This window comes from Takifugu rubripes, chromosome 8 (assembly GCF_901000725.2).
Source record: "Takifugu rubripes chromosome 8, fTakRub1.2, whole genome shotgun sequence".
NCBI classification, from domain to species: domain Eukaryota; kingdom Metazoa; phylum Chordata; class Actinopteri; order Tetraodontiformes; family Tetraodontidae; genus Takifugu; species Takifugu rubripes.
Window position 1 is genome coordinate 1,170,001 of NC_042292.1, and position 137,054 is coordinate 1,307,054.

The following is a 137,054-nucleotide window of genomic DNA, read 5'->3' on the forward strand; positions in this document are numbered from 1 at the left end:
CTTCTCACCATGGCCAGACTTGTAAGACTGGTCCTGATTGAAGCATTAATTAGACAAACCAATCAGGGTTCTAACTAAACATTTGTTATCTGATGAAAACGGCTGTGTGGATAGAAAAATATTACCTCTCATCATTCCCGCAGCAACACGCTCACAGCCTCCCTGGTGGGCTTGGTCTTCCTATCTCTTTCCTTCTGTGACCTTCATTCCATCATATCATCGTCCATTACACGCCAACAAACATGGTCCCCTGGCAAATGTTTCGGTTGGGATTGCTTTAAAACGACCCCTAATGAGGTCAAGGAAGTAGACATGCATGATTACACTGCTAAACTGACAATGATTTAAGTGCATTTTTGAATGCTTTGCATACTCATTTTTGATTTCAGATCACATTTCCTTACAAGAAGAGCTCATGAAATGTCGTTTCAACACGACTTCTGCAATGGTTGGATGAACATCCGCTGAGAATTCCTGTTCCCAGTGGATGCTCTAATCAGGGCTGCTGGTGGATGCAACAGTTCCACAGCCTGCAACAGATGAAGAACCACAGTTGGCAGCTTCATTAAATGCCTATTCATGTTCACTGAAAAATGAGACACCAAGTAGCATGAGACAGTTCTTTCGTAGTTTTATGCAATTGAAAACTTGAATGCCATTTTTGTAAACATTTTGAATGATGCTGTCATAGCTGGAGTTTAAAGCAGATCCTTACAAATCCGTACAGTGCTGTTTCATTGCAGATTGTTGTGGGTTGACTATGGGTTAGTTTGGGTTAGACGAGTGTGATATTTAATCTTTAATCTCTATTTATAGATATGCTACAAACAAAACAGGAGGGAGAGGAGAGGAGAGGAGAGGAGAGGAGAGGAGAGGAGAGGAGAGGTTCATCTTTCTGTACCCCAGCTGCCTGTGCCTATAGCAGCATAACTAAGATGGTAGCCAAAGAAATACATGACCCTCTTCTTAATATGATAATTAGTCTGTCTAGAAAAATAACTGTAATAACAGAATCACAGACTATAAGCTTTCTCAAAGAGGAAGGTTTGAAGTCTAATTTTAAAAGTAGAGAGGGAGTCAGCCTCCCATAGGTGGAAGCGGCTCCCGGTCCAGGTACCGACAGGGAGCTGGGGACCGCAAGTAAACCAGCATTCTGAGAACGGAGCGGTCTAATGGGATTAAAAGGTATGATTAGCTCCTCCATATAGGATGGAGCTAGGCCTCTGAAGACCTTGTAGGTTATAAAAATTTTAAAATTTCTAGATTTAATGTGCAGCCAAAGAAGAGAAGCCAGTACAGGAGTCATGTGATCTCTTTTGTCAATACCTGTCAGAACTCTAGCTGCAGCATTTTGGATCACCTGGAGGCTTCTCAAGGAATGGTTAGATTTTGGACATCCTGATAATAATGAATTACAGCAAATGCATGGATTCACATTTCAGCATCATGTCATGTCACTAATTTCTTGATCTTTGCAATGTTTCTCAAGTGAAAAAGGGCATTATAGAGACTAATTTAATGTGTGAGTTGAAGGAGAGATTTTGATCAAAAGTTACTCCTAGATTCCTCACAGAGAGACTAGATGTTAATGAGATACCATCTAGAGTGATCATGTGATCTAATCTATCCCTGAGAGGTTCAGGACCAAACACCATGAGCTCAGTTTTTCCTGAGTTAAGGAGGAGGAAATTTGAAGACATCCAGGACTTTATGTCTTTAAGACAGGTCTGGAGCTTCACTAACTTCTCTGTCTCCTCTGGTTTCATGGATAAATAAAGCTGAGTGTCATCAGCATAACAATGAAAATTTATCCCATGCTGCTGAATAATGTTCCCTAAGGGAAGCATGTACAAGGTGAAGAGGATTGGTCTAAGTACAGAACCTTGAGGAACCCCATGGCTAACCCTACTGTATGAGGAGGGAACACCATGGACATGAGCAAACTGGTATCTATCAGATAAGTATGATCTAAACCAGTCTAGTGCTGTCCCTTAAATCCCAATCATATCTTCCAGTCTCTGTAACAGGATGCTGTGATCAACTGGATCAAAAGCAGCACTGAGATCCAGCAGAACCAGCATAGAGACCAGTCCATGATCAGAAGCTATAAGAAGATCATTAATAACTTTAAGAAGTGCTGTTTCTGTGCTGTGATGAGCTCTAAAGCCTGACAGAAACATCTCAAACAGGCTGTTCCTCTGCAGGTGCTCCAGTAACTGAGTCACCACCTTGGTTGGTTTAAATACTGTAATCTTCTGAGACTGGGGCACATAATCTGTTGCTATTGATCTGGTCAATCAGTGGTAAAAAAAAATCCTTTCTTAATTGTTTTGGGAAAAGTTTATAGTATTAAATGAGTTAAGGGCTAAGTAGCTTTAGTGCTGAAAATAAAACCTGGGGTTTTTCTGGTTTTCTTCAATTAAAGGAAAACCAGACTAAGCTGCTCAGTTCTATAGGTAATAATACTTTCAAAAATCAATTTAATTCAATTCAACTTTATTTATATAGTGTCTTTACAGAAACCCAGCGCGTGACCCCAAACGTGCAACAGGGGCAAGGAAAAGCTTTCTTTTTCGGTAACCTAAAGGAATCTTGAGCAGAACCAGGCTCTGGGTGAGTGGGTAAAAGAAGAAAAGGGAAGACAAGACAGATTGAGGAGGACACAAAGAAGGGAGAAACAGACACATAGAACATGCACGCAAATACACATTATATTGAAGATGCAGAACAAAAACTGAATGGGCCAATGGGGTCAAAGTTCAGCAGGTCAGCAGACAACTATGGGATCAGCAATAAGTGTAGTCAAGGACTGAAATATTTAGATTACACTGGCTGAACTGAGGCCTTAATTCCATTAATGTGCTTATATAATTTGTGTAAAGAGGCAGCTGTGACAACCCATATCAAGCACATGAATCCATAACATAAATCCATAAACATCCATTCCAAACATTGGTCTTACATACGAATCATATAATGTCAATAAGGTTTGAGCAGGAGTGGAACTCAAAACTATTTCCTGAAGGAAAATTTATGCAATTTATGCAAAAAGATCAGTGTTGTATGAAGATTTTTTTTTCTAACGACCACAGTGTGGACGATAGGAAAATACACAAGGTTTGTATATTTACTTTTGTTAATTAAAATAACACCTGCATCACCCTGAAGAGAACCTGAACGTAAGGAAAACTTTACATCAGAGAAACACTTTATATTTGTTGGGACTCTTAAATAATTAAATTCTTTGTTTTGCATAAAGAGTTAGATTCTTCTTGGGAACAGCACTGAACGTTCCTGTCACTTTAATGAGAAGGCCTTAAATATTGTCTGGGGATGCTTCCTGAATTGGATCATATAGGACTTTGAATGCACTCTTTCACTTCATGGCCATTCTCCATTTTTATTCTTACAGATTTCAATTCATTTCCACTTATCATCTCTAATTTTTAAAAATGGAATTTTGACACCACAAGACAAATCTAAGGACTAAGTAGCTTTTAAGATTGAGATTCTCCTGCTGCCTCATGAAAAAAAGCTGTATTTACCTCTTCCTCTCGAGGGTTATTGAGCAAATCCATCACGACGACGACCCATCTTGTGATTAGTACGAAACGTGCAGTTCCAGACTTGAGGAATGAAGAAAAGGAGACAATACAGATGGTGGGTGATGGGTGTATTGATTGCACCCAAAAACTCATCAGGCCGTTCCAAGAATACGTCCGATGAACCATCATGATTCCCTGGGTGGCTAATGACAGAGCCACAGCTGGAGTGTACAGGTTGTCATCAGAAAATAAGGCTTTCTGTGCTATTTTTAATATTTAAATCTTGTCAGCAATAGACAGTCTGGCTCGTAACAGTGACAAGGTTGGAAGACCAGACAAGATTTCATATGTTTAAACCAAAAATTCGGTTACAAAAATGCGATCAAATTAACAATTTGAGAACAAGAATGAGTAAATGTGTGAAACACCCTGTTTAGGTTGATGAAAAACAAAATGGTTGCATCTTATAACTACTTAGACATTCTGCTTGATGAGAACCAGCTCTTTAAATTGCACCTTGCCAAACGTGTTTCTAAACTATAACTGAAATTGGGTTTCTTTTTAATATGCTGTCACACATTGGCCATCTTCATATGTTTATAGACTCTCACTGACTGATCTTCACTGACTGGACTTCTGCCCACATTTATGTTTAAACATGTGTAGAACCCTCCTCTGATATCGGGGGTGCTCTCAGACAAGGCCAAATTGGGCCCCATGAAAAGAAAGCTTACTGAGTCCCTCCCAATTTTTTTTGATGAAACCATGACGTTGAGTTAGTAAGGTAAAAACTGAAAATATAATGAAGTGAACTTAGGTTCAGGTATTTCCTGCAAAACTTTATTCCAAAACGTTAAATAATAGAACACAAAATTCTGAAAATTAACAAATTAGATACAATTTCCATTATAAAAAAAATGCAATTCTAATTTGCAGAGAAACAAATAAAATCCCTGTATTGGCTATTTTAGGTGGGGCACGAGAGGACTGTAGTCAAATGCTGCTGCTCCCTGTGATGTGTCCAAGCATCTTCCTGCCATCTCCACCTCCATTGGCTGAGGTTCTAAAGCTCAACAAGCATTTTACCTGGTTAAATTGATACTGATTGATTAATGATTACACATAGACATAGTCGACACATGACGCTAACAGTTACAAAAGCTAACTGGAAGAGATAACTGGAAATCTGTGCCCCACTACAGGAAAAAATGAAAGAAAACATTTGTCGTCAGGCGCACAAAGGAAGCCCTCCACAAAAGATGAAGCCCAATGCCACAAATGTATTGAAAATGATCAAATCTTAGATAAACCATAAGTAAACACAATGCAATATGAATAGGATGAGCAGAGGTTTTGCGCAGGGGATTTCCTCCAAGCACACTCTAAACAAACAGGCATATTACAATAATTATATTTATTGTAACCAGAATATAAAGCTACAACCTTAAACCAGTTATTCTTTTGTTGTTCAAAGGTCAAACTCACAACCATCATTGTTAAATAAAGGTCCTGCGATTATTTCCAACTTCTTGGATCTAGAAAATAATGTTTCCATTGAACACCGAGCAGACAATCACTTCCCAAATCCCAGTGTACATTAGTTCTTTCAAATAGTTCCCTTAACCTTTCCATAATCTTCTTTCAAAATATTTAATTTTACCAACTAATTACCTTTTTAAAGCAACATCTCCTTTACTTGGTTGGCCTGAGATAAAGAGCAGCAGCACATGTCATAATCAACATCAAGAGACAAAAGTTAGGAAGACAGCTAGATTTCGTCTAAAAAAATAAAAACCTTGCAATGTTCATAACTGTAGTTGCCCACATACTGCTCTGACACAGATCCAGAACCTTTGGTTAGGTGGACAGATGCACTGCTGGTATCTATCACTCTCTTCACATGTCCAGTCAGGCTTCTACTCCCAGGAATCCCTTCCATAAGAGACTATGTCGGTAAATGTTCTGCACTCATGCCTCCTATCCACACAATAACCCCAAGGGCGCAGCCTTTTTCATGCATGTCCTCTCTGTCGTGAGGTCCATAAATGGCCTTTCAGCGTGGAGAAGTGGTCCAGGGCAGCGGTGTACCACTCATGGTGTGTCTTGTACTTAGTCGGCTGCTCCTGATCAACCATCTGATCCCCTCCCCCATACCCACTCACCTTCTTTCTTAATTTACTTTCACACACTGCCCTTTTTTAGTTGCAAGAGACCGAAAAACAGCAACTGGAAAACGACGATTGCATGGCCCGTGTGCTCGGCGGCTGGTTTCCAGGGCAATCTGTATCACAAATAAATTCACTCGGATTTATGCTCCTCCTGTGGAAAATGAGTGCAACAGAAGTGTGCAGCCTCTGAGGCTGCTGGCACTGTGGGGATCACCGTGGATATCTTTCTGCTTGGGCACTGCACAAATGGAAGGTAAGGTGAAAATGATTGTTGAGTCAGTTTTCTGATATTAACCAAGCTTTGAGGCGTCATTTGCATATTTGACCTCCCCTGGTCACATCTGTGCACGCAAAACCAAACATAGATCACATGAAATGACACAACTTTCAGAAACATAAAGCAAATATTTGGGCTTTGTCCATATAATAATGGACACTTCATTGTAATTTTGGACCCTCTGGACTCTGGCATTATATATACTTGATTGTTACGCAATCTGGGTGCATTATGAATCTGTACTTTGTCAATTTTAGTGATGATAAAAATACATGAAAAAAATGCTTTTATAAATTAGATTTTTAAGATTAGAACCATGTGAATTTAAGAGAAATTGTAGCCTGACATGTTCTAGGTAATTGTGTTTTATGGTTTGATATATATTTGGTGGAGCAGCTCTGAAGGGAAAGCATAGCTGGAGAGTGGCTGAAGTTAAAAGGAACCATGTGGATTTTGTCCTGAATAACACCACTTTTAAAACTAAACCAAAATTATGTGCTGAAGGGAAGTCTTAGTTTATTGGACACAGACACCCAATGAAGCCTTTATGCACCAAGAGAGTTGCAACACTCTGCGGTCATACCATGTGGGTCCAACTCAAGAGGCACATGATACAAAATTATCATGTAATTCCTCTTTGTTGCTTGGCTAAATAACCTACCTTTAGGTTTTAATTTTCATCTTGAAAAACATTTCTACTATGAATATGTAAAATGTCTTAGACGCTTTGACTATTTCTCAGCAGGTGTTTGGCTATATATGAGTAAATATCAAAATAAGGCCTCTTCAATGCTAATTTAATATGGAAATAGTGGAAATGAAATGGCCCACATACAGGTGTGGTCACTATTGAAATGATTGAAGTGAGCATGAAGTGTTAGGAACAGATTTTTTTCCCTCATTCAATAATTGCATCCTTTTAGATCTGAACCATACATCCATTGGACTTTGTTAGTATAGAACTTTTTCCTTTTGAACATTCAGCATGAATTCTAAGTAACCTGGTGCTACATCTGAAATTCAGCTATCTAGAGTAGGATGCAGTGCAAAACGTGTTTAAACTACAGAAAAATGAAATATTTTATTTCAAAGGATCAGAAGGGTCATTGGATTCAATAGTACCAATCATGCCCTTATTCTAAATTACTCAATCTGTCACCTGTCCAGTTTGATTAATTAATGGATTTGTACATTTTTGTTACCATTGTTTTGATAATAATAATAATAATAGTCCAAATGCTAGAAACTATGGGGGAGATAGCAAAACTACATGTGTTAGCAATTCCCTCATTTCATAGCCTATGTAAAAAATCTGAACACATTTTTGAAATAATTATCTTCTAATGTGACTTATATATAGCAGTAGCACGCCCACAGTTATTATCATTGGGGGAAAGAAGTCAAATAAACATTTAAACAAGCGCATCTGAGCTTTATTGTTACAGTTGCGCTAACTTATTACCTTTCTCACCAATTTCAGGACACGGAAGACTGTTGCCAATCAGAAGTCAAGTCGCATTTTCATTTCTGCCAAATGAATAATCCATCTTAATCTAAAATGGCAGCTGTGGAACCGTGACCTCCCACCCTCACATTTTTTTGTCAAACAGTCAAAGCATTAATGTGGGTTTAATGAACATTTGGCACACATTGTTTCCCCACACTGCTGACTCACAGACGGAAATGTGCGATTACACAAACCGATGGGCGCAGCTTTGGATTTTATGCTATTATGTGCAACCTGTGAAAAAGAAGGTGATGGCGACAGTGCCAGCATGGCCCATCAGGCATTAATGGGCTTTTTTTAAAAGAAACTGTGGGCAGTGACTGCTGGGAAACAGGACCTGCAGGTCAAGGTCACAGAGTGGGTTTTTTCCCCCCACCAAACCAGCGTTCTGCCTGTGACGGCGGTTTATTCTGCTAGTGGAATCACGGATTTCAAACAGTTTAGCTCAAAAAAGTTTTTAGGTCACAATAGCTTAAATCAGCTATTAAAAGTGTTTTTTTAATGTTGCTTTTGCAGTCAGAAATCCACTTGATTGCATTTGCAGCAAAATCAGGTCTCCAACTTCAGAATAGTACTTTTATTAGAACTTTTTATTATTTAGATTGGTTTTGATACAGAACATGGAGAAAATCCACAAAGAGGCAAAGCATTTCTGACCTAGAAATGCAGATGCCCACAACCCCGGTTCACTGAAACCAGCTGGTTTTATTTGTCACCCCGGATCAAATGTAGAACCAAGTAAAATCACAGATGTTAAAACTTTTGACTGTATTTTCCTTGTATATATGTACTATAGCATGTATATATGTACTATAGGAGTCATATAGCACACTTCAAAATGGTCAAAGTCAAGGTCATTCTGTTATTCCCATTGGGCAATTTCTTTTACAGACAGCAGCACACAAAATGCACACACACGCCTTCACAAGTACAAGAAAATACACTAAACCTCAGACTGAATTAAGATTAAGATTAAGATTAAGATTAACTTTATTCATCCCCGTGGGGAAATTGAATTATAGTAGCAGCGTATGCAGAGTAAAGAGACAGAAAAAAATAAAATAAATAAATACAGATAAGATTAGAATGTTATAAGCATATATACAGCATATATTATAAGCATATATATATAATATATACATAATATAATATATACATATTATAGGCATTATAAGCATATATACATAAATATAGAATAAATTAGAAATAAAATTACAACACAAGCATTACACAGTTATTGTTATTGGCTGGGTTTGGATGAGTTATAGAGTCTGATGGCGGACGGCAGGAATGACTTCCTGTACCGTTCCTTAGAGCAGCGAGGCTGCAGGAGTCTGTTGCTGAAGCTGCTCCTCAGTTTGTCCACTGTGTTATGGGGGGGGGGGCACTGTCCATGATTGTCCGCAGTTTCGACACCATCCTGTCCCTCACCACCTCGTCTAAGTTATCAAGTCTACAGCCAACAACAGACCCTGCCTTTTTGATGAGTTTGTTGAGTCTGTTAGCATCCTTTGCTTTAATGCCTGCACCCCAGCACACTGCAGCAAAGAAGATGGTGCTAGCCATGACAGACTGGTAGAACATCTGGAGCATCCTGCTGCAAACACTGAAGGACCTGAGTCTCCTGAGGAAATAGAGTCTGCTCATGGCCTTCTTGTAAACAGCATCGGTGTTTGTGGACCACTCCAGTTTATTATCCAGCTGAACACCCAGGAACCTGTAAGATGGGACTATTTCCACATCTTTCCCACTAATGCAGACTGGGGAGGGAGGGGACTTGCTTTTTCTGAAATCCACCACCATCTCCTTCGTCTTGGTCACGTTGAGCTGCAGAAGGTTCTCCCTGCTCCACCTGACAAAACTCTCCACAAGGTCCCTGTATTCATCCTCCTGTCCATTCTCCATTATTATTTAGGATTGAAACGAAACACGGGACAAATGAGAATTTTATTTGGTTTGTTTTACACTAGATTTCAGAGATTCTCCTGTTGGTTGGAAGTAGTTGGTGCCCGGGGGAGAGGAGGGTTCTTTTTGATCAAGCCTGAGGCCAGCCATTTTCTTTCAGATTTATCCAGATACACCCGTCCGCTTTTGTGTTCAACCACAGGAGATTCGAAGCCAACAAAGAGACTCGATGAAAGAGGAATAATACATTTGCAGAAAAGCGGCGTCAACACTGACCTTTCTCAAGTTATGATGAAAGCGAAAGTTAGCATCAGAACCGATTTTCATCTTGCCTGTCTTACTTTTTACCAGAACGTATTACCTCCAAATTGGCTGTTTGACAGAAAAGGGAGAGTCTTTGTGTTTCAAAGCGGGGATGGATTATACATTTAAAAATAGCAAAATTCCATGCTTATTGTTGACTACGATCAATTTCACAATGTCAAGCTTCACTTCAAATACAACCTGGTGTGGCTGATGAGTGTGTGTGTGTGTGTGTGTGTGTGTGTGTGTGTATATTGTATTAACAAAATTGGAAGAAGGACACTTTGCTCAACTTTGGGCAGACTTTGATAAATTTTGGACTCTGGATCCAACAAAAACTTTGATCATGGTGAACTTCAGCTACTGTGAAATGTTGTGGTAATAAATCTCAGACTACAATGAATTCATGAAGCTCACTTCTACAAGCCTTTGTGCACTAAAACCTATCATCCATTATCTGCCACTGCCTATTTGTAATCAGTGTCATGGGGGTGCTGAAGCCTGAGAGGCAGGAATACAGGTCCATCACACACACACACACACACACACACACGCACACACACACACACACACACACACACACACACACTAATGCGAAAATAAGCCTAATTCTTTCCTTAATCTTAAAACCATGCCTTAACCCTTAGTTGTGAGGACCAGCCTAAATGTCCTTCCTTCCCAAAAATGTCCTCACTTTGCAAATAGATTGCATATTTCGGTACTCAGTATGTAACAAGTACAAGAACACAAACATACTCACTCTCACACTCTCACCTAGAGTTAATATGACATATCATATTGATTGGAGACCCCAAGTTTACAGAAAAACTGCAATGCCATGCTACAACAGTTTTATTAATCTGGCGACATCAATCAACATTCATTGGACACTGGGTTGAAAAGATACCTTTTAAATGTACATTTTTTTGGTGTAGGTGCCAGTCCTGATATATCAATACGACTGTTGTATCCCAACAGTCCACAAAGGAACACTGCTGTGCACACTCCTAAACCTCCATGGCCCTGTCACATGTGTGCCCTCCACACCAGGATGTTTAGAATTGGTTCTGTAGGGCAGAGGTCAGCGAGTCAGCCCCATGCTACCCACAATCCAGCAGGGTTTTTTGTACTGCCAGGTTCACCTGAAAATCCCAGGACTTTTCTCAGTTCTTGTGTTCTGCTGAATTAATCGCCACCTAAGAAAGGTTCCAATTCAGTGATCACAACCCGCCAAGTAGACCCCAAGTGTCTTTAGTGCAGACGAAGTGTTACAGTCTTACTATATTACAGTACTGTTTACATGGATTCTTATGGACTATGGGTAAAAAAAACCCAAAAAAACGTTTTTAATAATTTATGCCATTATCTGTTGTAAATGAAGTGTTAACTCTTTAGACCCACAGCAACTGGGGACGGTTTTAGTTCCAACCTATGTCAATGTAAAGGCTTCGTGATAATGCCAGTTAAGGTGCTCAAGGTGGTTGGTTGATGTAGTTTACAGCATTACAGCATCCATTAGACAAAACTAACAAATAAGAAGTCTGTACTGTAGGGTAGCAGTTTGGGGCATCAGTTAACTGGAGCTAAACACACTAAACAGCTGGACAATTGTTTGGCAGACATCATCTTTTAGCAACAATGCTCTGTTTTCTGGTTTGATCACAAAGGTTTGTGGCACTCAGCGAAGATTGGACACAGACAGAATTCACTTCCATACGTATTTGAGTGCGATAAATGATTTATGGGCACATCAGACTTTCCTCCTGTCATGATATTCTTTGCAACTGATTTTATTAGTGAGCTACATCTCCATACTGTGTCACGCTGCTTTGATGTCATGTACTTACATAGCTCTGACAGTCATCACCATCAATCCTACAGACCTCACAAAGGGAGCAGAGCTGCACTGCGCAGTGAGAACACATTCCGTTGAGAGTTTAGTTTTTTGCGTGAACATTTTGTAAAAGCAATATTTTTAGACCTGACAGCCAGACTTGGATGTCCAGGAAAGGTCAAGAAATAAACATAATCTTTATTATTCTACTCAAGATCTGCTTGTAGAAAAGATATTTCTTGGTAAAAATTAACCCCCAACTTTCCAGATAAATATTTCTCAACATTTAGGACAGATGGTGTCACAAGGTCTCCTTAGATTCTTGTGGGTTACCATTACAACAGACTGTTTTTGCAGATCACTATCATTTGATACACGGTAAAACTAAATTTGAGGGGTCAAGTGTTTGTTTCTTCAATGAGCTTGCTATCTAGAGTTAGATTTATCCTCTCTAGATTGTGCAGGGAACATGCCTTGAATCTCAGCTGCAATAAACTGCAGAAAGCTGACTGGGATTAAACACCCAGTAAAGAGCAGTAAAGAGACCCTAAAATGTTATGGAATGCACTATTAAGGGGAACTAACAGTCAATGAAGCTTTTTTCTCCATGTTCTATTGCCTTAAATTGGAACCACTTTATGCCAGTATTCATTGAACCCCCCATACTCATCTTCATGTAACACCGGTGCTGACTGCTCCAGAAGAATCCCATCGTCATGCCTGAATGGTCCCTTTACTGCCTTTATATATCTGTTTTCTACCTGAAGGCAACAGGTATCGTCTGTGCCTAAAACACTGAGGAAGAGAGGCCTCCTTGCCTGTTTCATATCTCTTGCCCCTGCCACCACCCCATTTCTTTCTCTCACCATGTGGTTGCTGCCTCTTTTTGTTGGAATCATCAGAGGCGAGCTTGTCCTCTGTGAAGTATTAGGCACCAACAATTCTTGCCCTTGCTCTCTGTAAGTCTGCAGGTCTGACAGTCTCTGCATTCTGCAGGGGAGCACGGGGCCACACTGTCCAGCCATCCATACAGGCTCGGTCCTGCTTGATTTACGCTGGGCTTTATTTTGATGTCACACCACTGAAGTCTGGTGTAGCTACGTACGCTGATTGTGGACTCTAAAGTTCCATATTCCAACCCCTAAAAACTGCTCTGAAAGCACCCTGATTGGTTAATACCTCTGTAAGGTGTAGCTTGAAATTTACATTTTATAAAATGTAATTTTTAAATGAAATATTTTGTTAAGTGAGCACAATTTAAAAAAAAAAAAGTCTTAATCAGGAGCCTGTTCCACAAAACAGGTTTAGTCAAAACCCTAAATTAGCAAACTCAGGCTTTTTGGTTTCACAGAGTCAATTTAGCACATCTCACAATATGAAGCTTTCCTCAGGGTAACATGACTCATAGTTGATTGAACTAAGTCATTACCTCTGTTTTGAAACCCGTAACTGAGTTTCACAGCTTAGAGTTGGACAACCTCGGGTTGAGGTTTTGAAATAGCCCGAATCCGTTGTTGTTTTGTCCGTTGTTTACATGGGCACAACATCAAATAATCCAATCATGACGTGCACCATAGACCAAGCTTGATTTAGAAAAGCATTGTTTTTACATGTGCAATGGTTTATTTTCCTTAAAACAAGTGCAGAAAAAGAGTTGTACCTCTGCCTGTGCTGTCAACATTCCAACAAACGTGGAAGTGGCTCAAAATCTTCCCTCAGTATTTATTGCTGATTTTCTCCTGCACTCAGAATAAACCTGTGCCAGGTTTTAGGAGCTGTTGTTTCGCTCATATTGCACAGCATTATCAAATGGGCTAATTTCTGTCTGACAGGGAAAATATCCATTTACACAAAACATAAACTATAATTTAAATGTGAAGGGAAAATTCCTTTGCGTGTGTGGAGGCAGAGTGGTGGGCCTCTCTGCTGTGACTGCAGCTCTGCCTGTGAGACTGGCTGCCTGAGAGTGCTCTGTGATGGGGGAGGGACTCAGGGCAGCACATTGAGGACAGTAGCTGCAGAACTCCACGATTCTCCAAACAACCAAAATTTTCAGCAATAACATAAAAAGAAAAATCACCCTTTGACCAAAAATGGCTCCAAAGAGATTCTGTAAATTTGCCAGATTTAGCAACATAGTCCACAAGTTGGCAACAGCATTGATGTAGTAGGACACACATGCACAGTCAGGGTAGTTTTGCCCAAACAGAAAGCCACAATCGGAATAAGTGTTCACGAAAGCGGTTGGGAATAGGCCTATGCATTGGCATAAACTACCCCTCTTGATTGGAAGATAATTTATTTCCAATTGAAACAAATCAGATTAGAATCTTCCATTTTACCTGTTAACACTACACATTTTTAGTCTGATCAGCCCTTTATTTAAGATTAAGAATAAGATGTACTTTATTCATCCCCGTGAGGAAATTGAATTGTAGTAGCAACCTATACTGTGATGGGTGCAGTTAGGACCCAAATGCAGCACTCTGGAAAGCAGGACCGTAGTAATGACTTTTATTAACACACGGGCAAACAGGAACTCAGGTAGACCAGGAAACACAGGAAATAGTCCGTTCTTCAGGCTCTGGGCCCGCACAAAGTCTATGGGTTGCAGGCTCGGGGAGTGGGACGAGCGGCAGCGAAGTCGGGGCCGGGCGGAGAAGTCTAAACCAGGTGAGCAGACAGGAACCAGAGACGCGGAGGCAGAAGTCGTAGTCAGAGGCAGAAAGCAGGTAGGTAGTCCGGGGAACAGGCAAGGCAGGCAAGGCAGGCAGAACGAAGACAGGCAGGGTCGATAACGGGTAATCCGGCAGGGAAACAACGCTGGAAAGTCTCGCATGAAAGCGGAAGAACAATCTGGCACTGAGTGAGTGTGAGGCTGGAGAATATATACACTGGTGGGTGAGCTGATTGATGAGTGAGGGCAGGTGTGTGATCAGTGACTGAGAGCAGGTGTGGTGATCAGAGGGTGTGGTGTGAGCAGGGCAGTGGAAAAGTACTGGGACAGGAGGGAACTGGGGAAAAGGGGCTGTGACATATACAAAATATAGAAACAGAATAAATAAATACAGATAAGATTAGAACGTTATAAGCATATAAGGCACTCTACCTTTTTTTACGAGCGAGGACCATGGACTCTGACTTGGAGGTGCTGATCCGCATCCCTGCCGCTTCACACTCGGTTGCGAACCGTCCCAGCATTTGTTGGAGGTCCCTGTTCGATGGCGCCAGAAGAACTACGTCATCCGCAAAAAGCAGCGACGAAATCTTCCACCCACCGAACTCGACACCCTCCACTCCCCAGCTGCGCCTAGAAATTCTGTCCATAAAAGTTATGAACAGAACCGGTGACAAAAGGCAGCCCTGGCGGAGTCCAACCCTCACTGGGAACGAGTCCGACTTACAACCGGCTATCCGGACCAAACTCCTGCTCCTTTGGTACAGGGACTGGACGGCCCTTATCAAGGGACCTTCCACCCCATACTCCCGGAGCACCCCCAACAGGGTGCTCCTGGGGACCCGGTCATAAGCCTTTTCCAAGTCCACAAAACACATGTGGACTGGTTGGGCAAACTCCCAACTGCCCTCAAGCACCCCGGCAAGGGTAAAAAGGTGATCCGTGGTTCCATGACCAGGGCGAAACCCGCATTGTTCCTCCTCGATCAGAGGTTCAACTATCAGTCTAATCCTCTTTTCCAGCACCCTGGCATAACCCTAACCCTAACCCAGGGAGGCTGAGGAGTGTGATCCCCCTATAGTTGGAACACTCCCTCTGGTCCCCCCTCTTAAAAATAGGGACCACCACCCCGGTCTGCCAGTCCAAGGGCACTGCCCCCGATGTCCACGCAATGTTGCAGAAGCGTGTCAATCCACTCATCCACTCCCGGAGCTCCACTGCCGGGCAGCTGTTTCAGTACCTCGGCAACTTCCGCTCCGGAAATTGGATGGTCCACCTCCTGGTCATCCGACTCTGTTCCACCTTGAGGATACGTGATGTCATACTACCGTTCTTAATTATGGCTTCTAATTAAACCTTAAAAGCACCTTAGGTGACATAAACTCACAAGGTATATTACACATTTATGATATGCTTAAACAGAATATATATTTCCAATAATTTAACCATATTTGACAAACTTCAACTCCAACAGAAATCCCCACTCAGTGTTCTTTGGTGTAAGGAAATTGTAACTGACTGTTCTTTCATCCAGCATCCACATTAATGCAGGCTGAGAAAGGTCACATGCATCATACCCAGTGTTCCATAGTATACAGGTTGCTGATGCGTTATTCTGCCAAATATGTGATTTGGCTTAGCCCAGACAGCAGTGACGTCCGCCCGTAAGTCTCATGAAAGTCAGGGAAATGATGCTGACAGAAGCTGATATGCACTTCAGAGACATGAAGGATACCCCCAACTGCTGAGGGTTGGGATGATGCAAGAGGGAATAAATGGAGGCGATATCAAAGAGAGGCCTGCCTCCTGCTCTGCCCAGAACCCCTCTTGTCTTCATTCTCAGGCTACATCATTTCAGCGGTGCCGCAGGTCCTAGTCACAAAACAACCCTAACACTAGCCCAGAATCATGATTTAGAGCGCATTGACTGGTGTTTACCTTGATATGACTGGGAACTCTACTGACATTTAGGCATGTTGGGATCCTTTCCCAGCCATTTATTATTATTATTATTATTGTTGTTGTTGTTATTGTTGTTGTTGTTGTTATTATTATCTAAATTTAAAACCATTGCAAGGAATTGTCATCAGTTTTTAGTTGAGATTAAATCTGATCGTAAAATACAGTGATAGATGAACCTGAACCTTTTTAATGAAACAAATTTTGTATAATTACAGTGCAGATTTTTCTATGGTAAATGAAACTTACTCTAAAAAAGTAATAGCAGAGAGAAAAAATTATAAAGACATTTAACTTGGGATTTTCTTTAAATGAATAAAAAAAGCTCCTAATGAAGTGAATTTTCACCCCGAACCTCCTCTAATTGAAATGCTTGTGTGAATGTTGGACAAAGCTTCCAAAAAACAGAGCCCAAAGGCTGCAGATTCTCCAAATGTCTGAAAGCATCAGGACACCGATATTTTTACTTCATGTGCCTTTCAGGGAAAATAGTCAAAAATTTGTTGGGGAACAGTTCAACACAGCGGAGTAAAAGTAGACAGCTGATGGCCTGGAGCTGTTTATTTTACACCTGTGGCATGGGGCTGCGTGTGCAGAAGATTGACAAAATGAAATAAAATATACTCAAGCAAATGCAGATGATTTGGTTTTAGATGATTGGGTGAAAAGAGCCATTGAAGCTAAAGTACTGGGTTCACAAGTTCTTAAATTAAACTCTATTGTCGATTTCACTGCCTAACGAATAAGCTATGTTCGGGCCATGAGCACTTCTAATTCTACTTTCGGCTAAGCCACAATCACCGGGGAGATTCACTTGGCTGCCCATCTAGCCTTAGGGATGTGCCTGACGATTACTGTTTGAGTAATGAGGAAACTTGTACTATGGAACTCCTTTGCAAAGTCACAGCCATAATAGTCAGAATACTGGAATGAATTAAATGGGTAAATTGTTCTCAAATGCTGAGTGTGTTTCAGGTATAAGAAGCTTGTCATCCTTGTTGGAATGTGTCTGCCACCTGTGCAGCATCCAGAGAGATTAGAATTCATTTACATGTAGGGAAAAGGTGTTTTAAAATGTCACTTTTAATATTTATTACTTCACATATTTGTGTCAAGTTATGTCATGGTGTTTCTTGTGGGAGAAGGAAAAAAGTCTTTGAATGTCTCTAAAATCTGGGTACTTTCAAAACTTTCAAAAGCTTAATAACTTGTTTAAATAAACAATACGATCTATGCTTAGTTGTTATTGATTTATACATTTTGCCCAGCTGAGGACAAAACTATACTTTAGAGATTTAGTTGCTTCAAATGCTGTATATAGGAAATAAATAATGACGTACTTGTGAGGTTTTGAACATCTAAAACAGGGAACAAAGCAATTCCCTTTTGTCTTGTCCCAGTGATGGAGCTGGTGTTTGTTGTTGCAGTAAAGAGACATTTAAAGGGTTGTTCTTTAATGAAAATACTGTAACATGTCAGCACAGACCGTACAGAACTGGTTCAGTTCTTCCACTATTAGCACTGCCCTGCATGGATCAAAACACAACCAGGTCACTAATTCACCATGTAACCATTTATTTCCTTTGATTTTGATGGAATTAACACCCTTTATCAGATAGAGTTGTGCTTCTCTCTCTCTGTAACTACCTGCAGCTAATAATGACCTCTGGCCCCCATTGACCCAGTGGGGGCCCAGCATATAAGCCTGGTCCTGCTCAAAGTTTCTTCCTGTTAAAAGGGACTGCCACTGTTTCTTGTTCAGGGTCACAGTCTGGGTTTCTGTAAAGCACCTAGAGATGATCTTGATTGTAACAGATGCCTCTAAATTCTGCAAACAGTTTAAGTCACGGTTTGAGGTATGATGGAGGCCAACCCAGGGGTCACCTGCTGAAAGGTAGAACAGATCATCAGTCCATCAGCTGGCAAAATCTGAGGTTTTTAAGACTTATAGTGAATTGAATAGATCATTGATGCCTGTGCTTGGAAAACAGGAAATATGTTTTTCCCCCCAGTAATAAAGACATCATCATGAGTTCTGGATATCTGATTTTGTGGGAGAACTGTGTAGGCCTTAGGGGGGTTGGAGCTGTAAAGTTGGCAATGGTGCAGCATGCGGAGGCCAGACTTGTTTGTAAGTGAACTATGTGAATGTTTTTTTAAAGAATAACTTTTTCCAGGTAGTAGGGGCCCATTTCTGACAATAAAACCAAACCAGCTGCCACTGGCTCAGGATTCCGAGCTCTATGTTCGGGCCCCCACAACCTAACGTCTGGTTAACGGTGATGGAGAGAATGCGGTAATCTATTGGCTGCAGGCTTAGTAAATTTCAGTCCAATAGCAAGCTAGACAGAGAGAGAGAGAGAGAGAGAGAGAGAGAGCGAGAGAGAGGGGAGAGAGAGAGGGGGGGAGAGAGGTTTCTCTATCACTAATCTTGTCCTCGGAAAACACTCGCTGTATGAGAGCAATTAGATTCAGCACCGTTTCCAGAGCCTCTGCAATGACTCACTGAAACATCTCATGTGCTGATAAAGCCGCATCTCTGTTTTCTCCCACCGCACACACATCCACACACGCACGCACACACTGGCTCCGACACTTACAGTTGGGCTGGCTTGTGTCGGGACTGCGCTTCTGACTTTGGATTTGCAGCGGCTGGACGTGGACTTTATTGCTTCCCCCTTTTTTTCTACATGTGGCGCGTATCAGAACTCGGGACTTCACATCACGAAAAAGAGTGAGGACTCCACAGAGGCAGAGGTAAGTGATGCTGGGGTTTACAGCTTTCCTCCTCTAAAGAAAATAAACGGAATTCAGAGACAGACGTCAGTAGCAGCGCATGTTCTGGCGCTGACCTCCTGCTCATACGCATGGCCGGACCGCACGGACGCGTTCCGCTTACTGTTAAAGTCAACTGGATCACTGGCAATTTTCGACAGAACAGCCCTCGGTGACAATGAGAACAGAGGAACGCAACCGCGGCTCTTTCTTGCGCCCGTACATGTTGAGAAATTCGTGTTGCAACAATCAGCGGCGAATGTGAGAAATCGCGCAGTTCGGAATGCTGCGTTGCGCGTAATGATTGCGCGCAGACAGGTGATCTATTGTGTTTTACTTTATTTATTTTTTCGCTGAAAGCTCAAGTTGAAAGTTAACGGTTACTCTAAGGTTTGCGGGATGAGAATACACTGTTTGAAGATCGAAGAGCTTTTACATCATTTTCACACTTTTAGTTCTAGTTGGGTTTTTTTAACCCCTCAACGAGTTGCAGAAGCATCATCCTCTCCTCCCCTTCTTCTTCTTCTTCTCTGTGCGCACATCTTCCCAAGCAGCCACAAGGTGGTGGTGTTGTTATCTGGGTATTTTTTTGAAAACGGAAGATGTGTGTGTCCGTGTGTGGCCAATGCCTTTTTTGCTTGTTCATTTGATGGCATGCTGCTTCATGCTTAGGGCCGCTAGTGTAACACGGGATGACCTTGTGTGTGTGTGTGTGTGTGTGTGTGAGTGAGTGGGATGTCACGTCTGCTTCTAGATTAAATTATTATTTTCCGAGTGGCCTATTGAGCAAGTCTGGCTCCCATGGGAGTACAGCGTGTGTTAAAGTGGAAAGTGTCGGTCAACATCCTTAGAAAAACTGTTAAATGTGCGGGCAGAAATCAGTCCCGAAACAAAGGAAAAGAAAAAATCCTCTGGCTCATCCTTAAGGAGCCATCTTTTTCTCATACTGGAACCGTCCAGCCTTGATGAACCTGCGTGTTTGCACCCAAAAATAAACGCTCTGGTGCATATTCCAGGTTATCCCCTTTCAATCACCCCTCCTCTGTGATGTGCAGTTTAAATGTGGATGAAAAATGTGCTAATGCCATTTAAAATCAAAATTTTCCTTTTGCACACTATAATCCAGTCCTACATGTTTTAAAAAAAAACATCCTGGGAGCATGCCAGGCAAATACAGGAAATATTTTTTTTTCCTTTTGTCACTGCTTAGCCATAGTTTTCCTTATGCAAACAAGCATGTTGCACCAACAGGTACAACGGCGGGAGCCGTGTAGTTTTGTTTCTGATACATTCAGTGTAAGTGGAGCTCCAGGAGGTGCAAAAGACAGATCAGCTCTCAGTTTGACGTCCTGTTGTTTATTGACCTTTACACGCGCTCATTATTACATCATTGTCGCACGGTGTTGCAGTGTTCCATTGTCGCCGCACAGCAGGTACAAGGTGCATGTTGTGTTTGGGTTTGTGCAATTTTTCTGCATTTTTCCGGACTCCCTGCCCAACGGTGCACAACAGTTCTTCCTGGTAACTCTGACATGCTCAAATGTCTGCTTTCTGATGATTTAGCTGTTTATTTATAGCGGACCGCTACTCTGCCACTTGGGATAGGCTTTAGCCCCCCTTCAGAGAATTTGATAGATAATTAGTCCCCTCCAGGATTCTGCTGCCTTTTGGGAATGCTGCGCGAAGAAGGAGGAACAAAATCAATTAACTGCAATGTTTCTACACATATTATCTAAAAATGGAAAGAAGTGGCTCATGATTAAATAAATCCCAACAACATAAAATTGAGGCCAGCACCAGAAGCAGAATCTTTGTGGTGCTGATATCGGAAAGGGGTCCTAGATTGAAAAATTTGCAGATGTTTATATGTGGCAGTTATTGCTGTAAAATATGAATTTTCATATCAACTCAACCAAAAAGTCTGTTTGGAATATTTGGACTAAATTGCAGGGGAATGGTAGAGTGATGAACCTTGAATGGAAATATGATGACTGGGCTGATACCTGATGATGACAAAACAGGTTTGCGTTGTTTGTTATTTGTTTTAATCGATAAATCTAAAAGTTCTGAAAATATTTAGTAACATAAAGAACACTCAACAGGACCGTACATGGAAGTTTGGAAGGAGGGAATGGGAAGTTTTATTAGCAACACCACAGACAACGCTGTATTAATCTAGTTTTTTCAAAGGTTTGGTGGGAACGGGCTGAGGGAACATTCTAAGAAAGCAATAATAATTTGGAAGCTCATATTTATACCCAGCTGGTCAGGTGATCTTTTTAAAGTTCACAATTTAGAATGGTATTTACAAGATTTCAGTGGCAGATTCTTTAAGGAATGTTAGTGGGCGAGAGCTGGTCAAAGTAAATAACAACTAGAAACACACACACACACACACACACACGCCTTCTCCTCTCCCGTCCTCTCCTCTCTCTTTACCCCCCCCCCCCCCCCCCCCCCATCAGGAGGAGGGTCCCCCTACATGAGCCTGGTCCTGCTCAAGGTTTCTTCCTGTTAAAGGGGAGTTTTTCCTTGCCACTGTTGCTTGTCTGGGGTTAGGCCCTGGGATTCTGGAAAGCGCCTTGAAACAATTTTGATTGTATAAGACGCTATATAAATAAAGATTGATTTGATTTGATTTGATTTGACACGCACGCACGCACGCACGCACGCACACACACACACACACACAGACTAATCTGTGGTCAAGGCCCATGTGAGCACATGATGTTGGCTGTAAAATGGTTCATCTTTGGTTTGTTTAATGATAAGAAATCCATTTATAAAGTATTTCCAATCTAAGCCTGTCTTTGAGTCTAAATTGAAAACAAAGTCAATGCTTACCCAGAATAACCTAAAGCCTGTTCACTTTTATCATGGGATAACAGCAATCCAAAATTTATAATATAATACTAAAAGTTTCTTGTAGCTCTTCCGTCCTTGCAAGTATTTTGGTCCTGATGATTTAAATAAAGTGAGTGGAAATGGACAGATATGGGAATTTTTTAAATTTTCTTAAAATTGTGTTATGGTATAAATATGCATGTAGTATGTAGTTACAGAATGAATACATAATGAATTAAACAGAACTCAACTGAATGATCTTTACCTTTACCTGCGTTTCTCCAAGACCAATGACATTTCCACTCATGATGCTGATTTGATTTCAGTTTAGCAAAAATTGGACCCCATGTAGCAGCAGTAAGAGTTGGATATGGCGACACTTCCGTTTGTGTCATTTTTGGGATGTTGATCTATATTTTTTGATATACTGTAGTTTTGTTGCATGTCAACCAAAACCTTAAATTTCAAATTTTTAATCAGCTCTATAGCCGGCTGCTTTATCTTCCTGTTATTAAAGTGAGTAAAGTAAAAAATAAAAATCATTTTCAGATTCCAGAACTTGCAGCTTAATATTTTACACTTTGACCTTAAAACTTTGCCATTAGAATTAGTTTAAAGCTTTAGTGAAAACTTCATTCATGTAAAGAGAAGAAGGGGTTCTTCTATATAAGAATGTTCATCCTTGGTAACACAGTGACAATTGTTACCTTCATAAAAAAAAGTTGAATTCTCAAAATTAATGTTGTTTATTGCTTTTCCTGAAAGACATTTTGCTCTTGGTTGTTCTCATGGTAACAGACAGACCTAGTTGCTTAGAGGAGAAGTGGTCTCCTGTTAATTTAATACTATTCCACCTATTTTCAATCCCATCTTTGACACATGGGAATCTTACTGAATGGTGGAATTCCAGCATCAGGAAAGTGTGTGGGAGAAAGGTTTGGAAGCCCTTTGTCAGCATACTGATGCATTCAACTGCTGTCATAATGTATTATATAACCTCTATGATTACACAATGATTTGCTTTTTTCCTTATTAAATCCTCAAACTTGATTACTTCCATCCCTATAGAGTTCACGGCTGTCTGCCTTTTGTATTTTGTTGCTTTCTAGACAGGCACCCCATACATCTTAAACAGTGTACTTTAGCTTGGGCTTCCATTTTGGTTTAATTATACTCTGTACTTCTGAAAATGATGCACTGTAGAAAATTGCACAGTATTTTAAATTGGAACCCATCAAGATTCAGATTATGATTCAAACTTTGGCTACACAAAAGAAAATATGGCAGTTTATTGTTATTATGCCAGGCTGATATGTGCAGTAATGCACATAATTACATTTGCATTATAAAACCTAGATTACATTTAATTCAACCAAAATGTGAATCTGCGTCATCATGTTATATCATCCCAGTATCATAATACAGTCTGTATTTAGATTTGATCATATGAGGCTGTGGGGAATACAAAGGCTTGAATTAAACCTTTCAATCCAGACACAGGCTTCAAAGTGCACAAATACATCATGACATATATGTTTGTGTAGCTAATTATCACCTGTGATGACTCAAAGTGTCTCTGACATTTTATGGTGCCAAATAAAGGGGTGTCACACACTGACAGGATCATTTCTATCATGATTGAAATGCAAATGGCAGAATGCATTCTCATTGATATTCACACACATTACCTGCCATAACTATTAAGACTGGAAATAATGTTCTGCCGTGCACTACCACCAAGGGAAACCACCAATTTTGCTTTGCATTCAGCTTGAGGTGTGTCAAATTTAATGTATGCATTTTATTACAGGCATTTTGAGGCATGTGACCTAATGTGAATTTGATTTTTACCTGTGTAATGTGTCAAGATTTAACACATTTCTTGATTTAGGATGAGTATAATAGAATAGTTAGTGGTGATTTTTATGACTGCAAGTTTTTTCCGCACCCTTCGCAAACTACTAATTGGACAAGGTCTTTGGTGTAGCTGCAATCCGCTCTAATCCAGGAGGTAGCACAGAAATTAGTCTACCAGCCTAACAAACTGCCAAGTAAGCGGACCAAATTAGAACTTGTTATGACAACTGTGTGACTTCTAACTTTAAATGTTACTCATCAATATTTGTCTGTTGTCGTCACCTTTTAAATTTTGTTCTGCAAAGCACAACAGTAGCAAAAATAAAGATTATCGACACATGATAAATGGAAAAGGAAATAAGTTTTAACAAATGGAGTTAGAATGTGGTAGTGACTCCCTTGCTGTAAGCTGCAGAGGCGCTTCTTTTCCATCATGGTATTTGTAGAATAAAGTCATCATCACATTTTGGATGAAGTTGCATCTGCTGTTCTGCAATGGTATTCCCATTCGAAGAATAAACTGTCTGTGTGATACCTTGCAGGGAAATGTGATTGGCAATTGGTTTGGATAATTTGCACATGGAAGTGTAACCCTGGCTCCAGGGTAACTGTTGTAGAAAGTTATATGTGGTGGGGAGAGATGAATTAATAAACACGTATTTCTTTAGCTGTGGTTAAACTTTGATAACATGGATGTGATATTGGTGTTTGGTTGCAAAGCACTGTGGGTTGTATGATGTTCCTTCCTTTCTTTTTTCAACCAACCCTGGAAGGTCTCCATTTGATTGTGTCAGACTGAAACATCTGGAGATTCAAAGTCGTCCTGTGTCGCAACCTTTTCTTATTATTGCTGTGTGAAACCACGAAAAGTCACAACAAACAAGCAAAGGGGCAGTTGTAGCTCAGTCTGTTGGGAACCAAGCTGCAAAGCGACGGGTTCTTGGTTCGATAAAACATGGAAGTTGCAGTAGGGGTTGATGCCAGAAAACCTGCATCAAGATTGTAACAGATCCCCTATCTGACCCACTCAACTCTACCAGCAGTTTATAAATAATGTATTTCTATGCTCTATCTATTCTCTCCTCCCCCTTCTCCTCTCTCCCCCTACAATCAGCAGGAGGTCCCCCTACATGTGCCTGGTCCTGCACAAGGTTTCTTCATGTTAAAGGGCAGTATTTCCTTGCCACTGTTGCTTGTAGGGGGTCAGGCCCTGGGATTCTGGAAAGCTCCTAGAAACAATTTTGATTGTAACAGACGTTATATAAATAAAGATTGATTGATTGATTGACTGTGATGCCCAGGTAGCCCTGAGGAAGGTACCAAACCACAAATGCTCATATAGAGCCCTGTGATGAACTGGCGACTCATCCAGGGGTATACCCTGCTGTCGCCCTTTGTGTACCCTCGCCGTGAAAGAGCTAAAGCAGTTAAAACATGAGAGAACAAACAAGCAAATGAAGACAACTGCAATGGTGCATGCACAACACATCTACAAAACAATCGATAGAAAGTATAACACTTAAAGTGGATCTTAGATTTCTTTGGAAAACCTGAGGAGAGCAGAAAACCTTTGTGGGCCTTGTAGGTCTAGATCAGGGGTCGGCAACCCAAAATGTTGAAAGAGCCATATTTGACCAAAAAAACAAATCTGCATGGAGCCGCAAAAAACATTAAAAGCCTTATATAAGCCTTATTATGAAGGCAACACAGGCTGTAAGTGTCAATATTAGCTACATTAGCCTACTTTCAAAATGATAAACAGGTTAAAATACATAATGAGCATTCATGATTAAATGTTTATTTGCCCTGCAGTACACAACTGCTTTTACTTGGGACCCATTTTTTCTGCCCAAGGACAGAATATCCTTGATTACAAGCCTTAGGCCAGGCTTGGGCATCCCTGAGCTAAGGTTACCACTATTTGTGGAAATGGTCTCCAACCCAGTCTCAAACCCCACAAAAATGAAGTATGAGTGCATGGAAGCAATTTAAAATAAAATCATGTAGAGGAGGAAGCGGCTTCGTCGCTGATTTAATTAATCAACAGTCACTCACTAACTGTGACAGCGGTAGGTCGTCAAACACATTGATAAACAAATGAGAAAAGTTCCAGACGGCGGTCGATAAATTTATGGAATCGCCAAAGCCAATAGCAACGACAGTCAAATTGTGTAAATATTGGAAGCCTTTAGAGGAAACACAGACCTGTCATTGGAGATGTTCTGAAAGTGGAACCTGCACTGGAAGTGGCCCCAAGCTGGTAGTCTGCAGCCAGAACTCTCTCTATGTTTCCTTGTGTTCCAAGTTGATGGAGTCTGAAAACTACTCTCAAGCTTGTCTGGATTCATGCTAATGGCTGTAGAGGTATTGAAGTGAAGCTGTCAGTGTTCTTCTCAGAACCAGCAGCTGTGGAGATGTGATTCTGGTTCTACGATGCCTGACCTCATTTCTCGACGTTGAACCTGTTGGTGACAGAAGGAGGCTGCAAGACCTCAGTTAGTTCGATACAATGATCTTGGCTCAGCATCCTTTCATAAGCAGGTGTTGAAAAAGCTGCGTGCCGTGCTTTTTCCATGATTTCTATCATCTGACACACCATATAGATATGATCTCAGTGAAGGAGTTTATACCCAACGGCACTTCCGGTAGATGTAACCTGGAGCTTGGCGAAAAAACATGCCAAAGGTCAATCAATTGAACTCTGAGTGGCTGCTGTCTGCGTTAGAGAGCTATGATGTTACCTGGTCTTCATGAACATTCCACCTGAGCACAGATGTTGAAGAGCTGTAGCCACCAGTGGAGTAATGTATTTAATCTATGCTGTGAGGATCCATCCTCTCAGTATTTTCGCATCTCTCATGAAAATGTCCAGAAAATGTCATCTTAATTTAAAGGCCTCCAACTAGTTGGCCAACTAATCCAACACTGCTTCATATGTCATGTTGGTTCCACATTTCAGATATGATGACTGTAGGTACGCGTCCACTCATTAAATATGTCCTCTTTCTTAATGCATATGAAAAATACTTTAACAATGATGATGCATAAAGACCCATTTAAACTGTATGTAAATGTTTTGGACCATAACATTGCTATTATGCATCAGCACATACACATTCTTAATGATTTAGGCTCACGTTGTGCCAAAAGAAATGGCTCAACCTATAGCTCGCTTGTTGCTGAACTGCTTGTCTCTCTGGGAAAGTCACCATTTTCCAGAAATAAAGCAAGCTTGGTCAAACACATGGAAAACCGGCTGCAGTAGGGAAAGTGGTCTAGGGTCACACTGTACATGGTAGCAAAGCAAACACCAAGAATAGGTGAATTGGCTCCTCGGAATTGACCTTGAGGGTGAAGGGTTGTTTGGGTCTATATGTTAGCCCTGCAAAGAGGTGGTGACTTGTCTAGGGTGTTGCCTGCCTCTCACCTGAAGACCGCTGGGATAGGATTCATCCCATCCAGATACTTAATAATTTATGAGGATAATAAAACAATATTAGTCTACATACAAAATCTATAATTTTCTACTTAACTGTTTACTTGGTAAGTTATTTATGTTGCTCCTTTTATACCTTGAATGTCACTTGTTACACATGGATATTCGGCTTGGAAAGATTGGCATGTTCTTTGACCAGGTTAACGGAATTGCCCTGATTTATTCATGTGGCGTTGTCATTTATATTTGATTTCAGAAAGGGGTCAGTGCTGGCCAGCGCAAGCTTTTAATTATGAATTTGAATTGCATTACTTGAGTAAGAGGGTAATTAATCAACATTTTTAGACTGAAGCTGTGAGGCGTGAGCTTCCGCTCCACCAAAGCACTCAAGATTAAAAATACAAAAAAGTAATCCAAAAATGTTCTTTGATCTCAGGCGGTGAAATAAAGTGAGAGTGAAGAAATAGCTCCTGGATGGACTTGATGTAAATAGGCCAGTCCCTTATAAGTTATGCATCAAGACTGTAACAGATCCCCTTTCTGTGCTTTTTCAGGTTACCTGACCCAGTATCCCATCAGACATTTTCGGACAGCGCTTCTCCAAAAGCTGCCTGTGTCTGTTCAGGCTCTCAGAATGGGGAGCTCTGGGAAGATACCTTTTTCTGATCAAGGCTCTTTCTGTCAGCTCACAGCCTGAAGAGGAACGTAGAGGATCTCAAGGGAGGCAAAAGGCTGGACTGTAACCAGACGCAGGTTCAGCACAGGAGGAGGATGCTGGCTTTTGGAGGCCCGTTATGGATGTGCGGCTCCATGGCGAAGGCCAAATTCCTGTTCTGGATTGGAGCGGTGTCCCTTTGTGCGGCTGCTGTTCAGGCCCAGCAACACCCTGTCATCACCACTAATTATGGGAAAATACGAGGAGTGAAGGTTACGTTGCCCAATGAGATATTGGGCCCAGTGGAGCAATATTTGGGGATTCCATACGCACTGGCCCCAACTGGAGAGCGGAGGTTCCAGCCACCGGAGCCACCGATGTCCTGGCCGGGCATCAGGAATGCTACTCAGTTTCCTTCGGTGTGTCCTCAGTTCTTGGAGGATCGCTTTTTGCTGAACGACATGCTCCCTGTGTGGTTCACTGCCAACTTGGATACAGTGGTAACGTACGTGCAGGAGCAGAGCGAGGACTGCCTTTACCTAAACATCTATGTCCCAACAGAGGACGGTAAGCCACTTGACTGTCTTTTACATCTCCTTTCTTTTTTCTGTCTCTATAACAGAAAATGGGTTTATGGGTTTATGGTTTTTTTTATGGGTTTTCTTTAATGATTCAATCATTCCATCAGCCCAGAAATTGCCTTTTCATTACATTTATACTTTCCTTTGGAGTAAAAACACTGACATTGAAGGCACAAATGACTGGAGAGTACAGCACGGCTACAGTCAATTTAACTCTCTGATTATTAAATGCCATAATTTGAATTTTTTGGTTTAAATAAACTTAAAATGTCACCATTTACACCAGGCTTTGGACCAAACAGGCTATTTAAAGAGATTCAAGGTATCTACATACATCGGTGACAAGATGTCCAAAGCCAAATACAGCAAATATTCTTCAGTTTCAGCTTGGTAAATGATGTTGCAGTGTGAATCTTGATCTCCCAGGCTCCAACCTTATTGTTTTTCAAATGTAACTGCCATTTTCATTTTGAGTATGCTCAGGTGAACTCAAATAATGTGTTTAATTCTGCATCTTTGTTTTATAAGTATTCATTGTTCAGTCCCTAACAAAGGTTTGCTGAAAAGGGAAGAAAGCCAGAGCTCTTTTAGTCCTTGTGGCCTTTTGCCGCCATTGTCCGATGGAACGCTAAAAACCAGAAGGAGGCAGCAAGGTCCTAGTCTCACACTATATCTCAGAGTGAATCTCATTCACAATGTTTTCCCCATGTTTGTGACAAAGTGAGCACTTATGGTTTCAAGTACGTGTGACACTTGGCCCAAAAGGAGCACTTTAGTCAAAGAGGTCCAATAGCAGCAGCAACAACAATGGCCACCTACAGGCACACGGAGTGTCTGGAGGTCAGAGGAGAGCAGGCTGGCTCTTTTTAGAAGCAGCGCTGCTGACAGTCTCAGCAAAGATATGGAAGCACATTACCACATGTGTCTGCTTGAGGTCCTTGACAGTTTTGTGCTAAATTTAGTCTGAGCTCTCGAGCACATGATTAAAACATGCAGGATTTTTCTTTCCCTCTCCAAATGAGTCTGCCTCCTACAAAGGTTGTGTTCATTCAAAAGGGAATAAACAGTACATTTACAGAAACGTTAATAAAAATACATTTCATTTTGTGATTTAGATACTAGCATTTTTAATAATATACTTTTAGCTCCTGTCACACAGTCAGAAACAACAACACTTGTTTCCTCCTCTCTCTCTTCTCACCTTCTTTCCCCTCCACAGCTCTGCAGTTAGTTGGCCGTTGCACTCGTACTAGGTAGTTTAGGACTGGTAGTATAAGGTAGTATTTGGATTTACACAGGTCTGAAGCGCATTGTGGGTTGATTGTGTCTCAGTTGTCTTTTTGGATAAAACAAACAAACAAAAAAAGCAACCAAAAAACATACTGGTCGTAAATCCCATCCTTTTATGTTAAATTGAACCGAAATTAAAAACAAAATACCACAGAAAACCACTATAATGATTGATTTTAAGCCTTTGCAGTCAACACGTTAACGCTTGAACAACTTAATCTTATCACTTTGAGGGTTTTTAAGGTTAATTTGATTCTGAATGTTAAAATTATTATCTTTTTTCCAAATCCTCCTACTTTTGAATTTTACACCTTCCATCTATGTTATATTGAAAGCAGCTAAAATCCACATTTGCCAATGCTGTACATGATAAACAACCACAGCTGAACAAGAGGAAAATCATTACACTGTTAATTCCAATACAAGCACATTTAAATGCAATTTGGGGGCATTTTTTTTGTCCGTTTTTGTTAGTTTTGGAAACCTGACTAGAAATCTTCAGTTCCATGTTATACAATATGATGTTATGAAGATTATTAAATGCATACATGTGCAATTGAAGCCTAGGACATTTAACAGTTAGCTCCATGTTATGGTTTATTAATAAGAAAAGAAACTTCAACTATCAATTTTGTCCAACTAGTTTATATTCATTTTACAGCTGTATTTATACACCGTGATATTATCTAGACGTGATAAGATATAGGAAGCAGAACTCAACAAAAATAAAACATTCTTTCAAAATCAATGAGGAGTAAATAATTAGGCATTAACTGAGACATATAAGTTAGGGATTGGAATTTTTCCAAGCATTTCCAAATATGCTAGTAACTGCTCATCATGATTACTTTGGTATTAACTTTTTAGCCATAGCTTTCTGAAAGGTTTTCACCAGATCAGCTTTTTCTGAAATGTGATCCAGTACACTAGTATAGATAGCCTTTGTTGCTAAACTCTTTTTGATTGATTTTTCTTTTTAAAGTGTGAGAAGCGTTTGGAGATTAGACGAAATCTTTCTGAAAGCACATCAGAGTGTAAAACAGGCCAAAGCACAGCAATGAAGGCAGAACACAAAAGATTAGGTGACTTATGCCACTGGAAAATAAAGTTTCTGTGTACAAAGGATGTAAACAGAGAAACACAGGGATAAATGAATTGAAAAAAAAGCTCAGCGGGAAGTGACGTGTTTATCCCTGGTCGAGCTCCTCTTGCTGCCCATCATCTTTATATCCCATGAGCTGGCCTTTTCGGAAATCTGAATGTAATGTCAAAATATCCTGCCAGGCGAGGATCAGGAAGGGATTTATAGTTTTAACTGTATCTCAAGTTGGCTGACAGATTAAGCGATGCCTGTTCTTTGTCATCCAAGTTGAAGTCAAAAGAGGAAATCCACCCCAGCCTGCACCAAGCATGCTCTGATCGCTGCATTGTCAGAAGCCTTTCAGATTTCCTGCTGACTATATTAGCTGAGCAGACAAGGTGCAGGCTGTCTCAAGATGAAATGCCCGAGAGCTCTTTTCATTTGGGAGGAAAAGAGGATGAAATGTGAAGGCTGAGAATAAGAGTCTATTTAGGAGTGTGTATGAAATGAATATTAAGGCAATAAAATGGGTTTTATCTGCCTCTGCTGTACCTGCAGACTAACTGGAGAGGTGGCATCCAGCTATAAATTAGTCATAATTATGATTATAAATTAATCCGGGTGACAGCGGCTGCCTCGGTGCATTTTTCTTTCTTTTAACTGCAGGTATTTCATGTAGCAGTTTTGTTTTACTGCTCAACTCAAATGTAAAACCCATTCTGGCATTAAAGCGGCTTGTTACCTCCCCTTGCCCTTCCACAGAATCAAACAACAGCTTAATGTTGGAGCAGCAGCCGCGTTTTATTCCAAGCTCCCAACCCGAAAAAAGACATTATTCAGCTTTTTGAGCAAGCGAGAGCTTAAATTTAAATAGCTACTCTTTGCACATGAAGGGACAGAGATAAAATGAGGCATACCAAGGCAAACAGAGAGAAAGAAAGAATAGCTGCAGGCCTAAGACTATATTTCCTCTGCCACTGCAGTTTAGTTTTATTTACTTGCATCTTAGCACCAGATGCATCTACTGGTTATGTAATTTTGGGAGATGCTGAGTCAGCTCTCTATTCAGTGCTGTCTTGCAGTGGAAATTTACATTACCGGTATATTCAACCACAACCTCAGCTTTTCTTTCTCATTTCCCCTCATTTCTACCAGTGATCATCAATCTGATAGAGATAATTTTTGCAATAGTAATTGTTATTATTATTATTATTCACTACTTGACTGTAAATGCAATGCTGAATCTTTTGTTGGAGCCTGAAACAACTAAAACATAGTTTAAGATTTCCAAATACCTTAACAAATGCAATATTTTATGGTACTTACTCCTGTTCAGTGGTTCAGATTAAAGTAAAAGGTAAAAACAACATCCCTTTCAGTGCTGGAACAGGGGCATGTTGGGTATTATTGAAATAGAAAATTCTGGTTTACAAATGGAAGATTGTCTGGCAGAGATTTAGAGAGGAGTTTCTTCCTTCAGCGAGGTCTGTTCTGACTGTTATAACTGCGCCTAGAGAGTGCACATTCAGCTCAAAGCCATTTGCATCCCCTTCAACAAAACAGTGTTTGATGTTAAAGAGGTAATACTGTCCCACATCGTACTGTTAAGTAATCAGATTATCACTCATTGTCTGCTGGAAGATCATTTTTAGACTCTCATTTCTGCCACCAATGCCTATTTAGGGTAAGATTTCTTCAGTTTTGTGTCATCACACAGTCCCACTGCATTAAATCGCGAAAGACAAGCTTAGAAGTCATTTAAAGTTCAGGGCCAACTTTATACTTTGGCTAGCAGAGAGATTTGTTTTTGTGCAAATCATCAGTAGTCATGTAATAGAAGTCGCTGCTCTGTGAATGTTCTACCACCAGCTCTGAATACCAGAATTTGTCTCTGTGAAAATGTGAAAAGCTGTAGCTGAGGACACAAAAACCTAATTACAAATGTTATTGTTTGCTAAAGTCACTCATTGGTTATGATTTATTCTGTAAGGCACGTTTATATGCGGTTTTCAAACAAATCGGTTTTCTTTTCCAACAGCCACCCATACTCTTTGAGACCAATCATCACTTCCTGGTATCTGTAGACTTGTATGTTGTTCCCTCCAGGTATTTATTGTGCTCTCACAAGCATAAAATTATCTGGATTGAGGTTGTTAGTGTGACACACAGCTACAGACAGTTGATCTTTGTGCAGACATTAACAAGCCTCCCAAAAAGAACGAGATGAATCAGAGGAAATTTAAAACATGCTATAATGGTTTCTGATTCTTCTAAAAATGGGAGAGCACACAATGCCTTTTCTTACAAAATGGCATCCGTTTAAATAGAGCAGCTTTTAGAAAGTGCTTCAATCTTTTTATACTCTTTTTGGTGACTTTTCAGAGCTGACTTTGCCACAGAACGGCTCTCTTCTCTGCTTCTCCTACACATGACAGAGTAAAAAAGAATGCGACATGTCGTAGTGGGGAGGCGATGGCTGTGCCATAAAAGAGACGAGTCATTTGATGTCTGTAATCTTCGGAAATGCATCACTTGGCTTTTGTCTTTGATGTTATGAAGGTGTCAGACGTTGAAACGGATCAGCACAGAAAGAAATTCATACGCTTTTCCCCTTCCAGTGCCTTCTCCTTCTCTTGATGGACTCACGATCACAACACTCCAACGCTAGTGCCGCTCCCCAAATAAAAGTACTTTAAACACTGTGATGCTTTAAAGGGTTCACACTTCACACAATATCATTAATGTTCTACCCCCAGCCACAGTAAAGAATCACCAAATACACCAGTACTGCATAAATACAACTTCAAATCCATGAAACATATATAATGAAATACACATGATTTATATGAAGTTAACTAATAAAACATATGCAGAAAGACAGCAAGTTCTATTGATGGAAACTTGGCTGGACCCAGTTGGATCCAGTCATGATTATAATGACATTATTATACAATGACTGTATAATGATGACAAACTGATGTCAACATCCACCTTAAGTAACAATACTCCATGACCCTTATCAATTCATCAATAGGATTTGTTCTAATGTGGTCAAGCCATGTTCCTCTCCTTGAGCATGTTGATCAAATGTGCGGTGTTAGTCCAGTTGGTTGGATTCTGGCTGCCACGGTCCTCTTATCAGATTCATGCATTTGTGTAATGACAGTTTGAATAAGCCCTCGACCTTCACTGCAGAGAGAAAGCCCTTCCATTTATGGGGGGATTGGGAGACATTAACAGAGCTACTTCAGGGATTTTTTTCACATGCTGGTATATCAACAAGTATTCAATTTCATTGAGGTCATATAATAAATATACAAAAATAGAGGTCAGTGTAGTTTGAATTAGAATAACATGTCTTGGATTTCCATCTCACAAGCAGGTGCTAAGTGCTCGGCCCCAGATTGGTGAGGAACAAGTATTCTAATATCTACCAGCTGATTTGCATGCAAACATCAACAAGGGACATGGCCAGTTGAGCAGTCAGCACAGAAGGGATCCCTCAGCTTAAAGGGGATATCGGTCATCACCCCTAAAGAAATGCAGCAACAGATTTGAATTATGGGTTCTGAAGGAGTCTTATCTTCATCCTCCTTTCCATTTCTGGCATGTTTTACTTGAATCTTTGTCCTCCAGACCAAAGCTTTGTGGAGAGGTTGAAGGAATCAAAGATTTAAATGATATCAGCTATACTTTTCACCAAAGCTTGATCCTTTTTTAATAGTTTCATTACGTCATCCAGCTCTCTGTCGGCTTAAACAGTGCTGAGATTTTTGGATGGAGTTTCTTTCTAAAAGATTCTCGTCACAGGTTTTTAAATTAAAACTTATTAATGAATTCAATCTGATTTTATGTCTCTTTTCCAGTGAGGTAAATGAAAATTAATAAATCCTGAAATTCTGCAATTATCAGTCCCACATTTGACTGGTTGGGCAGTAAATGATCTATGACAGTGACTCCACCTCTGTCTCTCCCAATAGCTTTTATTTAAGGGGATGTGTCACTGGTTAAATGTGTGCTAATGGCTCCCCAGTGTCCCCCTTTTACTACTCACAGCACAAATTAAAGCTTTGTGTACTGTAAGCGAAGAGTGTTAACGTTTTGACCTCCCTATTGATCTGAAGATTGAAGACCCAACTGAAGATAGATATTAGATGGAGCTCTTCTTCTACTTCTTCCTATTGTTATTACTAAAGGCACCATCAGACCATCCTCATATCAGATGCTGATCTGTACACAACCCAGGATGCGACACAAGTGTAAGAGTCGATTGTGTGTGTGTGTGTGTGTTTGGGCTACTCGGACATGGCTCTAGTTAGTGCTTGTGGAGCTTGCTCTCTCTCCAATCTGCCATTCTGGCAGCACCACCTGCTCAGACCTATTACAGCGACTGCTGATACATGATGAAAACAGCCAATAATACCGTTTGATGAATGTAGGATTTAATAGAATATGTAGCAACATGGTCTAAACATTGTTTAGAATTGGTAAAATAAGTAAAAAGCTTCATCTCAGGGTGTGCGCATATAATTAAATGATAATCTTTTTTAAAGACTGTATAACAGATAAATGCAAAGAAAGCCTTGTGGAGCTTGACTGGTGTGAGCCAGGCCAAACAGATGGTTTCACACAGATGGTCACAGTGGACCCCGTAGTTGCACCCTGCCCTGCTGCCCGGCCCCACTGACCCACACAGTTTCTGTGAAGCAGCTTCTGCATAGTCTTCCTTTACCCAGCAGGATGGTCCCACAGATGAGTCTGGTAATACTCATAGGGTCTCCCTTTTAAATGGAAGTTTCTTTCTTGCCACATCTGCTTATTTGCGGATCAGACTGGGCTTTTGTAAAGTGCCTAGAGATCGGAACAGACACTATAAATAAAGATAAACTGAACTGGAGACAATTGGGCACACTGAAAAAAAAATGGCGAAGCTTGTGGCACATCAAAGGAATGATATACTGGTTCAGCCTGCAGGTCTGAGTGTTGCCAGGTCATGGACGTATGGTCCAAACTGTTGGAATGTCTTCCAAACTGCAATTACAGTGTAGAAACAGCATTTGAAAAACTTCACTGTGGTATTTATTGATCTGTGTTTCCATTGTGAAAAGTTGGAGGAGTACCAAAATAATCCTACCCACTTTTCACTTTCTTTTGGAATCACACAATTGTGGTATTTACACTGAGGAAGAAGCATCACCAGCATCTGTAATCAGAAATGGGACTGTGGGTGTAACAAAATGAACCAACATCTGTCTACTGTGGCAAGTTTAGGAAGACAAATATGCAGAAGCAACAGTATGTAACTACATATAAAAACAGAAATCATCACTCATTAGTCAGTCTAAACATTTAAAGCTTAATTGCTTCAGCATTTTGATTGATCTCTTGTAAGAAATTGACTATAATATACAATGACATGCTTTTAGAGTTTCTCATATATCATACTAATCGCTGTGTTTTGTAACGTTTATAGCAGAAGGATATTGATACTGATGTGGATCATCGATACAGATGCTAGCGTGCTGCTACATCGGTCCTGGTGCCAAAGCAAAACTGTGGGGGGTGCGGGGGCTGTGGGTTTTGGGAAGGCCTACAAAGCCACAATGTGCAGCATGGAAGCATGCTGCATTTTTTTGGTTTGCCCTCAGTTTGAAAAGGGAGAGTTTGAAGACAGGTTGTAAGAAATCTTCATAACCATTATTTGTTGTGTGGCTGGTTCACTAGCTGCAGGGTAGCATGGCTACTGTTGGAGCGTTTGCCATCCAGTACCCACCTGATGTAACTGTTCCTCCTTCTCACGCCAGACCTTTAATCAAAATACACTGTTTAAATTTCTCCCCTTATTCTACTTTTTTCCTCAACACCAGGAGGCCACACAAACAAGGCACAAGGCGCTGATTTCAACAATAGTGATGGTGACAGTGACAAAGGTATTTTTTAAAAACATTTTTTGGTCTATAAGATAAAAAGCCTGAGATTTTTGCATGACTATAAAGCTCTTCAGCCAGTTTTATTTGACCTGCCCCTCTGTTTTTTTATCCTCATAAACCTTTTTTCTTTTGGAGTCACACACAGTTTTGTCAGGCGGCGGCGTCTAAACAGGAAGGAGATCCCCCTAAAACTTTTTTTCAAATCCAATTTCAGCTCTGCATGCCGTTTGCTCCTCTGGTGAATTACAATTGTAAAACAATCACAACCCTCTTCTTCTTCTTCATTTGCTTTTTTTCCCCTCCTTTTGCTCGGTGAAGCATGAACACTAACCCGTGTTGTTTTGACAAGGGAAATTTGTTCATCAGTGGCGCTGGGAACAACTGCCACATTTTTTCCCATCCCTGCATGATAGAAATCTTACTGATGCCATCTTTAAAACTCCTGTTGGGAGATCAGTGGGGGCTGACAGATGACTGCGAAAAAGAAATGGGAGATTTTTAAGGGTGCCATTTGTTTTCTTGTGGGCAGCTGTCCAGTGAAAGCTGTGACGTACAGTATCATTGGATGGTTTAATGGCTGTCACTCTATAGAAGTTGGTTTTTGACATGATCTGCACTGAGAACTCTTCAGCATGTTTTGAGACAGCTTGTAAAGAAAAAACAATAATAAAATAAAATCTGTATCCAATATAAAAGAACTGATGTGTGTGGGTCCCGTCTGCCTCAAATCTGTTCAAGATGGACCAAAAATGGGTAATTAAGGTTACATTAAATAGATTTTATATTAATACATCCTTGCAACATTTTATCTTCTCAGTTGCTCTGTCTTAATCCTGCCCTTATTTATCACTACTCTGGTGTGTCTTAATTAAAGTAATTTTAATGTGCTGCCTTTTTTTCACAAATAATTTTAAATTTTGGACTATTGCCTTTGTGTTTGAGCCAGCACTATTTTGTGTCAAAAAGACTACCTTCTAAGTGCTGCTGGGACAAGTATGGCCTATTATTGCCCTATTTGTTCATAATTGTCAAATCAGAGAAGGGAATTTTCACCATTCTTTTGGGCTGCAGAAGAAGGATGGTGTTCAACTATCAGCCTCATATGAACATGTGACGCAAACATCAGGTAAATGGCCCAAAGCACATATCTGAAAGGTACTGAATGGAGGGTTTCCAAGCAAAACCATGTGATTAGCTCTAAAAATCTGTCTCAACCAGGCAGGATGAGGATAAGAAAGTTCAGAAGCTCAGTTCAGAGAGGCTTCACTGTTGATTTTTAGAGAAATAATAACGGTATCCTCATGTTGTACCCTGTTTTTGTTTTGTTTTGTTTTTTTCATTTACTGTTGCTATGTGTTATTTGGTAAACCCAGTTGCCATTTCATGCTATTTGGAGCACGACCAGTCAGTGCTTGTCAACAAGCTGACGGAAACAATATAAAAACAAAAATTTTGTCGGTTTTGTGAGAAAACTGGAGAAAGTAACCCTAAACCTAACTAAAAATGTCTCAACTTTGGAACATGGCAAGTATGAAGCAGGTTTGCTCAGTCATACACATGGGTTTAGAGTTCTCTTGCAGATATCTAGGTATTAACCATATGACAAATAGAGCATCTGGTTATTCAGTTGTCTTTGACAGTGATTATATAGTCTATGTATAGTATGTCTATGTGTAGTATATGTTTACTATAAAAAATAGTTTGTGTTTTACTTTGAAAATTGACCCAAATCACCAATGATAAAGCTTGCAAAACATTAAAACTAAAGAAAATGATTTTTTTTTATGAGATAAAAATGCTATGCATTACTTTCAGATTATTGCACCGAGAAATTTCCTAGATGCCAACCCTGCTGGTGGAAACAAAATCATCAGATTGAATAGCCATGGATTAACTTCCATAGTAGAGCTTTTTCATGGCACGAGTTCAAGATTAGAGAAGAGGAGCAATATCTGAAATACACTGCCTGGCTAAACAAAACCCAAACACCATCAAACAATAGGTCACGCACTCTAATATTTTGTTGGATCGCCTTTAGCTTTGATTACGTCACACACTCGCTGTGGCATTGTTTCGATAAGCTTCTGCAATGTCATAAGATTTATTTCCGTCCAGTGTTGCATTACTCTCTCACCATGATCTGGTAGAGATGATGGGAGAGTCAGACCACTGAATGAAGCTTTCTCAAAAACATCTCCAAGATTCTCAATGAGGTTATAAGGTCTGGACTCTGTGGGGGCCAATCCATGTGTGAAAAGCATCTCTCAGGCTGAACCACTCTTTCACAGTTTGACCCTGATGCATCCTGGTATTATCATCTTGGAAATTATCCGTGACATCAGGGAAGAAAAAATCTATTGATGGAATAACCTGATCATTCAGTATATTCATGCGTTCAACTGACCTCAATCTTTAATGTTGCTGAACTTGGACCAGAGCAACTGCAGCCACCCCAGATCAGAGCACTGCCCCCCAGGCTGGTGCAGTAGGCAATATGCATGATGGGTGCATCACTTCATCTGCCTTTGTTCTTGCCCTATTGCCCCATCACTCTGGAGCAGGGTAAATCTGGACTCATCAGACCAAATGACATAACATAGCCTTAACATAGCAACAGCTTTTCCATGACTCCAGGATGTGTCTTTCAACATGGTTGTTTAAAAAAACCCATGACATAAGTTGGAGTTAAATAACTTATTGCCAGCTGAAAGATGATCGCCCATGCAGTAATTATCCAATAGGAGGCTCTTACCTATTGGCTATTGGTTACACACGTAACAATAATTGGGCTGTTTTTGTCCCAATTTTTGCCATTGGTGAACAAGGATGACAAACGCCCAATTATCTTTTGTCTTATAAGATTATCTTGTAAGATTATCCTGTGGTCTGAAGATATTCAAGAGTGAAATTATCTAGATTTACAATCGGGACCAACAATCATAAATGTTAAACTTAAAGTTAAACACAAAGGACAGTTTAATATTTACTGCCCAAATACGTCATGTGTGGGAAAAGCCGATGATTCCGGAGTCAAGACATCTTTGTTTCTGCAGCAATGTTTCTGGCATGGAGGATGACATAGATTGTCGGTGGGACAGAATCACAATGCGTGTTGATTATCGGTCAAAACTGTTCAATGTCTTATTGTTTATCGTCATTTGTGGAGGCCTCTAACATGAAGATAAAAAAATCGCTTTAGATTGAAAAAAATGATCATTTTGTGGGAACCCCACTTTCATTAAATGCCGTTGGTGACTTTTTTTGGTTGGAAAAGAAAAATCCTAAAATAGCTCAGCCTCTTCTCAGTTTACATTGCAGTTCTTTTTGTTACATAAAGGGTAAGAACAATAGTCCCAATATGTAATAAGAATCTTTGTCCTTGAAATAATGATGAGCATCTACTGTATGATAACATCATGTTTGCATACATCACATCAGTTTATAAAGGCAACTTTATTAACTTTTCATCTGTAATATTGTACCCAAAATTTTAATATGAGTCCTAAACCCTATCCCACATACAACCTATGTAGAAAAACTAGCAGCGTCAGCTTTTGTTGCTCTATGAAGATTTATAAAAGTCCGAATAAAGAGTGTTCGTGCCCAAACCTTGGCCTGCCTGCTGTTGTCAGGAGAGTACACGCGATCGATGCACTCGCAATGTTTGAATGTCCGCAGTGGCAATGAATTACTCCCTTGGATCCCCTGTGGTTCCACCCACATGTGCTGCAGAGAAAGCTTGCAGCTCTGCAGACAATCTCTCTGTTAAACCCCCACAACACTTCTTTAGGAAGTTTGCTCCTGACTGGTAATAGGCTCACCCTTTGAATACCACTCAAACACAAGTTAATCACTTTTGTAATTATTGTGTTGTTTCTAGTTAGACACAAATAAGTTGCATTGTTGAAATGTTTTTATTTATTTATTTATTACATACTAATAAATGGCAATGGAAAACAAACACTCATTCTTAAATATGTATTTACCCTTAAAAAAATAAATTTATTTTTATAATATCTTGAGTAAATATGTGGTTGGGCTGACCTGCAAAATACAGAATAAAACATATCAGAACATATATGATCACTACAAAAATCAAATAAATTATCAAGAGTTCATGTGTAAGCACTTGGAAAGTAGAAGTTCAGTCAAATTTAATATCATAAAGATACAAATAATACACTTATAAACTGATAATGAACCTTTCACCTAATAACAAGAACATTTACAATAATGAAAGCATCACTTGTGCAAACAAAGAAAGTAAATACAGCAAACAAGGCTGGAATTACAGTACATTTAACAAAAAAGAAGTCAGTATAGGTGGGTGTTCAGTCAAAAGTGCCCTTCAACACAACAGAACCGTCAGTCTGCAACGTTTGAATCTAAGTCTGTCACTGAGTATGAGTACGTTTTCTAAAATTCTTTAATAAGATGACTGCAAATGCACCCCGAACACAGTTCATCAGTACGTTTTACTATATTCTCCATTTTTTATAAAGTGAGTGAGTTGTTCGTGCGATGGCGGGTTAAGCATGATGTGATACTAAGCGCAGTTCATACTGAAAGAACCCTATCAATAATTTGACTCACTCCATGGGGGTTTTGCAAAGGAAGTAGCGTGCTACTCTTGATGAGCAGTAGGTCAGCATTGGTTGAGATAGTGAGGGGGCATCCATTAAATGCCATCTGTATTGAACCTGCAGGAATTGCTGAAAGCAATGGAAAATTCAAATATTCCCCCCCCCTAGAGCCAGACCACCCTCCCACTCTTCCATCCTCCCCATGAAACACCACCCACCCCTTTCACCCTTATAAAGATGAGTAATGTGTGCAAGACTGCACAGCCGGTAGAGGAATACATTATCCTCCCAGGCCAGGTGGCAGTGATGAATGTCTGGGACAAATTCACTGCACAGTCACCCAGGAAGCTCTTCAGGGTAGAGAGAGCACAGATAGAAAAAGAGAGAGGGAGAGAGAGAGGTGGGGGGGGGGGCACTCAGAGCACTTTGAATTCTCAGTTTTAAGTGCACTCGGTGCTGACGGCACCCAGAGGCCACCCGATCTTTCCCCAGCCAGAAAACATACCTCTTAGACTGCCACGGCCATCTGTCTGCTGCAGCTAGACTGGATCCCCCCCAGTAATGGTGCGTTCAGTGTAGTAAGATGCAAATGATGTCCTGTCACAGAACCAACATTTTTTTGATTAAACTTAGGTCAAGCTTTGATTTTAAAGCTATAAACATGAATGTGTGTGCCCCCCCTGTGTTAAATGGGGTCAAAGTCACACAAACACACACCTTGCACTACTATCTTTTTGAGGACTTTTATAGAAATAATACATTCCCCCATCCCTGTACCCTAACCCAGACCATCCCAACTAGCCCCCTAATTCCTGTTAAAGGGGAGTTTTTCCTTGCCACTGTTGCTTGTCTGGGGTCAGGCCCTGGGATTCTGGAAAGCGCCTTGAAACAATTTTGATTGTATAAGACGCTATATAAATAAAGATTGATTGATTGATAATCTAAACCCAATTCCATCCTCAACCCAAACCATGCACTTCCCAAATATGTCCTCACTTTACTGGTAGAGTGCATATTTTGGTACTCAAAATGTTGCGAGTATGAGAACACACAAACATACAGACAAACATGTGTATAATGGAAATAATATAACTTAATGCAAATAAAAATACATATTAACATTAAAAAGTGTCCATATCTGAAACTAAATTTATTTTAAGTGTAAATACAACTCAAACATTCAGTCAATCTGCTTGTTTGTGTAAAGGAGAGTCAGGCCAACAGATTTGTCTGAAGCCTGCTTCAAGAAGCCATGCATGCATCAGTTGTGCACTATGACAACTTAATAGCACCACTCTTCTGTTATTGTCACCCACCACCCACGCGGTTCCACTGCACATCTCTTAATGTGGAAGTGGATGACGGGCAGATACTGTGACGCACTATCCTGACTACGTCACTAGTCACATGCGTGCTTTTGTTGCTGTGAATCGGACTGGGGTGATCCAGGATCTCATCCAGATTTGGGCTTTCTTGGCCTCAGATTAGAGTCCTGAAGGTGATTGTAGACACATTAGCAACACTGATCCTCCCTCTAAGAGATTAATAACTTGTCACTGCCATTTGCATTCCATACTCTATTCTCTGCTCTTTTCTTATGTGTAGGTGGAGACTGACACACACTTCCTGTGCTGCCTGGAAGGGCACTTTACCCTCCCTGTATGCTTCTCCATGTAAAGGACATGCAGTACCATGTCTGGTCATAACACAGTTGCATAGAAGTCACATCCATTAAAATGGTGTTTTAGACCTTTTAGGTCTTCCTGTTAAAGGGGAGTTTTTCCTTGCCACTGTTGCTTGTCTGGGGTTAGGCCCTGGGATTCTGGAAAGTGCCTTGAAACAATTTTGATTGTAAAAGACGCTATATAAATAAAGATTGATTTGATTTGATATGCTGTCAAGTATTGCACATAGCATTACGTCCTATGTAATTTAGGATTGTGTAGCATCACGATGGTGTCTTACAATGTTGCGATGTCACCCAGCTTAACTAAAACACCGAACCGAAAGTGAGTCGACCTGATGTGAAAATGGAATCTAGAAAATAGGAGAAGCCTCACGCTGATAAATTATACAAAATCTGCCGATAGCCTTTTTCCCTATGCCAGTCTGTATCAAATACATAGGTCTAGCTCTCTCATTAGAACAGGCCTACATGAAAAACCCGAAGCGAGGCCATTAACTTTGAATATCTCTTGCCCACAGCCCACTGATGGGTCGTCTTTGCTCTCAGTATGATATTTTCCCCAGCAGATGCTCCCATCCTGGGTGACATTTGAGAGACATCCAGACAGCCTGGCTTGCAGGGCCTGCCATAATGGCTCCTTTCAAATTATGCTTACAGTATAGTGCAGGAGATTTGAAATGCTGGGTCATGTGACGACAACGATGCATCCATTTATTTCCCCTGCTGATTTTAATGTAGCAACAGCCAATTTATTGCGAAAACACACTTGCGTGGAGACTTACGTTGTCATTCTATCATTGTCCATGAGAAGATAAATGTATTCATCTGTTCTAATAGAAGTGTTTACTGAATATTACACAAAGGACAGTTGGAGGAGACAGATGCAGCTCCATCATGCTCAACAAGTCCTGGCATCTTGCCTTCTTAGCTGTGATACATAACTAGTGTAAAGAAACACCCCAAAATACAGTTGCTGCACAAAAACGGATATTGTTGTTTTTATGACTCACTTTGTCTTTTTAAATAAATTCTGTCAGACTGATGAGTGGCAAAGCGTCTGATGGTTCAACCATCTTCATAAAAGCTACCGGAGTCCCTGGAGATGTGAAGAGTTTGGAAACCTAACTCTTGTGTATATTCAATTCTGGTGGCTGGAATAGTGTTATATTAAGACACTGTGAGTCTCTCTAAGTTCCAACAATGCAAGTATGGGAACTTCTAATCAATGAGAGGTTAAGAGGTCATGTTATCTAGAGTAAGAGGAGAAAGGCCCCTTTACATGTTGACCCACCTTATGTCTACTTAGTAGCCCAGCTGTAAGACCATACTCAATAGTATTTAGGGGTGGGGAATCTACACAGGCCAAATAAATGGATTTTATGGGTAAATCAGATCTTATTCTGTTTGGGTTTGTGCTTAGGATGATGTGCTTGTGTTGTTGCTTTGGTGCAGTCATATTTGAAACTATTAGCATGTGTTTCAGCAGTGGCACAAATTATTAAGCTAAACTGAATTATTTTCAAAAATCTGCCATCACATATTCTTTGCAGACATCCACGATGAAAACGGGCTAAAGCCAGTCATGGTTTACATCCACGGAGGATCCTACATGGAAGGAACAGGCAACATGATTGACGGCAGCATCCTGGCCAGCTATGGGAACGTCATCGTCATCACCATCAACTACCGGCTCGGAGTTCTGGGTGAGTCCACCAATTCATTAGTCTGGAGGCGGCTAATTAGGTCTGCAGTGAATTATTGATTTTGCGATTGATTTAACGGCTAATTGGGTCCCGTCGTTTCAGCAACTGGCTGCTCTCCGCGTGGATGAGAGCTACTGTGAGCTGACTTTTATGATGGTATTATATTTTACTTTCATTGAGGTTGTCAGTGGGTGTCTTTTTTAAACCCTTGATGTTGGAATGAATTTTCCAAGATATCCAAGATTCTACTGACATCCATAGGGCTGTAAGATCAAACATAATAGTGCTACGCTTTCCCAATCCTAATCTGTTGCTAATGGCAGCGTAGGTGGAAGATTCTGCTTTCTTGTCTTCATTCGAAACACTTTGTACATGTAAATGAAGTCTGTTACATGTGTATTCTTTCCAATTACTTTAATCATTCTGTGCCATCACACATCAAGTCACCTCAATAGTGCACATGATGTGTAAATAGAGCCGCTGTGAGTATCAAAAATACAATGTGATGTGAAATTTCACAGTGGGTGGGACAATAGCGTCAGCATTTTGGGACACTGGAGTCAGTCTGAAGACAAAAAGTTGCGTCGACTCAACGAACATTTCAACTGCTGGAGCAGGGATGTTTGATGTTAGGATGGAGGATGCAAACTATGCTAAAACCTCAGAATTAGTTTGAAAGCAAACCTGTCTCGCAGCCTGCTACGCCTGCGGTGAATGCAAGTTCATTCCCCGGTGACAAATTAATAATAAGAGTTACAGTTGAGAAACGTGAGTATTTTAATTTGACACACCCGGTGTACACAGGCAACAATTCAGCAGAGTTGCATTAAATATACTGCTGCTGTGTTTCTAATTAATGAAGCTCCTAAAGAACATGATAAGTCTTGATGTAATCAGCATTTTTCAATGTTATCATTTTCTTTTCCAAAGTAGATGATGTAGCAGCAGCTCTGGAAGCAGCAGACTGTGACCATCAACCACAATTTGGTGGAAGCTATTAAATATGTTAACAGAAAGGGAAGAAATGTACTTTGAAATACTTTTTTTTTAAAGATTGAAATATTAGAAGCACTTGTAGCTGACTTGTTAAGGAACTTGTGAAATACCGATAAGGACATTTCTCAACCATCCAAAGTCGATCCTTAAATTTCTACCTTAAAAGCTTTTATATAACCTTTTTATAACCTTTCATTTTATCACATTATACTTTGGAATTTATGCTGCTGTCAAGCCACAGCATATGCCATTATAACTGAATTTGTAGCAAAAATTACATTTTGTTTGGGCACCAAAATTCACAAGTGTATGTGGAAACATGTAGGGTTTTGGAGCGGGAGTCATTGCTCGTCATTTACTCTTGGGAAATTTCCAAAAAACATCTTATCAACATTTAAACTCGATTGATGTTCTGCACCAGATACTTTTTGAGCGGATGATGGCTCTGTTATGTCTGGAGAACTTTAAAATGTTAGAAATCGAGCCCATATAGCTAAGGTAGAGTGTCATACTTTTAATCTAAGGTTCCAGGGTTCCAGACTCTGGTTAGGTGGGAATCATTTTGGTTGATGCAGTAGGTCCTTGTCAGAGAGTTTGTCTTCCTAGTTACGGTTGCAGATTTAAAAAAAATGGAAAATGCATGACAGGGGCTCAGAGGATTTTAGAGCATATGCCAGTATGCCCCCTAAATGCTCAAAGATTTTAATTTTTCTTCTCTATGGAAGTTCTTTCCATGCCTAAACAGGTGTTTTCTTGGTTCCTTTTACATCATGATAAGCAACCAAAAAAAATGCCTGTTTAGCCACAGTGGTGCAGTAAACTAAGTTCATTTGAGTATGTCCTGTGAAGTCTTGGTGGCCTCTCCACATTAGTGCCTGGTCCCTGGTGACTGCAGAGATAGAGTCCAGAATGCAACTGACCTTGATTTGGAAGAAGTGGAAATTTTAGTAAAGTAGAAAAGTATCCTTAGTTCTTTGTATTAGATGTAAATTTGATTTCTTCTTCTTCTTTGAGTTTAATTGTCTGAAAAGCCAGAGTTCACCCCTGCGCTCGTGCTCATCTGCTGCTCGGCTTCTCTTACCATTTGTTATGAAGCCGAGCTGTCTGCACCAGTCGCTATATTTAGTTGCCTGCGAGCCAGAGGGGAAAAGGTGTTCTGGAATAGTGTGCACTGCGGAGGAGAGAACAAAAACAGGCAAAGAGAGCAACAGGGAGAGGGAATGCAGATGATGATACAGATAGGGCCACAAAAATAGTGAGCGAGAAAAGATGAGTGACAACACTAAAATGGCTGATTCAGTGGAGGAGCAGCAGGCATCAGATGGAATCGGTTCAACTGCCGAGCTGGGTGAGAACAAGGCTTATTCTGACTAAAATGATTCCACTCCAGAGCAGCTTGGCCAAACTAAAATAACACACCACTTAGGTGCAAAGATTAAAGCAATCATCCATTCATCAGCTGCCTATTCCAGCTTTCACTGCGTTCATCACATAAGACACAAACAATCATGCACAAGCGCACCAAGGTCACATGACTCGGGATCGTAGGAGGAAGAGCGAGGATCTGCAGGCAGCCCACACAAACACAAAAGGCACGCAATGGTGCTAATCAATGTACAGCCGTGTTGCCAGCTGCAGGAAACCAGTTGCCGGTTTCAGTTGATGACAGACACAAAAAAATTAGGGATGCTTAATGAGGCACACCTATTGAAAATGTCCAGGACTGTTAGGAATATAAATATACCATTGTCTGCCAGACACTGGCAGCATTTATTTATTACATTTCTGAATGAAGACCTGATACAAACTATAAACAAGCAAAATGTGTCTTCATTTAATTGCTTGTGCTGGTGTTTGGTTTTTCTATCATGTTGGTTTTTCTATCATATATCTACAACTGAAGGTTGACATTTTGTCTTGTCAGGTGATAATTCTGCTTTGGTTAGCATTAGTTTTATTTATCCGACTGGTTAGGTTTAGAAAAAAGCGTTAATTTGGAATATACTCATCAGTGCAAGGACAAAATGGACACATCAAGAGAGCCAAACCTAGCAGCCGCTCCATAAGCATCACCAGATGTCAGGGTGTTAGAATACATGTGATTTGACAACCGCGACCTCCTGGCAGGGGAATGTGCTAATATGTGAGTGTCTGGCACGAGTGTGAGCTTAAAAGGGCTACTTGTGTAAAGACAGTGTTGCGTGTGGTGTGCGATGTCTGTATTGGGACAGTCATCCTCATCTTAACCCATTAAAGCCGTTTGTATCATATTTGATACGCGAGATTCTGAGACGTCTCTTTTTTCTAAACCAAAATCAAGTGTGGCAGACCACTGTCCTCTCCAGAAACAACTCCAACACCACCCCGTAAAAGAGGCTGCAGTGTGCCTCTTGTGCTAAAAAGTGCTATGCAAAAAAACCAAAGAGAAAAATGTTGTTGTTCATGTTCTATATTGTCAAAATGTTATGGGCAAACTTTGTTTTTGTGTCTAAAGTTAACATAGTCGTGAGCTAAAAGTTGCCGAAATCGCCTAATGTATCATATTTGATACAAAAAAAATGTCATAAACAAAATCCAAAAAAAATTGGGATTTTGTTAAAAGGTTCAATAAACATCTCATTTCCAAAAAATTAGAATTTTCTGGCTATTTTTTGATGTGTCAGGCTTTATAGGGTTAATCACCATCATCATCATCATTAACTTTATACAGTATATAAAGCACTTTAAAACAGCCACAGCTGGAAAGTAAAGTTCTGAACATAGAATTACAGAACAGAAGAACAATAAAACAATAATAATGTTCTGACCAAAGAAGCACTAAAACAAAAACAGAGTATGATGCCATGTGAAACACCAAGGAATGAAAGTGGGACAATGAAGGGGCTGATAGTCTGAGATTGAGTGGGAGGTTATTCCAGATTTTGGGACCGGCAGCAGAAAAGCCCTCCCAGAGCAAAAATTGGAAAATGGACTGGTCAGCAGCAGAGATGGACATTTTCAGAGCACTGCCAAGGTTCCCTCGAGCAAATTGCCAAACCTCCAGATGCTCAAATGGGCAGAGAAGCATGTGTCCTCTGCGTAACTTATAAACCAGGGATTTTTATGACCTTTTAAAAGTGTCGGTGTTTCATGTGGCCAGCCATCATACATTTATGCCACTAATTAACCCTATTTTGGCAGTTTGGATCCGACCTTGGTGCAGAAACAATATTAGCGCACCATAAAGGCGCTCCTATAATTATAATCAGTCAGTGTTCTCTTTCTTCAAACAAACAAATGTGGAGTCGTTGCTGCTGCGAAAATACAACGATCGATTGTGACCTTCTTGTGGCCAAATATGCCTGATTCTGTGACAGCGATTGGTACCGTCTCTGCCTCTGTGATTGTTCTGGACCGTTGTCTTGACATTTCGGCTGCGCTCTGAATGTGTTTTGCAGCAGAAAATGGTTTGATGACATTTGCCTCAACACATTTCATGCAGTGAATTTTTAGAAGTTTGGAAGGTCAGTTAAGGAGAGCCAATCAAAACAGGCAGTGGGAGTAGGATATTCCCTGCAATGCTTGTGGCCCCAGTCTTTTTATAGGACAGCAATCTATTCTCAAGGTCTATTATTAAACCCTTTAAACCCTGACCATATGCCATAAAAGAAAAACAGATAAAAAACACCTCAAATTAAACGTAGGAATTGCATTACAAGGTTTGCATATATAATCTTGCTGGATCCAGACATTTAGGGACCTGAGGGAATCTATTTCTACTGTCCAAAATATTCTGCCACATTTCCTTAATCGGGATCATGGCTGGAGCCTGAACCCTCAGCTGCCCTCACTTACACCCGGGACAAGTCGGCAGCTTATAAAAGGGTTAACTGTATCGAGACAAACAGACCCTGACGCCCATCTGGTGCTATGCCCGAGTAAATAAAACCAAAGGACTGATGTGAAGTTTTTAGCTGTTCTTTCCCCCTTGTGTGAACTTAAGGCTTTGCTCCAAGGCCCACACTACTTTATCGGCTGTCTTTCCATCTTTCATTTACTAGATATTATTTTCTGTATAACCATAAATTTAACTAGCTGGTTTTGTCTGTGGGGAATGGGGGGCAGGGGCCTTTGATTTGGCCTGGCAGCAGGCAGAACATAGAAAATTGATTTCAATAATAGGGTTGATAAAAGCTTTTCAGCATTGATTCAGTGTTGGCTAAAAAGGGAGCTAATAGTCAACTCTGGGTCACTATGCTCATTCTGAGATTTAATTTAATTTTTTCACGAAAATATGATATTCATCATGTCACGATTACAGCTATGTTTTCACCCACACAGTCTCCCCATAGCTAGCAAGTTCTGGTTTCAAATCCAGCCTGATGGGCTTTCTATATTAAGTTTGAACCTAGCCCTAACCTATGTGACCTGCACATCTGTTCTTGAGAAGGTGGTGGTGACTCAGTTACTGGAGCACCTGCAGAGAAACACCCTGTTTGAGATGTTTCAGTCAGGCTTTAGAGCTCATCACAGCACAGAAACAGCACTTCTTAAAGTTACTAATGATCTTCTCATAGCTTCAGATCATGGACTGGTCTCTATGTTGGTTCTGCTGGACCTCAGTGCTGCTTTTGATACAGTTGATCACAGCATCCTGTTACATAGACTGGAACATGTGATTGGGATTAAAGGGACAGCACTAGACTGGTTTAGATCATACTTATCTGATAGATACCAGTTTGCTCAATTTTTAAAACCCTTCTTTTGACCTACAAGGTCCTCAGAGGCCTCGCTCCATCCTATCTGGAGGAGCTAGTGATACCTTATCAGCCCAATAGACCACTCCACTCTCAGAATGCTGGTCTACTTGTGGTTCCCAGAGATTCTACGAGTAGAATGGGGGGCCGAGCATTTAGCTACCAGGCCCCCCTGCTATGGAACCAGCTCCCTGTCCAGGTACGGGAGGCTGACTCCATCGCTACTTTTAAGATCAGACTTAAAACCTACCTCTTTGAAAAAGCTTATTGTTGTTAATTCTGTAGTTCCAGTTACTATCATAGACAGACAAATTGATTCTTGTGTAGTTTTTCTGCCCCCCCCCCCACCCCCCACCCCCTTGCTCTCCTCTCCTCTCCTCTCCTCTCCTCTCCTCTCCTCTCCTCTCCTCTCCTCTCTCTACCCAGCCGGCCATCAGCAGGAGGGTCCCCCTCCATGAGCCTGGTCCTTCTCAAGGTTTCTTCCTGTTAAAGGGGAGTTTTTCCTTGCCACTGTTGCTTGTCTGGGGTCAGGCCCTGGGATTCTGGAAAGCGCCTTGAAACAATTTTGATTTTATAAGACGCTATATAAATAAAGATTGATTTGATTTGATTTGTTCACAGCACAGCATATGTATGATGCCTTCAAGACATCCAAAATGAAAGGGAAAAATGATACTTGGACAATGGCAACACAACAATGCACACATTCAATCAAGGAAAACACAGTGAAATGCCTTTGTGAGAGACTTCTCAGAGCATCTGTTCCGTATCACAGTTATTCTGCAGTGTTAGCAGTGTAGCCCGTCAACATCAACAGGGTGGCCCTCACAGGTTGCAGCCCGTATCATCAGGTCATCATGGCATTTTTAATTCTGGCTGTGTGGAAGCTACAGCTGCCTGCCAGGGTGAGGCCTCTTGGATAACATATAGTGCCATCTGGCCTCAGGAAGTTATCACAAGAGCCAAAGTAATGGTGAACTTCATTAGGCTGCCCGGCGATCTGTCAGGCACTCCATTTGCTGTCCTCCCCCAATCCCCCTCCCGTCTCCTGATCATCATCCCCCCACCCACCATCCATTGTGAGCAGATGTCAGGCAACTACATAATATGCCCTGAAGAGATCAGCTGATGCTTCATCCTATCTCCCTCCCTCATCCATCCAGCCAGTCATCCATCCATTTACAATGTAAATGTAATGTAAATTTTACAAAGGTGTATGACCATTTTCTATGCCAATGCAGACTAGTTTGAGTTTGTTTTTATTAACTTTGTACAAATCCACATTGTTCCAAATTGCGATATACATTTAGATTACTGTTCAGGTTATGATGATGCTGGAGTTCATCGGAGATGCAGAAGCTGATTTCTGTATGCTGTGTTAAAGCGCTGAAGTTCCACTGACTTCATTTTCCAGCTCCAGATGCTTTCAACACTGTGGACCGTCAGATCCAATGGCCCCTAAGTCTCACATACTGATCTGGAGAACTTCTGTGAACAGAGTTTAGAAATAAAAGGAGACCACACAAGGGGGACTGTTTGGAGAAGAAAAATGCTTCTTCCCAATCCGTACACACAGCCTGAATTACCTTTTACTATAGCTCTTTTAATTAGGAGTAGAGAATGGGGACAGTCGTATGTCTTGTGCTGGACTGGCAACCTGTCTGTCTGTCTGTCTGTCTGTCTGTCTGTCTGCCTGCCTGCCTGCCTGCCTGCCTGCCTGCCTGCCTGCCTGCCTGCCTGCCTGCCTGCCTGCCTGCCTGCCTGCCAGCTCACTCAGTCATGGCTGGAATGGACTCCACTGCATTAAATAAGAAATGAAAAAGATAGATGGACAAAATCCAGCATTATGTGGCTGCAAGTACCTATTAAGAAAGAAATAAGCCCACAGGGGCACAATTGAAATAAAAGTTGTAGAGTTCCTTCTTGTTAATGCACTATAATTCTTCCTCATGTTACTGTTACTACCTCTGGTGTTTGGATGCTTCACCGTGTTCACTAGCCAGTCTCCAGCTGCTCGCTGCTGGGTAGGTGCTGTGCACTGGACTTTTACACTTAACGCTGAACGCAGCAGCTGCTGCGCATCTGCTGGAATGCCAGGGTGAAGTCGGGTTTGGCGGGGTGGGTGGTACTGGTTGGGGGGAAGGGTTGGAAGGGGCTACAGATAGAAACATAATCTGGCCCTGAATGTGAAATTCAATATTCAAAGGCCTCATTTTTCTTGCTGTCACTTCAGCTGTCACTGACACGTTGAAATTCCGCTTGTAAATAATGACACTAATCCAATGTATGAACTGTAAATATCAATTGGATGAGTTTTTTTTTTTTTTTGGTGAACAAATTAAATAGTAGGTGATTAATCAGCTTGTCGGTCCATGTGCTTTACATTGCATTTCAGTTTTTGCAGTTATTTGGTCATTTTTGTTGCTGGTTGGCCAATTGGGGCCAAGGTCATGCAATTTAGTTTTAAATTATGCTGATTAAGATTAGGGATTATTTTCGTTTCCGTTGACACCTTTTCCCCAGCAGCCATCTTTGCTGGACACCAACCTTAACATGTGTTCTATCCCTCCTTGTATGTCTTCAATCCCCTCAGCACGATTCAAATTTATTCTGGTCTCTTAGTTAGTTTATCTAGTAGCCAGAGGGCTGTTTCTAAGCCTGCTCTTCCTCCTATGAGTCCTTCATCTGTGCAAGGACAGCTGTAGCTGGAAGGAGGTCATTACAACTCCAAAAACCCCAACGCTGCCCCCAGCTGTGGGGTGATGACAGCGCACAAGATAGCGCGGCAGATATGCACCGTGACTCAGAAGATGAGGTGATGTTTTGTGACTTAACTCAAAAATAAGCAGAGCATTGCAGCTGCTGTGAAACGCAGGCCTTTCTCTTTGGCTGGCGCAGGGCAGGGCGGGTGAGAGCAGTCTGCCCTTTTGGCAAAACAGTGATTAACATGATAGATGGTGATCTGTGTGTGACGTAAGGGCCACTGCTGTGCAGTCCACAGTAATCAGCTGCGTGTGCTAGCGTCGGACAGCACCTTTTGCTCGTCAAGGATCATTTAGGTTTACGTTTCAGAAATGTGAATTTTACAACTAATCTCTTGATTAAAAGGAACTTGAATTAGGATGCACATCAAAGTTGAGTCACAATAGTATGTTCTTTCTAAAATGTTATTATTTTGTAGTTGCTACATCAAAACACCAGCCACTACATAATAAAATATGAAAAAGAACATATTAGATAAACGTACATGTTTAAAAAAGATTTTAAAAAATCCAGCAACAGGAACTAAAATGATCGTTAAGGTATAACTAAACGAAGTACAGCTAAATAAGGAATGTGTTGTAGTTGTTGTATTTTTCATGTTACACTTGTTTTAATTACAAAAAGAATTTTTTTAAAAAAGTCATATTAGATCCATTGGTAATTTGAACAATAATTGGTAGAATCATTGGTCTATTGCAGATATCTTTTTATCTGTTTGTTCAATGGATTTTTTTCACTCATTATCACTTAGCACACCACCAGCTGTGTTATGGAGTTGTTTGCCAACAACATCTTTTTATATTGCAGAATAAAGCTGGAGTGTCTTGAAAGCACAGACCTATTTTTCTGTGTGCTTTACTTACATCATTTCCACTTGTTCAAAACTTTTATTTTCAGAATGTAGCTGTAGTTTTGTTGTCTAGAAATCAGTCCTCCCTTGTACAGGGCCACATTGTTACTGCTCTTTGAAAGGTTGAATGCACTCACAAAACCTCTGGTGTATGAAATAATGGTAGCCAGAGTTTGTATTATCAAAGGATACAGGAGGGAAAGATATTTTGTTTTCCTACTGAATGCAACAGATTAGAAAGCTTTGAGATACTCCAAAAAAGACATTTAATTTATTTATTTCTTCAGCCATCGTTAAAAGGAATAATAGTGGGGAAAACAGCTAATAACAAAAGGAATGTTTAAAACATGACAAATTAGATTTTCCATTTCAGTCAGAGGGGAGAGTGATTTACAACCTTTATTTTATTATTCTGAATTATCTAAACTGAAAAACATCATAGTACATATGCAGAATGTGGAAATGGAACACTAATTACCTAAATTGATGCTATATTATAGTAATAAACACTAAGAAAACATGCATTTACAACACAGCTGAATCAGAGGTAACTAAGTGGGGCAAATTGACATCAACAATAGCTACATTAGTTGTAATCTCAGATGACAGCGTGCTAGTGGGTTGATCTGTTGATCTGCAAGCTGCCGTTTTATTGGCTTTGCAGTTGCACAAGCACTCACCAACATCAGCATGGTCCATTTCTCTCTGCACCTTTTCGGATTTTGAGTCACTTCCTGCAACCCAATGGCACACTTTAATTAGGATTCAAATAGAGAATATTGTATTTGGACATCTGTTTTTTTTTGTTTTTTTTAAAAAAACAATACACATTATGTAAATGTACATGTGAAAATTACGGCCTCTTTTTAAGGTTGTGCAACAGTACATGCCATTGCACAAAGTGCTATATAGGAATTTCTAGCATGATTCAGTTTTCTATGAGCAGTTTTTACTCCTCTTTCCAATTCTGGGCTTGAATTTCCCTACGTTATTGCCATATTTGACTGTTTCCTTAACATTTTTTTTACGTCATTCTAAAAAGATATATTTTATATTCTACACGTTTACCTTATTTATAACATGGAAATCTATTAAAGTCTGAATCCCACTTGACATATGGGCTGTTATCTTTGACCCCACATTCCAGCATACTGCTTGATTTAATCCAGTACGTGTGATTTTTGAAGAAGACAAAAATGCAATTGTCCAAGTCTGTCAAAATGGTTGCACTTCTGCACTGTCAGGCTTCTCTTCAAGGACATTACTCTCCAAATCATAAATTGTGAGAATTGGTTCCACTTATTCTGGCTGACCTGCCTCACCTCTGTCAGAGCCTTCATAGGGCCTGGCTGTATCTCAGATGGGAGCGTTGCACATACGATAGAAAGCTGGACCAACAACGCAGACACGGGGGTTAGTAATGAGGAAAAAAATAGAGCAGTGACACAAAGCTGAAGATGGCTGAGGCTTAGAAATCGAGGCTGAGCAATGCTGCATAGGACTAAAAAGACGGAAAAAGGTCAGTTGTGTGATCCCCGAATGCAGAGCAGAGGCAAATAATCCAAAATACTGTTTTTCAGAAGCCAACATGTTTAACAACGAACTGATGAGGAGTTGAGGAGTGAGCCTGTCTTAGGCTGAGGAAGTGAGAAGATTGACTTTGTGCAGATATGAAGGTGGAAGCAACAGCCAGATGTAGATCAGCCCCCCCCCCGCCAGAGACTGATGAGCAGGGAGGGTAACAGTAAACTAAGAAACACGGATACAAGCAATTCCTAACAGGTCACATTGTTCTTGTTCCATACAAAGATCATTGATTAGATGCAGACCGCTGCATATTACACCTGAAAGTGTCCCCGAGCCAGACAATATAACCAAAAATAGCTCCCAAAGCTGCAGCTTAGATGCATGAATGTCAGCGTGAACCGGTGAAATGCTCAGAAGTCAAGTCAATATATGTAGGAATTTAGGGGATCAGAAAACATAAACTGTGCTCCAATTTTTACAAACAGAGCCTTGAGGAAAAGTTTCCAGTTGTCAATGTCCATTCAAGACTGGCCAAGAACATTTAAGTTGAAAAGTCCATAACCTGTTTTCCATTGGTGGTGCACCTTTTGACCTCCTGCGTTAATGACTTGCTCTTTACACAGTATAAAACCATATTTGTGATGTCAGTAAATGGGTCAGGGTTTGTTTTTTTTTTGGAACTGTTGTTGTGATTCATCGACAAAAGGGGATATTTAGAAATGCTGTTTTCTGCCAATATTTGTCCAAACTAAGTGACCTGACATCTGAGAGAAAACTGAGGTGAAAAGACGTAAGCTGACATAAAGTGAATGGCATTAAAAAGAGGTGATTACCTTGACAGGTGGGATTCTAATGAATGAAAAGGTCTGAATATACAGCTGTCATTGTCAAGTGTGGAATCGCCTTCAGCGTCTGCCGTGGCAAAAGAGCGGAATTTCTGCACAAAGGCTAAATCTATCTTCATTCAGCTCTCACGGACAGCTGGTGCATCAAAGGCAGGTGCAACTTTTAAAATGACAGATAAAAACTAAAACGCTTTACTTCCCTGTAAATGAAAAAGGGAAATTATTGAAAATCTCATATCAAAGTGAGTAATGGAAAAAAACATGAGGAAATTCGGACTATTTTCTATCTATACTTCCTATTTCTATCTATACTTCCTATAATGGCTGCAAATGATCTTTTAGAGCTGGGTAGAGAATATTCAAGGATTTTGAACCTCACTTATGCTGCTGTGCTTTTCTTTCCCACATCAGCTACAGACAGTAATGGTTCATTTTGCTCTTAAAAGCTTTAAAGTTGCTCTTTGCCCTGTTGAGGAAGTCAATCACTAAAAAAAATGGAAACCACAGGTTAATTAAAGTCCTATGTGGTTAGTCTACTAGACCTACTGTGGTTAGTCTGTAGTAACAGCGTAAGCCAGATTCACACATTTTCAAAGCATCAGTTTAAGTACAAAAGTGCCTACGTGCTTCCGTAGGTCTCAGGACTGTCAGGACTTTATGGTTAAACCTATTTTTTGTGAGAACCATCCATTATGAGTCCTAGCTTCTCTCTGTACCAGCACGTTTCATGTTAAATCCATCATATTCTTGATGGCTTGAGACAGTTTGATGAATGATTGTTGCCCCAGTGTTTGATATACTACGCATAACCCTCCCTGTTGTTCATACATAATCCAGCCCAGGTCTCCATAAATAATTATGACAGAAACGGTTCCACAAGCGGTAGCTGACGCATCATTGTGACACAAGCCTATGATTGCGCGTGACCAACCTTGAGCAATTCATTCAAATTTTATGGCGTGAATTCATCTCAAGCTACCATCTTTCTTTTTGATATGTATGTATCATACATATCAGCAGTATGTCAATTTATCTCAAATCTTTTGGGATTTTTTTGAGAATCTCATACTGATTGCTTCAGGTGAACAGTCTTTCATGCTTATGCTTCAAAGACTAACAAAAAAACCGGTGTTGTGTGAAGAGGAGCAATATGCACAGTTACCCAGGTGCACATCCCCAGGTATCTCATAAACTCAGGAAGAGATTACTTCCTGGTTCGTCTGTGCGGGAGTCCACACAAACAATTGGTTGCTACAAGTGATGTGAAGGAAAGCATTTCATTTTCTGTGAGGCCGCTGGAGAGGCGGCTCCGCCTTGGCCCAGGCCCGGATGATCCGAGCTTACATAACGGTGGACCTCCAGGATGAATCAGGCCTAATCAAAAAGCCCCACTTCACCAAAGACTGGGCTCATTTGCATGATATCTGTGGGGCTGGACCTTTCAGCAGATGCAAAGCTGATTACAGAGCAACGTCGCTTCAACAACTCGAGGGCAGAGACATTTGAAGAGCGAGATGGCCGATCACCAAGTGGGCCAATGCCGCTTTGATGTTCTGGAGGCATAAGGTGGTGTCTGCAGCTTCTCTTCCTAATTAACCTATCTAAAGCCTAATAAATGCATCCATCCTTATGCTCATAAACTGCATGTCCCTGCCTGTAATACTGCTCTACCTATACCATGACCTAAATGTGTCAACACACATGTCCTGCATGTATGAGCTGATTGTCTGACAGTAAGAATGTTCGGTTAAACACTAGCTTAGCAAACGTCTGAGCCCCTTAACTCACCTTCGTTTGAATGACAAACCCTGTTCATCTATGCTTCTGTGCATTACATTGTACACTAAATTCACAGTCAACTACAACAGAGGATTAGAGTTGTTTCGTAACCCTTGACAACCATGCACTGTGGTGGACCTGCTGCAGAGATGCAAGATGGCTCCCGCCACTTCAGCTTGTCATGTTGGCCAGCTATATTTAGACAAAGACACCTTCCATTTTCTTCTCAGTTGGGAAGAAGCTGTAATAAGGAGTTTTAACATAATTACTAACAATTATAAAAGGTCATTGAAAAGCCATTGTTTTCATCCGGAACTCACAAGACTAGCTTCTAGGTGAGATATGTGTGCACTGCTTCCCAAACTACACATTTCATCTTAATAAAGTTTACATGTTATGTTTCCTTGCTTGTGCTCAAGTTCTTAATAGTTTTCAAACATGTCAGACTCATGTTTCTATCACGAGAGCTACTCTAAGGTGGTTACAGTGTGTGTAGAGTGCGGACAGGTTTAATACATTAAAATATATCAATAATTAATAGATTCCTGAGGAGGCGTTAGTAGTTCTGTCTGACAATATCCACACATGCACCCAGTAGGCACTTTCGGTTTGGAACCATTTAAATGCCTCTATTTCAATGCCAGCATCAGATGCCGGAGGGAAAATAATACTTGGACATTGATGTCGTAAAGTTGGACATGAACCTTTTGCCAGTTATTTTGGGACCTCAAACCGTATATTAACGAGACCAAAATAATAGTAAATAAATCAAATTTTGAGGAGAACACCATTTCATTATTTTCAAGAGAAGTGCCCTCCTCCCCCCAACACGTTGAATTACTTTTTTCATAAAATGTTTTTTATTCATTAAAGTTTAAAATGTCAAGTTTGATTTATTTCATTTTACCCGAAGAGACTTGCAAACAAAGTGAAAAGAAAAATCTACCTGGCTGCTGCAAATACAGACTGAAATTTGTGTTATATCACTGTCAAAGTGATATAACAGACTCTTTCACAGCCAAGTGTTTAAAATATCACACCAGGAGGGTTGAAGAGGACACACGGAGGAGCTGTTCCGAGTGCTTTCCAGCTCTGTTTGCTCAGATGCTTTCTTTTGCCCTCATTTCCGTTCCCATTCCTATTCATTTGGAGTGCACTTTGAAATTTTGGGGTTTCAAATGGTGTTACTTTGATCTGGCCCCATCAAAGATGAATATTTGGCTCAAGGACAAAATGCAGGATGTCAGGAATCAAAGTGTGAACTGTACAATTAGTAGCCAACCTGCTCTGAGCTCTAGCCACCACGTGCTGATTAGTTGGATTTATAGAAAAAAGGAGTCAAGGAAAAAATAAAGTGTGTCCTGTACACCATAGGATGGAATAGAATAAAAAAGATTTTCTTTAAAATGACCAACAATTTATCCCATTATGATTGAGATAAGTGATTTGCTTTGTCTGCATGTAAGCTCGCTATTGATCTGCTGTCTTCCACTTCTGCCTACTTGATCTGAGTGTAGGACAAGGGAAAAAAAGGTCATTCAGGAAAACAGACATCAAGACTGCTTCTCTCGGTGTCCTTGGGAGTAAAATTGATATGTAATCACAGGTATTGATTGTTTATGACGTGCAGTCTCTTCGCCCCACTCTGCCTTTTGCTCCCAACTGAACCGCTTCAATTAGATTTAGGAGTTTCAGCAAAGAGGAAGAAATAAAACAGCTGTGGGGTTCAATAAAACAAGTAACTGTCAACTAAACACATGTCAGTTCTCTGTGTTTTATGGTGAAGGTCAGTTTTTCATCTCTGCTCATCGATCTTTCTCAAGTGGGGAAGAATGAACGAATGGAGTGCTTCTGTCCCACAATGGATGCTAGCGGTGGAGCTTCTTTTTTTCCCTCCCCTGAAATTCCTTCAGAAATATTTGGGTTTTCGTGTGCAGATGCTGTACAGATGGGGACGCCCCCCCTGACACCCCCAGGTTCATTGATTGGTCTGTCTAGGTGGTGAGAGGATGTGTTCTTCAGGGAGGGGGTGTGCTAGTGGAGCAGGTCTGTGAGGTAGGAGGGGGCCTGGTTATTGAGTGCTCTGTGTGTAAGGACGGGGATTTTGAACTGTATGCAATGTGTGATGGGGAATCGGTCAGTGCAGGTTGTGGAGGATGTAGGCAGAGTTATGGATGTATTGAGGGTTATTGAGGAGTGTGGATGGTAAACCATTTGCAATAGTCCAGTCTGGATGTGAGAAATGCATGAACAAGAGTTTCTGCTGCAGAGAAGATGAATGAGGGCCTGGCACTGTGGTTGATGTGGTGGTCAACCCTTCGCTGGCTGTTCCAAGGGTATTTCTATAAAAATAATACATATTCTAAATAACCAAATGCATTCTCTGTAACCCCCCCAACATATGATATATGTTAACATTTAGTATAGTAGTGTTTCTGTCAGGCTCTAGGAACCAAACAAGCTGACTAAAAAAGCTCCGTGGCGCAATACGTGGAGACACAGTGTAAGAATGCATATCAAAGCAATTTTATCACTTTTGATCAACTTTTTGCTGCTAGCTGTGTGTAAGGGACCTGATGGTGATAAGAGTTGGTAGACATGGAAGGTACCAGCTTCCAATGTATGTGAGGGAGGAGTATTATATAGCTATCCATAAGCTAGCAATGGCCTTTGATTCCAGTTGGGTATTGAAATGAAAGCAAATCGTAATGAATTTAAACAAGTCATATACGGTTCATTTGTTAATACTACAGCAGCATAACAATATGTGTGATGCTACTAGCAAGAGTAAGCGATTGAAGTATAAAAACACACCACCCACATTTGCTTTTTTAATGATTCAGAATGTTTGTGCGCCATTTGAAGAATGCCATGTAACTGCATCTTATCCCTGAGAGTTGTTAGCTGGATAGTTCATGTGTGTCTGGCAGCACAATGACCTGTAAGACCCTGATGGATTTCACAGTCCAGCTTTTGGAGGACAGATGGTACGTGCTGAAGTGACAGCATTTCAATGTGCACGCGTGCGTTGGCGTGTGCGTGTTCATAAGGGCAGCTGATGAACAGGGGGATTTAATGCCTTGTGACCCAGATCTAGCTGAGCGGTGATGTGTGTCCAGTGCTGTTGTGGGGTTGCGCTGTGAATGTGCACGTGCCGTGCTACCGTGTGTGCAGATGTGAAATGGTGTCCTTTAGTCCTGCGCAAGTATGCTAACGCTCGCCAAACACTGCAAAACAGCGGAGAACAGCTCCGGCTGTGGGGAGGCGATGGTGCTCTGCCTGCGCCATCACTGTCACACTGTTGTCCCCCACCTGGATGTGCTGTCACTCCAATAAAGACCCATCTCATTTCCCTTCCTTCCCCTTCCCTTCTTTATTTGCCTCCCTTTCCGCCTGTCCACCACTCGTTCCTCTTCACAGTCGGTGGATTTGTGCCATGCAGGCTTGATACCTGTGACAGCTCTGTCACACATCACACAGCCCTGCAATATGTATGCTGAGGAGGGGGCCAAGCACAGCTGGGGTCAGAGCTGAAAGCTTGTTAAGCCTCACCGCTGCCTGCACACTCAAATTTCCACCTCCTCTCTATTGCCGCATGCCACTTTTTTCAACTGACACATGCAGAGATAGCATGAATCTGTATGGATGTGAGGTTATAATGTTACCTGAAATCTTTCTGTCAATACTTCAGACTTTAATTTGTCATTTACAGTACAGATGGATGTTGGTGAGATTGTGTAGAACATGATGGAAGCCAAACTGAGACGAATGTTAAACAAAAAGACACTATTCTTTGAATATTTACTTGGTTTATACTTGGTATGAATATATATATCCAAATTTAAAGAAAAAAACCTAAAGGAAACCAGAACGCACACAACCTTTAAGAATGGCAACAATCTTATACACCCATCAATATCTCTGCAAAGCACACTCCACGTACAATCCTAGAGGGGATATTATTAATCCCTTACCCTCAAAGCATGAGTAAAGGATCTGTATTTCTCTTCACATTCGGCATGTAATAGTGCCAACAATCCACAGGAAATGGATAGAAAAATTGGCTTTTGTACCATTTGCCAGGAAATTGACTGTATTGTTTATATTTATGTCACGAATCATCAAGGAGGCCATGTCGTTCAGTGTTTATGTGCAGGATCTTGAGAGGATGTGTTGAATTTAGCAAAATGTATGTTTGGATAAGCTGCATATTTGGCCTATTTTACAGAGTTTATATCTAATGTTAGTAACAAACAAACATCTGCAGTACAGCTTTGCAGGGCATCTGGAGGGCAAGAAGGTCATTAAGGGCCTGAGCTGGATTTGAACCCTAACCCTCTTGATCAATCCCGTAAGCTAAAAATAGCTAAAGCAGAGTGATAATTAAATCAGGCCTTTGAGTTTTTTGTTTTAGACTTTCTATTTTTTTAAAGGTACTAAGTAGATGATCAGAAGGGCGGAATGTTGAGAGGAGGTAGTCCATGAAATCATTTACATCCCGACCACAGAAGCTCTACATACAAATGAAAAATCACCTCACAGTATTCATTAAATTGTTAGAAATGGTCTTCTCGTCCTTGTCTGAGTGTCATGAAGGTCAGCGTGTTAATTTACCACCTTGTTCTCTTTAAAATGCCCTTTTTTTTTTCCTGGGACGAAGCATCTGCATGCTTCAATTCCGAAACTTATTCCTGTCTTTGTGCCCTCTTACCGTCCTCTGTCGGGTGCGGCTCTACCATGGCTGACTAGGTTTTGGGAGCAATTTGGAAATCTAAAGAGGAGCCTGCCAACCCCACTCAGAGGGAGATGGGTTGGAGTGGGTGAGGGACAAAGGCAAAGAAAATGTGGAATATTTAGGAATGGATGGCTGATTTCGACATTTTTTTTCTTAGCAGGACAATTCAGATCTGTCAGCAAGTGTGTCCCTTCAGGTGGACAGTAGGATGAAAAAGAGATGCAGCGCTGTTTCCTTCGGCACATCATTGCACAAAGAAGAAAGAAACTGGAAGTTAGACACTTTGATTGATATGACACGTTCTTTATGTTGATATTGGTTTTTAGATTCATGCTTTTTAGCTACGATAAGTTACGGACACCCTCCAGCCGCCATTGCAATGCACAAGGGACGGCAAGGGCACATTTCAAAGCATAATCCTTGAAATTAACATGGATTTGGATGTAATGTGTCACAGCTGTGGGCAATTCCGCCCGTGTGTCCTCGCTCACTCCGCGCCCCTGGGGCAAATCAGTAATCAAGAGCCCTTATAGTTCCCTGCCCTACGCTGCCTCCCTGCCAGATCGTTCTCTGTGTTCCACAAGACTCTCCAGTGTTTTCCTGCCTGCCCGTTTTCCTGGTTTCGACCCTGCCTGTTTCTGGCGACTCTGTTTTGCTTGTTCCCTGGAATATCCTGTCTGCCTTCGGTTCCTGATAATAAAGCTGTGTTCAACCGAACTCTGGTGTCGCTCTTGGGTTCTCGTCTGCTGCCTGACAGTAATGAATCTAATTCGAACTGTTATTGATCAAAATAATCAAAGCCTTTCAAACAGCCAGTGTTTAACCTGGATTGTGGAGCATCTGTCAGCTGTCATTGGGTAAAAGCAAGATGCACCCAGGAAAGTTCATCTCTACATACTCATATGCACATTTAAAGGGGTTTTCACTTTTTAAAGGCTCGAGGTCTTCATTGTATTATATTAATTTGCAACAAATTTGACTTAAGAGGTCATTTTAGAAGCTTTTGGAGGAAATGCTCACACTACTTGTAACATCAATCTATTTTATTTCTTTTTAAACTTATAATTGTGGTTAAGGACCACTCTGATGCTGCTGCCACTGTTTTACCACTTCAAGGCAAGTAAACTTCCTTTGTTAACCGACTGTAAAAGTATCTTTTTGCAACAGGAATGCCGGCAGAGTCACTGACTGCTTGAACTGTCCTACTTTGTCAACTGTGCAAAATTCTCCCCACCGATGTTGAATAGAATGTAATTAGCAACATAGACTTTAATGAACATACGCTGGTGGATCAGTCGGGCAGTGCCCAGGCTGAATGGATGTGTAACAAATCGAGCTTTTCTACACTCGAGAGAGCGTTGCTGTAGCAGGATGTCTCTCTGGCACATTCCCAATCCCTTTTCCTAGTTTCTGTCAATGGCTGCCACTTTGCATATCCTAAGAAGTACAGTATGTTTGCTTTCCTTTGATTTGTAGCACACTGGGATGTTCTGAATGAATTTCCAGTTCTACACCATTCATATCATTATATTACAGTATCTATATCATATCGGAAATTTGTCAGCTGCAGTTTGGAAATATGATTTCTACAACAAATTGTAGTAATAACAATCACATGTATCTACTGTGATGTACAGTTTAATATTATATCATTTTTGGTTATTGAAGTTCATGGTTTTCTTTATGTTTTCGTGTAAACACACAAAGTAGAATCATAACTCGTTATATCAGCAATCATATCAGTATGGATCATATTTCAACACCAATATTGGACCAATAAGCAAACCTGAGACAATTATAATGGACCAACAATTGCTCTTACTAATGTGCTGTATATTCACACCAGTTTTATGTGAGTGGTGGCGTCCCTCTGTGAACGGAGGGGTGTGCAGCGTGTGAGACTGAGAGCATAAGGTGAGTGGGTGGGATCACCGTGAGTAGGTGAGCAGTGAAAGAAACAGAGAAACAGTAGCAATTTAATCAACCATGTTCGCCAACACCAAAAAACTCCAACTTAAACCAAAAAACAGATGATCGCAGGTTCCTCTACTTGGTTAAATACTGAGGCTTCACAACATTTACCCAAGGATAGATTATATAGCATAGCACTTTATAGCATAAAAAACTTCAATTTCAGTTCCATTTATGAAAATATTAAGGATTTACAACAAGGTGAAAATGTCCTCTAAGAGTCAAGATCAGGTATGACCATGTTTATCTGATGTATCCAGTATGAAATCATATATTTTCAGACATATGGTGCAAAACAGATATGACAAGACAAGACATAGAACATATTTTTGGCAGGTGTAAAAATTATATTTTTTATTGATCAGTTTTACTTTTTTTAAAAAATAGGTAATATTTCTTTGATTTGTCTTTGAGTCCAACTGAAGAAAATATCATGTTGGAGCTCATCTGTGTGTTCTTTCCGGTGATCACCAAGCTGCAGACAGTCCCAGAATACATGCAAAACAACGTTATAGTTGTTGTGTCCGTGCCCAAACTGACTGGATCAGCTAATAAACTCGGCGCTGCTTTTTCTGATTCTCTGAAACTCGAGTCTCTCAGTGTCGCAGTAAACAACGCTGAGAGGAACCGTTCGCCATTATTGGGTGGCTGTTTTTATATCATCAATGGTTTTCTCATCATAAAGTCAACACAAAGAGAAATCAGACAACAATATTTACCTGCTTCAAAAAATGTTTTTATAAAAAGGAATTTAATTAATCTGTAAGCTGCGAAGGGGCGTTTGAGACCGTCAATGGGAAGCCTAAGATCTTTCTAATTGTATTTTTCTTTTTATTGTGATCTCTGGTGGCCTTATTCAACAATGTATTATAACTCTTATTGAACTTTTTTACACATGCCACACTTATTGAAGCCCAACGTTCATTGTCATTAAAATTCCTTTGCTTTACACTGTACAGTTATGGCCTCTGTATAACACAAAGTCTGTGCATTGTTGGTGTTTTGAGGCTGTTTTTAATACAAAGAAATAGCGAATCTTTGTACCGTATTCTCAGGGGTGCTACTGTAGACATGAATACAGGCAATCTTTGGTGCGCCAGTAGAAGTAGCATAATGAGTTATTTCTAGACTTGACAGCGAAGTCATTTGGTGTTAATCATTTGCATTAACAGGGTGAAGAGGGATCCAAAACCCACGTGAATGTATTCAGTTGTCTTAATTAGAGTCTGTTTATGTAATTAGAGCAAAAATTACAGTGGGCGCAAATCGATGGGAAATAAGGCATAGCTAATTTTTTGCAAATGAGGTACTCGGGTCCGGAGAAATCAACTCATTGGATTAAAGAGAGAAATAGACATGAGAATTCCCAAACCTAGGCTAAGGAATTTTCTTCCATACAGACTTTAGTTTTTGTGGATATTCTAAATACATATACATAAAATGCAACAGCTGAGGATATGTGACATTTATCTGAAGGAAACCCTTAAAGTGTGCCACCTGCTGTTGATTATATTATATTTTGCCAAAAGTTCAGAGATTTCCCAAACTTCAGCCACATCAGTAATTTATGAGAAGAAATGTAAAAAGTGTAAATGGTCCAGTTACACTTTTAATTCACTCCCTGATAAATTCACACCAAAGCATCTTTGATTGAACTGGAACTTATAGCTAATGAAGGACTTTTAGTTTGTTTAAATGGATTTTGACAACAACATTTATCCTCCTGGTATGGACCTTCACGGGCATCAAATTTTGCAATATACCATGGTAGTTATAATAGTATAATTCTACTTACCTGGGGGAAATTTAAAATTTTCTTGGGGTCGTAGGACAGGTTCTTCTGCAATCGTAAGGAAAACATTGAAGTTTTTTATTTTTTTTAAAAGAAAAGACCTGTAGAGGTTCTAGAGGTGAGAGAATGGTCCATATTTTCCAAATGAAGACATCAATAATCAGCATGTGTAATGGGACCAGCGAGCCCTCCAGTGAAACCTGTGCTAAGGTGGTTTAGTCGTTTCCATTTTGCCTCAACAGGAAGGAAAGGCCATGATATTTTTATCTTCACAATGGCCTTATGTGACCCAGGGAAGTCACGTCCAAATGTGGCCCCTGACTGGCTGAGCTGACTTTCCTCAACGTGTCCCTCATTATTCCCTTCCCATCATTCCCTCAGATAATTAACGTTTAATCTGGGAGGGTCCAGGACGATTATCCGAATTAATAGCATTACTCTCATGTTGTCGTTGTGCCCAGCGACTCCACACAGGAGAGGGTGATAAAGAATGTGTGCTGCTGTATGGATCAGCAATCATGGACCCATTGAATCGATAATATGCAGCTTAAATCATTGTTCTTTTTAACTACATGTTGCTCTATTTATAATTCATTTGCCCATGATTGTAAGTATGACCTTATTTTTTTTATATCCCACTAATGCCAGTCATTTTGCAGCCAATTTCGTTCTTTCATTTTTATCATATTATTAGTATTTTCCAAACTGGCTGTAACAACACAAATACTTTAGCACAAAATGAAGCCAGGAACTAAAAACATTGCACTTTAAATTTGGATGACTTACATTTTAGAACCATGCTTGACTTTTAAAATTACAAATTACTCACCACTACTTTGAATGAATGAATGAATGAATGAATGAATGAATGAATGACACATTCAGACCTCATTGCTCGATGCAGCCTTTTGGCTAGGACCATTGTGCTTTCTGATAGCTGATTAATACTATCAGTGGGAGTCCTTAGTGAAAGATCACTCACTATGTTCTGCTGACATCTGTTTTGATCCAGACAAAGAAATCAAAAATGGAACATAAATAGCAAATTAATATACGATCCACATCATCTGTACATTTGTGTTGCTCTCAAACAAAGTTAATGGACTTCCATCACACTAAGGACACATTGTGATGTGAAAAATATAAACGCAAACACAAACGTAGCAATAAAAGCTGGATACAAGAACAAAAGGAAGTAGATAAAGCATTGGTAAAGACAAATAACATGTTGCAAATGCATGCTACGCACTGCAAATTACCAGCAGGCAGATGAGAACGTGTTGCACGGCGTTGCAGCGCTCTTCCTGTTTGTGGCACCAATATGCTGTGACATCTGGTGAAAAGTGACATTCAGTGGCAAACTTGACTTTAGAGCAGCTGTTCTCTGGCACAGCTGCACATTAAACTTTCAATCTTGTAAAGACAAAGCCACTAATTAAAGAAGAGAGGATGTGACATCGTTTGGGGAGAAGGTGGACAGCAGTCAGATAGTGATGTTAATGCGACAGACGCATGCTAATAATAGATGAGCCGAACACCTCAAGGAGGTGACACAAACTCGAGAATTGTAACTACCGGTACATTCACCTGGAAATTTCTGCTTGAACGTTTCGTGGATTTTTTTCTCTAATATACATTTCCAATTTCTCACATTAACACTGACACCTTCTTTGTAATGTACCTCTTAATTCCGTGTGCTTATTTCCAGGCTGATTCAACTGCCCTCTTTTCTAAAATGACTGCATTTAAAATGCTGGTGGTTGAAGAAAAATCATTTAACTTGTCAGTGGAAGTGAATGGCTAGTGGTTTCCAGTATAGGCACTAATCTACTCTCTGAATATGGTCTTTAGCCTTCTTGTAATTCTCAAAACCCTTATTTCGCCAAGTCAGCCCTTGCCATATGTTCCAAACAGAACTAATATTTTTTAACCTGCTCCTCTGAAGTTAAAAGCACTTAAAGATGTAGAACTAAGTAAATATTTTGGTGCATATTTGCATTGAACTGAACATTTGAATAATCTTACTCCCCGGAAGACTTTGGGCCTGGGATGACACTAACAATAACAGCAACATGAAAAGAAATGAGACAGACTAAACTGGGGAAGCAGGTGATGTGGAGGGCCTGTGGTCAACCTACAGGGGACATGAGGCTGCCAAAGGCCTTGTAATCCTCCCTGAAAACCCCTGCCCTCCATTCTACTTTATCATCCCCTCCACCTCACCATGACAAACCTGATCTGCACTCTATCACAGAGCCGCAGGCTACTTCTTCTCTTTTCTCCCTCTCTTTCTTACCCAGCGGTCCTCATCCCATTTGTCATTTACGCCGCCTCTGTCTCGGTTAGCCTCGCGAGGACTGACCGCCTTTGCCAGGCACGGCCACGGGGCTCAGAGAGCTGGCAAGGAGTCTCCTTGTTTTCCCATAGTGGCCAAATTTAGAGAACCACTTAATGGGTTTAGGCACATTTGCTAATTCATATATAGGTTTTGGGTGTGAAGCCCCCTGCCACGCTGGTTGGTGCGGATGGATGGAATTTCTACTGGACAATTTCTGAACCAAGAGTGAAATTCAATGCAAAGACCTTTTTGCAACTTTTTGGTATTGAAATGGCTCATGTACTGATCAGTTATTACCTTAATGTGGCAGGTATTCACTGGATTTTCCAGGCAAAATAGAGACAATTAATAGTCACAAGATCAATAATTATTTCACTGGATAATGCTGGCTATGTTGTCATAATCATGTTTTAATATTATTTGCAGGGCAGTAGTAACATCCAGGATGCTTACATCAAAATATGTAGTGCCATGAGAGGGTTTATTTCTTTAGATAAAAATGACTAATGATTACAATGTTTTGAAAAGGCTTTTAGGTGCACAGTGGCATTTCCAGTGAACAAAAAGTGGTTTCAGTGCATCTTTATAAGAGACAATACAGAATGATGCTTTCATGTAATGCACATAAGTATACATTTTCTAAAATGCAAAATGCTCTGTAATGCCCGCTAGGGTGTATTTCCATTGAGCAAAACACAATAAGCAGCTCTCTGATGGGTCTCTAATGGGCAGAAGAGTACAAAGTATCCTCATTCGGCATTTTTAGTGGGATAAAATTGTCAATTTTTCTTGTAGATCACATACTAAAGAGAGCTCTTTAATATGAGACCAATGTCCTGGTCTGTGTGATGCTGTGTGTAAGTGGAGTTTTAGTTTTTTAACCTCAATACCTCAGAGGGTCAGAATTGGTGACCTTGGTGTCTGATGAGGTTGTTTTAAGCACTGGATGACCGCAAGGCTGCATCCTGAGTCCTTTGTTGTTTTGTCTTTGCACGTATAATGTCGCTGCCTATTTCCAAAGCAATTCTATTGTGAAATACGCTGATGTCACCACTATCACTGGACTAATACACTCAAACAATGAATAACAACAACTTTAACTGGGATGTTATTGCCAGCATCATTTTTTTTTAAAAAATCTCTCCAATAGCTTTTTTTCGCGTGCAAACTAAAACATTTTTAAATAATAAAAAAAAAACTTTATCATTTATTCTTGGAAGTGCTCTTACCTCCTCACTTACAGTGTCTTTTGGGAAGCTGACTGTGCGAGACAGGAAATCTCTGAACAGAATTGTCCATCTTGCTCACAAGACACTGGTACTGACCTGCCACATCTTCAAGTCATTTGCAGCTCCAGGCTTCTGTCTCGTGCTTGTGCCTCGTGTAAACGACCCCAGCCGTCACCCTGCCACTGCTCTTTTCCTCTCTCGTCAGGCAGATGGCATCGTTCGAACAAGTGCTTTTCCTCCAGGCATCTAAACAATATCTTTCCTAGTGCTGTGCATAACTTTAAATCACACATTTAATTATACTCACGTTAAATCATTCCCCTGCTCTTGGTCACATGGTCGACGCCTCAAGGTACCAGTGTTGGCGTCCGTACATGTGTTTTATCTTTCTTTACTTTTCCCAGGTGATTGATGGCCTATCCATGGGACAACTTATTTTTTAATTTACTGTCTCTATTTATTCACCTTACTGTTTTATTCTAGGTTTTAACAATGTTGTCTATTGTCTTATTGTCCCAAGTGTTGTTCTTGAGCTCTGCAAACCCCTTTCCAATGTGGTCCATTCTCTGCAAATGGAAAATAAACTGGCTTTTACTCTAGAGGACTTTTCCCATTGATAATATCGGAGTTCCCTCCAATCCACCTCTAGAGGATCATTAATGTTCATGCTCATACATTTTTAAAAATGTGTTCCTTGGCATTATAAGTATTCAGCATGCATTCATCAATACACTGATTTCTTTTAATCTGTCATCTATAACTTCATCATTCTGTAAACGAGGGGTCATCTGTGCAATCAAATGACAGCTCAATGAATGTGACAGCTCATCTGCCTCAAGGGATTGTCGGTCATTGTCACCAGAAAATCTGTGTGGAGTGGATGACTTTGCTACATTTGATATCATGTGCTGCTATGATATATTAAAATAATATGGGTCTATATGTGTACATACACACAGCCACAAATTTAACTAAGACTGAATACACTTCTGGGATTGAAGGCAAAAAAAATAAATCACAACATTTATACTCTGCATTTTCAATCAATGGCCAAAAGATTTCGGGAGTAAAACCGAGATAATGTGCTTGTCATGTTTGTTTTCATCAATCCAGGGTTTCTAAGCACTGGAGATCAGGCAGCCAAGGGCAACTATGGCCTGCTGGATCAAATTCAGGCTCTCAGGTGGATCAAAGAAAACATCCAGGCCTTTAAAGGAGATCCGAAACGAGTGACCATCTTTGGCTCTGGCGCCGGAGCATCGTGCGTCAGTCTGCTCACTCTCTCACATTACTCAGAAGGTACGTGCATTCGCTCACAGTCATACTTGCTCACGCACAGGAGAGGAGCATTCTTCTCACCTTCTGTTCTACTTAAAATGTGCGTTGTGTGAATCACCTTGTCAACTATCATAGCCAGCTTTAGTAAGTCAGAACATTTAAAGTACCACACGAGTTCAGCAAGTTACTAGTTTACGGAAATTATACTAAAAGGAGAGAAAAATGATAATCTGAAAATGAAGATCTGATTAGTCAAAGATAACTGTTTGTGTAGCTGCCCAATAGAAGAGTTAGTATAGATGAGATGGTGGTTAACTCTGTAGACATTTATTTAACTAGATTAAAAAACCTTCATTCCTTTCTTGTTGTTCTAACATTGTACAAGATACGTGTTACGAATGCAGCTCAGGCAGGACCTGTAAGCAGACAAACAACAGCTGAACGTGTTTAAACAAGACTTTAATTAGCCAAGATAACTGTGCACAGTGGTGAAAAAGTGAGGTGCAAGAAGTGCTGATTGTTCCTCCGAGTGAGGGGCGAGTGGTGACCTAGGAAGGGACGTGAGAAAACATAGTTATTTGACAGCACAAATCACGAAAAGATCCCATGTACCACAAAGCAGATGAAACGATCAGACGCTGGTGACCTGGAGGCAGCGGATTTTGAAGTGTTGATTGATATCCAGCTGCAGGTGTGACGTCTCCAGCGAACGGTAACAAGGGGAATCCACCACGCCCCCTAGAGAGAAAACCAGGAACACATAACACAAACAAGTGGTACAAAAACACACAGATATTGATTAGTATGACAATATATCTACTAATCAATATCTAAAATGCATCAGGAAAAATATATACCTTTTGGATATTTGATTATCTGTGATTATTTCTCATTTGTAGTATTTATCTTTGTAAATCAATGGGATTATTGGACTGTTTTCTGATCTCACATAAGGTCTCAGTTTAGATACCGTACTTAAATCAATATTTTAATAAAATTTAATATATGTATTTCTATTGTTAAAAGAAAATTACAAAAGCTGCTGTGTATGTTTTGTTTGTTGTGTTTCAGCATTATTTTTAAAATAATCTAAACAGACATTCAACCTTTTGTTGCGGGTCCATTCTGATTAGCACAGACAATCTGACTGACAGAGGCTTTCTGTTTACACGGGTTTTGTTGTTCTGTCTTTTATTCTCTCTTTTTCATATTGCACTTGAGGAATTTAGATAAAAAGCATGTTTTGTTGTGCACATTTTACATCGAAGAAAAGTCAGCAGCCACTGTATGATTTTTAATATAATATATAATATAATACATCCTTTGTGTTATTGTATGGCAAATCTAATATCAGTTAATCAACATACCAAGCTCATAAAAACACTCCCTGGCATTCTGTGTGTCTGGGTGTGGGGGTTAGGATTTAAGCTGATACACATCTGACTACAGCAGATGATAAACCTCATTCTCTGCTAGCCAAGCCTTGTGGGGAAATGTGCACCATGTGCACAAACATACTTTTCAAATCAGCCCAGTTGAGTCACTGCCTCTGTGTTTGCATGTGTAGAAATAGCACTCGCTAAAAGGGAAGAGAAAGACAACTGATCCCAATATTTTCTGTCCTACTTTCTGACTGGCAGTCCGTGAATTCCAAGATGCGGAAACAGCCTAAGGTGTTGCTATATAAACAAGGAAACGTCTTTTATATTTTGTGACGTTGATTAGGGACGCTGAATGTTACATGCTCATTCAGAATCATAATTTTATTTTGCTTGATTTTATTTTGGGTTTTTTACAAAATTGGCTTTATCTTGAACATAACTGTGCTCCGCTTTTAGTTGCATTTTCTCAATTATATGTGAATCAAATGAAAGCGGATATAATAATTAAATAAAAGTAATTCTTGTTGCTTCAGGATCACTTTACATCCTCTAGTTTTATTTCAAAAATACAATTATAATAATAAACTCAAGCTACAGTAACCCAACAGATCGTAGATGTCTTGGGCTACTTTGGCTGGTATCAGCAGTGACAAGCATAAAATACTATTAAAAAAAAAATTAAAAAAAAATTACAAATGGATTTATGACAGAAGGTCAACCTTTAAAACAGCCAACTATATGCAGTTATATGCTTAAGAAAATTATATATTTTTTCATAGTGCAAAGTTGTACTGAGTTATTAGCTTTAAATGTACCAACAAATTTGTTTGGGGCCGTGGGTCTCAATGAATGCATGCCGGAAGATGAATATTAAACTTTTTTTCTTCACCTTGTAAATTCATTATAATGTGACGCTTGTTGAAAAAGCCTTGCCTATGTTTGTGCCATTAATTAAATCTTCTTTTTCAGATCTGTTTCAGAAAGCTATCATACAAAGTGGCACTGCATTATCCAGCTGGGCAGTCAACTACCAGCCTGCCAAGTACACACGAGTCCTTGCTGAGAAGGTGGGCTGCAACATGCTTGACACTATCGACCTAGTGGAGTGCCTCCAGAACAAGAACTACAAAGAGCTCATAGAACAGTATATCACACCTGCCAAATACCATATCGCGTTTGGGCCCGTGATCGATGGTGACGTCATCCCGGATGACCCCCAGATCCTCATGGAACAAGGGGAGTTCCTCAACTATGACATCATGCTAGGAGTCAACCAGGGAGAGGGCTTTAAGTTTGTAGATGGCATCGTAGACAGCGAGGATGGGGTGTCTGCCAATGATTTTGACTTTGCCGTGTCAGACTTTGTGGACCATCTGTATGGCTACCCTGAGGGTAAAGACACACTTCGAGAGACCATCAAATTCATGTACACGGACTGGGCGGACAAAGAGAACCCAGAGACACGGCGCAAGACCCTGGTTGCTTTGCTCACTGACCACCAGTGGGTGGCACCAGCAGTGGCCACAGCTGACCTCCATGCCCAGTATGGCTCACCAACCTATTTCTATGCCTTCTACCACCATTGTCAGAGCGACATGAAGCCCAGCTGGGCTGATTCAGCGCATGGAGACGAAGTGCCGTATGTGTTCGGAATCCCCATGATTGGCCCTACAGATCTGTTCAACTGCAACTTCTCCAAGAATGACGTGATGCTGAGTGCCGTTGTAATGACCTACTGGACTAACTTTGCAAAGACAGGGTGAGTCTGTTCTTCCTTTCTTTGTCCTCACCTCAATTTAAGTTTGTCTTAAATAGCGTTGCCATTATAACCCCTAGTCATTCAGTTTGACTTCTATGTACAATTGACTTAGCCAAACCAACAGAGGAGAAACTTTAATGTATCACCTAGTGGCACTAACAGGGTGGCAGGCAAACTTTTACAGGAGAGGCAACCGAAGAAACACTGATCAGGACCAGCATAATTTCTTTCTATCCATCTATCCATCCATTTTGCACCCCTGTGTCCCTAGGTGGACTCCGGTGGACATGACCTGACTTGAACATGAACAGATATTGCATTTAAAGACACATAAGAGCAGGGAATTGAAGAACAGTCCCCAACCAAAGTGTAGGCTATACACATATTAAAGATTAATGTGGAGGACAGAATTAAGTAAGTTAAACAAAATAAACTTGTTAGAGCTTGTTAAAGCTTGTTAGAGTACAGTCTCATGATGAATGATGTAAATGATAAAGCTGTTCAACACTAAATCCAAAGTATATATTTTTTTGTTGCATTTGAAAAATGGCTGGAATCAGCTGAAAATGTTCTTTATTAACAAGTTCAACAAACCAAATGTGGTTTAATCAAAACCATATATATAATGGTCACATTGTGCTAGGATAGAGTTGGATCTGATGATTTAGGTTGTTTATTTTTCCTTTATTTGGCCCTTTACACATTTAGATTCACTATGTACGGGGGTTTGCCGACCAGTTATTTAGAATATTAACTTTGATTAAACAAATAAGGTTCCGACCAATCTCACATCCTTCCCAATTCCTGTTTGACCCCCTTCTAGCTGATGCATGATCAGTAGGGGACTAGTTGCCTTATACTTATCTGGGAATTCTTTGTCTCCTTTTGTTTTTCCACTAAAGAGCCTAACTGAAAGAAAATACATTACAGACTGCGTGGCCATTTGTCAACAAGTCTTTACAAAGTCCCCCATCGTGAATCACAGCACACTGACAATTGGTAACTAGTTTTTGGAGTCAGAACAAAGAAGTTTGGCAGTTCCGATATACACACAATGCCACCGGGTGTGGGTTTGAATATTTATGTGCACTGTATGGGTCTGCAGCCTGCAGTTATTCCACCACAGGGCATTTTGTCGACTTATATTGACATTATATATATAATCTTAATATCATAATGACTGTCAGTCTAGACAAAAACAAATAATGTCCATAAAAGGGTAAAAGGGTTAATGAGCTCCTATCCATATTTCTCGTTCATTCATTCATCAACAACAACAAAAAGCTGCTTGTACAGCCAAATGGACTGGTGCTAGTGGGAGGGAAGCAAACTGAACAGGTTAAAGTGATACAATAAAGGTAAATGAAATACTTATGGTGGAATAAAGATTGTGACTCTACTAACTATAATGGGACCAAGAATGTTTATTGTACATAGACAAAACAAACTGGTGTCACTGGCAGACAAATGCTGCCTTTACTGAATTTAGTGGGACAGAGAAAATACTGTAAATGTATTCAAATATATAAAAACACACATGTTTAACTGTAACCTCGATCAAATGTGACTGTGGGCCAAGTACAAAACACATGCAGGCACAATATTCTATAGAATGAGCAGGCAACGTGGCTTCAGGCACTGCTTTTGATTAAGTGTCATGACATATTGTTGCAACATATGCTAAAATAACAGGCCGACCACACGCCAGCAGTGCCCTCAATATGGTTCCATATCCAGCCACCAGTTGCTATGCAGATCTTGCAATATTGCTCATTGAGTCTGTAAAAAGAAAGAAACAAAGTAATGCCACAATTTAAAATGTTTGTATGTGCCATAGCAACCCTTGTGGCATGCAACCATGTTATATTTTTTGTTGGCTGTCTCACTGATGTATAGCTGACAATTTCTAAACTACATCAAAGAATAACGACTTGTCATCCTTCCAGCCTGAGAAATAGACACCGACATCCTAGAATCCTATTTAAGCACACATGATGACAAAGAATCCAAAGCCATAGGTAGAATTAGCATAACTTTGATTCCTTTAGAGATTTTCATTTGATGTCAATCAAACCTCTTCATTAACATGCATTTAACGGACACACTACATTGTACTCTTCCTTACCAACAAATCTCATCACTGCAAATTAGGATCTGTTATTCCTGTCGAAACTGTCAAGCAAAACATTATTGGTGAACTTATCAGCATTCATGAACACATATTGCAGTGGAAAATTACACTGCCTTTATTGGTGTGTTTAGGTACACGGCACATTCCCAACTAAGTCCTTCTTGTGGTATTATTCTCTCTTTTTCCACCCACCTCAAATCCTGGCACGTGAATGATTATAGTTTTAGGCGGTAACAGTTGACGACTATGCCCGCACAAGTCTGGCAAATTCTGGATATTGTCATTTGAGCTGATTAAGACCAAAAGCACAGAAGTCCAATCTTTTGTTCCAAAAATACGGAGCTTATCGTTGGCCAAAATTAATTTGTGGGAAATTCAGCACACTCTTAGTGATTTAACCCAGAAATTCATTTTTTTAGAATGACCTGCCGATGTTTAAAGATGTCCTGACAGTTTTGTGAAATTATTTGTGTATTAAAGACAGTTTGTGAGTGATTGTATTCAAAATATGAGTCATTGAGAAACAGTCCTGAGGGGAATAAAACACAAAATGTAGGCTTTTGGTTCTGTCATAAGTCATCTGTCATATTATGCTGTTTTAAAGAAAGATAAAAGACTTCACATCAGCCAAAAACAGCTGTTTAAACCTGGATAGATGTAATCGATGGTTCTTGAGTGCTCAAACTAAACCACAAAGACAGACAAAACAGATGATCAACATTTACACTAATTGGCTTTTACACCTTTGAAAGACTGTCTGATCAAAGTCATCAAGGTCACAGGTGTTCCGGGGTTGGTGGAGCATAGGTCTACTTCCATACAGTTGATTCATACTTATGTATTTTTTTCTTTCAGAGATCCAAATCAGCCAGTTCCACAGGATACTAAGTTTATCCACACAAAACCCAACAGATTTGAGGAGGTAGCCTGGACTAAGTACAACCCTAAAGACCAGCTGTACCTTCACATCGGCCTCAAACCTCGAGTCCGGGACCACTACCGCGCTACCAAGGTTGCATTTTGGTTGGAGCTTGTTCCACATCTGCATAACATAAATGAATTTTTCCAATACGTCTCCACCACCACTAAGATACCTCCACAAGACACCACCCCATATCCGTATACCAAGCGTTTCCCTGGTAAAAACAACTGGCCGTCCACTACCCGCCACCCTGGGGTTCCACCTGCCAACACCAAGCAGAGCAGCGACCAGCGTAAGACTGGAGAGCTGACAGACGAGTCGACTGTTGTTATTGAAACCAAACGGGACTACTCCACAGAGCTCAGCGTCACCATTGCAGTGGGAGCATCCCTGCTCTTTCTCAACATCCTTGCTTTTGCCGCACTCTACTACAAGAAAGACAAGCGACGGCATGAGACCAACAGGCGTGTTCCTACTCCGCAGCGTAACTCCGCCCCGACCAACGCGTCCTCCCCCGCCAACGATGTGGCCCACCTGCAGAGCGAGGAGCTGATGTCCCTGCAGATGAAGCAGCAGCAGCTGGATCACGAGCACCACCACGAGTGCGAGCCATTGCAGACCCACGACACGATGCGCCTCACATGCCCTCCCGACTACACCCTTACCCTGCGCCGGTCGCCTGACGACATCCCCCTGATGACGCCCAGCACCATAACCATGATCCCCAACACACTGGCTGGCATGCAGCCCCTGCACAATTTCAACACTTTCGGTGGCAGCCAGAACAGTAGCAACTTACCCCACGGCCACTCCACCACACGGGTATAGCTCCGCTACGCCTGAATGGATTTGGATCCTTTCTGGATTAGCCAAGAGAAGAATAAAGAACTCAGAAGATGTTATTTTGCTATCCTGCCTTCTGAAAAAATATACAGTCTAAAAAGAAATAATATTCTATGTGAATGTTACTATAGTAATAACTCAATTTGGAGCTAAGCTTCATCTCAAGGAGTTTTCCCAAAAGACAAGACAACCAGGGGATTATTGTTAATATTCTTACAACGAAAACATGATAAGGAAGCCTTTGCAGAGGTCGCTCTGCCAAATATGCCCCATATACAGAGACAATAGAGGAGAAAGTGGACAGGTGTTGAAAAGCAACAATTAAACATCTGGAACATTATTGCGATCATTCATCCTTTGGACTTGGGCACAGAATTCTACACCGAAGCCTGAAATGTATTTATGAGAACTTTTTACAAAAGCATTTAAAAGAAAAAGAAAAAAAAGAAAAACTATAGTTATGTGTGAGAATTTTAAAAACCTGCAGAAAAAGATCTTTTTCAGCTTGTGCTTTCTGTTTAGGTGTATATATATCCAAATCTCCTTCATTTTCTCTGATTAAAACTTCATTTTATTTACGTTCTTGTCAATATGACCAAAATGCGAACACAATCCCATCCTCCAGAGTGGCATTGTGCCGCCATCCTCACCCACTGTACACATCTCGTGCGTTGCTTTCTTTTAACTCAATGCATGTGCAGGAAGAGCTTTATTTTCCATCTCCAGACATGTGTCCAGTTCTAAGAAGGACTAAAACCCCTTCATTTCTGTCATCCTGTCATGCTTTGAGTAGTTTTCCTTTGTGGGCTTTTTCTGTCTTGCAGTCTCAGCACTGCCTGAGCTCACAGCGTGACCAGCAATGTATTATTTAGACAAGTCAAAAGAGGCGGTCATTCCTTTGCAAAACAATATTAGTTGGATATGTTTGTAAAGAACTATATGTTAGATATTTCAAATCATCATATGCTAGCAATATGTAAAGTATTGTGCCAGGCTTGTGATATTTTGGGTTACAAAACAAGTGAATGAGTGTAAATATTAATATATTAATTATTATAAAATCCCAATGAAAGTAACCATTAAATATCTTTTTTTGTTTTGCATCCTATTAAAAAAATGGAAATCTGTTCATAAGATTTTATTCTATTTGTAAATTATATTTAAAAAAGAAAAAAGATATATTCTTGCCACCCCCCCAGACCAGTCAAGAAAAGAAGGGTTTCAATGTAGACTTTTAAAAATACTTAGTTGGTCTTATATTTGTTTGCGGTTTTGCCTTAAGTGACAATAGAGATATACCTGGCTGGACACCTGTATAAACTTTTTCTGCAACATTTTTAATAAAAAGTCACAATATTTTGTAAAAAGAAAAAAAAGAAAAAAGATTGGATGGTTGTTTGCTGTGTGTAAATGCTACAATCTCTAAGACTATTTATTCATCTATTCAGTCAAGTCTACATGTTTAACAATTCTTATTTTTTATGCAGAGCAGGATGTGTGTGGTTAATGTGGATGATTGCCTGAAGACTTGAAGTAATTCCTACAAAATCCCTTCTGTCAACACATTAAATCTTATTTTATATTGTAATATGCATATACTGTATCTCCACACAATAGATAGCTCTTGATATTATCATTTCCTAATCAATCCATGTTCCATTGGTCCAGATTAGACATAATAATTGGGAAACAAGTTAACATTTTTAAGTCACCAAATGGTGCTCACTCTGCCAAAATGTTAAATTTGCTAATGTTAAACAATCGGAAGTGCTCTAAACTCATTAAAAATCTATGAATGTGTTAAAAAAGTTCTTGCACTTTGATGGAGAATGACAAGTTGTACACACATCAGTGGTGGTAAACACGGCGATGACAATACATTATAATTATAACTGACCATAATATGTACCAAAATAGGATTTTTCACATTAAGCAAACCAGATTGGAGTTCCTTCATACTAAGCACAATTGTTTCATACCATTCTGGCGTGGTCTCCCCACATCACACCTTCAAAAGGCAGAATGTGGATTTTCATCAACCAACAATAAAAAGGAAGAACAGTCCAGTTTTTGTTTAGTTGAGAGCACGATCGCCTTATAACAAGAGGTTTTTATATAGAGTTTGTGTGTTCTTTACATGCTGTCTCTGTAGTATTTTCTCCCACAATCCATATTGACATTTTCAAATTTATTTTTGATGTACGATTGATTTTGTGCATCTTTTGACGGGCTGGGGACTGAATCATGTCCGATGCCCGGATGGGCTCTAGTCCCTGATGAATAGAGTAAAGCAGAAGCAGAATACCAGTGTATTGGATTAAAACATCAATTTCACTGGTGAAATTACACTTGCGCCTATATTTGAGTTGAGTCAATAAATAATAGAACACAATATTTGCCTTTAAAAAATGGGAGTTGTTCAGTATGACTTTCCATGATGAATGCAGGTAACATCAGCCTCAGATGTTGCTTTGGTACATAAAAAATATGCTCAAGAAGTCAAATTAAAACCAGTTAAACTCTTTTCTTTTTTTAAATGTAGGTCTTGTTTTAAGTAGGAATCTCCCTAATCTGATCACATGATTGGAAATTAGGGCCAATCACTTAATTTTCAAAGGATCTTAATTGGATGGAAACGATTTAAAGTTATGTTGTCCATACATCCATGCTGTAAACACTCCACAGTTGTAGAAACAGCTGAGTGGATGCATAGAAATATACATTTTATTAGCGTCATTAAGGCTTTGTGGTGCACATTCAATCTCAACGAGTATGCGATGAGGCTTCTAGTACCGTGTATATATATATATATATATATATATATATACGGTAATATTTCCATGTAGGTTCTCATTCATTCAGGTCATGTTTATCTGAGGCCCAGGAGGGGAAGGCACTAACATCGCCCCAGAGATGCAAAAACATCATCATCCAGCCTGCAGACAAATGGCGTTGGACAGAAGTTTTAAATACAGCTGAATATGAGACCGACAATGAGAATTCGCCCGTCTTTTCATGGACAGCAGGAGAGGTGAAACATCTTCCACTTGATTTCAACAGTCCAATAGACCCTTAACGAATTTCTATTGCCACATTTTTACTGGTACTTACCTAGTGCAACATGATGCGGTACGGTTTAGAGGCTTTTCCACTAGGGATACCAGGCTACTCGGCTGGGATCCTAAGGATGGCAAGTAGGTACTATTATGTTGATGCCAGTCTGTTAATGCTGTGATCAGCCTGGGGAGTCACATCACAGATGAGTCATGAGAGGAACGCCTTTAAGAAAACTCACCTCATACCCACCATTTTTTAAAAACCCCACAAAAGCAACATTGTGCATTTCTTAATTTCACATAATGATAATTTGCGGCTACAAATAAGGCAATACCATATTTAAAAAGGTACAACATGTTTTGAGCAGTGTGGCAGACGAGAGAAGAAGGAGCTACATAGTGAGACCTGATGAAAGTTTATCGGAAAGTCTCCAACGGCCGACCAGAGGAACCGGCAGACATAAATGTGATATCAACAAAGCTAAAAACACCAAAGATGGACATAGGACTGGAAGTGGTTTAATCAAATTGACAGTAAATTACAGCACTGACCATCAAGAAACATGAGGGAGAGATGGCTTGACAAGGCCACGGAATCTTTGGAAACTAGACAGCAGGTCAGAGTTTTTTTTTAGGGTTTTTAGTTAATTCATTGTGAGATCACTCTTAACATAGAATTATATTTAGAAAGTATCATTCTTCTTTCCTGTTATGGGAATAATGAGTTGGCTAGTTATCCACCAGTGGTGCCCTGCTTCTATTTTGAAATTGCATTATTTGTTGAATAAAGAAATTCAGCCTTTATTTTATCAAATGTTGCTAACATTTAACAAAAACTGTTAGAATTGCTTCAAATATTTGCAGGTTGCTGTTTCATGCTGTGTGCATACTTAAGTTCTTCGTATTTTCGGTCTTGCTAAATTTTCATTTTTGGACATTGTAAAGTGTCTGGATTTTACCGCCGACTGTAATAAAGAATTTATTGTATCATGACTTTTGTCTTTTCTGTACTGGCAATAAAAGCGCCAGTTCAAACCAAACATTTATTAGAGCTGAACACAAAGTTGTGTTTACATGCCAACTGCAACTGCGAGACTTTCTATGGTGTGATAGACAACCAAACCAACCATGCCATACCTGTAGAGTTGCTACTGTGTAGCAGAGGTGGCTCATGAGAGGGCATACATTCAGTCAATGTGAGTGGCAGTGATTGGGTCACTCAGTCTGGAAAATGCATATGAAAAGCAATATATGCCTCTTTTGAAGATGAAGCTCTGTCTTTTTTATATATACTGTATATACTTTTTTGTATATGTCTCTCTTTTATGTTAGAATTAGTTTAGATGTTAGAGATAAAGAGATAATATAATCATTAGCAAGTGTAATAAAGATAAAAAGTTGAACCTTCCTTGACATGACTGTTGTTTAGATAATTGTAATCAGTGGAGACGGTCAGGCTGAAAGTGTTAAACAACCCATCGTTAAACTAGACAGCATAGTTTAGTGGTGTTGATGAGTTCGTCTGCAAGAAGAATGTGAACTTTGACCTGGGTCTCTGGGAAACAGTTAAAAACAATGGAGAACAAGGACTGTGCCAGCATCCAATGGAACTGGAAGGAGAAGAGGAGGTCATCCAATCAGAAGACAACATTCGACTGAATTAGCATCAATAATTTGCCTATGGGTGTTACGCTCGAGAGGACTGGCGGTCAAGTGTGGCGGAACCCCAAAGAAGGCAGACAGACACGGGACTTAAAAAAGTAAACTCTGAAGGTTTATTGAAGCAAAAAAACCAGGAGGGAAGAAACAAAATGAGAGAGGCCGAGACAAACTATAGGTGCGTGATGCGGCAGACGAACCAAGTTCGAGATCCAGGGGCGAGAGTCTGTGGGAGAGTCCAAGTGTCCAGAGGATAGGAGAAATCCGTCCGAGGAAGGGGAAGAGGAAGAGGTCAGAGGAAGAGGGGCTAGGAAGGTTGCAGAGGAGTCTCTGGAAGACGCAGGGAGTCGCTGGGGAGCCTGGAGAGATGCTGGGTCCACGGGACGTGTTGCCAAAAACATCAGTAAGATCAAGCACTGGCCTGAGTGCATAGGGGCCTTTTATGGGTGCAGAGTCGTTTGGGCGGATTGGGTGCAGCTGCAGGAGAGGGCCCAGGTGGTGGTGGTTGAGCTGATTGCCCAGGAGGCGGTGGGGCCAGAGTAGGAGTCACAACAGTACCCCCCCCCTTACGGGAGGCACCGGACGACCGCCCAGGAGCATCCGGGTGCTCCCGGTAGAAGTCTTCGAGGAGGGAGGGGTCAGCGAGATAGGATGGGGGCACCCAGCTCCGGTCTTCGGGGCCGTAACCCACCCAATCCACCAGGTACTGGAAGCCCCTTCCCCGTCGGCGGACCGCCAGCAGCTTGTTAACGCTCCACACCGGCTCTCCGTCCGACAGGACCTGTGGGGGAGGTGGAGTCGGAGCAGGAGGGGACAGGGGGCTGGTGGAGAAGGGTTTAATGAGCGAGACGTGGAAGACCGGGTGGACCTTGAGGGCGGCAGGGAGATCCAAACGGACTGCAGAGGGGTTGACGATGCTGCAGATGGTGTATGGACCAATGTAGCGGGGGTTCAGCTTTCTGGAGGAAGTCTGCGAGGTCTGGAGGGGCAGGTCCCGGGCCAACAGCCAGACCTTCTGGCCAGGCCGGTAAGCAGGGGCCGGCCTCCTTCGCCGGTTGGCCGAACGCCGGGACTGCTCAGTGGCCCGCAAGATGGCTTTGCGGGCAGTCTTCCAGATGCGCCTACATTGGCGGAGATGGGCCCTGGTAGACGGCACTGCGATCTCCAGCTCCTGCTGGGGGAACAGAGGGGGTTGGTAGCCCAGGAAACATTGAAAGGGGGACATACCAGTAGCAGAGCTCTCCATGGCGTTGAGGGAGTATTCCACCCACGGCAGGAACTTGGACCAGGAGGCAGGATTGCTGGTGGTCACGCAGCGCAGGGCCGCCTCCAAAGCCTGGTTGGCCCGTTCGGCTTGTCCGTTGGACTGGGGGTGGTACCCAGAGGACAGGCTGACCGTGGCCCCAATCCCCTTGCAGAAGGCCTGCCACACCCTAGAAGTGAATTGGGGGCCACGGTCAGAGACCACGTCAAGGGGGATCCCATGGAGACGTACCACGTGGGAGACCAGGAGTTCAGCTGTTTCTGCAGCAGAAGGGAGTTTGGGGAGGGCGACAAAGTGGACCCCCTTGGAGAAGCGGTCCACAATGGTCAGGATGGTGTCGTTCCCCTGCGAGACGGGGAGGCCCGTCACAAAATCCAGGGCTACGTGAGACCAGGGTCGACTGGGGACGGGAAGGGGGTGCAGAAGGCCTGCTGGCGAGCGATGGGAGGCCTTGCTGCGGGCACAGACCGTGCAGGCGCCCACAAACTCCCGAACATCCTCTTGGAGGTTGGGCCACCAGAAGCGCCGCTGCACAAACTCCGCCGTCCGACGCACGCCCGGATGGCAGGCGAAACAACTGGAGTGGCCCCACTCTAGCACCTGCGGCCGGACGGAGGAAGGCACGAACATTCGGCCCTGAGGCCCGTTCCCAGGATCTGGCTCGTCTCTCTGGGCTTGCTCGACGGCCGTCTCGATCGGCCAGGAGATGACCCCTATGACCCGGGCCGGGGGAACGATGGTGTCAGGGTCCCTGGGGGCGCCGGGGAATTCCTCCGGAAACTGGCGGGAGAGGGCATCAGCCCGGATATTCTTGGAACCAGGACGGAAAGTGAGGGTGAAATCAAACCGACTGAAGAAGAGAGCCCAGCGGCCCTGTCTGGGATTGAGTCTCTTGGCCGTTCTCACATAGGTCAAGTTCTTATGGTCCGACCACACAAGGAACGGGTGCTTTGCTCCCTCCAGCCAGTGTCTCCACTCCACCAAGGCTCCATAGACCGCCAGAAGTTCCCTGTTGCCCACATCGTAATTTCGTTCAGCCGGATCAAAACGGCGGGAAAATTTGGCACATGGGTGAATCTTCTGGTCTGCCTCGGACCGCTGGGAGAGGACTGCCCCGATGCCCGCGTCCGAAGCATCGACCTCGACGATGAACTGCCGAGCGGGGTCTGGATGGGCGAGCACCGGAGCCGTCGTGAACCTGTCCTTGAGGGCCGAGAAGGCGGTCTCAGCCTCCGGTGTCCAGGCGAAAGGGCGCGAGGTGGAGGTGAGAGCGGAGAGAGGGGCAGCCACTTGACTGAACCCTTTGATGAACCGCCGGATGAACCCGGCGAACCCAAGGAACCGGCGAAGCTGAGTGCGGTCGGTGGGGCGTGGCCACTCCACCACAGCCTGGATCTTGGCCGGATCTGCGCGCACCCGCCCCTCCTCCACAATGTAGCCGAGGTACCCCACTGAGGCGGAGTGGAAGACGCACTTCTCGGCTTTGATGAATAGTCGGTTCCCCAAAAGCCGTTGTAGGACCAGGCGAACATGCTGGTGGTGCTCCTCCATGGTGCGGGAGAAGATCAAGATGTCGTCCAAGTAGACCACCACAAAGACGTTGATCATGTCCCGGAGCACATCGTTGACCAACTCCTGGAAGACGGCGGGGGCGTTGGAGAGGCCGAAGGGCATGACCAGGTATTCGAAGTGCCCGAGGTGTGTGTTGAAGGCGGTCTTCCATTCGTCCCCTTTCCTGATCCGCACCAAGTGGTAAGCGTTGCGGAGGTCTAACTTAGTGAACACCCGGGCATGAGTGAGAGGCTCGAACGTGGAACTCATAAGGGGAAGAGGGTACTTGTTCTTAACGGTGATGTTGTTAAGTTTGCGGAAGTCGATGCAGGGCCTCAGGCCGCCATCCTTCTTGGCTACAAAGAAGAAACCTGCAGCTAAGGGGGATGACGATGGTCTTATGATCCCAGAGGCAAGGGATTCAGTGATGTAGTTGCGCATCACCTCCTCTGGGATGGAGAGATTGTAAAGTCGACCCGTGGGGTAGGGAGCCCCGGGGAGGAGGTCGATGGGGCAATCATAGGGCCGGTGAGGGGGAAGGGACAGAGCATTGTCCTTACTGAACACTGGGCTAAATCATTGTAGATAGGGGGAACACCAGTGAGATCCGGGGGAGTGAGCGCGGGCCTGGGATTACTGGATGGAGAGGGGGCGGAGCGAAGGCAGTTGGCGTGACAGGCCACGCTCCACCCCAGGATCCGACCCGAAGTCCATGAGATGTGGGGGTCGTGCCTTTCCAACCACGGTCTTCCTAACATGAGTGGAGCGGTGGGGGCGTGCAAAACCAGGAAAGGTGTACTCTCTATGTGATTACCCGAGAGTGTTAGGGTGAGTGGGATGGTGCGATGCGTGATGTTACCCAGAGAGCGGCCATCGATCGCCTGGGGGGACAGGGAGTGATCGAGAGGAACCAGGGGAATGCCAGCTTGACGCGCGAGAGAAAAGTCCATCAGGGACTCATCAGCCCCAGAGTCAATGAGAACACTCACCGGAATAGACTCCTTATCCCAGGAGAGGGTTGCGGGGAAGAGGCGGTTGTGTTGCTCGGTGGGTTGGGGAATCACAGCTCGGCTCACCAGTACTCCCCCTACTGGTGAGCAGGCCCTTTTGGTCGGACGGGGCAGGCTTGGATGAAGTGGCCGTTGTTTCCGCAGTACAGGCACAACTGGTCTCGGAGTCTTTGCTCCCGCTCCTGCCGTGAGAGACGGGACCGGCCGATCTGCATGGGTTCCTCTCCGACTCTGGGGGAGGAGTGAGCTGGGGATTGCAAGAGGATGTGAGGAGGCGGGGCGGCAGTGCTGGTAAGGGAGAAGTCAGGGACAGAGGAAGTGCGGTGGGAGAGTTGGCGGGTAGAACCGCCCGCACGTTGGGCGCGCTCCTGGCGGCGCTCCCGTAGTCGTTCATCCATCTGGAGCGAGAGGGTGATCAGCTCGTTGAGTGACGAGGGGCGGTCTCTCACAATCAGGTCCTTGATTGCCTCACTCAGGCCCCGTCGATAGACGCTACGGAGCGCGGTCTCGCCCCAGCGGCTCTCTGCAGCCAGGATGCGGAACTCAAGGGTGTACTCCGCAACTGACCGTGACCCCTGCTGGAGAGCGAGCAGACGACTCGCGGCGTCTTCACCGTAGGTGGGGTGCTCGAACACAGCCTTGAACTCCCGTCGAAAGGCGCTGTAGTCTGAGGAGAGGCGGGGGTCCAGGTCGACGGCAGCTATGGCCCAGCTCAATGCCTTGTCGGCCAGGAGGGAGGTTATAAATCCAACCTTGGCCTCGTCGGAAACAAATCTGGAGGGCTGATGGCGGAAGAGCAGCTCACATTGGTGGAGGAACCCCTTGCCCAGGTCGAAATCCCCGCCGAACACACGGGGGCTGGCAAGGTTGGGCTCGGCTCGGGGAGAAAGCGGGAGAGATGGTTCTGATGGAGCAGCCCCACCGGGGTCGCTGCCTAGCTTCTGAATAATGGAAGCCAAAACGGTTGCCATGGCGGACATCTGGTTGGAGAGGGCGGACAGGGTACTGGAGGTGGTCTGGGAGGAGCTCTGGAGCTCGGAAATCTCCCCCTGGATTGTGGGGAAGGCCTTGGTTAGCTCCGACTGAAGGGAGGAGAGCTGGGCAGAGTGGGCCTCCACTCTTCTTTCGAGGGGGGAGGGTAACGTGGGGGTCCTAGGGTCGCCCGGCTGCCCCGGGGTTCCACCTTGACTCATCTTGGCTTGATCTTTCTGTTACGCTCGAGAGGACTGGCGGTCAAGTGTGGCGGAACCCCAAAGAAGGCAGACAGACACGGGACTTAAAAAAAGTAAACTCTGAAGGTTTATTGAAGCAAAAAAACCAGGAGGGAAGAAACAAAATGAGAGAGGCCGAGACAAACTATAGGTGCGTGATGCGGCAGACGAACCAAGTTCGAGATCCAGGGGCGAGAGTCTGTGGGAGAGTCCAAGTGTCCAGAGGATAGGAGAAATCCGTCCGAGGAAGGGGAAGAGGTCAGAGGAAGAGGGGCTAGGAAGGTTGCAGAGGAGTCTCTGGAAGACGCAGGGAGTCGCTGGGGAGCCTGGAGAGATGCTGGGTCCACGGGACGTGTTGCCAAAAACATCAGTAAGATCAAGCACTGGCCTGAGTGCATAGGGGCCTTTTATGGGTGCAGAGTCGTTTGGGCGGATTGGGTGCAGCTGCAGGAGAGGGCCCAGGTGGTGGTGGTTGAGCTGATTGCCCAGGAGGAGGTGGGGCCAGAGTAGGAGTCACAACAATGGGTTTCTATAAAAGACTGGGTCAAGGGATAGTTAGGTTGTCAGACTTCATGCCCTGACAATTGACTCTGTTATTGTAGGGTTTTGAACTGGCCTGGAGCTCTGTATTATTTGTATCTTGAATTGATTCTATTTGCTAAATACATTTTGAAATAAATTTTTTTTTTTTTTTTTTGGTATGAATCTCCTTAAAGCCTTAATTCAGAGAACACGCTGATCGGCATTGACAGACTCGAGAATATTGCAATCCAACAACACATACACACACACACACACACACACATATATATATATATATATATATATATATATATATATATATATAGTTTATTTTGTGGCAATCTAGCAATCTGATCTAGCAATCAACGGCACTCACATGCTCATTGGACTGTGGCAGGGTTAAAATGTTTTCTATTTCAGCAACCAATCTGAAAGTATTGACATTTTCAGCAGTTAAGGCCTATGTACAAAGTTTCACATCGTTTTATGTACTAGTACATCGACTTAACAGTGATGCATAGATCTTTTCACTGTTTCAATAATAATAATAAAAACTTTTAGGGGACAACTCAGATGTATTATTTTCTTTTTGTAATGCATTGCCAAAGTATCGGATCAGGACTCAGTATCGGCAGATAGTCATTATCAATTGACTTGAGGGGAAAACCCCAACTTTACCATATTTCGCGGATAAGATCTGCCATGGTCTATACCAGGGGTCGGCAACCTTTTTTATCAAAAGAGCCACTTTGCCCACCCCCCTCCCAAAAAAATGTGTCTGGAGCCGCAAAAAATTACAGAGTTTATAAACTTCTAAGTTTTAATCTTTATTTAAATTTTAACAGTTGAAACCAGTGAATACAACAAACAAGCCCACTTTAATATATATATGTATATATACATATGTTTAATAGTAGTAACCCATGCGTTCTCCCGTCCTCTTCGGGTTTGTTGGCAGCCAGCCAGTGATCAATGGACGTACCTTAAAATACAAAAAAAACTACATCAGTTCTGAGTATGAGGATTTTTTTGAAAAAATAGCTTATTAAATTATGTTCCTCTTACCTGTTTAGTGAGATTTCTGTGTCTGCATTTCCCTGCAGATCTTCCCTATGTCGGCGCTGTAAGATGTGACTTTCATCTTCACGCAGGACTGTAGAGTCTCGCTGGTGAAGCGGGAGCGGTATTTGGACTTTATAATGTTCATGCTTGAGAAAACTTGCTCGCATAAGTAAGTTGAGCCAAAGATGGATAGGACTCCAAATGCACACCTTTTCATGTTGATATAGGTGTCGGGAATGGCATTCCATGTTGCAAAAATAAGTTTGTCGGGTTGGGGTAGTTTTTCCATATCACTCCATTTGTGCTCTTTAGCGAGAGTAGCCCTCTGACGGACGACTTCTTCAAGATCCGCTGACAGGGATTTAAACTTGTTAACCCACAAAACTTTATCCGCAATATCGGCCAGTTCAATTTCTAGATCAGGCTTACTTACTCCTGTGAATGCGGATGTGTTCAGCAGGGATGGGTCGCTGTTCAGTGGTGCGACAGGGAAAGAGAGAGTCTGTTTCTCCTTTCTGAACTCACTGAACCTTTTTTCAAATGCAGCTTGCATTGCAGTAATGGCACGGTGGAAATAATCACAATTTATGTGATTGTTTGCTTCTTTGAACTCTCTTAGGGAGGGGAAGTGAGAGAGCGTGCCATTTTGTACATCTCTGGCGAACACTGTCATCTTGCGCTCAAATGCCAAAATCTCCTCCAGCATGTGCAGTGCCGTGCTTCCCTGTCCTTGGAGATTTTTATTCAGCATGTTCAAGTAACTTGTCATGTCCACCATGAAGTAAAACTTTTCCAGCCAAGATGGGTCTTCCAGTTCAGGATACCCAAGGCCTTTATTTCCCAAGAAGGTTTTTACGTGCTCCAGACAGGCAGCGAAGCGTTTCAGCACCTCCCCCCTGGACAGCCACCGGACTCTGTTGTGCAGCAGGAGATCTGAATACGTGTTTTCGACTTCTTCTAACAACGAACAAAACTGTCGGTGGCTTAACCCATTCGCAATTATTTTGTTCACTATCTTAATAACAAGGTTCATTACTTCCACACATTCAGGGGGAAATGTTTGTGCGCAAAGTGCTTCTTGGTGGATAATGCAGTGAAACGTCATCAGATCTCGGCCCAGTGACATTTGAAGTAAATTCACAAAGCCCTTCTGTGCTCCTCTCATACTTGGCGCCCCGTCAGTAGATACCGACACTAGGTGAGTGGTGTTTATCCCTTTATCTTTTAGACAACTCACAACAGCATCACAAATGTCCTGCCCCCGAGTTTGGCCCTTAAGCGGTATGAGTTCAATCAGTTCTTCCTGCGGCCCATTAGCATTGGCGTACCTGCATAACAGTGCTATCTGCTCAATATCGTTTACATCACTTGACTCATCACAGGCAATTGAAAATGCTTGAGCTGAATTAATATCATCAATTTGCTTACTACTGATATTTGCTGCCATTTTAATGGTCCTGTCCTTAACAGTCTTTGCAGAGAGAGGCATGTCTTTAATTTTCTGAACAATTTCATTTTTGTTTTTAAAATCGGAGAATAGATGCTCTGATATTTGAATAAACGTTTCTTTTATGTATTCTCCGTCTGTGAACGGCTTACCCCTCTTCACGATCTCCTGAGCTGCCAAAAAACTAGCAGCTGTAGTTGACTGTGGAGAGCTGATCCATTTTTTGAAAGATAGTTTTCTCTCTTCAGCTTGTCGTTGCAATTCCGAAATTGCTCTCTGGCGCTCATCTTCGGTTGGGTATTTTTCAGCAAATGCTAAATGCTTGCTTTGAAAATGTCTTTCAACGTTACTTTTTTTGTTGTTTGATAGTTTCTCGCCACATATCAAGCACGCAGGTAAGCCAGCGTCATTGGCGGTGAATGCAAAAGCAGATGTCCACGCTGCATTAAACTCTCTATTTTCTTCTGAATTTTTTCTTTTTTGGGCTCTTTTCATGCTTACAGTGGTAGGGGTTCCCGCCGTGGTACCACCAGCAAGTGAAGGCGACGGCTGCTGACGTTGATGTGACATATATTTAAAGTGACAAATTATAAAAAAAATAATTAAAAAACTTTATTTAGATGGTATCAACTAAAACCCTAGGGGAATTGTGCAACAAAATGAACACATAATGACCATAATAAAAGAAAAAAAGAAAAAAAAAACATTCCATGTTTTTTTGTCATGGCCATCGGGAGCCACTATAAGGAGGCTGAAGAGCCGCATGCGGCTCCAGAGCTGCAGGTTGCCTACCCCTGGTCTATACCTTTCAGTGGTGCACCAGTTATAAAAAAAAAAGGCTGAAACTGAAACAGTGTGCACATCAGCATACCGTGTGTGTATGCACACATATCTTGTGCATTTGTATTGTGTATTTAATCCACTTGTCAAAGTTAGGAAAGTTAGAAGAAAGTTAACAACGTTCAACATCACTTCAAACCTTGACTGGCATGTGCAAAATCAATACATTATCAATTTATACGTTATGGCATGATGATATTTTGCACTTCCAATCGACCGTGATTGAATAATGAAGCTGTTTGTGTCTGAAATCAAACTCCATCAATACCCACAATCAAAGAATATAAACTTAAGCAAAGCCGAAATGCAAAGTGAGCTCTGCCAGCTAAGCTAAAATCTCTGACTGCTTCAGCCATCATTGGATTGCGGTTGTGCTTGGTAAGAGAAAATAAGACATGCCCGTGAGCTGAATAGCAAAGAAGGCTGCTGCTGCTGCCGTGGGTTATGAAGCCTCCTCTGACAGATGGATCCAGGCTCCGAGGGTGCTGCATTCAGTTAAACCGCCCTGAAATCACCCTCTATCACCAGCACCTCGCCTCGTCTCTCACTATTCAAACTATTGATCTCCTTTGCAACAAGCCAAGCAAATTAGCTTTTGACTTAAAACTGAACCGACAGGGTGAAAATTGGAATCTTTAATGGTAATCTGCACTTACTGAGGCACATTGGATGTGTCCATACCATCTCCTGTGACATTTACAAACCTCATGCGTACAGCCAGATGTATAAAATCCTTTTTTAACTTTCTTTCATTAGCAAAACTATTTGATCCATAATGTATGACCCAGTGAATAAGACTCACACCCATAGATGAATATTTAGCTTGAGACCCATGTGCAAACAAAGCCTTGCAACTGTGCAAGCATCCATTTAATTGGCACGTTGTTTACGCTAACGGTAATGGGGGAGTTTTAGAGAGTGATGCATGGAAAGTGATGGTAACGGGTAGGGTGTCAAGGGGGCGTAGCTGAATGTGAATACTGGAGACTAGACTGGAAGTTAATTAAGCTGGCAATGGTGCTCCATCACTCCACCCTGGTCCCAGAACTGTCATTCAAGTGCTGCGCTCTCCAGGCAGCCATTACTGAGGCATATCGATCCCCACGGTGACAACGTAGTACACTGAATGGGAGTGGGCAGGAATTAAATTTTGTGTGTTGGTGTGTGGGAGTTTACAGCTTGAACACACAGATGGATTAAAACAGCTCAACAGAGCAAAAGCACTTGATGTCGGTGTCCTCCGGAGGAGGTTTGCATTTTAATGAAAGGATGTGAAATAATGAAGGAAAATCTCATATATGCATAAAAAGCAGATAGTGGTAATAGCCTGGAAATGAATGATAATATTATTTTAGTTTCTCCTTGAATAAAGTTTTTCTTCAGTTTCCCCATTTCTTTCACATGCTTGATGCGTCTCATCTAGGTGGGTCACAAAATAATAGCTCTATACCCAGAATAACTTTGGTTAAAACTGTGGCTTTGTTTAAATGGCAGCATTGAAACAGCGATCTGGGCAGCATAAAGAGAAACAGTGTCCAAAACTGCTGACAGAGTTAGAGATGGACATCACATCAATCCCTTTTTCCCACTGGACAAAACTGAAGTAAAAATAGCCCAGACCTGATTGCTGTCATCTTTTTATTCAACGCCACTTGGAGCTTTAGGCTGAATAACATGGCAGGAAGAGCCTCCGAGAGAAGTCAAAGCAAATCAGTCGACCTCTGGCGGTAGGCTGCAGTATCAGGAGAGATCTTTTCTGCAGATGTGCCATGTGCTCAAGGATATGGCACATCACCACAATTCAAATTCACAGTTTCACAAATTCATAGGAACTTCTGTTGGCTAATGTATTGAGACACTGCGTGTGCTCGATACACTTCATTTGAAATTAAATGCTCGGGCAATTCTTGACACTTGCCAACAACCAGGGAAAAATAATGTCATTAGGTCATTTCGATCCGCTGATTCTACTCATCATTAGCATTAGCATTTCACCCGGTGTTCCACCCTGTGTGTTCAGGGTGCGGAAGGATTAGTTACTCTTCTGACTCCTTTAGTGAAAGTAATAGGTGCATAAAGTCTAGTTTATTTATGGCTCTGGAGGTGAGACTTAGCTCTTGAGACACTGTTCCGCAGAAAACCTGGTCTGATTAGGAGAGACGGTATTTCTCTCATTTCTAGGAACTTGGCTAATTTTATTAGACCCAAAGTGACCTGACAAATCAGGTTCCAGACCAGGATGCAGAGTTGTAGTCTTACACACCTCTCTGCTGCTTCCATAGAACCCTCATCCACCAACAATAACATATTTAACACTATAGAGGTAGTCTCTGTACCATGGTTAAAAGCACAGAGCAGGGGAGCGGTCAATCACCATAATCTTATTAAAATTAATACTAAAGCACAAGTTGGAGAAACTAATATCACAATTAAGTGTGGACTGTTAAATATTAGATCTCTTTTGTGTAAATCCCTGTTAGTGCACGACCTGATAGCGGATCATCACATTGATTTATTTTGTCTTACTGAGACCTGGCTTCAGGAGGAGGAGTATGTTAGCTTAAATGAATCTACTCCTCCTACCCATCTTAATTATCATATTCCTCGTGTTACTGGTCGAGGAGGGGGAGTGGCAGCAATCTATCACTCTAACACTCCAAGTTATAAATTAATCTTAGACCAAAACATGGTTCCAGTTCATTTGCCTACTCTCTCCTCTACCTCTATCTCTCCTCTCCTCTCCTCTCCTACCTATTCTCTCCTCCACATGTCCTCCCCCCTTCTCCTCTCTCTCTACCCAGCCGGCCATCAGCAGGAGGGACCCCCTTTACATGATCTGTAAAGCACCTAGAAACAATTTTGATTGTAAAAGACGCTATATAAATAAAAATTGATTGATTTATGGATTTGAAAGCCTGACTCTTGGCATCACCCATCTGAACTGGAAGGCAGAAAAGCCACTTTTGTTTATAGTTGTTTATCGGCCCCCTGCTGGGCCACATTCAGAGTTCCGAGTTCTCTGATTTCTTATCTGACTTGGTCCTCAGAACAGACAAAGTCATTATCATTGGAGACTTTAATATCAATGTAGACGTTGTAAATGACAGCTTTAGAAATGGCTTCATTTCATTACTTGAGTCAGCTGGTTTCCTTCAACAGATAAACCAACCAACTCATAGCTTCAACCACACCCTTGATTACTCAGTTACTGGATCACCTGCAGAGGAACAGCCTATTTGAGAGGTTTCAGTCAGGCTTTAGAGCTCACCACAGCAATCTTCTTATAGCTTCAGATCATGGACTGGATTCTATGCTGGTTCTGCTGGATCTCAGTGCTGCTTTTGATACAGTTGATCATATTATCCTGTTACAAAGACTAGAACATGACTAGAACAGTTGGCTCATGTCCACAATGTTCCCTCGCCGTGGAGTTCTACAAGGTTCTGTACTTGGACCAATCCTTTTCACCTTGTACATGCTTCCCTTAGGGAACATTATTCGGCAGCATGGGATAAATTTTCATTGTTATGCTGATGACACCCAGCTTTATTTATCCATGAAACCAGAGGACACAGAGAAGTTAGTGAAGCTTCAGACCTGTCTTAAAGACATAAAGTCCTGGATGTCTTCAAATTTCCTTCTCCTTAACTCGGGAAAAACTGAGGTCACGGTGTTTGGTCCTGAACCTCTCAGGGATAGATTAGATCACATGATCACTATATCTCCTTAGCATCTAGTCTCTGTGAGGAATCTTGGAGTAACTTTTGAGCAAAATCTGTCCTTCAACTGACACATTAAATTAGTCTCTAGAAGTGCCTTTTTTCATCTGAGAAACATTGCAAAGATCAGGAAACTACTGATGCGGCATGATTCTGAAAAGTTAGTCCATGCTTTTGTTACTTCCAGGCTGGACTATTGTAATTCTTTATTATCAGGGTGTCCAAACAACTCTTTAAGAAGCCTCCAGCTGATCCAAAATGCTGCAGCCAGAGTTCTGACAGGTATTGACAAAAGAGATCACATAACTCCTGTACTGGCGTCTCTTCATTGGCTGCCCATTAAATTTAGAATAATTTTTACATTTTTTCTTCTGACCTACAAGGTCCTCAGAGGCCTAGCTCCATCCTACCTGGAGGCGCTAGTGACACCTTACCAGCCCAACAGACCGCTCCGCTCTCAGAATGCTGGTTTACTTGTGGTCCCCAGAGTCTCTAAAGGCAGAATAAGGGACCGGGCATTTAGTTACCAGGTCCCCCTGCTGTGGAACCAGTTCCCTGTCCAGCTATGGGAGGCTGACTCCATCTCTACTTTCAAGATTAGATTTAAAACCTTCCTGTTTGAAAAAGCTTATAGTACAGTAATTTTGTAGTTGTACTTATTATTCTAGAATCTAGATAGACTAATTATCATATTCCGAGGGTCAACTAATTATTAGGCTAATATGTTCTGTTTCTCTGCCCCTCCTCCCCCTCTCTCTGTATCCATCTACAGGTATCGTCTTCATAGCTGTGCGCTGACCTGCTGACCTCTGAACCCACTGACCCACTCAACTCTTATGCTAACAGCTTGTTATAATATAATGTATTTCCCTGATCTCTAACTAGTCTCTCCTCTACCTGTCCTCCCCCTTTTTCTCCCTCTCTACTCAGCCCCCATCAATCAATCAATCAATCAGTCAATCTTTATTAATATAGCGTCTTATACAATCAAAATGGTTTCAAGGCGCATCAGCAGGAGGGTCCCCCTACATGAGCCTGGTCCTGCTCAAGGTTTCTTCCTGTTAAAGAGGAGTTTTTCCTTGTCATTGTTGCTTGTTGGGGGTCAGGCCCTGGGATTCTGTTGAGCGCCTAGAGAAAATTTTGATTGTAACAGATGCTATATAAATAAAGATTGATCGATCGATCGATCGGTTGGTCGGTAAGCAAAAAAGTAGGCAAACAGATTCAGGACTGGTCACTGTTTTTGAAACCTGTTTTACAAATAAAATTATATTATTTTCAGTTAATGTGTTTATATTGATTATGATCTAAAAAACCTGTTTGTTGAACTATTCCAGCTGGGCTTGTTGAGTGTGTAATGGACTTTCTCAGAAGACTCTGGTGGTTTACTGAGGTTGCGTCTGTGCAGGGGCAGCTGGCCCGCATCAATAGCCCCATTTTTCTTTGCTTTCTCATTGTCTTATCAAAGTGATACCATTCAATTAGGCTGTTTACATCAACAGTCAGCACGCCCAACAGAGCAGGCGGATAGAGAATGAACGAGAAGGCCCGTTTTTCATGGTGGACAGATGCAGCGTAATTACACTGCAGAATGTAACCATGCAACTACCGAGCAGATGTACCGCCATGTTGTCTGCTAATCCATGTCACAAATTCCTAACCCTTTTCCAACTGACAGATGTGTAAAAGCACTACACAATCCTCATTGTTCAGCTCAAAAGGCATACTTAAGTGTAGGTGTAAAATCGCTTATAGAGACAAATACATTGGATATGAGTACCAAAGAAGTACAACTGTGGACAGAAATGCCATATTTCTGAAGAGTGCCAGCATGTGGGAGAATATGACTTAAATGCACCAGGAGAAAAGAAATTTAAGAGACAGGTTGCTGACTTTAAAGTGGTGTGAGGGATAATTGCTGTAATAACTGGCTTTAAATTTCAGACCTTTGACCGGCAGAATGACTACTTTATTCTGAGATGGATGTTTTACATTTATTGAAAGTGGTAAGGTCACACAATACGTTCTGAAAAGGAGTTCTATAATGCTGCTAAATAGATTTACCTGGTGAGTAATATTTTAAATGTCTTAAAAAGAGCTATCGTTAAAACGCAAGTGGTAATGATAACTCTCAGCATATATATATAAATATATATATATGTATGTGTGTATGTATGTATGTATACTGGATATCAATACTGGATGATATTTTGCTCTGTTTGGCTAGACAGAACACCACAGATGATTTATGGCGGTTGGCTGGCTGGAAACAGCAAAGGGAACAATGTTTTCACTGGCCCCAGCAGACACAGCTAAAATTGGGTTACTCGCCAAATGTAAAAGGTCTGTTGCAGACAAAACAAATTTAATCATGGCCTTACTTCCCCACAGGTTGCATTAATACTGTAAGATCCCTCATTCCCTTCCTGAAAGACATAAATGCAGACCTGTCAGCACTGCTTTGGCAGAAATGTGAGGGAGGGTGAGTGTCATGGGATTAAGAATAAAAGCCCCCACAAAATACAAAGATTCACAGTGTAATAACTTGAAACAATTATTTCCGTCAAGCCACATTTGCACAAATATTCACTTTAGATATGAGTTTCCTCTCTGTAGTCTACATCCATCCATCATCCATCCATCCAAATCCATTTTCTGTTAACCATCACTTCATTCCTAATCAGGGTTAAGGCGTTGCTGTAGACTATATCACCAGTGACCAGGCAAGAGGCAGGGATACACCCTGCACAAGCTGCCAGAAACACTCTCAGCTAAAGGGAATTAGTGCCTCCAATAACCTCGCTGAGCACTCTTTTGGGGTGTGAGAGGATGGGTAAGGCTGTCCAGAGAAAGTGGAGACAAGCATCACCTCATTAAAAAAAAGGCTGAGCTAAAATTAAACACAGAGCCATAGGGAGGAGACTGTGCTGAGATAACATCATCAAAATCTATCCCATGTAAGAATCAAAGTATGCCTGAAAACCTCAACTTAAATTTGTTAAATTTGGCATTTTGATATGTTGATGTTAAGTTTAAGGCCTGAAGCAGTTTCGAGGTAACAAGAAGGGTAATTTGATACTCATTATATATCCCATTATGAACACCAGTCACAGGGTGTTATGTTAAATACATGGACCTTACAGTAAAACTTAAAGGGTGCAGTTCAATACAATTAGAGAACTTTAAAAAGGATTAAATGGATTGCTTTTAAATTTACAAGATATTTTCTACACCTGCTGCTATAGGCCAAGGCTGCCGGGGTCTAGAAACATGATCACCTGACAGGCCTCTGTCACCCCAGTGGGTCATGGTTTCTCCCCTCCCCTCCCCTCCCCTCCCCTCCCCCTCCCCTCTCCTCCCCTCTCCTCTCCTCTCCTCTCCTCTCCTCTCCTCTCCTCTCCACCCAGCCGACCATCAGCAGGAGGGTCCCCCTCCATGAGCCTGGTCCTGCTCAAGGTTTCTTCCTGTTAAAGGGGAGTTTTTCCTTGCCACTGTTGCTTGTCTGGGGTCAGGCCCTGGGATTCTCGAAAGTGCCTTGAAACAATTTTGATTGTAAAAGATACTATATAAATAAAGATTGACTGACAGACAGACAGACAGACAGACAGACAGACAGACAGACAGACAGACAGACAGACAGACAGACAGACAGGCAGGCAGGCAGGCAGACTGACTGACTGACTGACTGACTGACTGACTGACTGACTGACTGACTGACTGACTGACTGACTGATTGAACTGGAATAAGGTTGATCTTAGCTGATCTGTTTGAAATCAATGCCCAGCTACTGAGGCTGTGTGTTGAGGAGCTAGGGTCTCCTTCTAATATTTCCTCATTTTCTACCCATGGAGTAGGAAAATGTGCTATCTTGAATGTGTTGAAGCCATCCTACAATGTCCTATGCCGAATACAAGTGCTCCCAGCACAACTCCTAATGATGAATATTTTCATCATACGTCATTAAGGTTTTTGAAAACATCCACATTGTTATTCCATTTCTGCGTGACCTTCAGCGGATGCTGCTGGGTTTAGAGCTCAACTGTAATGAACTTGTTGTCATTGCTAATCAAAATAAAGTGGGTTAAAAATCACGGTGATGGACATGAAAATGGAGCAGATCCATATTCTTTCATTTCCTTACGTGGTGTGTGCATTGCCTTTCCCTTCTGTGTCTTATCTATCATCAGAGATGCCTGATGGCAAATGGAGGAGAATGTATGTGTTGAAAGCAGAAAACATACAGAGGGGCAGTTGTTTTGTAGGGGACGGAAAAAACCCTGTCATGCTGCATCTGTGGTATTAAGTGTAATTATCACCATCCCCTGTGCGAGCAGAGTTTGTTATTAAGTGAATGTATTCACACAGGCATCTCAGTCTCCACTGATGATTCCACAGAAAACATTTATATTAGCTATGCAGCTATTATATCCCTCTGTGCCAGTGCCTCTGGTCTTGTCTGAGAATTTTTAATAATTTATTTAATCCACGCGGCAGCGCTTCGGGAAGCTGCAGTTTTCCTTACAACAACTGGGCACTGTTTCTAAATGAAAGGAAATAAAACTTCCCGCTCAGCCAGCCATTTACATTTAACAGAGAGTTGTACTTGGATTAATGCTGCACCCAGGACTTATTACAGATGGTTTACACTGAAATGTAAATGACTACTGTTACTGAAGTCATATATTTGTGGGTGTACATTGGATATTTTAAGTACTACTGCATTTATCCTTAATGCAATACACTAAATATTTTAATACCCTCTAAATACTATTCTTTATTGTTTTTAATAAGCACATGCTTCAGTGTGCTCAGTGCCACATACTACAGGAAGGCCTCTGCAGAGAGGGTGGGTAAAATTCAAAATTTGTCCTCAATACACATTTAATCTTTTGAATTAAATATGAAACACACCCTGCTATTGTATTATGTTCTGTTTAATTTCTGAAAGTTTTAAAGATTTACATCTGAGATGAAAACAAACGAAGCAGCAACAACTAAAGTGTGCACGAAGACGTTCACACTAAAAATCTGTTAACATGGTAGCAGGCACGTCTTGCATGAAACACAGACTGGTTTGGAAAAGAAAAGAAAAAGATTCTTAGATTGAGGAAATTAAGTGAAAAGGAAGGAACTTTAAATTGCTCTTTAGAACATAGAGCACATATACAGTTTACCAGTCTGATTTGCAGAGTTGATCAATCACATCAATCGCAATCACGCATATTCAACCATGTTACTCTAGTACAGGAGATACAAATATGTCTGGCCATAATAGTCATTTTTACTCTGCCACAACAGACCGGGGTGGTGGTCCCTATTTTTAAGAGTGGGTGTGTTCCAACTATAGGGGGATCACACTCCTCAGCCTCCCTGGGAAAGTGTATGCCAGGGTGCTGGAAACGAGGATTAGACTGATAGTTCTGACCTCTGATCCAGGAGGAACAATGCGGGTTTCGCCCTGGTCATGGCACCACGGATCACCTCTTTACCCTTGCTGGGGTGCTTGAGGGGAGTTGGGAGTTTGCCCAACCAGTCCACATGTGTTTTGTGGACTTGGAAAAGGCTTATGACCGGGTCCCCAGGAGCACCCTGTGGGGGGTGCTCCGGGAGTATGGGGTGGAAGGTCCCTTGATAAGGGCCGTCCAGTCCCTGTACCAAAGGAGCAGGAGTTTGGTCCGGATAGCCGGTTGTAAGTCGGACTCATTCCCAGTGAGGGTTGGACTCCGTCACTGGTTCTGTTCATAACTTTTATGGACAGAATTTCTAGGTGCAGCCGGGGAGTGGAGGGTGTCGAGTTCGGTAGGCGGAAGATCTCGTCGCTGCTTTTTGCGGATGACGTAGTTCTTCTGGCGCCAACGAACAGGGACCTCCAACAAATGCTGGGACGGTTCGCGACCGAGTGTGAAGCGGCAGGGACGTGGATCAGCACCTCCAAATCCGAGGCCATGGTCCTTGCTCGGAAAAAGGTAGAGTGCCTTCTCCGGGTTGGGGAGAAGGTCCTGCCCCAGGTGGAGGAGTATCTCGGGATCTTGTTCACGAGTGAGGGTAGGATGGAAGGGGAGATCGACAGGCGGATTGGAGCGGTGTCAGCAGTGATGCGGGCGCTTAGCTGATCCATCGTGGTGAAGAAGGAGCTGAGCCGGAAGGCAAAGCTCTCGATTTACCTGTCGATCTACGTCCCAGTCCTCACCTATGGCCATCAACGCTGGGTGATGACTGAAAGAACGAGATCGCGGATACAAGTGGCTGAAATGAGTTTCCTCCACAGGGTGGCCGGGCTCAGCCTTAGAGATCGGGTGAGAAGCTTGGACATCCGGGAGGGGCTCGGAGTAGAACCGCTGCTCCTCCACATCGAGAGGAGTCAGTTGGGGTGGCTCGGGCATCTGGCTAGGATGCCTTCCGGACGCCTCCTTTTAGAGGTGTTCCGGACATGTCCCACCAGGACTAGGTGGAGAGATTATATCTCTCGCCTGGCTTGGGAGCGGCTGGGGGTTCTCCCAGAAGAGCTGATGGAAGTGGCCAGGGAGAGGGCTGTCTGGGCATCCCTCCTGAAGCTGCTGCCCCCGCGACCCGGATCTGGATAAGTTGCAGAAAACGAAACGAAACTAAACTCTGCCACAACGATAGTGGAAAGCTGAGAATCAGGTAATCCGTTTCAGATTTTGCTTCAGAGCAGCTCCTTCCAGGATGCCACTCCTCCCCTTTATTATGCACTGATTAGATCCACAGACTTGCTGTGGCTTCAGCACCTGCATGGCAATGTAATTTATATATAAGCTCACACACAAAAAGGTGTGTGTGTGTGTGTGTGTGAGAGAGAGAGAGAGAGAGAGACTTCAACTCTGTGTACTGTGAGAAATAATTAGCGGTTAAGGGAAAGGAATAAATAAATCAATGGCCAAAGAAGGAAAAGCAATTCCAGTACATGTTACTGATACTGAAATATATCATTTATTCATTTTAGAAACATTAGCAGCCTTTAAAAAAATGTTTGGTCATGTTGGTCTAAAACTAATGGACAAAATGGGAGGATTATACAATTTTCAAGTCAAACAAATGGAGTTATAGGGCTGTAGTCTATGCAGGAGGTACTACAGGCAAGCAGCATCATACCATTCATTATGTTCAGTGCCTCTAATTTCCATATTGATCAATATTATTTTCTGTGTTTACAGACTTTCTATCTGCACCATATTGTGCAGGACTCTTTAGCTGAATTAAAACTGCTGCTTTCTTTAACTGAACAACCACATCTCTCTCATATCTCCTATACTGATAAGACTCCTGCAGGAAAAAGAACACTTTAGGTTGTAAAGATACAATGAGAGTGACATGAGCAATATTTTTCTTACTGGTTCATTTTTCAGCTTTCTCTGTGTCGTAACTCCTGATGGGAATACTGCATATGATGAGACTTATTAGTATTGTTGATATCTGCAAAAATCCAGAAAAATAAACATCCTCATCAAACTTTTTGAGGTTGTGATAGTTATTGGGTTGATAGGGCTTACAAAATAAACTTTTAACACTTTTTCTTTTATGATGGCAACAGTACCAGATTGAGACCCCAGCCATGAATAGTTCCTACACAAATTTAATGTGAAGCTTCAATGATAAATGTGGTCTTTTTTCATGAGCTCATTTTAATTAAGGTATTTGAATGATCCGTGTCTATTCTATCTTCTACCTTTCCCCTCCTCTCCCCTCTACTCTAATCTCCTCTCCTCTAATTTCCTCTTCCCTCCTCTCCTTCCTCTCTCCTCTTCTCGGTGGCTTGCCTCACCAAGAAGAGCTGATTCCTCTTGCTCCTGAGGCGCTTTTTAGATTTTCTGTTGCTTGGATTAACTAACTATCAAAAATGTGGAATTATGAGGAAGAATGAATGACTGATTTAAAAAAAAAAAAAAAAATGCATTATATCAAATACTCATTCATATGGCTTTATTTATACATTGGCCAAAAGGTTACAAAAATATATATTCTAACATACAGACACAAAAACAAAGACCTCTCAAAGAATCTCAAATAGACAAAAGGTCAAATCTCCCATTGTGTATATTACAGTATTTATGTTGAAAAAAAACAGACATTTTATAGACTCAAATAGCAAAACATAAATCAAAATGTATAAAAGAAAAAGACCGAAAGAGCATCCTGTTACCTGTGCAGGTTTTTAGCTGAGATTGACATTGAGAAAAAGCAAATACCTCATTGACAAACATCTTGACCATCGCTGTGCAGAATAAAGGAGGAAAGATGGAGAAAAAAACCCAAATCGGCTCTTTTGTCATTCGCTTCAAAGGGCACATCACTAATAATTGCAACACTATAGAGCCATAAATTTCCAATCGATTTATCACTTTGCATTTTTTATTGTGACTTTCAAACTCTTTTTCAGGAAAGTAACATTTCTAATCCCTTGACAATATTAAATGTAATAAGAAGTAAAAGGCATTAGCCATTAAGTCCTGGGGTTTTAATTTTTGGAACTGTATATAGATCAAATTGAAGGTATTTGTTACTCAAAGCATTAAGTGATAATTGTGTTCCTGGCATTATTGAGAGCGTGAACAGTGCAAAGTGACATATCTCAAAAAGAATTCAGGGCAGCAAATTGCCCCGTAGAGACATTGAACATCTTACCACAATGCTGCTGGTGTTATTTTTACAATATTTCCTTTGACGTCCAACACTGACAGCAGCAATCCAGGTGAAGCCTCGTCGACGTCCTGTAATGTTTCATGATTTCCATTTAGATCACACGGTAAACAGCACTACATTTCCCTCCAGACCAGCAGATGATTCAGACATTTTTGATAGACTGTTTGTCACGGACCAGATGAGAACCCAAATGCGACACCAGAGTTTGGCTGAACACCGCTTTATTGTCAGAAACAGACAACAGACAGGATTCACCGGGGAGCGAGCAGAATAGAGTAGTCGGGGACAGGCAAGGTCGAGAATGGGCAGAAGGCAGACAGAATTTACCGGGGAGCAGAATGGTCAGGAACAGGCAAGGTCGGAACCGGGCAGGCAGGCAAACAGGAATACGCTGGAAAGTCATCTGAACACGAATATCGATCTAGCAGGGAGCAGGTGTGCCTCCGGGGATTAAGAGGAGTGCTCATTAGTGTCCTGATGCACAACAGGTGCGCGGGGTGAAGCGACTCACGGGCATGATTGCCCGCAGCTGTGACACTGTTAGCCTGTTTCACGCATTGATTTTTAGTTTAATTATAATTGTTTCTTGTTTTGCTTAGTTCTGTCCTCTGTTTCCCCATCTGTTCCTGAGCTCTCCCTCCCAGTGTGTCCTTCCCTCACTATTAACTCACCTGTCCAATTATCCAAATGTCCAGACACCATCCCAGCATTGCTCCTTCATGTTGTTGCTTGGCTTTGTTACTTGTTTTCATCTCCATTTATTTAATTTATCAAGGGACAGTGTGCAATAACAATAATTTAAATGAAAGCAGATTTTGCTATAACTGCTGTTTTTCTAAGCAGATCGGCTGCTGTGCTTCAACCCAGACTAAACTCTTGACTTCTGAAACGTGTTGCGAGGAAGGTCGTGGCAGTATGTGTGTAATTTGTGACTATAATGCATTTAGAAACATTTTCAATTTTGAATTTTCAATGACAACTGAAGTTGTTGTATTTAGCCACCGCAAAGGTGTTGATGATTGTGTTGGCGGCCTGAGCTCCGGGATTGTCGGTTTGACCCTTCACCGAGAATCTGAGCAGATTTTTTCACGGCAGTTTTAAATGTGACAGGCAGATCAAACCTATTGCCAAAAGAGGCTTCTTCCAACTGAGCCTCATGTCTGTGAAGCCATCTATGCCCCAGACAGTAGTATGAAACCATAACTCAAGCCTTGATTACATCTCATTTGGACCACTGTAACACATTATATGATGGTTATTTCACAGTTAGCCTAAACTGCGGCTGCTGGGCTGCTAATTGTTGGCCTTGTTTCACAGTCTTTCAGTGTTTATTGGAATCATTTCCAAAGGGTTTTTTTTTGCTTTAAAATGGGTTAGAATTTCTTTATTCACAAGATATAGCAATAACTGTCTGATGAAGATTGCAGTAAAAGATACAGTTGTTTATGCTGCTTTTTAAAATAACACTGCACAAACAAGTGATATGGTCAGAATTGCAAAGCAGAATAAGATGGGATTGATTGAAATATATTCCCAGTTGCATTGATAGAGCAGTATATTAATAGTTTATGATTTCATGGAGGGTCTGTTTATTTATTTATCAGAACTTTTACACATCCAAGCTCCCATTTGGCCAATCAGGTGGTTCAGGATGTTCCCAGATACAGTTTTACCAAGAGGTATTCATGTTTTTTCCAGCCATTCTTCGTATCTGCCATAATTAGTCTGTTAACATCAAAGAACTGCTCAGACCACGGAAAGTCCTTATACATTAGCTTTTAATACAAGATCACTTTAGACATCTTGACCTTTTCTGCTGTGCTCTGTTTTGAGCAATATTTTTTAAGAATGTGCTGCATAAATCAAACTCAAATTTGGTCTTTGAAATGCTATTACAGGCAATTCAAGGATCAGGTCTTCTTATCTCTCCTGAGGCATAGATTCATATATTTATAAAACATTCCTGCTCTGCTCCACAGAAAGTCGCTGATGTGTTACTTTGTGACAATTACATTTCCAAGCTGACTTTATGTACTTTTTCCCCATTACCTCACAAAGTCTAAATGATTTTTTCAAAAAAGCATTATTCTGTGTGTAGGAGGAGCAAGTGAATGCCACTGCTGCAGAATTCCGAGTTCTTAAGAGCACAGAAAACTTACTAATTACAACAATGTCCAAAAAAAAAAAAAAAGCTTCAGAAAAGCTAAAAATATCATACCATTACAGAGGTGGTGAATGAGTGTCAAAGACAACAACCTCTCAGTATCTCTGGTAACAACTCAGAAATTGAATGTAAGGGATGCCCAGCAACTCAGAAATGTCTTTGAACCCATTAGCTCTGTGATGAAACAATGTCAGCGTATATTCTATAAAGGGGGTGTGGTCTTGGGACCTTTTATTGCCTTCTGTAACATAATAAAGACCTTTTAAAATAGTTAAACAGTCATGCTAGCCCATTCGTATCTCACCATAACAAGGTATTGCTCACCCTCTTATGTGTTTGTGTCACACATAATATTAGTGAGCTAATATCTATCCTCATTGTTACAGTCACTGAAGGCCAGACTATTAGACCATAGAACCATAATTTCCAGAAAACAACTTTGGAAAATAGCCCCATACTGCTGCTACATCATACGTTGAATGTAACAGACCTGGCGGGTCCAGATAACTATCTTAATTTAATCAAATGCTCAGAAGTGCATCTCTGCTGTAACATTCAGGGAAATCTGATGAGAAGCTTTTAAGGCCTCTCCCTTACTGGAAGGAGTGGCAAATGAGCAGGAAGCACATCTATTGCATTTTCAGGTCTAATGAGGGGATGTAGTGACACAGAAAGATGTCAGTGCTGGGGAAGACATTCAATGTGTGCTGTATACCTGCAGGTGTAAAGAAATGTGAAGATTAAGAAGAATAAATCAAAGGGCTGATTTTTAAAAATAGTATGTATTTTGAAGGAAAATCCTTTCTCTGCTCTATGGAGATTTTCTCCCGAATCTACATTCACAGCATCATTAAATATCAAAGCTCTGTAACTATTCTTGATTATGTTTTATCATTCCACTGAACAAGGACAATGGGACTAAGATAATAATCTGTTGAATATAAATCAAAAGCAGAATCATTTCAAAGAACTTGAAGGGGTGGAAATGCATTAATAAACCAGTTAATGACTACATTATAGTGGACACACTGAATAGAAAGACACAGGGAGATTTCAACTTCAAATTTCAACTCACTTTGGGTCTTTGTAGACCTGATAGAATTTGATGAAGAGAAGGCTACTCAGAACTGAGGTTCACACCACAAGCCCACATGGCCTGACTCAGATTCCCACCCTTAAGAGACCCAAGCATGAACAGCAAAAGATAGAGAACATCTTATCTCTCAGCCTAAACAGCAGTCTGACTAAATTTATGATGGAATTGGTCTACATTCATTGCTCTTGTGCCCAGTCAGAAACAAATCCATTTACATTTACTCCATTTACTGTATTTGGGAGGTCTCACAGCTTTTTTTTTGCCTTTTGAGAACTTTGTGTTTTCAGCAATTAAATGTGTCCAATATCTTCGGGTGTATACAGTAGTTTATGTGTCTGCTGCTCCACCCTCTTTCTGCTTCTCGCCTTGTTGCCCTTCTCCCCTCCTTTACCAACAAATAAATCCACCATTTGCCTTACATTTATTCCAATTTAATTGAATTTTCACATTTAAATTTCTGTACTTTGTTGTTAAGTGATTTTTTTGACTCATCCATATTTGGCTGTGATGATTACCCTGATTGGCCCCTTCATTTCACCCACTCTTGAACCTCTTTGTGTAAACCCCCTGAACCCCCCCCCCCCGTGTAAAACAATGGCTCTCCTTTCAGTCACTCCCAATGTGTCATCTTTCCATTTTAAATGCTCTCTCTCCACTACCATTAAGCACTTTTTCTCATGCTTCACATGTTCAATTTCTGTAGTTTAAATACTTTTTGTTCCACATTTTGAGAGTTGCTCCTCTGTTAATTTTTCTTTTTATTTCCAAGTGTTTTGTTATTTTTGTGAATAAATCACATACAACTCTAAATTTGGGTGTTCTGTCTCCCTCCCAGGATTGTGACATTAAGCACGCCATTTTATTATTAATTTTGCCAAGATAATGTCAAGTATCAGTTTCCCGTAATAATATATTTTCGGAGAATTCTTGACCCATAAGAAGTGAACTGTTGCACTGAAGATTGTGGTAATAATACCAATTTAATTTTAAGCTACTTTTAATTTTGCTATATCGCCACAAATGCTGTCATACGTGAGGTCATTTGATTGTGCGATATTTCGGTTGATTAGAGGGAAGCTGAGGAGAGTTGGAACAGAAACATTAAGCAACAACCCAAAAAAAGGAGCAAAGAGGCTCCTTCGAAGAGATGTTGTTCTTGCAGTGCTACAGTTGGCCTGGAGTCCAGTGGGAGAGACATGTTCCTTTCTGACAGCTGCAAACAAGTGGCACAGATAAACTACCTCTGACTCCAGCATCCTCCCTGACCGACTCGCCCTGACTCGCTCCCTCTCATCCACTTATCATCAATCAGCCACCTTGTTGGGTTGAGCTGGAGAAGAAACACATGCTCAACAAAGAAAATGGGGAGGTAGGTATTCATTTGTAAATCTCTTTACCCAAAAGGTGAAATATTTTGAGATGGTGTGCTTTGTGCCCTCTGAGATTATTAAAAACTCTGCAGATACAGAAAAGTTTGTGTGTGTGTGGTGGTGGTGGGGGTGGTGGTGCATCAATTAAACATTTTGTTATGCAACATGGAGCTGCAATTGGGGATCTTGCATAATTAAGAGAGCGTGGATGTGGAACTAGTTTATTCTATTGCAATATGCAGTAACATGCTATTGACCCAAGTATGTGGCAATCATTTTGTAAGTAGGAGTTGTACCCAATTTATTTGGATTTACAGATGGCCTCTTTTAAGCTTTTCTTTAAGCCACATTCATTTTGGGTAATACTAACTTTTGAAAGGATTCAACAATGCATTTGTTTGGGCTAAATTGGTACTTGACTTTTGAGGTCAAACTAGTTTCAGGGATTAGCGTAGCTATAAACATGGACCTAATCTGATTGTATGATAGCACACGATGGCAAATGCACGTCCTCAAATATTTTTTCATTTACTGTCAGTAGCTCAGAAGAGAGGTTTAGACTTCTTTTTTAAATTTACATTTAAAATAATACTTATTAGAATCCACATTGACAAATGCGCCTATTTAAAACACATCAGAGATTTTTTCAGGATTAGTTGAAAAATGGTCAGAATTCATAGGAATTTACAGAATTCAGATTTATGTCAGTGGAAGGTTATATTCTTATGTATACAATGTATAGTGCATATGTATTGGATTTTACCATATGAAAGTCATTTCTCTTTTAAAGACATAGTTGAAACATTCAGAGAATGTGTCATAGTCTTGTATGTTTGTATGAGCCATTAGTTCATGTTTCCCACAGTGAACCCTGATCTTGTGGCTCTGTGGACAGAGCATACCTGCTTCACTCTTTTAGCACCCATAGGCACCATAGCCAATCAACAGGCAGAAAAATGCAGCGATGCCTGGGTGACTAAAATAACAGGGAACATAAGTCCAGTTAAAATCAATACAAATGGGTATGTGTGCAGCAGGTCTGCAGAGGTCAAGGTTAGAGGAAAGGAAATTAGATTGAATTAAAACTGTACATAGAGTATAAAGTATATTCTTCTGGCTAGCATGAAAAGAAAGTTTCTCCAGTCACATTTTTTTAAATTCCCAAATCATTCTAATTTAATTAATATACTGAAAACATTTTTGGGAAAAAGGTTAGCCTTAAAGAACATACCAAAATGTCAACATAGCAATGAGTTCACGTCCCCATCAGGCTTATTTGACCTGAACCCACAAAAAACAATCACCTTTTGGGAACCACAAAAGGGATAACGTGCACTTTGGGCACATCATATATGTTTTGCTCTTGCAGCCGGATCTGCAAACCTTGATGCATGTGTTTCGTCCACCATCTCTGGAAGCTGGATGGCGCCATAGTGTGTCAGGGCTGCATTTGACTGTGGGGTAGCCATCTTCGTTGTCACTTATGATTTGTATTCGGGCCCGAGTAATCAACTATTCACCAAGAAGCAGCAGAACTTCAGTGTTTCCCTGGCAGTCACTCTTATACTGAAACTATGAGCTGGTGATTGACAGGTCAAAAAGTGGGAAACTGCATGCACAGCCCATTTCTGAGTGCAAGAATGCGTCCTGTAAAAACTCATGTGGTCAACCGGGTTCACACCACCTATGTTGGTGTTGTGCTCAGCAATTGCCAGTGGCCTCAGCACCTGGACTAATCTGTTGTCTTTCTTGGGTCATCTCTGCATGTCCTAAGTTTCTGGACATGTCACTTTATGGCAGCAAGTTCAGGTGGGCTTTGCTTCTGATGCCCCTTTTCCCTTCTTTTTGATGGGCTTATCCCCTATAACCTTAAATTCCTTTGGAACCCTGTTATTCATGAGGGCTCCAGTCCCTTTTGTTATAAGGGTGTTGAGGTGGGTTTTTTTGGGAAATAGACAGCTTGTTCTTCAAAGCTCCTTCCTCCTGTAGCTCTGAAGGTAGTCTTGCCTTGGTTGACCACAAAGTCTAAGACTAGGCCACTGATGCGGGCAAGACAAACGCCTTTAATACAGCTGCCCCCTCCCCCCGTTCCCACTAGCACAATGGGCCAGCAAATGGTTTCATTTGTTGGCCATAAACAATTTCCCTGCTCCAGGGTGGGAGACATCCTTGGCCCTAGATCTTCTTTTCCACTCGACAACTCAATATGTGTGTTTCCATCAACTATTTGCAGTGAAATTATATCTATTTCTTCTGCCTCACTTTTTGTTATTTGAATACCTAAAGCCCATACTAAAACACATTTAAAAGAATTCAGACAATATTTGAATGCATTGCTAATAGATAGATAGATAGATAGATAGATAGATAGATAGATAGATAGATAGATAGATAGATAGATAGATAGATAGATAGATAGATAGATAGATAGATAGATAGATAGATAGATAGATAGATAGATTGCTTCACAACCACACCCCAATGCCCTGAGTGTTCAAAATTGCTGAACATTAAGGGGCAGACAGCCATGAAGGGAGACAGAGGAAAGCGCTGCTCTGAAGCCTCCCCAACTGCTAATCTGCCCACAAACTACATGCCTCCCACCCGAGTTCCTGGTGTTTACCGAAGCTGAGCGGACACCGTGAGCAAGTATCCCAGCAAGAACCAGCTTCCAGGCAAATTAACACTTAATTAATGACAAATTTACTTTAGATATTGCAAGAAGGACTAAAGGAGTCATTGTTGGTGGGTGAAAATGGGCTGAAAATCCATGAGAAGTTTCCTGTCGTAGATCTGGCAAAGTAAAATTTGTATGCTAAGCCCAACCTTTATCATGTAGGGAAGATTCCAGAATATTTTCTCTTTTAAATCCTTGAAAAAGGTCCTTTCTATCTCGGTGCATAACTACTACATTAAAGCCTGTGTTGCCCACTGCTCAGTGTAAGTGCCCCACCTGATCACACGTCTGGGGCCCTAAATTTAACTTCCTTGCCTAAATCTGTGGCTTAAGTGCATTAGAGGCATTTTTATCTCTGTTCTCAGGGGCATTATCAAAGCGCAAAAAGGTTGTGGTTACTACTTTAATCATCCAGAGGTATATTTTTTGGTCACAGCACGAATTAGAAGAGAGTGTCAGATCTAATTCCCTTTCAAACCCCAGTGCTATTACTCGCTATGCATGCAGCAGCAGCCTCCCTCAGGGCAAGTTACAGTGCCCATTGGTCAGTAGATTCATTGCTCTGTCGTATGAACAAATAGATTTTCCTTCATTTAAATGGACCCGTCTTTATTTAAAACCCACTCTGTTGTCCCTCTGTCTGCCACAGAACAGACGGCAGTCTGCTTAAAAATGAGTAACATGCAAATTACTGGGTATATATTCAAAATATTAATTACGGAAGTAGTTAAATACAGGTTTCCGCAAGCTTAGTCTGCAATTCAGCTGTAGAACAAGACAGACATTTAAACACTGAACCAAGATACGTCAACGAAGGGAGGTCTTCAATCACACACATAACCTGGTTTATGGTGTGCAGGTGCAAACAGTAATTAAAACAGTAATTAAATACATCAACAACTAGAACTCAATAAATAGAACACTAACATTGAAAGTTGCAAAAGATAACATTTACAACGAACAAAAGCAGGGTTAACACCAACCTAAACCCACAGACACACTGCCACAAAGCATGCTGGGAAATTCCCACACTGACCCTCCCCAACACGCTACACTACCTTTGCTTTTCTTTTCAAACAGTGCCTGTGATGCGGCAGTAACTTTTCTGCTCGAGCGCCCCTAGCGGCCGATAGAAAATAATACATAAATAAGCCGCACGGTAGAATAAGCCGCAGTTTAAAGTGTAGGAAAAAACTAGCGGCTTATAGTCCGGAAAATACGGTATTTATGGCTAATTATTGATAATGAATATTTAATACCATGCATGAGCGGACACACATTTATCTTCACAGAAGTACTGTTTCAGATGAAGTACTTTGGTGTCAGATTTGTGTCAATTTGCAAGATTAAGTCATTAAAATAGTCCACTTTACTGAATAGAAGAAAGATCTTCAAATTAAAAGCATGCTGTTACCCCAAGCTAATCTGATACAAGTGCTGATTTTACAATTTCTGAACCAGAGACCATATATGATTCTAATAAGTTGCCCCAAAGGATTGGATCTATCCATTCCTCTAGATCTAGATCTAGACATAGATCTATATATACATATCCTCCTGATTACCAGGATATTCAGAATCAATGCTGCAATCATAATATGGTCATTGCGGATTGTATGGATTCAAATGGGTGTTAGGGCACCTGGATTGTCAGCAGTAAATACTGGAATTTTAATTTATTTATGTTGTCTTATTGTCTTAATACTACTACTACTACTACTATTATTATTATTATTATTATTATTATTATTATTATTAATAATAATAATAATGTGTAAAAAGACATGGAATTAAGCAAAACAATAAATCATTCTTATACACCAGTGGTTCTGCTCCCGACACTTCCAGGAAGCAGATTGTTTTTATAGATCCAGAGTTAATACACAGTAAATATATGTCACACTGTACATCCATGTGTTGTCAAATGTACTGACCAGTTTGCATCTGTGCTTAGTAGCCCTTATTTATTTGTTTTGACTGGTGCTGGTCAAAGTAATTGCACTCGAGTCCACAATATTTTGTCAAAGGTTATTTCCCATTTTATTTTTAATATTGAGTCACCATTGACTCCTGAGTACATCTCTTTTCTCCCTGCAAATAGCAGTTTTTTCACCAAGCTTCATTGATCTTTAGAAAATTGTGCTGGGCAGCAAATACATTTTGAAACAGTGAAATTTAATTTAGCTGGGCATAATTAATCACACTGGTTTGGATGCCATTATTCTTTTGTGTTTTAGATTTCACCAAATTGCATCATATTACACTGGACTGCAGAGTGATGAATGCATTTGTTATCACATTCCAATTAAAAAAAATGTCAAGACCTTAGCTGATTTATAGATGTTCTGCACTTGGGTTAGCTGTTATGTTTATCAGACAAATTAACATGTTGTGATATTGGACTGATTGCTCCCAAGATCCAAATGCACTGTTCAGCACTGTTGCCCCTTACATGGTTCAGAAACATCATATCTTGTATATAAAGAATTCTAGAAGGTGCATCTGGAGTACGTCTTTCTCTGTCAATAGTCCTTACCTATGGTGGTGAGGTGGTAGAACAGCTGGCACTGTTGCCTCATTTCATGTTCAATTGGTCCATCACCCTTTTGCTGTGCAGGTTTTCTCAAGGATTTAAATTGCCTGACGGTCCAAAAACAATAAACATTAGACTAACTGGAGACTTCAATTTGCTTCCAGGTCCAAGTAACCAGTGAGTGACAGACTGGTGTCCTTTCCAGGGTCTATTGCTGCCTTGTCTCTGCACCTTCTGTTTAAGGCTCCAAGGGCCTCCTTGCAACGGAGATTAGGAAAAAGCTAAGAGAAAATGAATGGATGGAAGACTTACCTCCAGTCACATTTGAAATAAAGCTTTAAAATATTCCAATGCCAAAACATGCAATTTTCATTCACTTCTTTCCTCAGCACTATTCATCCATTTTAAAATCAATACCATCAATATTCAAACCAAATAATTTAGGTGCAACTTGTAAAAAAAAAAAAAATGTCTGAAATGTGTTCCTGTCATGACTGGCAAGAACAGAAATGTTAAGTTACTCCTGCTTGTGACATTTGACATGATTCAAACAACATTCAGGATTAATAGAACGTATGCTTCCAGTGGTGACAGTAATTCAGCGACCCAAGCTCACTGAGCGTGGTGACATAACGAGAGCACTAACACTGTCGCTGATGTACACTGCCAACTGCCGTCCGCTTAAAATGCAAAGTAGCTTTACCACGGCACTGGCCCTAATGTTAACAAATGAGCTGCCAGCAGTTGCAGAGACACTGGGCCTGTAACGCAGCGGGCAACGACATGAATCATAATCAATCACTTCGCCGATCAATCATTGATATTGCTGGCTCATTGCCGGAAAAAACAGATGCTTAAAATGGTTAAAGGCAACTGGAGTGGTGTCTGGGGCAGACTGTGTAAATAATGCAGTGGCGAGTTAGTCCCATGAGGGTATCATGGAAGTGTGCAGTGCATTTACCCAACAGTAGCCTTCAGTTTAAGTAATGCAACCAGTCCACTCACAGTCACCACTAATACTCCCCTGCCACCCTAGCAAAGATCTGGGTATTTAATAGCCTGCAAATATATTTAGATTTAATATGTGCACATACAATTGCGGAGGCTGGAGCACATCAGGAGGTATAATCTGGGTGGTATTCTAATGAAAACCTATGACTGCTTCGTTTGACTGTTGTCATAGAGGTGTTGCAGCCACAATTAACATTCTGTGGCATCTGTTGTTTAATAAGCTATTTTTGATTCCGCATGTGCAAACAGAATAAAGTAGCTTGGAGCGACACGCAGCAGTGTTTTCAACACAGACTTGTCATAAAAGGCATTGGACCAGGATTGATTTATTCAATTAATCACTGTAATTTCAAGACCTCTTTACCGGACAAGATGACAAGTTGTTTTGTTTCCTTCTTTGAAATGTGCTTCATTGAAATCCACTGTCACAATGCTAGATGGCAACAGGTGACTAATGTGCTCCACTCAACAGTAAACATTAGAGCAGAGCAAACATACCTGCTGCATGCATCCTTTGCTACCGTTTGTCGTGAAAATATAGGCACAGGTGTGTATGCTAATCTTTTTATTTTTGGTTTGATGTGTCAGGTGATCTGTGATGTTTGTGCTGAAATAACAGTTTTATATTGTTACTGTTGTGTTGGGAAGTTTAGAGTGGCAGAGAAGTATATTAGTGTGGTAAAGGACATTGATGAGAGCGGTAAGACAGTGGTGAGAAGATGAAGGTGCAGCTGGAACTCAACAACCTCTTGTTGTTCACTATGGTGATGGACAGGCCGATGGATGAGGTTAGACAAGACTCCATGAACTCTGACATTTGATCTGTTGTGAGAGGAGGGAGGCGGAGAAGACACGCATGTGAATGAGCAGGCAGAGCTGTGAGGTTACAAGGAGAGGAGGTAAAGGAGGTGGAGTATTTCAGATCAGCATCCTGGAGGATCAGAAAAGTGTATGTCATATGTTATGTGTTTGGGAGGTAAAGCCATTGAGGCCACAATTAGATGCTTTGGACAGGTATGGTGTATGATGTCAGAACTGCCAGGCTAGAGGCCTAGAGAAAGAGAGAACAGGATGCAGGAACAGGGTGGAGAACAAGGTGGTGCCCTGTTTGGCTGCAACTGCACTAATTCGCAACAGTTACAGTCTCTTTAGTCAAAATACTTCATCAACGACGCCAAAAATAGTCAACATCCACAGCAAGTTAGTATATGATCGCCAGCACATGCTGGAATTACAATCAGTAACCAGGGTGAATATGACTACTTCGGAGTGTTTACGTAGCCTCAGAGCGCTATGCCGGCGAGACCCAGCGGTCTATGGAGCAGCAGACTCCCCGAGCAGCATAGACCGACGGTGGAGCAAGCGGAGGCGGCGTGATGTGTGGTGTGATGCAACATTCTAAAGGCACGATACTCAGCCTTCAAGTCTGGTGACGAGGAGGCACTGAGGGCATCGAGAGCCAACTTGAACCGTGCTATTAGAATTGCAAAGTGCTCACAGGCAAAAGAGCCAGGATTTTTTCCACGACACCACCAACACCAGAAACTGGTGGAAAGGCATACAGGTTATCTCTAATTACAAGACAAATGCCCCTGCCAATGGATGGAACTGACATGGACTTTCTGAACCACCTAAATGACATTTTGGGAGGTTTAAAGGCACTAAATGGCACTTCTGTAGAGAAGGCTGCCCTCCACCAGGATGATAAGGCATTCCAGCTGGACATAGATGATGGAAAACACTGAAGGCAGTAATGCGGACTCTGCACCGGTCCGTAGTGGTGAAGAGAGAGCTTCGCCTTTCGGCTCAGCTCTCGATTTACCGGTCGATCTTCGTTCCTACCCTCACCTATGGTCATGAGCTTTGGGTCATGACCGAAAGAACAAGATCACGGGTACAAGCTGCTGAAAAGAGCTTCCTCCGTAGGGTGGCTGGGCTCTCCCTTAGCGATAGGGTGAGAAGCTCTGCCATCCGGGAGGAGCTCGGAGTAGAGTCGCTGCTCCTCCGCGTTGAGAGGAGCCAGATGAGGTGGCTTGGGCATCTAGTTAGGATGCCCCCTGGATGCCTCCCTGTTGAGGTGTTCAGGGCATGTCCCTCCAGTAGGAGACCCCGGGAAGACCCAGGACACGTTGGAGAGACTATGTCTCTCGACTGGCCTGGGAACGCCTGGGGATCCCTCCGGATGAGCTGGGAGAAGTAGCTGGGGAGAGGGAAGTCTGGGCTTCTCTCCTTAGGCTGCTGCCCCCGCGACCCGACCCCGGATAAGCGGTAGAGGATGGATGGATGGATGGACGGATGGATGGATGGTTAAACAGTGACGACTGTTAAACAGGTAAATACATATCTATGCCTTTGTGATGTTTCAACCACGCCAAATCTTGAAAACATAAATGTTAATTTAATAAAAGGGTGAAAGTTGTTGTTTTTTCTAGGTCAGTCACATTTGATGCTTCCCACTGTAGCTGCATTGGTGTCATTGACCATTCATTTAAGGCAGTTGAAAAAAATTGTGGTAAGAACAGAATGTTGAAAGCCTTACAGTCTCAGTACAAACCAGGGGATTGTCACATCTCAGTCCTTGTTATTAAACTACTTGTTATTAAACCTGAAGAATTGCCAAAGCTAACACGTGAAGCTAAAAAGGGTAGTGGTTGCACATTCATCCCGTTCCAGTAAACTACAGCTTTAAAGGATACAATATAAAATCATTCATCAGCAATTTTCAATTAGAAGATAAATAGAAGTAAAGATGTTGATGATGATGTGTATGCTGGTACTTGCTAGTACTGTAAAAACTTCCATTGGCATTCTCTCAACAACATAATGGCTGTTAACTTCTTACTGGTTTTGTTGGAAGTCATGGAAATTGCAATAGTTAATGGCCAAAAGATAGAATTAGTCAATACGTGACAGCAATTAAACAAAATGATACGAGATACAGATTCGCATCTCCATTTCCCAAGAAGACTGACACTCATACGAGGAAAAAATAAAAATAATGTTTTCATAATATTTTCAGTGCATAGGGGCAAGTTTAGAATAGAAATAAAAATGCTGAAGTCTTCCAAAAAGCCCTGGACTTTCCATGTAATTTCCTAAATAACGCAAAATGAAAATCATCTTGGGCTTGATGATGGAGTAGTGATGAATGCTGATGGGGCAGTTTGGGCCATTCTACAGACATGACCCCCCCCCCCTTTGATCTCTTTTTCTCAGAGCGTTTTGGTTCGCTCTTACACTCCAAACTGCTGACTTTGCCAAGGTGTACAGCTGCCTTCCAATTGATGACTGCTGGGATGGGCTCCAACATCCCCTCAGGAATAAACAAGTTAACAATAGAGGCCTGAACGAAACATTCCCAGTGCCATATACGTGTAACACCATTGCATTACTCCTTCTTGTTCCAGAAGAAGGTTCTGGAAAATACATCTACAGCCTGCTGCACTGATTAAAATTTCTATTACCGGTGAGCCAGTGAGAAAATTAGAGTGGAAATATTTTCCTAAATTCAAATGCTTTATCAAAATTTCCATCAACCAACCCTTGATGAAGACTTAAATATTATGAATACAACATTTTCATCTGAAAAGGGAACTGAAACAAGCTGCCAGGAACTTAATTGTCTTTCACAGCTTGATGGGTGATCATGGAAGCCACATGCTCCCCAAGTGCCCCTCTTCATTTCATCTCCCAGCAAACATCTCCCAGCAAACAAACACACTTGAATACCTGTCCTGCAGCTCTTGAAATCTTGGTCTGGTTTAGACTGTATACAGAGTATAGTTTGGATTTACAAATATGTCTGATATACTAATCAATGAACAAGCACAGAGATTGCAACATCTGTGATGAGGTGATGCTTTTACTGTTCAATTCAGCACTGCTGGCTAAAAGTAGAAGCTAATGAAAACAGGGTTCTCACGGGGGAGAAATGACTTCTGCTTTCAGAAAATTGAAGCTATCATATTGCAGACAAATACAGTGAAATATCATTTGAAATCCCCTGGAACAGTAAGCTTTAACAAAGTTTGGCCAAAATAATTCTACTTAACATAGCCATTGACCATCAAATGATAAACGTATGACTTGTCACTTGCCATGGTAGTTTGTAGTTGACAATTTGGCTGGATCCAGCACCCTACCTGGTGACCTCTATTTCTGGGGGGAGGGGATACCACACTTTGACCACATGTTTTGGCCGAAAACTTACATATAGCTCCTTTCTGTAATTGGAGTTTGAAAATAATCAAATTTAGTCTTTTAGTTTGGAGACTTACAGCAAAATGTATTTGGAGATGTTAAGGGTTTATAAGAAAAGGAAGACAGTACCGAGTATACATGTAGAAAGAATTGATGTCCGTATTTAAGCCATGTGTCTCTAAACCGGACTACATTTCTCGCTCAAATGGTGTGGATAAAGTTTGAAACCGGACTTTTGTATATAAAGTAGTTTGCAGTTGGATTATGGGAGGTGTCAAGTCAGACCCCACCCCCCAGTTTTGGCTTTCCCTTCTTTTACTTTGTTTTTCTTGAGCAATACTGGTTTAACTTTTACATCTGAAGAGAATTGTGTTTATTTTATTATCATGAGTTGTGCCACATGTTTCTGTTTTCTGTTAGAAGCACTTTAGAAGTTAGGAATGGTAGAATGTTTAGTAAGTGTAATGAAAGTCAGTTGACCCTTCCTTGACATGATTGTTGTTTACATAGTTGTAATCAGCAGGAGACACTCAGACGGGAAGTGTTAAACCCCCATCGTAAAATGTGACAACATAGTTTACTGGTGTTGATAAGTTCCTCTGCAAGAAGGTGAACTTTGAACTGGCCATTTGGGGAACAACGGAGAACAAGGACTGTGTCAGCATCCAATGGGACGGGAAGAAGAAGACGAGGTCATCCAATAAGAAGGACTGGATTGGACTGAATTAGCATCAATAATTTACATTTGTGTTTCTATAAAAGACTGGGTCAAGGGATAGGTAAGTTGTCAGACTTCATGCCCTGGCAATTGACTTTGTTATTGTAGGGTTTTGAACTGGCCCGGGGCTCTGTAATATTTGTATCTTGAATTGATTCTATTTGCAAAATACATTTCGAAATTGGCATTTTTCGTCTTGAAGTCTTCATTCAAAGAACACGCGGATCGGCAGTGACACACGAGAGGTATTGCAATCCAACACATCACACAGGTTAGCCAGCAAGTTAGCAGCTACAGCTAAGTTAACAGCAGCAATGGAGGAGTTTACACACTGTATGTTCTGAATCAGCATCGCGGCTTTCTCTGTATCATTCCAAAATCACTCTGTCATGCTAGGTTTTTACTGGTTGCTGCCACATACAGCAGCAAATGACTCGTTGGGACGCTTCTGCTTCCAGGTCTGTGGACTATAAGCGAAAGACAGCACATGTGCAGAATGCATGGGCCAGCTCGCCGTCCACACTTAAAGCGACTCACAACCGAGCTATCTGGGAGTGGTAGCCGGTTACATTGGGAGTTACCTGGGCCAATTTTAATGGAGCTAAGGTTTCCACATGTATTTTATGTAATTGAACTAATGCAGGAATTTGTTTTTTTTGCATCCATGTAAAAGCACTTAATGTTAAATAGCCTTTCCTCCTGTTTAAGAAGACTGAGCCCCTGCCCACACCAACAGAAGTGGCAGCTGCAGTACCATAGTTTATTATTCTGAATGAGTCAGAGTGTGAGTCATCAAGGACAGAGAGTCTCAGGAGTCCAGTGTCCGTCCGTCCATCCCTGATGGAACGGTTTCTATTCCTCTGAACTATTAAATCGTGTCCACATCATTTATATTAATGCAAAACCCCAAGATGAGATTATTTTAGGTTTTGTGTCATCTTAACACACTGTATTTTTTAGCATACGTTATTTAAATTCCCACTCTCACTCAGAGAATATCTGAGTGGGAGCTCATCCAGTTTTCTTTTCTGATGATACCAGTTTGATTGTAATCTGTGTGTAAACACATGTATTTGGGACTGGATCATACTTTCTGTGATTTGACTCTTGAATCAGCCCCTTGACTCGCCGCAATCACTGATTTGAACAGAGACATCTTGAACACGCACAGGACGAGCCCTTTTCACTCCATAGACTGCTTCGCTGGCGTAAGCACTCCTGGGTTTTAATGATCCCATTGCCTGGAACACTCTTAGCACCTTCAGAGCAGTCTTTTACCGCATAGATTGCTTGTGGGATGGCCAACAAAAAATTATATATTTAAATAAATATAAAATGCATAAATGTTTGCGTTTTGTTTTGATAAAGGGATTTTAACAGCACACAGGAGCTCAGATATCAGGCCAGCAATAATGTCATGATTAAGTGCACACACAAAAACCTACAGATTTGAATATATAGAGTATATTCATGCATAGTATAGTCATGCACCCTGAATATGTACTACAAAAATATGTATATGTGAGTATAACATAAGAAATGAATAAGAAATGTTAAATAATGTCTGCATTTTAGACAGGAGAGACTAGGATTAAGACTGCAATTTTTTTTATCTGCAATCATCAGTTAAAGCTATGCAGCACCCATATAAAGAACGTGTAGTAAAGAAATGTTAATATTTTTGGTTGAATCATGCGGCATTCACACATAATTTTGGTGCAAACTTAAATATATTGTGACATTTAAATGTAAAGCTGAAGCTAATCTAAAGTTGTTAGGATCACATTTACCTCTCCTCAGACACTAAGGCATATTTTGTTCTTGGAAATCAAACTCAAGTGACACTTCGGGAGGCTATTAAAGTGAATAAAATGGTGAAAATGCATTTTTCTCCTGGATAAATGGCCCATTAACTGCACATCTGCAGCAGCTGTTTAACCCACAGTGCACAGTCAGCATATCTGATAACTGGCACTTGCTGATGAGTTTGTGCGATCACGGGATGGATTAAAAGCGGTAAAGATCGCAGCCTGTGCTCCTTCATCATGATGTCTTTTTTTCACTCCCTGCCTGGCGAAGTGCCCCATCCAATCTCTTCTTTTCTGCCATCTCTCCTGACCTTTCTGCTGGATGATGTCCATCAGAGACACCATGTCTCAAAAAGTACTGCCAAATCCGTCACCGGTCTCTGTCCCACTGCAGTCACAGTGTCAGCGGTGCTACCTGTCAGGAGCGGGCACCTCCTCCGTTGTCACCTGCTCATTATTCAGAATGACTCGCCATCCCTGTCCTCCTTTTCCCCAGATTCCAATTAATTATACTGTTTAGTTGAGGGTGAATGTCGCAATAGTGCTTCTCTTTTACGAACATTGAAAAAAGTTCAGAAATGACTTGTGAACCATATGAAACTAGATGACATGATTACATGGTTGCTGATGTTTATGTGTCGATTAGCATACTAATACATGTTGAAGTGGTCATTTTTCTGCCCCACTTGAATGATTCTTTATGCTGTAAAACTCATGAATAGGTAAGTGGCACCTGTACAATACCAGTTAACCTCAGGTGTACTGACATCATGCAGATTCCTTAGCCACTGAACTCTGACATGTACCCTTTTACCTGCCACATGTATCCTCAAAAAAGTGTGTTAAGTGTTCTGTAAAGTGCCCATTGGATTTTAATCCACAGTCAAGCAAGGAATTACCTTTTCATCTATGAGTTATATGGAGAATTATTGTCATGTTTTATACTCTATGTCCTAAATGCTGCCCAATAAGAACCGCAACTGTGCTTGAGCCTTTCCATGTTGCCAGAAAAGTAGGGAAAATATTTCTAGACAGAAATATTTTTAGTAATTGTTCTCCAGACTGTGCTTCCACCATACTCTCTTTTCTGACTCCTGACAGCTCATTTCATGGATTATTATAAGAGTGCTCATGTGCTTTATGGAAATTATGTAATCGTCCTTTCAGTTCTTGGAAATTTAATATTGTCACAAGGACCTCAGGGCATTGTGAGCCTTTATTTAAAGGGGAATATACATAAGATGTTAACTTTCCTTAAAAACTACTTGTAGGGTTTCATCAAATCATTGGAAATGGTGCCATTATGGGCTTTGTAACAGATCTCCACATTAAATGAGTGAGGTATAGACTACTAGATCTACTGCAGAAATCATTGTGATGTCTATCAAAGCAACAGTGTTTGACATTACTTTGGAATAGTTCAGAAAACAAGTTTCAGATGAATGCTCATAACCAATGCAACACCCAATTTCTTCCTCTATTGAGGTAATGAGGTTTGTTTATGGGAATGGGTGTAAAGTCAAAGGGCCATAAAGTGTAAGTGGTCTTGGAATAGCTCATTCCAATAGATGACGCAATTCCAGGTGCCTCTCCGTAAAACTGAAGCGGGATGAAGGAGACGGTTAGAAAAACGATTTGATCAATAAACAGCAAATTGAGCGTTTGAGGGACATCAAGCGACTGAGCATGTGCATGACATAAAGCGATGCATTCTCATCCGGTTCATTTAAAAAAATACTGATAAAAAGCAACAAGATGACACTGTCACAGACGCCATGCTAAATAAATGTTGGCATTACTGATTTAATGGGCTAATCAGCTGTGCATCATTGGTGGTAAACACATTCAGGGCAGCAACGGAAGGTGACTTTCTGTGTTGCATTGGTTTATTTCATCCCTTTACAGAGGAATACAAAACAAGTGGCGCAGTCCTCTGCCGCCCAACCTCACACCCCAACACATTATCACTAGGTAATAGTGTCTGCAGCGTAGCCCCTTTGAGACTGTTGGTGGAGGAGTAAACTCACTCAGAACAAAATGAGACCCTTTAATATAACCCTAAATAGTTCTTGAACAGGAACTATTACAGGAACCTGCTAGAATATAGAGATATTCCTGAAGAGATGTCTTGATGCTGAGACATAAAGGAGGAAAGGGAGTGGAATAAAGGGAAATGATGCTTGAGTAACCAGGCTAGTGAGAAATAAATGCCTGTTTTGTGCATTTATTGTCCTATCTTAAGTGTCTATCTTAATAATCATCATTTGACTGTGTTGTAAACAAGCTGCAAAAGTTTACTCAAGAATTAATTAGAAAGCAACAAAGTTATTGAAGAATGTGGTTCCATTGGTAACAATCTAAACTAGCGCCAAGATACTGCTGTAAGCAGTAGTTGTTTTAGCTTCTCCTGAGATAATACTACCAGTGAGACATCATGTTCTCTGCATATGTTTGGACTCTAATTAAAAAAATACCATTGAATCCTGGTGCTCATGGCTTCAGAACGTGTCTGTTCCAAACTAATTTCGGTGTAGTTTCTAGAACGCTGTCATTCTACACGTGTATCACAACTCTAAAGTACAAAATCCTGAAGGTGTGATGACGAGTCCTAACGCCACCTATCAAGATCATGGTTTAAATGTTTGCAATTTTGTTAAAGTAACATGATGGTGAACTGCTAGAACCTAGCAGGAACTCCATTTCACTTCATGGCTGGATGGATACATGTTGTTCAGGAACAGTCAGAAATAGAATTTCTAATGTGTTATCATAAAAGGTATAAGTAATACCTATACTATAGAAAGTTGTGCTGGTCAGTAAACATTGGTGTTATACCCCAGGAAATAACTGTATCTTGGTAGAACACCCCCCCGCCAAAAAAAAATAAACATGAATATTTATCTGACAGTTATGGAGGAACTAAACTGGGCATTTTCCAAGCTTTTTTCCCTATAAGAAAGGTAAAATATTTCCTTATCAATTGAGGCACACAGCTAACAGCGTCCATGTCCAACCAGCACTGAGCAGTAATTTGTTGCTGTGGGCCAACCTTATGCTCAGCCATCTGATGTCGTAAAGCTTGTAAATCTAAAGCAGTAATTTGAGTTACGCATCTTTAACAAGATACTGAAGTCTGAAGCTAAAGTCAGTGGCTGAGTGTCCATTAGCTTTGTTTTGCTCAAGTACTGAAATTTTAAAAAATGCAATGGAAACAAATATAAAAATTGTAATCAATAATAATAATAAAATGACATACAATGCATACTTAATTGAGTTTCTTGACATGTGAAAAGAGGTTGATGCAAAATTGGCCTTCTGCTCTTTCCACTGAAGCTGTGACGGTTTATCTTCTTTTTCCTTTTGAAGATGTGTTAGCAGCTCGTGTTCTTTGCTCCTCACAGCTTCCAACTTCCTGTTTTGCCACCTCAGACGGTCTAGTGTTGCTTCTCAACTGGGAAGACATCTGTGATTTTGTTTTAACAAGCTATTTTTATTATCACTTTTTAATCTGCTTCATATTTAGATGAATATCAGGTCAATAAGATATCTGTGCGACCTAGTTAATGTACCAAAGCTTCTCATTTTAGGCACATTTATGAAGCACGTTTTAATGATATTTTTATTGCCTCACAGACCTTTAATTTTTTTCCCAACGGAAAGCTTCGCAATTCAGATTATATTATCTGACTAATCAGAGGGTCATTATCCCAGAACAGTCTACTCTCCATGATATCCAGTAAGCCTGACTGGGTTGCTTTGATTGTGCCCTTCAGGGAGCTGAGGGTGACCACAGACCAACATATTCACAATGGCCGGGCTGTCGAGTCACCTATCCATTAGCTGCTTTTTCCAAGTATAAGTGATGCGTGTAGGCACACATCAGGACACATAATAAAGAAGAGGCACCTGTAATGGAATATATTTCTTGTTCACACTTGAGTGACTCTTAGAGGGGCTATAAATAAGAAGCAATATGCATGTAGGGTATGGAATGACAGGAGTTAGTGCAGAGGTTATATTTCACTTTAACACCTCACGACCTTAACAAAAGCAAGTCAAGATCAAAACCCTTCTAGGTCCTCGTACTGAAAACAGCCGTGGCTCTGTGACACGCCAAGCTCTTCTGTGTTTAGCCACAGAACAAATAGTGCTGAACCCTGTATATTCACATCAGTGTTATCGGTAGTTGTTGTTGTTGCTGGCATGAAATATTTTTGGTAACACTTCACTCAATTGGAGAAAAGGGACAATATGTGATGCATGAATAGAATATAGATCTATTATCAGAAATATAGACGTAAATGTACGCTAATAATATTGTGCCCTCCCAAGCATTTCAAATGTCTACCTAAGACTGAGGTCTGGTAACTGGTTGAGTTATAACCCCCTCTTTTCTCCTGCCCTCTGATTCCCCTACGTCCCACTTGCCCCTACTCACAGCCAATGGTGGATAAAAATGTGCGTTTGTACACATACGTGTGTATGTGTGTGTGTCAGCAGACTTACCAACCTTTTGCTAAATCTGACAAGATATCATGGCTAATGGGTATGTGCATGTTTTTCCCCAAGAAAATCTATTGGTCATGTTGCCCAAATAACCCTAATGTGCCTTTTGGAGAAAACGAGAGAACGTAGCTTGAACGTAGCATGGTGTGTGTTTGCACATGTGTGTATGTTATTAGCGCGTATTGTAAATTGAACGGCATGGTTTTATTTGAGTAAATGGACTCACAGGTATGTGCTTAGCTGCAAAGTGGACCGAGGGCTCCACTGATGCTTTACTAAGGACAGCTGAGTCAGCAGCCAATGAGCAAAAAGCAGCTGTGAGTAGGTTCTCCTCAAAAACTGTAGTTAACAGGGTGTCAAGGTCAAGAAAATGATTTTAAAAAAGAAAAACATATAGGTACCTTGGTTTTACCTTTCCATTTTTATGTTTTAAAAGCAATAGGTTTTCCATTTTAAAAAATTGCAATTTTTTTTCTCCATTTTGGGCCAATGACTATGGTGGAGATATCTTTAATCGTAGCTCTAAAACAGAGGGCTTAAATGGGCAGTGTGAGATAGGTACAAGGATGCTCTATGTCTTGTTCTTGATCACCTCAGCTAAAATTCTGACACACACTGTGATAGCTGCTATGATCTACATCTACTAATCAGTCAGCAGAAATGCAAATATCAGTATCCGTTATGCTATCCACATTACATGCGGTATGCTGAAGACGTCATGTTTGACGTACAACGTAGCAACCAAACCAGAGCTTAACAATATGACCATGGGACATATGTATGAGTCTTTAGTCCTTGGTAAACAATGTACAAAAAGTAATAGCTAAAAATGAACAAAGTGCATGCATCTGCAAACACACAGTGTGCTTTTTGCAAATGTAAATTGCACATTTCATACTGATCGTCTTAATGTTAGTAGATGGCTTGAAGACCTGACTGCAGCAGCCGAAGAAGTAGGGGATAAAAACAACCAGATCATCTCCATACATGAAGAAGGTTAACCAGGCCAGCCCATGGAACACAAACTTAATTGAATTGAAAACTCATTCATTGATACATTAAATGATTTCATATAAGTTTCAAAAACTGACGTTTGTGGAACGTATTAAGGGCTTATAACCTACAAAACGATGCATATTTTTATGGCATGTAAGACACACTGAGGCTGATTTTTTGGGCAAAGTTTTAGTGTTTGCCAGAAGTAAAGACAGGAACACTTGAGGTGCAGGAGTATAAACGTTTGAGGCTTTCGTGTGGAAAATCCCAACTTAGCCCTCCTGCAACCTTTTTAATTGGCCTAGGCAGATGCCTGTGGTGATGTAGCCTCGACTGAAACACCTGAAAAAGTTTTATCAAGAAGAAAAAAAAATCCGATTAATTGTTTTAAAATAAGTGCATTAACTTCGACAGCCATGATTTGAAGATTTTCAAGTTTTAAGCCATCGAATGGGAAAAGTGGCTGTGCAAGGCCAAGTATTTGCTAAGTCGTGGAACAGGCCAGATGACAAAAGTGATATTTAAAATATTTTCCAAGTTGGTCGGGTCTGCATATTGAAATTGTCTCATTCGCACATCTCAATGGAAAGAACCTCATGGAAACTACCCGCACACGTCGCCGAGTGAATCCCAGCAAATTTGCAAATTAAGGATTTCACGGCGACTATGGTTTCAAAGACGGTAAAAACACTGGAAAATAAACAGGAAACAACCATGTAATGTTATAGCCAAACTTCTCAATTAAATACAAGCGGAACTGTGCAGTTCACTTCACAGCTGACAGGATGTTAGTTTAAACAGACGCTGCCAGAATGATGGAGCCAGTCTGTTCCAGACAGCCCCAGTGAAAATGAGATGGTTTGATTAGATGCTTATGTAAATTCCAACTGTATTTTGTTAATTGCTTTCCCTATTCCCAGAGAGACCATTTCATAATTCACCCCAAAACAGGGTTGTTCCAGTCTGGTACATGTGGAACTGAACAGACACTCATATCCCCGTGGGTCCTTTACAGCTGTTTGCTCCTGCCATGACCTTTGCCACACAGAGCTAAAGGCTGTGATTGCCGTGTGTAAACTAGCTGTCGGAGCAAATAGTGAATCAGTGAAGAGGTGAGGACCTGCTGGTTAAAAAGCCAGCAAAGGCCTTTCATCTCCAACCGCAAGCATGATATCATGTTCATCTAACTGTTTATTTTACACACATACACGGGCAACAACAGGCTATTCTGCTAACCTCTCTCGCAGCCCCAGTCAGCCTCTCAGCCATGGGAACCAATTAAAAATGCTTGTTGCCTTTGTACTTGCCGATTATATTTGTAAAAAGATGTTCATGCAGCAGGCTGTGGTCACTGCCAAAATCTGGCAAAGGCTTCTTAACAAAGACGCCATCATTATTTATTAAGCCAAAGATGAATATTTCACACAGAGAAGGGAAGGACGATCAGATCTTTGGAGGATAAAACTCTATCTTAACGATCAATATTTTATGGGCTGGGAAAGGATTGTAAATAAAAGCAAACTGTGACTTAGAGGAGAATCAGTAGGTGCTGCAGTAGTCAGGGAGGTGGGGCTCCTTGGAAATGTCTCCAAGTGTCATTAAAATCCACAAAGATACGGAACATTGATTAGGCTGTCGGTGGGCCTGGTTCCTTATTTGTTCCTGCAGGAGAACATTGCATCCCACGTATTATCGATGATCTTCTCAAAGCAACCCGATGAAGTTGACACAGAACTGCAAGGCTGCTAACAGAAAGAGATGTTATAAAGCATTTCCTTCCTCGTTCCTTGTTTGGCTATGTCTAAGGTGGAGTCACTTGATATTGGTCAGGTGATGGGGATTTATTAGCCCGTAGTCTTGCAGATCCTCACCTTCAAACTTAATTAGAAACCAAATTGATTGGATCAAAGAGCAGATGTGCTTCCTAGGCTGGAGGTAATCTGAACGGACACAGTGTCTGATGCTTATTTGATCAGTTTTTCCCTCTTCCACACACTACCATATCCACTTCGCCTTTTAATTTCAAATTGTGAAGGAGCTATTGTTCAGGACTGTTGTTTTAAGTGGAGTTATTTTAGGGATTAGGCCTCTGGGATGGAGCAGTTTGGTTCAATGAGGGACCGTTGAGTCGCTTTCACCACCAAGTTCAGATATAGATGTTTTGTTGTTTCAGTTTTTTTTAAATAATACATGTATTGGATGACCCCAATCCAATTTGTTTCTGAAATGTTATTAAATCTGAAATGACATTTTATACAGGCAATACATTACAAATCAGAGGTTTTCCCTTTTCACAAACTGGGGTACACCCTTTACATCTGTACAGACTGTTGCACAGAATTGTCCTCTTCTCTCTTATGAACTTTGTGAAAGACTAGTGAAATGTTATAAAATCACAATATGTAATGTTTATGGTATTTTGATTTTAAGAGATACCCAGTCTTATGAGATTATTACTACTGATTATTTGATGTTTATGGTGTGGGTTTAGGTTTTCAATAGCATGTGGCTAAAATGGGAAGGAGAAGGTGGGAAGGAGAAGGTGGGAAGGATGATGATCCACCTTTGCTGCATCAAGTAGCTCCGATCTGAATGATGAATTACTTTGCAGTTTCATTGGGAAAGCAGCAATAATAGTTATATATTGCATTAACACATATAATGAACCTGTCGGTGTGGGGTTAAATTATGGCCATAACAGTTTTTTTTTTTTTTTTAAAAGTAATATTTCACATTCTGCAATGAAATATAAGCATTTTGTTCTGTTCCAAACATAAATAAATGTGGTTATGTTTTAAGTTGTCTAAATGTTAATTTTTACAAGTGTGTTTTTTTTAAATTCTCATAGTTCCACACCAATTTTTTGCATTTCCTGTGAGTGCTATATTGTTTCAATATGACAAATAAAAGACAAACCAAAGAAACATTCCTGAGGCTTTCTCGTGTTTCAGATATGGAAGAGTATTTCTGCCACATACGTTACAAAAAACCTTTTAGTATCATGTCATAAGCGACAAGGTAACATATTATTTCAAGGGTGTTTTCAGGTTATAATGAGGAACTATCACGTTATTTCAAGTAACGATTTTTAAATGGCAACACTCTGGCTGGCTGCATCTGAACTTATGAAGATAGGATGCATCTAGATGTTTATGTTTGGAATATGATGATATGGATACAAAAGAACCTAGACAAAATTAAATGCCGAGAAAAAAATGAAAAGAAAGATGGGAATTTGGTGTAAGTGATGATTGTTGTGGAAATTCTGCCGATTGTGGCACTGACACACAGGATGACTTTGTGTTGAAATCAAGTTCAAGCGTTAACCATACATGGTGCCAGCCAGTCTGGTCGTTCATTGTCCCAAACAGAAGATTCTAATCTTGGACACAACAGAATCATCCAGCCCGTTTGTCTCTCCAGCATTGCTTCATCGCTGGGAAGAAAGGAAACAAAAGATGGTTGCTGAGAGCTCAGAAACTCCTTCAGGACACAAAATGAGAGTAAAGGTCAACTCTACAGTACAACTTAGAGAGAAGCAGTAATTTTCCTTCACAATGATGACACTAATAACCTCAGGATACCTATATAGCACAATGGAAGAGGAATCTTGTGAAGCACAACAAATGAGCTGAAAATTTGAGTTGAGGTGGATCTATGAAATAAAGTTTGAAAACCCAGGAGGAAGGCGGGCTAAAACTGATAATGCTCCTAAAGGATGAGAAAAAACAGACCTATTACAGTATGCAAAAACATTTACTTCCCATATAGGTGAAATAAAATAGGAACATTTGAAACATTTACCGCATTTGACAACCATAAGGTGGCACCATATTATATGGTGCGGGCTTGGTAAAACATACCGGTTATGCTAGCTTACAATATGATGGCTAGTGTGTGTTATCATGTAATTTTTTGATCAATCCTCATCCACAAATCCATCAAAGTCCTCATCTTCTGTATCTGAACTGAACAAAATGAATCCGAAATGGCTTTTGTGAAAGCCGGCAAGCTGAAAGGCATTTTACAGATTTGGAAACTCAGTGCACACATAAGGCGCACCGCATTATAAGGTGCCGCGTCCATTTTGGAGAAAATTTAAGACTTTTAAGGTGTGCCTTGTTCGCTGAAAATACGGTAGTTCATATTAGACTATCTTGAAGCTATTTTGGATTACGGGTTACTGGACAACTGTAAAGCATACTAATAACGTGGGTGTTAAATTTTGTCTTTTCCCCCACAGATGAGGATTAATGAAGAATGTGATAGGGGAAAAATCAAATGTTAACAGATGTACAACTAAATTGAATGCAAGAGCAGTGTATTGAAACTTCTGATAACAGGCATTTCTAGACAGATCCGGAGGAATCCTTAGCCCTATTTATGAGAACCTATGGATCCAATGGAAGACACTTTAATGTATCGACCTAGCCTGCAGGGTGATGAGGACGTTATTGTCACATCACATGTTCAGCACATCATTATTCCAGGCACGGCATCAATAGGCGACAGCACACCTCTCCCAACAAGCATGGCAAACATTACTTCAGAGTCAGCATATATAGATGATGTGACAAATAGTTCTCCAGAATCATGTAATATTGTCTGTGGAGATTCTCAATCATTCAGGTCGTAGTTATCCAAGGTAGTTTTCTGTGTCAGCTGGACAGTTTTTCTTCTCTTTTGAAGACGTTTCGCATTCTATCCAGAAGGCTTCTTCAGTTCTGTCATGTAATATTGTGCATATCACCATAAAACTTCATGGGATGAAAGAGCAGTTCAAGGATTCAGCTCTTCTCAAAACAACCACCTGCGATACACCTGTATAGATGAAAACGAAGCTGGCGTAGATAGTGTCTCAAAGTGGACAGATCAACTGGACCAAACAGCTGAAGGGGAGGACGTAAGGCTTAAATGTCTTTGTCCAGGTAAAAGGTAGAGTGGAAAACATTGGCTTAATCCAGCGGTGTCCAAACTTTTTGCAAAGAGGGCCAGATTTGATAACGTGAAGATGCCCGGGGCCAGTAGATCCTTCTGATGTTTTTTTAACCAGAAAAGTTACATGCAAATGTACACTATTATAAAGCAATTTTCATTGTCACAATTCTCTTTATTTTTACAAATGGCAGTGTAACCAAATTAAGCCACTCAGGCAGACGTGAACAACTCTAAAAACACAAATTCTGCCTTTAATTCATATCTGGAGAGTCAGATAACATTGAACACTGAACTGTATGGAATACCTTAAGTTTCCATGAGTTTGATAAATGTAATCCAAAGTTGTCTGTATCATTCAGGTTTAAACAAGTAAATTTTGCTCTTGTCTTTTACAAGAATCTACAAGAAAGGAGGAATTACATTTTAGTGATTTATTATTCTGTTAGTGCCAGCGGGCCATAAATAATACATTGTAAGACTGAAGTTGCGGGCCGTATGAAATCTTACCGCGGACCGTGATTGGCCCCCGGGCCGGACTTTGGACATGCCTGGCTCCTAGTAAAGTATGTTAGGGTGCGATTCAGGCAGGGACCTGTAAGCAGACAAACAAGAGCTGATAGTTGTGAACGCAAGATTTCAATTAACTCCGGTAGTAAGAATCATTCCTACCAAAATGAGGGGCGCGTGGTGACTATAAAGCCTACAAAACAATCAGAACGCTGGTGTATCTGGAGGCAGCGGCTTTTGAAGAGTGTTGAATTGGTAACCAGCTGCAGTTAGTGATGGTCACCAGCGAAAGGTACCCAGGTGAATCCATCACGTTCCCTAGAGAGAGAACAGGAACACAAAACACACAAAGGCACCAACACATGCCATGACAAAAGGATTTCAAGACCATGGCTATTTTTCCGGGCAGCTTTCCCCTGCTTCTGCAGTGGCACTTACAGCGAGACAGGAATCAGATGATTTTCAGATTTTTTTTGAAAGTCTTCTGTGTGTAAGTCCAGCCAGACAGGAAGCTGATTTGCCTTAACAAAAGATCTTTCAACCAAGGACAGGAATAAACTGACTGACCTGGTTTTTAGACCATTAGGATTTAACAGACCTTTAAACACAGTGGAATTTAAAAGGCATCACTTTAAAGGTTGCACACGATTGATCCAAAGCCACAATGTGCATCAGAAAGAGTTCCATGATTGCTAGTTCTCCTTAAAAGAAGCGAGCCCCTATGTTTTGAGCATGTATGAGGAGAAAAAAAAACTTAAGTTACCTAATACCACTTAATGCCTCATAAGAGACATGAATGGAGATGGACGGAGGTTCTCAAAAGTATGCTAAGATTTGTTACAGGGTTAGATGTAATGTGAGTTAGAGATATAAAAATAGAGATCAGTACATGATCAGTACATGGAGTGGCATGATGTACTGTTGCACCTACCTTTTGTCCAGTTTTGGAATCATCGTGGACATATGCTTCTTATCACTCCTACACACTGAGTTTGACAGTGTACTGGTAGCTAAAAGCTTATATAAATTCAGCCTAGCATAGGCTTATTATGTATGTAATCAGTTAAATCAGCATTTATGTTTTTTTTTTTGTTTTGGGGCATACTGTGGGATATTTTACATGTTAGAGTAATTCTATCACTATTATGCTTATTATGGTTTAGAGGTAGTACGTTTCAAGTTTTTTAAGACCTGACCACTTTTCGATGTTTACTTATTTAAATGTTTGGGATCACTTGGTTTCTAAATTCTGTTGAGTTCATTTAAAGCACAAATACGCACAATCTGTATGTGTTATGGAATCTTACTCCAGTGTGATTTTTTCATTTCTTATTTCTTGACTTGGTTTTATCAGTTACATCCACATTCATGAGTTCCAAGAGCTGCACAGTTGCATACCACTTTGCTTCTGTGTGTGAGGCTGTTTAAGTTGTTGCATATAAGATCATTTTGTGTGTGAAAAGATGTTAAACGTTTGTGCCACCTGGATGGGAGTTCAGGAGGTGGACATCTAAGGAGAACAATGTCCTTTTGTGCCCAGCACCCTGCACAATGTCTGCTTCCTCACGAGAGCCACCCCCCAAAAAATGGAACATTCCTTTTATTTCTATGTGTGTCTTCGGTCTATCTGTCTCTTTGTGATGTACAACCCCCCTAAAACTAGTTTGGCAATGAGCGATTTATGATAGCTTTGTGTAGACTCCTCTGTCCTCTACATACATAATACACTAAAGAGCGAGTAGTACTGATGGCCAAGATGGGCCATCCTGTAGGCAAATGGCTCCAATGGGCAGCAGCAGCATCTATATATATGTCTGCATGAAGGCGACGTACAGCCACAGCTGATGTAGGGAATGGAGGGTTGTATAATGAACAGGTGCACATTATTGAAAATAAAACCTGTTCAATTGTGTTTAGATGTCTATTACCATTTGATAAACGGGTGTAGGGACTTTGGTATTTTGAAAAGAAAAAAACTGTTATCACAGGAAAACTGACTCTGTTTTTAAAAGGATAAAAAAATACTAAGTTGCTACAATGAAAAAAATGACAGTAATATACAGTATATAAATGTTGTGTCACTCTCAGCTTCTGTAAATAATAGCTTACCTTGTTGTTGCTTCTTCCCAATTTTACTTCTTTTTTTCCAGTTTGTGTCAATATTGATATATAAATATATATCAAGATTGATATACTAAATATATAATCAATATTGATCAGTGTTTAGTGAAACAGTTTTAAATCACTTCTAGTCCCCAGTTGCTCCAAAATATAATTCTTGCAGGATATTACTTATTACAGCATTGCTGTGTTGTTATGTGCCCAGAGATCTTTTCTGTCATGTTGTCAGAGAAGTTGTAAAAATATAATTTCTTACTCTGAGCTGCTTCATTGTCCTGTTATTTGTTGATAAAAGTAATCGAAACAGTCTTCAGAGGTGATTTGTGTTTTATATTTGGTTGATTGCTGTTGTTTTTGGTGTTTTTTTAAATTATTTTCATTTTCTCTTTTTTCTTCTTTAGCCATATGTGAGTTCTGATTTCTTTAGTAATGTAGCATTTTGCTGCAAGGCTTTTAAAAAAAATAATCTCTGAAACATTTATGATGCCATCTCTGAAGGAAAATTACTACTTCCCTTTAAGATGTAAGTTGTACTGTAGAGTTGACCTTTACTCCAAGGTTAGCATCTTCTGTTTGGGATAGTGAACGACAGACCGGCTGGCACCATGTATCATTGATGCTAGCCGGTGACCTTCCATTTGCTTTATAAACCTCTCGGTAAGAATGTCTTATCAGAATTAATGCTGGCGCTGCATGCATGAACTGTTGCTGTGTTGGTTTCACTTCTCCTGATCTGTAAACTTCATTTCAACACAAGTCATCCTGTGTGTCAGTTCCACAATTAGCAAAATTTCCACAACACCACCCACCTCTCTCTTAGGATTTAGTAGATGATGGGTGATGTTGGACAAGCCCTTATATAGCATAATTTTGTATGTTGCTTTTAAATAATACTCATCTAATGTCATCACTCACTTATTGTTAAAGTTAGGGCTTTATAAGGTAATTTCATAATATAGGTAGCTATAAAACAAAATCCCTGGGTTGGAAACACCTGTGAATGTATGTGTGGGAAATTTTGCCCCGAGGTATGTGTTCCTGGTGTGTCGATGTTGCTGGATATTTAACCAGTCAGTGAAAAATAAAGATCACAGCGGAGATGGCATCAGTAGTCCTTTGGTCTCGGCTGAGGTGTAATGAGTTTTCAGCAATGGTGGCGATTAGGTTTCTGTTGGGGCCGTCAGCATCAGGTAGGCACTGACGGAAAATCATGAAGCTCATTTAGTGCTGCCTGTCTGATGACACTAACGGACCCTCATTTACATGTCACAAGGTGATCCTAAGCTTTTATCGACTGGCCGTAGCCAGCGACTGATGTGTATAAATTGCATCTGTAACAGGTATGGACAGTTGGTCACCGACTCAGAGAAGCCTGTGAGCATTAATGTGGAGCTGTGTGGTGCAGATTCATTTCTGCCATTTAGAAAAGGTCTCATTCTATTATCTGGCTGGAATGAGAGTCCCTTTTCATTTTGTCAGCTCAGCTCAAAGTTGGCTAAATATGGAAGAAAGTGAATTCAAAAGTACATGCATGAGTGGCATTTAAAAAAAACAAAAACTCCAAAACAGCATTACAAGGACAAAGCAGTCTTTAATTTCTTTTGTGTTTCTGTTTGGCAGGCTAACGCTTCTGGGGTCATTTAACACTCTGAAATAGTAAAAGTCATCACTAGTCTTTAATTCTCAGACTGACTGTCTATGACAACTGAGTCGGGTTGTGTCCACTCTGTCCACACTAAAAGAATGCTACCAGGAGATAAAAATAAGCCTTCTTTAGCTACTTTTGAATCCTACTGATCACACTTCGAGCACGCCAGAGTCATTAAGTCATCATTTAAAACAGAAAAATGATGGCCTTCTAGTTGAAAATAACATGGCATCTTTCCACAAGGGATGCTGTCAAATCAAATCAATCTTTATTTATATAGCGTCT

General features: G+C 41.1%; 3 protein-coding genes and 1 long non-coding RNA gene across 8 annotated transcripts in view; 2 read left to right on the forward strand and 2 right to left on the reverse strand.

Annotated features, from left to right (window-relative positions):
• The first annotated feature begins 18,576 nt into the window (after positions 1 to 18,576).
• On the forward strand, positions 18,577 to 81,260 carry nlgn4xa (neuroligin 4 X-linked a). Of its 4 annotated transcripts, XM_029839515.1 has the most exons (7): positions 18,577 to 18,932; positions 27,642 to 28,309; positions 36,562 to 36,624; positions 44,445 to 44,597; positions 71,272 to 71,457; positions 73,788 to 74,577; positions 77,564 to 81,260. In XM_029839515.1, exons 2-7 carry the CDS (start codon positions 27,859 to 27,861, stop codon positions 78,456 to 78,458), a joined length of 2,538 nt encoding a protein of 845 aa, XP_029695375.1. In that variant the 5' UTR covers positions 18,577 to 18,932; positions 27,642 to 27,858; the 3' UTR covers positions 78,459 to 81,260.
• Positions 81,261 to 89,560: 8,300 nt separating this feature from the next.
• LOC115250798 (general transcription factor II-I repeat domain-containing protein 2-like) lies at positions 89,561 to 92,027 on the reverse strand. 2 transcript variants are annotated; one of them, XM_029840917.1, is made up of 2 exons: positions 89,812 to 92,027; positions 89,561 to 89,728 (listed from the first exon to the last, which is right to left on the reverse strand). In XM_029840917.1, exon 1 carries the CDS (start codon positions 91,823 to 91,825, stop codon positions 89,816 to 89,818), a length of 2,010 nt encoding a protein of 669 aa, XP_029696777.1. In that variant the 5' UTR covers positions 91,826 to 92,027; the 3' UTR covers positions 89,561 to 89,728; positions 89,812 to 89,815. The 2 variants fall into 2 exon arrangements, with proteins under 2 accessions (XP_029696777.1, XP_029696778.1); XM_029840918.1 differs by lacking the exon at positions 89,561 to 89,728 and having other exon boundaries at positions 89,737 to 90,159; positions 90,242 to 92,027.
• Positions 92,028 to 102,792: 10,765 nt separating this feature from the next.
• Positions 102,793 to 104,848, reverse strand: LOC115250740 (uncharacterized). The gene is made up of 3 exons (XR_003889313.1): positions 104,804 to 104,848; positions 104,459 to 104,544; positions 102,793 to 103,249 (listed from the first exon to the last, which is right to left on the reverse strand). It is a non-coding gene; the product is annotated as an uncharacterized lncRNA (long non-coding RNA).
• A 31,423-nt stretch (positions 104,849 to 136,271) lies between these two features.
• LOC115250803 (neuroligin-4, X-linked-like) overlaps positions 136,272 to 137,054 on the forward strand; it is a 5,531-nt gene continuing 4,748 nt past the window's right edge. The window contains 1 exon segment of the mRNA XM_029840962.1: positions 136,272 to 136,311. Within this exon segment, the coding sequence (XP_029696822.1) occupies positions 136,272 to 136,311 (40 nt within the window).

Excerpts from the sequence above, each read along its gene's own strand:
- LOC115250798 (XM_029840917.1), bottom strand. The coding sequence starts at position 91,825 with ATGTCACATCAACGTCAGCAGCCGTCGCCTTCACTTGCTGGTGGTACC.
- nlgn4xa (XM_029839515.1), top strand. The coding sequence starts at position 27,859 with ATGCTGGCTTTTGGAGGCCCGTTATGGATGTGCGGCTCCATGGCGAAG. Across the intron at positions 44,598-71,271 it reads CTACCGGCTCGGAGTTCTGG|GGTTTCTAAGCACTGGAGAT; the intron begins GTGAGTCCACCA and ends TCATCAATCCAG. Across the intron at positions 74,578-77,563 it reads ACTAACTTTGCAAAGACAGG|AGATCCAAATCAGCCAGTTC; the intron begins GTGAGTCTGTTC and ends TTTTTCTTTCAG.